General features: G+C 49.4%; 5 protein-coding genes, 1 long non-coding RNA gene and 3 other non-coding genes across 14 annotated transcripts in view; 6 read left to right on the forward strand and 3 right to left on the reverse strand.

Moving 5' to 3' along the window:
* Nucleotides 1–927, forward strand: part of LOC122363457 — a 3641-nt gene extending 2714 nt beyond the window's left edge. Inside the window, exons 3-4 of the long non-coding RNA XR_006253368.1 lie at nt 21–140; nt 761–927. This is a non-coding gene — a long non-coding RNA (uncharacterized LOC122363457). The remainder of the gene's footprint in view (nt 1–20; nt 141–760) is intronic.
* Nucleotides 928–24363: 23436 nt separating this feature from the next.
* On the forward strand, nt 24364–40224 carry LOC122363454 (Bardet-Biedl syndrome 1 protein homolog). Its single transcript, XM_043332741.1, has 14 exons — nt 24364–24406; nt 26235–26303; nt 26696–26855; nt 27049–27264; nt 28075–28248; nt 33992–34123; nt 34433–34465; nt 34835–34886; nt 35244–35386; nt 36043–36271; nt 36829–36987; nt 38245–38375; nt 38877–39011; nt 39848–40224. Exons 2-14 carry the CDS (start codon nt 26254–26256, stop codon nt 40019–40021), a joined length of 1788 nt encoding a protein of 595 aa, XP_043188676.1. The 5' UTR covers nt 24364–24406; nt 26235–26253; the 3' UTR covers nt 40022–40224.
* On the forward strand, nt 28356–28439 carry Trnal-cag. The gene has a single exon. It is a non-coding gene; the product is annotated as a tRNA-Leu (tRNA).
* Nucleotides 34194–34277, forward strand: Trnal-cag. The gene has a single exon. It is a non-coding gene; the product is annotated as a tRNA-Leu (tRNA).
* Nucleotides 38602–38685, reverse strand: Trnal-cag. Its single transcript has one exon. It is a non-coding gene; the product is annotated as a tRNA-Leu (tRNA).
* A 6463-nt stretch (nt 40225–46687) lies between the features above and the next one.
* LOC122363459 (segment polarity protein dishevelled homolog DVL-3-like) lies at nt 46688–77970 on the forward strand. 6 transcript variants are annotated; one of them, XM_043332747.1, is made up of 14 exons: nt 46688–47011; nt 58335–58404; nt 59257–59383; nt 60542–60604; nt 62071–62208; nt 66186–66426; nt 66886–67157; nt 67519–67575; nt 68493–68579; nt 69466–69615; nt 70159–70326; nt 70711–70920; nt 72648–72886; nt 77554–77970. In XM_043332747.1, the coding sequence occupies exons 1-13, from the start codon at nt 46842–46844 to the stop codon at nt 72872–72874; spliced, it is 1980 nt and encodes a 659-aa protein (XP_043188682.1). In that variant the 5' UTR covers nt 46688–46841; the 3' UTR covers nt 72875–72886; nt 77554–77970. The 6 variants fall into 6 exon arrangements, with proteins under 6 accessions (XP_043188682.1, XP_043188683.1, XP_043188680.1 ...); XM_043332748.1 differs by having other exon boundaries at nt 69484–69615; XM_043332745.1 differs by having other exon boundaries at nt 46722–47011; nt 66886–67142.
* An 11378-nt stretch (nt 77971–89348) lies between these two features.
* On the reverse strand, nt 89349–91680 carry LOC122363460 (UDP-glucosyltransferase 2-like). The gene is made up of 2 exons (XM_043332752.1): nt 91542–91680; nt 89349–91028 (listed from the first exon to the last, which is right to left on the reverse strand). The coding sequence occupies exons 1-2, from the start codon at nt 91542–91544 to the stop codon at nt 89469–89471; spliced, it is 1563 nt and encodes a 520-aa protein (XP_043188687.1). The 5' UTR covers nt 91545–91680; the 3' UTR covers nt 89349–89468.
* Nucleotides 91681–99745: 8065 nt separating this feature from the next.
* Nucleotides 99746–106577, forward strand: LOC122363461. Its single transcript, XM_043332753.1, has 2 exons — nt 99746–100723; nt 105467–106577. Exons 1-2 carry the CDS (start codon nt 100362–100364, stop codon nt 105933–105935), a joined length of 831 nt encoding a protein of 276 aa, XP_043188688.1. The 5' UTR covers nt 99746–100361; the 3' UTR covers nt 105936–106577.
* Nucleotides 106578–116181: 9604 nt separating this feature from the next.
* Nucleotides 116182–120453, reverse strand: LOC122363462. The gene is made up of 4 exons (XM_043332754.1): nt 120278–120453; nt 117499–117603; nt 117069–117211; nt 116182–116428 (listed from the first exon to the last, which is right to left on the reverse strand). Exons 1-4 carry the CDS (start codon nt 120401–120403, stop codon nt 116182–116184), a joined length of 621 nt encoding a protein of 206 aa, XP_043188689.1. The 5' UTR covers nt 120404–120453.
* Nucleotides 120454–136563: the final 16110 nt, after the last annotated feature.

Genomic DNA, 136563 nt, shown 5'->3' on the forward strand with positions numbered 1-136563 from the left:
TGACTACTGTTTATGCGCAGGCTGTGAGTACGGCGGTCGCGTGTACGCCCCCGGCGCAGAGGTGTCGCAGAGGACCTGCAGAGCCCGGTGCGAGTCGGGTGGTTACTGGGTGTGCATAGGGGCACCTGTAATCAGAGCTGGTGAGTTCGGTGTCATATATCTGCGTGTGAAAAGGGCTTAATTGTTACAGTTGTTGCAAAAAAGGTGCCTTTACACATCACGCTACCAAATTTAGAAAAGACAACGCGATCGAGCCAACGACACTAATCGACTTCCAAAGGTATACAGCAAAACAATAAATAGAAGAGAAAAATTATGAGGCACCTTATTTTTGCATTTTGATTCTATCACATCACACCGGAGATAGCTTTTATTTAAATGTTGTCAAACTTTGTGATGTTTTCTTAGGTACGTGAAGTAGAACTCACACTATTTAGGTAGGTTGCATTATAACACCTTTCACGGTGTAGTCTGTCTTAAAAGTACCGCACTGTTGCGTGGTACTTTTCAGACTGACTGTACAGGAAACGCGTTTTACGGTTTGCGAGATGAAAGAGAACCACTGAATTAAATGCACTTCAACTTAATTATTTGTAGTCAGGGGTGTACCTATACATACGAGTAAGGAAATAGATAAAAGGTGAATGATAAATTCAAAGATTCTCTTTATATTTTGATCATTATTATGATGTGGTTCTCATTCGTTGTGCTTCGCAGCATTCTCATCGACCCCCCTCACGCATCACGCCTTTCATTTCAGCTACGCCGCTGCTAGAATTGACCGTGGGCGGCAGCGGTTGAGTTCGCCTCTTTCTGGATACCTACACCATCTTTTCTCACTGTGCTCGACGCATTGAAAATCACGGACCTCGCTAATCATCTGTGCAGCTAATTAAATTGTTTCGACCCCCGATGAAGATATAAATGACGGATAATAAAACGGAATTCAATCGGACGTGTTTTAACTACGCGGCACAGGGTTCTGTTGCCTTATGGTCACGGAGAAAAATGTTTACTCCGCTAGGTGGGGTTCTGACGTCCCAAATATAGTACCTATATTGGAGTAGATTTTCGCCTTGTTTTTTAGTTTTATCCATTAAACTCCATCTTACCGGGTTTCAATACTCCAAACAGTTATGCATGAGGAGTAGGAGAACTCCCAGGCTCCTTCGTTTACTCTGGTACATCAAGTGAGATACTTAAGTTACTCTGTCTCGTCATGGAATACTCCAAAGTTAGTGGCATATGAACACCCATAAAAGGAGTTTCCGAAATAAGGTGTTTGTAAATCCTTCGGGGAGTAAATACTTTTCTCCGTTATAGGTAGAGCGACGTTGTATACTATACCTAAACACCTTACGTCCCTTGCAAAATTATTCAGATAACAAGTCGACCACACACCTGAGGCTACAGAAAGCAACACTTAGCACCAGCATGACAGCCGTAATGCGTGGTGAAAACGAGCCGATTTATTCGCACAAATTATCCACTTGTGTCTGGAAGACATTTTACTTAAGTATATGGTAAAATGTTGCTCCCTGCTGAGTCAGCAGAGTAAGGGAACGAATTAGGATATGATTGATTGAAAGGATTTATCAAATGTACATTTTCACATGGGATTGTTTATTCAAGGATTGTTCAGATCGAAGTTAGATCGATTGAGTAGAGTAGAATAAAAAACGAGGAACACAGGCATAACAACCTCAGAGTTGGTGACCTAGAACAGAGGTGACCCTTTAGTCATGACCTCACTAGAACTACAAATCCATTCACAGCGCCTTACAAAATGATGACCACGGTGGTGTCAAAATCCCGGAGAGCGGAACTGCTATTTTTGGATAACTTATTCACTGAAAATCGAACCCCCTATGAATACTGCACAGTTATTGCAGCACTTGGAATCAGGGCTGATGAGCCCATTTCCGGTGAGTCCTACTCTAACTCCGACTCCTGCTTCCTAACATCAAGTATACTTACCTAATAACTATTTGTTATGACCTTTTCCTCGAATTAAGAAATGTAAAAAGTCGAACGTGATGTATGTATTCTAATGAGCGAATTTTTGGAAAATTTACTCTTTAGAATACATCACTTTCGACTTTTTCGACACTATCGACTCGAGGAAAAGGTCATAACAAATAGGTACAGCTCTCAGCAGACTGCGTGGTAGGTATTCTTTTTTCGACAAAACCGGTAATAACTCAAAGACTATGTGATCTGTCGGTCGGAATTCATTGCAAATAGAGGCACCATGCTCCACTCCTTGGATTGGGTCTATCACTAAACAAAGTATATGCTTTGTGTAGCAACAAAATGCAACAGTTTGTTTTGGGGGCAAATATAAACTTTTGGGTTTGTTGCTTAACTGGATGGAAAATGAATACGATGGTAATGTCCATCTAAGGTGCGGAGTCTCGCGCGTCTTGCTGTTACGATTTCCGAGTGACCGATATCATAGTATCCGCGATATTCTCGGTTTTGTCGAAAAAAGAATACCTACCACGCAGTTTGCAGAGGGCTGTATTATACTTTATCATAACAAATTATGATATCTCGGGAACTCGGGAACCGATAGAGCTACAGCGCCGCGGAAAAGCGCATTCGATAGCCCTTTTACAGACCTTTCTGTGCAATGTTCTCAGATTTGACCTCAGGTCAACGGTTAAGCCTCCTGAGGGCAAAAACTCCAAAAATAGCCGTATTTACGAAAAGCGTTTTTTTGGTAATAACTTTGACCCAAAAGAGCCATGACATTACTTTTGCCAGCATCGTGTTCCTCTCGTCGAGACGCGTCGAATGAACTATAATTTGACCTTGAAAGGTCAACTTGAAAATTTGACCTCAGGGCAAGGTCATGACCTGACCGGAAAAGGTGATGTTGCATATCAGTCGATCCGCAACGTCGAGCCGAACACATCTAAGGCGTTTTCAGCTCTCTAGCACGCCTCTATCAGAAAATATTAGCGAAAAACTGTTAGATTCAGTTCGTGACCTGAGATGACCTCGGGGACATAACGAGGGGTCACAGTTGCCATTTTCCGGCTCAGTGTGTCAATTTTACCTACATCTCGATGTTTGAGAGTGTTTAGAATAGCGTTCGTGCAAAACGGATGCTTTTCAATTTTCTCCCATTTACTTATAATGGAGAGGCCGCAAAATTGACCTGACCTTAGCCCGCGCCCCGCCGCGCTGGGGGGGGGGGCAGAATCTGCCCCTCCCGTTTTTTCGCCAATAACTTCTAAATGCGCTACGCCAGCGACGTCAAACTTTCAGTACCTTATCATACATCAATTTGACACGTTTCCGGAAAATTTGAGCAAAATCCGTCGGAAATTTTTCAGAAAATGACGTTTTAGTGACGTCATGTTCGCCATTTTCGCCTAAAAAAAAAACGGTACAATTTCAAACGCCGCTAACATCTTCATTTTTAAAGGAATCAAGACGCAAGAAAAAAGGTTATACGTGATATTATTCTACTTGGTCTATCAAATGGCAATCTCGGTTTTTTGAAAAAATTGGATTTCGGCCCATTTTTTTCTTAAAAAAAACTGAGTTTTTTTTTTGGAAAATAATGATAAAATCCAAAATTGTGAGTGTATCGAAAAAAACAGAACAGATGTCAGAGAAGTGGTCTATGTGCACCTAGGCTATATACCAATTTTTAGAAGAATGGGTTAAAAAATGTGGGTGTTATTCAGAATTTTATGACGTCACGACACACAAAATTTGTGAAAAATGATATTTTTTAAAGTTCTAGGCCTCGTACGGAAACAAAAATAGCACCATTTGATTCGCCGTAAAAACTGCATCAGATAGACACCTTTTTAGGCCTTAACAACCAACTTAAAAATGCGACCTCACTTGACCTGACCTTGACCTGACCTCGACCTGAACTTCATCCAGAGGTGGTCCATATCACTTATTGAGTGTGCCTATTGAATTCTATGAATAAAATGACCCATAAAACGTGTTGCACATGCCATTTTCTATATTTTGTTTTTGGTGACCTGACCTGACCTGACCTTGACCTTGACCTTTGAATGATATTGTATGCAACGAATATTGTCTTGGTAGCCAAAGTCCAAATAACACATTTTGGGCAATCAGTCTCAGTCCATTCTTCGGCGACTACGGTGCAAGGCCGATACTGTAGAAACTTGCATTTTGTACCCTTGACCCGACCTTGAACTGACCTCTGACCTACTTGAGCAAAAAAAATGGGCTCTTAAAATCCGCCTTGTTGAGAGCTTTCGATTGCCGTCTTCCCCGTCTTTCTACGACCAGCGGTTCGGAATCTGCCCCCCCCCCCCCCCCCAGCAGGGCGCGTATGACTGAATAGCCCAGCGGGGCGCGGGTTAACTCTCGCCCCGCTGGGGGGCCAATTTGGCCCCCTGTGGTTTTTCCTGAATAGCAAGAAAACGGCGGAGGGCAGCGCCGCCAAATTTTTAGTACCTTCCCGGGCATCAATTTGACACCTTCACACAAAATTTCAAGTCCTAGGTCACCTTAGGTCAGGAGTTATTGAGGTCAAACTGAGGTCATGTTCGAGAAAAAATGAGCAAAAAAAAAGAAGAAAAAACATGAAATCTTGAAACGCTCACAAAAGCTACAGTTATCAAGCAATTTCAAAGTTCTTTATATGGTCATGTAGACAAAAGGCGGCGCTACAAAACTTTTATCTCGGATTTTCAAAAAAATTTGGATTTTGACCCCAAAAATTCAAAAAAAACTGTTTTTTTTAAACGCAACAAAAGGCCAAAAAATTTCCAAATATCGAAAAAAAACGGAACATATGTGATAGTCCCTACCCTCTTCTATCTACATACCAAATTTTAGTTCGATACGTCCTTTTTTGGCCAAGTTATAGCAAAAAAAAAAACTGTTCAAAATTGATGACGTCAACTTTTTGAACTCAATTTTTGGCAATTCTGGATCACGTAGCGCTAAACAAAGACCACCATTGAACTCCCCGTGACGAGCTGCATCGAATCGATACCCATTTTATGCAAAAATATCAACCTTGAAATTTGACCTAATTTGACCTGACCTTGACCTGATCTTGAGCTGACCTTCACCAGAACATAATCTAACCTGACCCAAAAGGCTGCCTGATCCATATAATCGTGTTTGGCATATAAAATGGATCATATATGTATCACATGATATATTCATATTTTGACCCTCAGTGACCTGACCTCTGTGACCTGACCTGGGCCCAATCTTACCAATGCCGTAAATAGGATTTGGCAGCACTGGCCGGAGCTAATGGCACTGTCTTGTGACCTTGTCCCACGGGCGTAGGAACGTCATGAAAAGTGGGTGGGCCACCCTGTCAAGGGGCCTTGTAGGGATCATCTATGCGATTTGTCATTTCATGTTGTCATTCTCATTTATATTGTCACCGCTTTATTAATCAATCTGTTACCTGTTGTCAATTGCGCGTCATGTTTGTTATTTGTAAACCGGCCTGCCGCTTTTTTTTTTTTTTAATTTTGTCTTCCCGGCATGCCTAAGGCAACCGCCAGGGAAGGGGAAATTACTAAGGCTGGCAATGAGCCAGATCTTTCGTTTTACTTTACTTTACTGTCAGCTATTTAATTCTGACCCAAGCAAGAGAGAGAAGCAAACTTTACTTTAATTCGGCTCATGTGGCGTCCGATTAACAAGGCAAGGGTGTCCAGAAAGGGGTAGAATATTCATACTTGCTGCTGTAAATCTTGCTGCTGATGGTGTGAGGTGTTGCAATGTGTGATGTTTGTTGTGGGATGTATTTACCAGGAAAAGTCCTAACTAGAAAAAACCTGGTGCCTAAGTCAAGGGGCAAAAACTGTCGAGTACAGTAAAAATCCCCGCAATAGTTACGTTACGTTATATCTCTAATGTGGACAGTGAAAGTGTGATTGCGCAGGCTGTTCGCAGGGATCGGCCAAAATAAAAACCGGCCTACCGAGTGAGACAGCCAGCGGGTTATGGCAGCCGGTGTGACCCGGGTGCCCCAGTCATGTCCCGCCCGTCTCAGGGGTACAACTTTGACTGGAATTTGGTGGCTCTGGAGGAGTAGCCGTGAGGCATAGCTCGACTCCTAGGCAGCGATGTTGGTAGGGCTAGTGGTTACCCGTTGGAGGAATTCTCTGAAGGAAGATACGGCGTCCGTGGTGAGGGGGTCCGTCAAAATAGAAGCCAGCCACGGCTGCCCTGTACGCTTTGGATTCTGGGCGAAGGTCAAGGTCGTATAGTCGGATTTCATGGTCAAACCAGTAGAGGGTGGAGGGAGGGTAGGAAAGTCGCCTGCCGCTGGCGTACTCAAACTTCAGCGACCCGATGTCAGGTGGAGGGATCTCACCCCTGGGACGTCTCTTCGGGATCAGGTCTGGATCGGGATCGTCGGTGTCGTTTCGGGGGCTGTCAGGCTGGAAGCTCGCCGTGTAGCCTCGGGTGAACGGCCTGCTTCGAGAGCAGCCGAAGTCGTCGGGGTCCGTGGTTGGTGTCGGTGAGTCGGGGGTGTCAGTCTGGACTTCGGCAGAGACCAGTCGGGCGGGTCGAGTTTGAGAGGTCGAGTCGAAGGTGGTCAGTTTGGTCGTTTGGGTGCTGGCGTCGGTCGTCTGAGAGCTGGCTGTCTCGGTCTGGGTCTGAACAGGGACTGCGGTCGCCTTAGGGGCCATGACCTCACCATCTGTCTGGACAGAGGCGTCTGTGCGAGCCGGAGGGGGCTGCATCGTTCGGTGCTGACTCTCAAGTGGAGGCCAAGCTGTGGAGTTGAGCGGCGGGGGTTGGAATGGCGCTCGCTCTCGAGTGTCTCGTTTGGTGGTTTTCCAGACGGGGCAGCTGTTTCGGTCCCATGCTGGGTGTGGACCAGAGCAGAGAGGGCACTTTGGGACCGAGGTACAGTCACCTGTGGGGTGGCTGTCCCTGGCAGAGCACTGCCCGCAGACTGTCTCTTTTCGTCGGCAAGAGCGCATGGAGTGGCCTAGCTTCCAGCACCTACGGCATTGCCTTGGCAGCTGGATCCAGGGTCGAACAGGGACGGAGAGGTACCCGCAGAGGAGCTTTCTTGGGAGATCGAGTCCTTTAAAGCGAAGTCGAATCAGGGGGTTTGGAGTTCGGTCCTTGGATTTGAGCCTCTGCACCTCGATAACACCCTGCGGGGCTAGTTCGGTGAGGAGCTCTTCGTCAGAGAGGTCGCTGAGGTCCGGACAGTGAATGAGACCCTGCGATGACATCAGGTTGGTTGCAAGAACAGCCGAAACAGGTTTTCCGAGCATGGTTTGGCAGGAGAGAAGGGCAGAGCTTTGGTCTTTGTTGAAGGTCGAGATGAGAATTTTGCCAGATCCGAGTTGTTTGGTTTTTTCGACTTCCGAGTCACAGATCGAGCGGATTTCCCTGATGATGGCGAACGGGTTCCCTCGCAGTGGAGTGCCATCAGGCCGGCTCATCAGGATGAGAGCGCGGCCTTCTGGTGGGTCAAGGTCGGGTGGGAGACGCGCCCCTGGAGGCGGTCCGGTCGAGTCCATGGCCATGATCGGGGTCTGTTACAGGCAAAGATAAATAGTCCGGGCCTCAACCTTCCTAGTAACCGCTGTGCCATACGCTATAGAACGTGTCGTGCAATGGTCACGGCGGCACCCCTGAGGCGGCCGCTGCCCGTACGTTTAGGAGCCCATTGTCGTGACGTCATGACTGTGGACATTTTTTTTTTTTTTTTTTTGTCCTCCCGGCAAGCCAAGTGGCTATAGCCGGGGGAAGGGGAAAGTTACTAGCTGGCAATTGGCCAGGTCTTTCGTTTACGTTACGTTAATGCCGGCTATTTGATTCCGGCCCAAGAACTAAGAGAAAGGCAAAAGACTACGTTAAACCGGCTCATGTGGCGTCCGGTGGGTTGCAAGGCAAAGGGAAGGCCGAAAGGTGCCTGATGGGCGAGACAATAAATTTGGTGGCTACCGCAGCCCGTCCGTGCTGCCCTCGCCCTCCTGCCAGCCGACAGCACGCTTGACGCACTGGCAGAAGCGGCCGACCGGTACCTGGAAGCTAGCGGACCCGACCCACGGCTATCAGCGATCGCGGCACAGCCGTACACACAGCCGGCACCGCCCATCGCTGCTGCAGTGACAGCCCCAGCGCCAGCTGCAACCCCTGCGCTGGACACCGTCATCGCCTCCCTGGTCGCTAAGATGGAGCGCCTGGAGGCCAGCAACCGACGACTCGAAGACGCCGTGCGACGCGACCGCAGCCGTTCCCGGCCGCGCCAGGCGCCTCGCCAGTCACGCCGCCCGTCACCGGCTCGTCCTTCAACGCCGCCGCACGACGACACGCTGTGTTGGTACCACCAGCGATTCGGCGCCCAAGCGCGCCGATGCAAGTTGCCGTGCTCCTGGATCGCCTCGGAAAACTGAGGCGCCCCGTGCTGATGGCGCAAAGCACGGGCGCCCCTCCTGCCGCGCCACTCCTCTTCGTGAGGGACACGGAGACGGACCGGCAATTTCTAGTCGACACCGGGGCGCAGGTCAGCGTGCTGCCTCGCCGCTGCCTGCCCAACGGGTCTACGCTGACCCCTGCTCCTGTCGGCCAGCAGCTCGTCGCGGCAAACGGCTCACCGATCGCGGTGCACGGCACCTGCCTGCTGGACGTCACCTTGAGTCAGCAGCACCGCCTGAAACACCGATTCTTCGTCACTGACGTCACCACACCCATCTTGGGCACCGACTTCCTGGCCGCACATAACCTCGTCGTGGACGTTGCCAACCAGCGTCTCCTGCGGGACGGCACCGTCTGCGCCAGCGCCGAGCGGTCAAGGCTGTGCTCCATCGGAGTGCGTCTCGTCCGGGAGCAGGCTGCTGCTCGCTTCGCAGCTGTCCTCGCCCGGTACCCGGATGTGACCTCACCAAAACCTGGACCAACACCGGTGAAGCACAACGTGACGCACCTCATCGTCACCAAGGGTCCACCGGTGTACCAGCGGCCACGACGCCTCCCGCCGGAGCGCCTTCAAATCGCACGTGCTGAGTTCAACAAGATGCTCCAGCAAGGCACCATTCGACCGTCCAGCAGCAGCAACAGCGGCAACAGCAGCAGCAGCAGCAGCAGCAGCAACAGCAGCAGCAACAGCAGCAGCAGAGGCAACAGCAGCAATACCGGCAACACCACACTGCGGCTTCCTGGTGAGTTCTTCACCAGCAGCCAAGCCTCAGCAGCATCACCGGCCGGTTTCGTACAAGACCTGAAGCGCGCCATGTCTCAGGTGCGGCCGACACTCCCACGTCCGGTCCAGCGCGCCACGTACGTCCCGACGGCACTCCAGACGGCGACACACGTCTTCGTGCGCAGGGACTGTCACCGCTACTCGCTGGACGCTCCATACGACGGACCGTTCCCGGTTACCGAAAGGACCACCAAAACCATCACAATCGACCGTCGACAGAAAAAGGAGGTCATCAGCATCGACCGGTGTAAGGCCGCCTTCCTGGAGACGCCAGACGAATCCGGTCATCGACAGTCTGACCTGCCGACTGTGCAGCCGCACGGTACTCAGTCCAGCGGCCCGCCGGCCGCGCCACCGCTCAGCAATGAGCCCAGCGGCCCGGAGCTTCTGATCTACGGTGACGCACCAACTCGCCCTGCAGCCGTCGCTCGGGCTGACGCTGCACCATTGCAGCCTCGGCCGATACTACGGACGACCCGCTCCGGCCGCGTCATACGACCTCCGGTAAGATATCGCCATGTCACTTTTGTCCGCGACATGTCTGGCGAGGGGGTACTGTAGGGATCATCTATGCGATTTGTCATTTCATGTTGTCATTCTCATTTATATTGTCACCGCTTTATTAATCAATCTGTTACCTGTTGTCAATTGCGCGTCATGTTTGTTATTTGTAAACCGGCCTGCCGCTGGCCTCAACCTTCCTAGTAACCGCTGTGCCATACGCTATAGAACGTGTCGTGCAATGGTCACGGCGGCACCCCTGAGGCGGCCGCTGCCCGTACGTTTAGGAGCCCATTGTCGTGACGTCATGACTGTGGACATTTTTTTTTTTTTAAATAAATTTAGTCTTCCCGGCATGCCTAAGGCAACCGCCAGGGAAGGGGAAATTACTAAGGCTGGCAATGAGCCAGATCTTTCGTTTTACTTTACTTTACTGTCAGCTATTTAATTCTGACCCAAGCAAGAGAGAGAAGCAAACTTTACTTTAATTCGGCTCATGTGGCGTCCGATTAACAAGGCAAGGGTGTCCAGAAAGGGGTAGAATATTCATACTTGCTGCTGTAAATCTTGCTGCTGATGGTGTGAGGTGTTGCAATGTGTGATGTTTGTTGTGGGATGTATTTACCAGGAAAAGTCCTAACTAGAAAAAACCTGGTGCCTAAGTCAAGGGGCAAAAACTGTCGAGTACAGTAAAAATCCCCGCAATAGTTACGTTACGTTATATCTCTAATGTGGACAGTGAAAGTGTAATTGCGCAGGCTGTTCGCAAGGATCGGCCAAAATAAAACCGGCCTACCGAGTGAGACAGCCAGCGGGTTATGGCAGCCGGTGTGACCCGGGTGCCCCAGTCATGTCCCGCCCGTCTCAGGGGTACAACTTTGACTGGAATTTGGTGGCTCTGGAGGAGTAGCCGTGAGGCATAGCTCGACTCCTAGGCAGCGATGTTGGTAGGGCTAGTGGTTACCCGTTGGAGGAATTCTCTGAAGGAAGATACGGCGTCCGTGGTGAGGGGGTCCGTCAAAATAGAAGCCAGCCACGGCTGCCCTGTACGCTTTGGATTCTGGGCGAAGGTCAAGGTCGTATAGTCGGATTTCATGGTCAAACCAGTCTCGTCTCGTCTTTGTGGTAGTCGGCCTGCCGCCAGGGGCGATTTCGGCCGTGTCGTATTTCGGGGGTTGGGCTTCCTAGGAGGCAGGCCTCCTGCGGTACTGATGGCGCTCCTGCGGTCTGAGTCGCGGTACTGATGGCGCCATCTGGCGTGTCTTTGGCGTGACGGTACCACGCTTGGTGTGGAGAGCGCAGAGGTCGGTGTCCTCGGAGAGGTCGGCCAGATAGGTCTCGCTGGCCTTCTGTAAAGCCGCAACGGCATCGCTCCGGATGTGCAGATTATTCTGGGAGTCCTTTCAGCTGTGGTCTCTGAAAGGACTCTGGATTTGTTTTTCATCTTTTTTTTCTTTTTTTTCTTTTATTATTATATTTTTTTTTATTTTTTTTTTATTTTATTATTATTATTATTGCTTTTTTTTGTGGGCTTTATTATTATTATTTTTTTTGTGGGCTTTTTTTTTTGTTGTTGTTGCCTCTTTTGCCTCTTTTGATATCTTCGACACATATTTTCACACACAATAAACAGTCACACAAACAAGGAACATTCAGAGATTTGACACTTCAGGGATTTTTTTTTATTATTATTATTGCTTTTTTTGTGGGCTTTATTATTATTATTATTTTTTGTGGGCTCTTTTTTTTTTTTTTTTTTTTTGCCTCTTTTGCCTCTTTTGATATCTTCGACACATATTTTCACACACAATAAACAGTCACACAAACAAGGAACATTCAGAGATTTGACACTTCAGTGATAATATTGAAGTTTTTTTTCCCCCCCTTTATTTATATATATATATTTTTTGATATTATATTTTTTTTTTCTTTATTTTTTTTTTCATCATCATTTTTTTTTTTTAATTTGAATTATCATTTTTTTTTTTTTTTTACTTTTTTTTGTCCCCTTTGTTGATGCGTGGGGGGGGGGGCGGCCCGGGAAGCGAGCGGCACGTCTCGAAGTTGGAGGTTGCGCCGCCCCCGTCCCCAGGCCAGCCCGTGCTCCTCCTTTGTTGATGCGTGGGGGGGGGGGCAGCCCGGGAGGCGAGCGGCAGATCTCGAGGTTGGAGACGGTGCCGCCCCCGCCCCCCAGGCCGCCCCGTGGTTCCTTCTTTATGCGTTTCTGCCGGCCCGGGAGGCGAGCAGCAGGTCTCGAAGTTGGAGACGATGCCGCTCCCGCCCCCCAGGCCGGCCCGCGGCTTCTCTTCTGTTGATAAGTGGGGAGGGGGGGCGGGGGCGGCCCGGGAGGCGAGCGGCAGGTCTCGAAGTTGGAGTTGGCGCCACTTCCGCCCCCCGGTCGACCCGCCCCCCCTTTTGTGCTTTTCTGCCGGCCCGGGAGGCGAGCGGCAGGTCTCGAGGTTGGAGACGGTGCCGCCCCCGCCCCCCGGCCGGCCCGTGGCTCCTTTTTTGCTGATGCGTGGTGGGAGGGGGGGGGGGGCGGCCCGGGAGCGAGCGGCAGGTCTCGAAGTTGGAGTTGGTGCCACCCCCGCCCCCAGGCCGACCCGCCCCCCTTTGTGCTTTTCTGCCGGCCCGGGAGGCGAGCAGCAGGTCTCGAAGTTGGAGACGATGCCGCTCCCGCCCCCCAGGCCGGCCCGCGGCTCCTCTTGTTGATGCGTGGTGGGGGGGGGGGGGGGCGGCCCGGGAGGCGAGCGGCAGGTCTCGAAGGTGGAGTTGGCGCCGCTCCCGCCCCCAGGCCGACCCCCCCCCCCCCCCTCCGTGCTTTTCTGCCGGCCCGGGAGGCGAGTAGCAGGTCTCGAAGTTGGAGACGATGCCGCCCCCGCCCCCCAGGCCGGCCCGCAGCTCCTCTTTTGTTGATGCGTGGTGGGGGGGGGCGGCCCGGGAGGCGAGCGGCAGTCTCGAAGATGGAGTTGGTGCCACTTCTGCCCCCAGGCCGACCCGTCCCCCTGTGCTTTTCTGCCGGCCCGGGAGGCGAGCAGCAGGTCTCGAGGTTGGAGACGATGCCACCCCCGCCCCCCAGGCCGGTCCGCGGCTCCTCTTTGTTGATGAGTGGTGGCAGGGGGGGGGCGGCCCCGGAGGCGAGCGGAGGTCTCGAAGTTGGAGTTGGTGTCACCTCCGCCCCCAGGCCGACCCGCCCCCCCCCCCCCCCCATGGTTTTCTGGCGGCCCGGGAGGCGAGCGGCAGGTCTCCAGGTGATGGTGCCGCCCCCGCCCCCCGGCCGGCCCGTGGCTCCTCTTTTGTTGAGGCGTTTCTGCCGGCCCGGGAGGCGGACGGCAGGTCTCGAAGTTGAAGTTGGTGCTGCCACCGCCCCCCAGGCCGGCTCGGTCGCTGCTTGCTGCTGCTGTTGCTTGTTTGTGCTGCTCTTTTTTCCTCTCTCTCTCTCTCTCTTTCTCTTTTATTATTATTTTTTTTTTATTTTTTTTTTCTCATTTTTATTTTTTATTTTTTATTTTTTTTTCCATTCTTTTTTATCTTTTTATCTTTTTTTATCTTTTTTTTTATCTTTTTTTGTAATGTTTTTTTTTTTTTTAGAGAGAGAGCACAAACGTACATGTTATACACAGGCATGCATACAGGTACAAAACAAACAGTTCGTCTTTCTTTCTTTTCTCTTTTTTTTCTCTCTTTTTTTCTCTCTTTTTTTTTTCTCTCTTTTTTTTTCTCTCTTTTTTTTTCTCTCTTTTCCTTTTATTTTCTTTCTTTTTTTTCCCCTCTTTCTTTTCTCTTTTTTTTCCTCTTTTTTTTTCTCTCCTCTTTTTGTTCAGCTTTTTTGTTTTTACTGTTTTCCTTGTCTCCTCTACGTCATAGAGGAGAGGTGTTAAATTCTCATTCACAAATGTGCACATCGCTGAAAATGTGCACCGGTGAATGGGAATTTTAATATCATACCTTACCTCACTTGGAGGTAAGGTCGAGTAATTAAAGTGATCATAAGTCTCTAAAGATGCCTGAATCAAAAATAAATTTAAGGAGGAGCTTTGTGATGTCTGGATTTTGGTCGTTTAGAAGGGTTGTGATATTGAAGGATAGGTTGTTTCGGAAACAATAGTTTTGCAGCTCTTGTCGCTGTTGGTTGTAGTTTTGGCATTCGATTAATATATGTTTAACCGTGATTAGCGAGTTACAGGTTGAGCAGTTTGGGGGATCTGATTTAAGAAGGAGGTAGGAATGAGTGAGATATGAATGTCCTAGGCGAAGGCGGGCTAAACACATTTCCTGTAATTTTGAATTCTGATTTTTTGTTTTTACTGCTATTTCTGGTTGAATTTTTCTCAGGAAACACTTGGACTTATCCCATTCTAATTGACGTTTTATGTTTAGTTTATTTTTGAGAAGGGAAAGGAAGTCTTGAGATGAGTAGGGGATTTTGCCAATATTGGTTTGATTTAAGGCATCTTTAGCGAGTTCGTCAGCCTTCTCATTTAGATGAATGCCGGTGTGGGAGGGGATCCATACTAATTTTGGGGGGCATACGATTTGGCTTTGTAATTTGATAATTTCTTTGATAAGGGGATGACTGTTTAAATGTTTTTCGTGAATAGAAGTAATAGCCGAAAGGGAGTCTGACAGAATCATAGATTTAGAGATGTTTTTTAGCTTTATTTGGGCATAGGCCGCCAGGATGGCGTACAGTTCTGCGGAGAAAATGGACGCCCATCCTGGCAGCCTTGTTTTGAGAATCGTGGTTTGCTCCTGTTTAAACCGACTCACCACCGCTGCCGCTGTTTTGTTTTCCTGTGCGTTCTTTGATCCGTCAGTATAGAAGAAAGTATATTCTAGATGTTCGGAGATAATTTGGTGGTGAAGTGCCTGAATTTCGATGTTGGTGTACATATGTTTTGGTTGGTCGATGAGAAGGATAACTTGCGGACTTTTGGAGGCCCACCACGCCACCGGTGTGTTCGTGTGTGGTGGTGAGTGTAGTGTTATGTTGACTGTGTCTGTTAGTGTGGTGATTCTGCTGCCGTATGATGTTTTCTGATGTATGTTGTTTGTGTATCTACGGTGTGATCTGTATTTTATATATGGGATGCAGGGGTGATTATTTGTTTTTTGAATTTTGTGGAAGTATCTGAGTAGTGATTCGGTACGTCTATCGGTGAGAGTTGAAATGTTGTTGTAAATATGGAGGGCTTGAGTTGGGGTGGTTCGATAGGCGGATGTGATAATTCGTAGGCATGTGTTTTGGATAACGTCTAATTTCTGCAAGTGTGTTTTAGCTATATTTTCAAATATGATAGATGCGTACTCGAGGATCGGTCTAATGATGGATTTATAAATGTTAAGTAAGGTTTTCCGGTCGCCGCCAAAATCTGTACCAGAGAGTGCTTTGAGAATATTGATCCGTTTTCTTGCTCTAGTTGAAATTTGTTCAATGTGTAATCTGAAAGTGAGTCCTCGATCTAATATGATTCCTAAAAATTTTGCGTCGTTTCGAATTTCGATATTGCTATTGTCAATTTGGAGGGGCAATGGATTAATTGGTTTTCTGCTGCCAAATATTACGCATTGAGTTTTTTCGGATGATATATGGAGATTGAGAGGTCGGAGGTTGTTCTGTACAGTTTTTAGGGCACGTTCTAGGTTACTAAGTGCTGTGTTGGAACTTTTATGTGAGGACCAGATAGCTATGTCGTCGGCGTATATTGCAATTTTGGATGGGGCAGGAACGGATTTGACAGTAATGTTTAAGGCCAGGATAAAGAGGATAGGGCTGAGAACGGAGCCTTGCATGAGTCCGGAAGTTGGAGTTTTGGGATCGGATATATGGTTGAGGAATTTAACTTGGAAGGATCTCTTTGTTAGGTATGTATTAAGATAATGGAGAAGGTGTCCGTTGATTTTGTTTTTAAGGTAGTCAAGGAGAGGCTGGATATTAAGGGTATCATAGGCATTTTTTAGGTCAAGAAAGAGTGCTGCTGTATATTGTTTGGAGTGGAAGGCATTTCTGATATCGGCTGTTATTTTGACTAAATTATCGAAAGTTGATCTGCCGGGTAGAAAACCACACTGATTTGGGGATATGAGGTTTTGTTTTTCAATAATATAGAGGAGTCTGTTTTTAATAATCCGTTCAAAAATTTTGTGAATGGTGTTTGTGAGGGAGATAGGTCGGTAGCTACTTAGTTTGGTGGGGTCCTTGTTTGGTTTGTTTATAGGAATGATATGGGCGTGGAACCAGTTTTCAGGATAGGAGTGCGAGGAAAAGGCGTAGTTTAATGAGTAGAGGAGAGCTAATTTAGCGGTTTGTCCCAGGTTCTTAAATAGGTGATAGTGAATTTGATCTGGGCCAGGACATGAGTTTCCGGTTCTGTTGATGGCGTTATCTAATTCGTATACAGTAAATGGGAGGTTATAAACTTCGGTGGTGGTTTCTTCTGGAATAATTAAGGGTAATGGAGGGGGGATGCTCGAGGATATTGATCTATAAAAAAATTGAAAATTGTTCTGAAATTTCTTGTGGGTTTGTAAATGTGTTGTTATTATGGGTAATGTATGTCGCTTTTTGTGTTGAGGTTTTCAGTCCTTTAAATGCTTTAAGTATGCCCCAAATTTTAGAGAGAGGAGTGAATCTGTTAAAGGAGTTTGCGAGCTCTTCGAAAGATGTTCTTTTGGCTTGTTTGATTACTTTTCTACATCTTGCTTTTGCTTTTTTGTAATTAATAAAATCTTCTTCAGAGCGAGATTTTTCATATCTGTGTCTAGCCGTGTTCCTGAACGTTATAGCTCGTTGGCAATCGTAGTTCCACCATGGTACAGATTTTGGTTTGGCATTGTTGTTTGGTTTTGTTTGTGGTATGTGTAGTTTTGCTGTTTCTGTAATACTTTCAATGAATTGTTCGGGTGTGGGTTGTCTTTCAATCACGTTTTCTAGGGTGTTTGTAAAGGAATACCAGTCTGCTTTTTTAAGGTTAAATCGTGTGTAAGAACGGTGTTGTGTGGTAGTGTGTCCTAGTGTGATATGGATTGGTAAGTGGTCGCTGAAGTAAGGGTCTGGTGAAGTTTCCCATGTTGTTGAAAGTGCGAGTGTTGATGAGGTGGCTGTGATATCTGGTGTGGTGTCAGAGTGTGTTGTGGTTCTTGCAGGGAGTGTAGGGGAGCCGTCATTGTTGATGACTAGCTGAAGGTTATCTACGAGTTCTAACAGAATTTTGCCTTTGGAGTCCGGAAGTCTTCTACTTCTATCCCATAGTGGGTGGTGGGCGTTAAAGTCTCCACATAAAATAAAAGGGGATGTCAGAGAGGTTACTAGGGTTTCTAAGTCTTGGATAAATTCTGAAAAATTAATGTCCGGCGGGGCGTAAGTGTTTATAACGGTTAGAAAATTTTGATTGGTGCTGATTTCGAATGCTTGGATGTCAAAAGTTGTAGTGATTTGGATTTCTCGGAAGGCTATATTACTTTTAATGTATGTGCATACACCTCCTCTTCTTTTGAGAGGTTGAAAAAGTGCATCTTTCCGAATGAGAGAATAGGTTGCAATTTCGAAATTATACGGATCAGATGGTTTTAAATGAGACTCTTGAAGGCAAATGATCGATTTTGAAGAAGAAATTAATGCTTGTTTTAGTTCGGACCAATTTTCAGGGACTCCCCTCACATTCCACTGCAAGAGTGTTATGTTTTTGTTGTGGGTGGGTGTGCTATGTGTGGTGGAGTGGTGAGGCATTACTGCTGTGTACTGTGTTTACTGTTTGTGTCGGAGTGTGAAGTGAAAGTCGGAGGGAGCCGACTGGAGGCGTGTGCGGCGGGTCTTCGGTGGCGAGGTGGGACTGGTGGAGTTTGAGGTCGAGGCCGACTGGGATGAGTCGTTAGACTCGTCCGAGGACCGAGGTGGTGGTGGCGGTCGGTTCTTGGGCACAGGTTCGGGTTCGGTTCCCACACTGGCGCCCGGCCTGGGAGTCGGTTCCTCAGACGGTGGTGGGTTGGCCGGGCGTCGTCGCGGGTCCCGGTCAGAGACCCCGGGTGGGGTCTGGGCGGCCACCTCAAGCCGCTGCGCGGAGCGGGCAGCACCGCTCTGCACGCTGGCCGGTCGGGGAGGAGGGGTTGGGCGGTAGTGAGAGGGAGGAGGTGCAGGGGACCGGCCAGAGGAGGAGTGGGACTTAGGGAGATGAGGGTACTCCGCCTCAGTCAGCGGAGGAGGGTGGGAGGGTCTGACTGAGGTCGAAGGGGGAGGAACAGGATTGGATGAGGGGTGGGAATCCACGTACGCGCGAGCGTCGCGGGGGTCCCAGCCCCTACGGATGAGGAGGGTGACCTGGGTCTCAGAGATCCAGCGGGGACAGGATGGGTCGTTCGCGGTGTGGGCGCCGCCACAGCCTGCGCACAGAGGATCTTCGGCAGGACACTGGGAGGATTCGTGCCCCGCCTCGGCGCAGTTGGAGCACGTGGGGGAGTCGGATCGGCAGTGCTGCTGGCGGTGTCCATAGCGCTGGCACCGCCGGCAGCGGAGAGGTTTAGGAGGGACTGCACGGACGGGGAAGGATAGGTAGGCGGCCAGGATGTAGGGGGGAGGTTCAGCGGTGGAGAAGGTTAGGATAAGAACTTTTGGAGAGCGGGGCGGGCGATACACGGCGGTAACGCCCACCCGGGAGAAGCCCTCCTCCAGTTCGGACAAGGATAGGTGCTGGAGGGATGGAGCGTAGATGGACCCCTGGCTTTGGTTCAGGTGGGGCGGAGCCCACACCTTCACCTCAGCACCGGCGATTCGCCGGAGACCGAGCAAAACTCGTTTCTCCGACGCCTCGCAGGCGACGAGGAGGTCGCCCCCTCGCAGCGGCCGGGCACGGGGACAGCGCCCGATCGCCGACGAGAGTGCGTCCCCCACCGCCCAGGGAGAAAGGTCGGAAAGGGGGAGCCGTCCATACGGCGGATGCGGACAAAGGATGGGACAGGAGTAGAGGAGAATTGGAAGGAGGATGAGGCAGGGTTACGGGACATGGTGGAGGTAGGAAAGTGAGGTGGGTGTGGGAGTGCGTGGGTGTTGAGGGGGTGGTGTTGGGTAGTGGTTGTGTTGTATGAGCGTAAGTGGGTGTTGTCTTGTGTTGTGTTGGTAGTGGTGAGGTGCAACAAAGTGTGACTTACAAACGTGGTTGGTGTCGAGACGAAGGCAGCGGCAGCGAAGGTAACAAGTCGGTTGAAGAGCGAAACACGACTGAGTAAGGTCGCGGTAGGGGCTCTCCCGGCAGCCGGACGGTGACTCATACGTTGAGCTTGTCTCTCGCCGCGCCTGCGGGCATATTGGTAGTACTAGGGACGGCCAGCATGTGACCGCGGTTTTCGGCGACGTTGTCAATTCGTTTCTCGACTCTGCTGTTCGCTACAAGACAAATACACATAGAAAACGGCTCGGGTATTTGGAGAAGAGCGGCTACTCTGAGGCGAGGGAAGAACACGGAGATTCACACAAACGACCTGACTAGGTTGCACCGGCCACAGTCGACCGAGGTGGGCTTCTGCGCCCTTAAAGACGCCTCTGACTGGCCATTGCGCTGACACCCTGGTCGGACCACGGTCATTGATCGGACCCTGCCACTGGTTCGTGCTCAGGCTGCCTTAGCGGGTAGACCTGCTCGACCAGACGCCCCACTGGTGGGCGAGTGCTCGGTTCCGACTTTCACCGCCGGTCCAACAGCGTTCTGCTGGTTCCCGCCGATCCGGTTACGACACCGCAAGTGCCGTACCGACTCGGGCGTCCCAGGTGGGCGTAACGGTTACCACACCAGTTCGCGACCCCAGGCTCTGTCAGCCGTCGTACGGCTCTCGGACGGACACTCTAATAGATCAGCCACAGATCAATAGATTGTCACAGACCGTCCGTCCAGCCACGCGCTACCCACAGCGCAGTACGACAGCCTCCTTTTCCAGGGGGCCTCTTATTTTCAGGGGCCTCCAACTTTTGCCTCGTCCTGCTGGCTGCTTTCAAGTATGACCTCCAAATCTAGCTTCTGAGATCGGGCTGATGTACCCAGGGGCGTAACCGCTTAACCCGCGAGTTGCTGGGGGGGGGGGGCGTTAAACGCCCCCACTTTTTTCGCCGGGCCATAGCATAAAAACGGCGCGCCGCAGGCGCGCCAAATTTTGGGTACCTGTAGGAAATTGATTGAAGTTTATTGCGACAAAGTTTAAAAAAATCGGTCGGAAAATCTTTGAGATATCGAGATTTTAGTGACGTCATGATTTCTGAATTTTCGACCAAAAACGGCATATGTTCAAAAAATCATATAAAATCACAGAATAGACATACAGACATGCCGTAAAGGCAGTTAGACTGCCAATACCATGAACAATCAAATGGCTATCTTCGATTATTGATTATCGTTCCACATTTTCCAAAATCTTGAACTGAATCTTGGCAATTTCTCGTGACTCCTTCACGACCATGATACATGCATTTCTTAAATTGAACTTTTTGAGCCAAACACGTATACACATGATAAGCTGAATGTCACCATCGTGTTTTACGCCCCAAATTACCCATAAAACATGTGTCACAGGCTGCGAATATCAGTTTTGATTTTCGGGGATATGTGCTTACCCGGTTGACCTGACCTTGACCCTGACCTATGCTTGACTGACCCCTACATGAAGCTGACACTCTTGTAGGCCTTATATGATGGATTGTGCACCGTTTTGACAGAGTTTATGACGAGAGGCGCCCATTGCGAAGTCCTGAAGTCCATGCTACTGAAAGCCCGATTTCAGGTGTTTGACCTGACCTTGACCCGACCTGTGACCTCAAAATTCAATTTTAAAGTACTCATCTGAAGCGTCTTGTCGCGTTCTTTCGTTTGCCGCCTCGTGCGTTTCGCTGCGCCTATCGGTTCTCGAGTTATCGGCTGGGGGCGTTTAACGCCCCCCCCCCCAGCAAACGGTGGGTGGCGGAATACCCCAGCAACTGCCGGGTTAAGCGAACAGTGCGGAAAGTCCGCACCATTTTTAAACTTATTCCCCCTCCGATTTTTTAGAATCTATTTGCTGCAAACGGCGCATGACCCCTGAAAACCCTTACACAAATGTCTTCCTCGTTTCCCAGGTGCCCCCATTAGCTTCATAGGCGCCCTCTTTGGCATATAAGCGCCCTATGTATAGTCATCAGAGACATCCCTATATGTCCCACAGTCGCCCCGTTGTCGCATACAATGTGCGCTTATCATAGGCGTCTCTCTTTTATGGACACTTGAAAGCGCCTCTCTTTGCCATGCCGGCGCCCCTGTTTCTTATGAATGCACCCCCATGGCATTGATCAATTATTTGCAGACCTCTATTGCATGTGGACGCCCATATAGGTATGTAGGCCTCAGAGGCACCCCTCTTTCGCATTGAGGCGCCCCTCTATTGCACGTAGGTGCCCTACTGTCTCAGAACCGCTCCCCTTTGGCATGCAGACGCCCATCTTTCGACGGAGGAGCCGTTATGGTTCTTAGAGACGACACGGTGCTCCCAGACGCAGATGGGGCTCTCGGAGTCGACAGTGTGGGACCTTCAGTCGCTGATGGGTGCCCGCCAGATGTGGACCCTCGGAGACGCCGGTATGGGACCCTCAGAGATGCTGGTATGTGGCCCTTAGAGACACCGGTGTGGAACCCTCAGATACTTCAGTGTGAAGCCCTTACAATTGCTGGTGTGGAGCTATGAATGTGCTGGCTTAAATCCCTCAGAGGCCGGTAGGCGGTACATGGACATTAGAGCTCAGTGAGAGCTTGTGTAGTGCCTTCAGTGGCCTTGTGGAACCGTTAGACATCAACATGGTGCTCTCAGGAGCCGGTGAGTCCTCAGAGTCACCGGTGTGGGGCCTTCAGAGCTCCGAGATACTGGTGTGGGGCCTTCAGAGGTGTCGGTGTGGGTCCTTCTATAGAGCCTTGAGATGCACAGGTGTGGTGGCCCACAGAGGCGCCGGTGTGGGGCCCCCAGAGCCACCGATATAGGGCCCTAAGAGACACTAGTATGACCCTCAAAGGCGCCGCTGTGTGGCGCTCATAAACACTGGTGTGGAGCCATCACAGGCGGGTGGAGCCGTTAGAGGCCGAAAAGGGCCCTTAGATGCCTACAAGGAGCCTTCAGAAGCCGGCGTGGCACCCTTATGGGGATAAGCGCGTCTACTTAGGAGCCCTTGAGGTGCTCTCATGAGCTCTGTGGGGCCCTACCGAGCCGAAATATGGCCACGGCCAGTTGCCGCCGCATGGCTCTTCGGACTATCATTCTCATGGGCCTCATCTGCCTAGTTTGAATAGAAGGGCCTCTCAGACAATCAGTCTCATGGGCCTCCTCTGGCTAGTATAAATAGAAGGGCCTCTCAGACCATTAATCTCAGGGGGCTCCTTTGGACAGTATAAATAAAAGGGCCTCTCAGACTATCAGTCTCGGGGGCCTCCCTAGAAAAGTGTAAATGTGGATAGAGGGCCCCCTCAGATTCATTAGGAGTGGACCTCTCTGACTATCAGTCTCAGGGGCCTCTTGTGGCCATTATGAATATAAGAGCCTCTCAGACCATCGGTCTCAGGGGCCTCTTCTGACTAGGTTGGATAGAGGGCCCTCCCAGACCACCAGTTTCAGGGGCCTCCAGTGGCCAGTTATATGAACAGAAGGGCCTCACAGCCATCAGCCTCGGGGCCTCTTCTGACTGGTGTGAATATGAGGGCCTCTCATACCATCAGTCTCAGGGGCCTCCTCTGCCTAGTGTGAATATAAGGGCTTCCCAGGCCATCAGTCTCACGGGACTCTTCTGACTGGTGCCGGATTGAGGGACCTCCCAGACCGAAAGTTTTGGGGGTCTCCTGAAGCCAGTATGAATAGAAGGGCCTCTCAGTCCATCAGTCTCATGGGCCTCTTCTGCCTGGTGTGATTATAAGGGCCTCTCAGGTCATCAGTCTCAGGGGCCTCCTCTGACTACAGTGTAGATGGATAGGCCTCCCAGACCATCAGTCTCAGGGGCCTCTTCTGACTATTGAGGATAGAGGGGCCTCCTCTGACTAGTGAGGGTAGGGGGCCTCGGCTAGACCGCCAGTGTCAGGGGCCTATTCTGACTAGTGTGGATGGAGGGGCCTCCCAGACTACCAGTCTCAGACCTCTGACTAGTGTAGATAGAGGGGTCTCCCAGACCGCCAGTGTCAGGGGCCTCCCCAGACCAGTGTGGATATTGGGGCCTCCTCAGATCCACTAGGGCCTCTCAGGGCCATCAGTCTCAGGGGCTTCGACTGACAAGTATGAACAGAGGGCCTCCTTGGATCCATCACGGCCCCTTGGAGTCCGTGCGTGGGGATTCGTGGAACTTATTTTTACCGAGTTTGTTTATTCTGGAAGATGACGACGTCCTCTCAAATCGAGACGAGGGGCCTCGAGTAAAAAGTGGGTGGGCCAAAACACATGGTTGGCCCCCCCACCTCGAAAAGTGGGTGGGCACTTGCCCACCTGGCCCCCCCTGTTCCTACGCCTATGCCTTGTCCAATGATTTTGATAGCGTGAATGGTTATGAATGTTGCCCGAACGAATGAATACATGAATGTTGAATAGTTATGAATGTTACCAAATGCCGTGAATGCGCATTCACGGCATTTGGTAAGATTGGGCCCTGGTACCAGTGACCTCAAATAGCAGAATATGTGTTTGACGAACATTTGCCCACCGATGATTCTCAATGAAATGCATTTTACTCGATTTTACAACGCATTTCTTGAACTGCCTGTAAACGGTGAAAATTCGACATTTGACCTGACCTGTGACGTCATCGGTTTGATCAAATTGGGTCACAAGGTAGTTCCCTGGTAGGGCTATCCAACACCGTTCGCCGCTTGTTTGTTGCTATCTTGCGTGGTTCTCGAGATCTTAGGGGGGGGGCAAATTGCCCCCCCCCCAGCAGGGCGCGTTGCTCGGCAGACCCCAGTGGGGCGCGGGTTAAGTCACCGATATCAAAATTCCGAGATATACATTTTATAGATAATGTTGCTCTAATTAATCGCTAAAAGTTTCAAGGCAATCGATCAGTCGGTGTAGCTAATGACGAGCATTCTTAATTTTTTTCTGAGGTGAAGTCACTTGGCGTGACCTGGTGACCTGACCTAAGGCGACCTGGGTCTCAAATTTTCACAACATGTGCGGAAAAGATGCACAAACAGGTGTGCTAAAAACGGCGGCGCTCCGTGCCGTCGTTTTTGAGATATCTGCCAAAAACCGCATGGGGGGGGCGTTCAAACCCCCAACCCCCCCCCCCCCGGCCCGGCGCGGGTTAAGCACCATTGGCATCTTTTGCAACATCGTAGACGCCGGACGGAGTCGGAGATATAAGCTTAGTTGCAACAAACGCTATGTAAACGCAAGATTCCTTTACTACTCGAGTGTAAAACGCGTGTAAACGCGTCATTGAAATTATATCAAGATTGCCCTACCACCTTTACCTGATGATAAAGGAATCACTTCATATGGCACTACTACAAATACAACGCCTTAGGGCAAACTACTGCGCAAAATTGTTTACACACAGGCGCTGTTGTTATTTACACACAGCACATCATGACATGTGGTATTTGTATGGTTATACTATATTTATATATTTACTATATTTACTATATTTACTATGTTCATATATTTATTTATATACACTGTTGTATGTATGTTTTAGGGCCTTGGTGGCCTTGGTGGTATTGGACATCGGTTAGTATCAATGACCAAGGGACGACGGTGAAAACAGGGCGCCTGGGGCGATTTGATCAAGGTTCGATAAATTTACACGTGATGTTTGGCATATATAAGGCCCATGGAGCGGGAGAAGTTCCAAATGTCACGTGACTAATATGCCCTCCGGCGCCCTGTTTTCACCGGCGTTCTGACCAAGGTGTTGGTATGCACGCTTATTTTGCATTCCAGTTTGATTTTGAATTAATCTTGTCAAATGATTTTGATAGTGTGATTGATTATGAATGTTGCGTGAACGAATGCATAAGTGAATGTGGAATAGTTCTGAATGTTACCAAATGCCGTGAATGCGCATTCACAGGATGACGGTGAAAACAGGCAGGGTGCCTGGGGCGATTTGATCAAGGTTCCTGAAATTTACACGTGACGTTTGGCATGCAGAAGGCCCACAGAGGGGGAGAAGTTCCAAATGTCACGTGACAAGTATGCCCTCCGGCGCCCTGTTTTCACCGGCGTCCCATTCACGGCATTTGGTAACTTTCAGAACTACCTATTCCACATTCACTTATTCATTCGTTCAGGCAACATTCATAATCATTCGTGCTATCAAAATCTTTGGACAAAATTAGCTGCATGTAAATAAAAGGGATATCTTTGATATGAGAGCCGTTAACTCCGGCCAGTGCTGCCAAATCCTATTTACGGCATTCGTAAGATTGGGCCCAGGTTTCGGTGCAACACGACATGAACAACAGTTCCAGTCTCTTCGGCCATATTCACTATTGGCCGTATTCACAATCTCAAACCTACAAACCTACAAACCTACCAGTACCGGCCTACAGGCCTACAGCCTACAAACCTACAGCGCCTCTCCTCATCCTCGGATGGAAAACTTTTGTGTGATGTCAGCTCTACTAATGCCGAAGATTGGGTATTAGACTGGCAGACGTAAAGGTACTGAAGAATGATGATAATTAGTTCAAAGTTCTTCATAATCCGCGCAGCACCACGAACCAGATTGCGCCCAAGTTGTTAGCTGAGCTATCAGTTTATATAGCCTTGGTGCCCCCACACAGAAGAGGTCTGATCGATATTGCTGTACTGTACAGTCTTAGGCTCAGTTTGAATTGAAATGAGCAGTTTTATTTGCAATTGATTTCAAATCTCTGCAGCCTTCAGATAAAATAATTTAAAATTTAGTTTAGGACAATACAAATTGACTTATTATTGACTTATTATTGAATAAGAAGTGATGGTGCTCATGTATATCTGCCAATGGTGAATTTGATAATGGGTCTATTTAGTGTTGGATGATTCCAAGGTGGGTATGGGGCGGGCAAATTGCAAAGCACAAGAACAGGGTCAATGAGGACCATGAGGTACCACACCACTTGGGATGACAATGCCACACCAGTGACCAACTATGTGCTATGTGCATCAGCCAGGCTGGAAATCCACACTAGGCTGCAGCAAACAGGGCATTGAAGGTATAACTGGAAGAGGCCTTTGGGGCCTGTTGTGGGCATTGAATGCTGACTTTGTGTTGAGACAAAACTTGAATAAAAGGTCTTTTCTTCCCTAAATCCCTAGCCTACCACCTGCTGTCCCCCATGCATACACTTCTTTCAGACAATGTGCAGTGGTACAGTGATTCAGCACAGTTCTAGTACCACTGAGGGTTTGTACTGCTCCAAGCAAAGTACCACATTATAGTCAATATGCACCATGACATTGCACATGGAGAGCACCTCCCCTCCACAATGACAAGGTCTGATGGAGATGGCCATACTTTGCAGCTTGCAGTGAGGGGTGGAGGAGGGGCATACTACTTATCTTTTCTTTACAGGACAAAGTAAAGAAAAACAATGGCAGCCAAAAGCAATGCATATATGGGAAGCACAACATCTTTGAAACAGTAAGTTTTAATGCAACTGTTATGTGATTTTAGTAGCTAGCCACTTTTTCGTTATTCTGCTTTCTATCACAATGTGCTGTCATTTACACATATGGGTTCAATGCCAAATATAGGGCATGCAATCCGAATGTATGCTTTTGTATATGATACCTACCTATTCAATTCTAATTGCCACAGCTACGTTTTATAAAGCCCCATAGAAGTGTTCAAAGAGGCTTTCTTGTGTTTTGGAATACTGAAGCCAGATTGGATGAAGCCAGATTGGATGCTGGTAATGTGGTTTATCTCCATAAACAAAGTTTGTGCATGCACAATACAGTCACATTTTTATTTATATATTACATTTTTATTATGATAATTACATTACTTATTGTAATCTTTTATTTTCACAGAATAGACAAGTCTGAAAAGTGGCTGGACGCTCTCAGTGATCCACTGACGTCTCTGTACACATTCAACTCATCGATAGCACTGTCCGACCTAAATGGGGACGGAGACTCCAAGCTGATTGTGGCAGACCTGGGCACTGGCACCTACCAGATGAAACTGAAGGCAGGTGACCAGTAAAGACGTTGAAAGATCACGTAGCAGTGTTGAGTAGCCGAATTCAATTCAAACACAGCGTGTTACAATTCAAATTAGCATTGCTGGTTTTTGTTATAGCTCCGCATCACTGGACTTCATATACTCGTGTATCACAGCACTGACTGACTGATAACTAAGTATGTGACTGCTGACCTGCCAGGTGTTTCGCGGCACCTCGCTGATGTCGGAGAACACGCTGCTGGACCTGCCGACCGGCGTCGTCACCTTCCACATGGACACCACGGAGCCGCGCGTACCGGCCATCGCCGTCGCCTCGGGCGCCTACATCTACATCTACAAGAACCTGCGGCCCTACTTCAAATTCACGCTGCCCACGCTCGAGGTCAACCCGTCAGAGTTCGACCTCTGGACCCAGGTACGCGCAGAGTGACAAATTGTTCGACTTTTTGGGGCCGGGGGATAGCAGAGGGCGAATGTTCGACCTTTGGGCCCAGGGCCCTGTTCGGTAGCTGTTTTTATATCAGCATGCTGTCGGTTTTTCCCATATAATGAAGTTATTGCTGGCGTTTCTTGGCCTCTGATTGGTCTAACGAATAGACCACTTGAATTTGACCAATGAGGAGCCAAGAAGTAGCAGCATGCTCGCAGCCTGCTGATAAATAAACGGGGGGCGAACAGAGCTCAGGTGTCTGCTTAGGGGTGTTCAGTTCGACTCCCAAACATTGGTTTGACTTGTAGTCCGATCTCTGGACTCCAAGAGGCAGCCATAGGGTGCTTAGTTCGATCTTTGAACCCTGGGAGGTTGTATATTTCGACATTTGGACCAAGTTATTAGCAGAGTGATGCACAGTTCGACAGTTCGACGTCTGGGTCAGCAAAGTACAGCAAGATATATAACACAAATAAATTCCACTTCGATCTCTGGGTGCCACTAATATATTTGCTTCAGGCCCAAATGTTGTATATCATTGCCTCATTCTAGAAGTACTCAATCGATACATATGGCTGAACTCCTCTATATTTGCTCAGATGTATGTACGTTAAAAGCGTGACCCTGGTAAGTACCCGGTGATTGCCACGTTTTCCGTCAGACACCTGGTGATCATGTCCCTCCCAAGTCTCTCCAACGGTGACTAGTCCCTCCCAGTCACATCATGGCCGCTGTGCCCCCTTTGTTGTTTGCCACTCAGCCCGCATCTGATGACCTCTGTTGGTTCTGCCCCAGGCTCGTGACGACCTGATCGACCACGCGACCCTGTACGACACCCTGGACCTGCTTCGGAAGGACGTGGGTGCCCACTGTCTCACCACGCGCACCCAGCACCTGCTCATGTGCCGCACACCAGAGGAGCGACAGACCTTCATCGACGCGCACAAGTACTTCATCGTCAAGAAGCGGGTAGGTGCTCGTCAGCTATGTGTGAATGGGGGGGGGGGAGAAGGGGTCAAGCGACACATGAATTGTAGTTTTTCTCCTCTAAACCGAGATCATTCATCGTTTCCAATGTCAGGATGGCCGAGCGGTCTAAGGCGCTGCGTTCAGGTCGCAGTCTGGTTCTCCAGGCGTGGGTTCGAATCCCACTTCTGACAAACTGTCTTGCTCCTCTTTTTAGCCCGTTATCTGGCTCTCCTCTCGTCAGGAAAACCCAAGCCATGATCCGAATAGTTCATCTACGCGCTAAAATGCTTCTGTCGTTCTCACGCTCTGGAGATAAAACAAACCATTTGGCAGTCGAACAATTCTATTTGCTTTTGAAAAGCGGTGAGCTGGGCAAAAAGCTACTAACTTAGTAAGCATACCTATAAACCCCTTCTTTTTGCATTTTGCACCTGCATTAGAGGTGATTCACATGTATCGAGGGTATCCGATGCTTGGAAGAAGGGATGCAACTACTCTACGGAAATAACCACCAGTCAGTCGCCCCAGCGGTTGCCGAGATATAGGCCTCTCAAAATTATCACTTCAGCAGAACAACTAGAACGCTCTTGGCTATTCACGTTGCACGTGCCACGGCGGTCACCTTTGCTTCAATACTAGTCGGTTACGGGGTAGAAAAGGATGGGGATACCCAACAAAGAAGACCGCAGGTCAATCGGCCCAGCGGTTGCTGAGTTATAAGCCTCTCAAATGGCTTACAGGCCGGGCCGGGCTGCTCATATTGATATTTTTCCCTTATACAGTAGAATTTGCTTAATAACCTACCTCAGCTAATAAATCCAGCCGCATTGTGGCCACATGAGTTGTTCACGGATTTCTCCGTAGAAGCATAACTGACTCCGGTTAATAAAACCACTTCTTAATTAACCCAAAACGCAGTATTACCAAGTGCATTTATTAAGCGGATTCTACTGTATCTCTTGGGAAGGGGAAGCCGCTGTCTTCCCTCTGGAGTATTCAGCACCCAGGATCTGCACTTCCAAAAAGATGGTGGTACATGCGTTCAAGCACTCATGACAGACCATCTCTGGCGAAGATGGAAAAGAGAGTACCTCCATACTAGGGTGCATCAAACGCCCCGATGTCTTCAAATCGATCTGTCTGTTGATTCAATTTGTTCCACTAGTAGCACAATGACGCTGTGCAAAATTAAAATTATATCGGACGCCATCTAGGGGGTCCGCATCAGCTATGAACATGCTTCATCACTTAGCCTTCCCCGATGGAGGGGGTTGGTGCGACCACTGCTGTTTTTGTCGCGATCGGTCGAAACACGTCCGGTTAGGGAACTTTAATTTGGCTTAGCTGACCTTTGATACTTAAGCCTGAACATTTGGCATTTGCTGCATTTTGATATCAGGTCAGGTCAGTGACCTATGACGTCATATGCGAACCTCTCGATGGTCTAAAAATGCTGCATAGATTCGCAGCGCTCTCAGAGTCGGGGCATCTTTCGCAGGGAGACGAAACTTAGGAAATCACAAGCTTTCAAATTTTTACAGCTTTTTTCCTCTGATTTTCTTTTCCGTAAAGGTCGCCTGAGGTCAGGTCAGTCACGTGACACCTCCATTATGCCCCATAGGTAGTGATACAGAAACTGCTCACTGAGCAGTTTCTGTATTGTTTTTTCTGTATCTGTTTTGGCGCTAACTGAGTAGTGCTCAGTTAGCGCCAAATATGATCCAAATATGTTTGAGGAATTGAAATTTATTTTTGTGCCCCGTTTTCGTGGACTGATGCCTGGTCTGTATTCAACTTGTGCCCTATATGACGTCCTTTGACATCACTTAGAGTATTTGAGATCATCGCGATTTTTCCTCAATAAGCCCAAATTAAGCACGAAAATAATAACTATAGATAGTTTCAGCTTAGTCAACTGATACGCATTACCTATATTTAGGAAGTAGGGCTTTTGCTGGGAGGGAAGTCTGGAACAAATCGCTTCGTTAAGTTCCAATGATTAACTTGGGTTTTCTTGGGTTAGAGCGGTTCTTGCTTATTTTATGGTTTTGCGATTCAACGACATGACTTCGATACTTCGACTCTGGGCTCGCAGAAGACGCACACGATGATGAGCTCGCCGATATGAAGCCTGAAATTCCTAGTCGACCATGGCAGCGTCAAAACCAAATGAAGTTACTTTGTCACGCATGCAGCCCTGACAAAACCGGTTTGAGACGAACTCATGTTGAGGTAAATGTTAACACCGCTATTATTGGTTTAGAGTGACTCGTTAGTATCTTTTTAGCAATCCGTGAATAATTCTCATGTAATTTGATAGCACGTCTTCAACGACAACAAGAGTAAGCCGCTCTTCCCGTCGGTAATTGTTCGGCGACCTCATGATGGACCAAGTCCCTGTGGAGCATCCCAAGTCTGGACTCTCATCCCTCGCAGACAGGTGTATCCGACGTTGTCAACGACCTTGCGGTTTCAGTAGTGACGTCCGAACTTGATATCTTCGTTTTGTTGCCGCCACTTGCTCTATTGAATGTTGCCGAGGTTTGGGCGCGGTCTTGCCGGGGTGTGACTGGCGATGATCATTCTGACTCGGTTTTCATATTTACCCCATTGACCCAAAACAATAGGTCACGATCACGTGAACGAAACCTCCGGAACCTCAGGTGACCGGAATGGAATATCTGAGACATGCCAGTTGCTACTTTCTGGAGTTTCATCTCCTTGTGAAAGACCCTTCCCCGTGCGTCGACGAGTGGATGCAACGCTGAATGGTTGGCGCTATAGGTATATGTAGTTGTTGCACCGCGCTATATAGTTGTTGCACCAGATACATGGCCCAGAAAGACGAGAGAGAGCGCAGGCCTTTCAAAAAGCAGACGCACTGACACTGCAGTAGCGTCTGATGATAAGAGCATTGTCTAATGTCTACTCATCTCGTAAGCGTGACTACATTGAAACGTTTGAGCATTGAACACTTACGAAGTAGTTTTGTTGCCTTCGTAACATATTAATCGTAATATTTCGTAATATATATTCGAAGCCTTCGTAATATTTCGAAGCTGTCGGTGGTGATTTACACCTACTATGGATAGCTGGCAGGACTCCGACTGGTTGACCTGACCTGACCTGACCCGACCAAGCCTAAATGCATGGAGACATCATCTTTGATCAAAGCTGATCTGAAAATCGTAATCAGCACCCCGAAAAACTACAACAAACTCAATTCACGAAGTTCTACCAGGTCCCGATTTTCCCGACTTTTGGGTCATTGACCTGACCTGGAAGGTCAACCAATGACCTAGGACCGTAGAAATTGATATCATCTGCTTCTTCTCGTTACGGGAAACACGCTAGTTTTTCCGTGAAGCTCTGGCTTAATCAGAGACCGAACAGCAAGAGGGTCCAGCTCCTGTACGTTAGACGCACACAAAACACCAATACGGGCGAGTGTCAAGACTCCTATAGGTGAAATCAGATACATTTCAGATTGATTTGGTGGGCAGTTTTAGGATAGCACTTGCAATGTTTAGCGATTCTAAAAGATATTTTGACCTAAGAATAATTTTAAATAATTTGTAATTAAGCGCCATTAATGATCAATTTCATGAAATTTCGTTAACTTTAGGGTCAATGCGGACCCCCTAGATGGCTTCAGAAATTCTTGAAATTTGGCATGGTTGATACATTTAGGATACGTAACAAATTAATTTTGGTGACAGGGGGTTCGTAGAAATTTTTCGAAAAAGTGGGGCGTTTGATGCACCCTAGACTCCATACCCACAGGAGAAAATGGCATGCCGATCGATGGAACCTAGCAGTCGGCGACATGGTGCTACTAGCAGAATCTGACACGCCCCGAGGCGCCACCTTTGTGGCGCGCGTGCTGCATGTGTTTCCAGGGCCTGACGGCCGAGTCCGCGCCGTACAGCTCAAAACGGCAGCAGCAGGTGGCACGTACACCCGGCCCGCCACAAAGGTGGCGCTTCTGGAACTCGCCCCGTCACATCCTCAGTCATCTCATTAGCCAGCCCTGGCTCTGGCCAAGAGCGAATTCTCAAATTCCCAAATCCCAGTGCTCAGAGTCATAGCAACAAACGGTCCATCTTTATATGACAATACACACAACAAAATAACATTTTCAGTACCACCACCCGACCTCCTCCCCTCTCCTGCTTACGCTCCACCATGTGTCAGTCATACAGCACGTTCCATGACGTCACAAACGGCGCGCCGGCCCGGCCGTGGCCTGGAGAGCGCGCCGCGCACCGGAAGAGCGGGAGCTCGCGCGTAACTCGGAATCATGCGTGGTGCACGATTCCGTCACTTCACTTACACCGGCGCACATCGGGGCGCCGGCGGATTCGCGCACCGCCACCGAGGACTGTACTCGGTGACGTTCAAGTGGAAACTGCCCGCAGCGACTCGAGAAGTGGCCGCGGACAAATAGAACAATCAGGTCGTACGTCTAAAAGCAATTCGAACGAGAAACTTGTGAGAAGAGTCAGAAAAGGCTCACGCAGCACGTTTGGTAATATGATGCGGTGCGCCGCGAGCACGCACGGCCGTCAAGTGTGAAGCGATAGCGCCAGTGACAAATTGTAGGTAGTTAAAACATGAGACGAGAAACTAACACAAATGTTGGTCCAAACTCACGTGGCACGACCACGCGTAGATCCTCACGAGGTCGAAGATGACCGCAGTTTTTCTGAGTACTCCAGACGCAGACTGGTCGTCTGCGTCTCACTGTCTTGGAACTGGAAACTCGGCGAGGTTCCATCGGTGTCCCATACATCACCCTGACCGCCCTCGGCAGGGAGAAATAGCCACAGAAAACTATTGACAAGCACGTTGCTGGGTGCAACAAGCAAAAGCACAAAAAATGAGTTTTATTTTTTGTGCTGGTGTAAAAACCGTTTTGTCAAGGAACCGGTAATTCTGTAACATAAAATGTCCTAATTGTCACTGAATCTGGAAAATTTGAATGATGTGGGTCATGTAATAAGGAAATGGGAGACGTCAAAACTGTGACACTTTTTTTTAAACACCCTGTAGTCCAGTACTTGGTAGAAGGAATGAAGCTACCCTACGAAAATTACCGCAAGTAAATCGGTGAAGTGGTTGCTGAGACATAAGTCTCGCAAAAGCGTGACCAGTGACCACGACCGTCCGCTCATGCTCAGAATTTTCGGACTTTGCCTCGCTCCGCTCGCTCCGTAATGAGCGTCAACTACCGTCGTTTCTCCCATTCTAGTCTCGCGTTTGGGTTCACAATCGAAATAAATTTGTTTTGGTTTGTTTTGTTAGGTAAGGCCCTTTCGGTCTGACAAGATTATTAAGAGCCGGAAGGATGATAGGAATTAGGGGGAGGCATTGGTCTGGACGGGCACCCTAGTGAGTCACCGGGGCTGAGCCCGTCCCAAAGAACAGGCCGACCAGCCCCCCAAGTACTCACTGCACCCGGCTACGGGTGTGCTCCCTTGGGAGCAGCGGAGTTGCTCTAAGGGAGCAGACCGCATGATATAAAATTGCCTGTCCAGCCCGGAGCGAGGGTTGCGGCTTGGAGGAGAAGGATTTGAACATCCTGAGGACGGAAAGGACGGACGGGGTATGCAATCGAAATAAAGGCAACATTTCACATAAATGCCTAACAGTGGGAAAAGAAAGTAAACACTACCCTTCAGCTGAACACCGGCGACTTTATTGTCGTGGTTGTCGTCACAATCGCCTTCTGTTCTTGCTGCAGACGGTGATCACCTGCATCACGACCATGAAGAAGAACATGGCGGAAGAGGACGCCGTCAGCTGTCTGGTGCTGGGCACGGAGAGCTGCCAGGTGTACGTCCTAGACCCGGAGGCCTTCACCCTGCTGATGAACGTGAGTAGACGACAGTCGTGCTGCTGAGGACCGCCCGCCCCGAAAAATCGGGGACGGCCTCCTCGGCATAGTCAGGATGGCCGAGCGGTCTAAGGCGCTGCGTTCAGGTCGCAGTCTGGTTCTCCAGGCGTGGGTTCGAATCCCACTTCTGACAAGATGTCTTGCTCTCCAAACGTCAGTAGACCTTACCAAACGTTTACTGGCTCATCGTGTCAAGTAAACGTGTCCGGTGCCTATCTTGGCAGTTACGATTTATTTTCATTTGTGCGGTGATGGATAATGGATGTTGATTGTTGGCCCCTTCCTTAGCTGCACCTGCCCAGCGTGCCCAGTATTCTGACCGTGATGGTTGGTTCGCCTATCTGGTGTGATGACTGATGGATGTGTGCCCCTATTTCAGCTGCACCTGCCCAGCGTGCCCATTGTCCTGACCGTGATGGTTGGTTCGCCTATCTGGTGTGATGGCTGATGGATGTGTGCCCCTATTTCAGCTGCACCTGCCGAGCGTACCCAGTGTCCTGAGTTGACCGTGATGGTTGGTTCGCCTATCTGGTGTGATGGCTGATGGATGTCTGCCCCTATTTCAGCTGCACCTGCCCAGCGTGCCCATTGTCCTGACCGTGATGGTTGGTTCTCCTATCTGGTGTGATGGCTGATGGATGTGTGCCCCTATTTCAGCTGCACCTGCCTAGCGTGCCCAGTATCCTGACGGTGACGGGCATGTTTGATGTGGAGTACCGCATGCTGATCGCGTGCAGAAACGGTAAGCACTGGTCTGCGGCGCTTTTCATAAGGCGACTACATAGCCAAGCTGTACAAGTGTCGGTTACATTTTCATCGACTTTCATCGACTGGTGTGTGTTTTATAAGACGAGCTTGGACGCCGGCTACTTCTACAGTCGCTTCCGGGTGCCCAAAATTTAATCCATCATCTCCCGACCATGAACATTCCTATTTTGTAGTAACGATGCTGTTTTACATTTCGAAAGTAATGGCTTAGCTTTGCTAGACGCTGTCCAGTTGTGTCGAAAGGAAGTTCCTGAGATGTAATCGTATTGACTCCTTGTTACTAGGACTTCTCGGCAGTCGCCACCCACTCCCGTGCTCTGTGTGTACCCAGGGAAGATTTACACTGCCAAGCGCGGCATGGAGGAGGGCCGACTGACTGCTGAGCTCTCCTCTCAGCCGGTGGGCCTGGAGCGGCGCGAAAAGTCCTTCCTGGTCGGCTGTATGGACGACAACGTCTACTGCTTCTCCAACCACGTCAGTCGGGACTCGGAAGGCGGGGACAGTGTGGGGGAGGAAAGGGAAGAGGAGATGTGTCGGGAGTGGCTGTGTTAATGGCATTGGTCGTATTGGAGATGTGAATTGTGAATTATGAATTCTCCCATGATAATTCATTCATTGCCTGATTCATTCATTCATTCAATCGGGCAGTCATTCATTCATTCATTCATTCATTCATTCATTCACCATTCATTCATTCATTCATTCATTCATTCATTCATTCATTCATTCATTCATTCATTCATTCATTCATTCATTCATTCATTCGAGCATTCATTCATTTATTCATTCATTCAAACCTTTTATTGATTGCTTCTGCTCAGTCATTGATTCCTTTGTTCATTTATCCACCTATTCAATATCAGTAGTTTTTTTTTTTAAGAGAAGAGGTGGATTACCAGAAAGTTATGTATGTGCCCTTTCAACCAAAGCAGATAAACTTATGACCAGTTGCCAAATCATTCAATGTTTGCCCTTGGGATCGACAATAGTCTCGATAGCTTTGCCTTCTGAATATTATCTCCCTATGTCTTCGTCGGTTATATGCCGTCAACATTTGCTTGGAATAATATGTATATCGAGAGCTCCCGGAGATTTGACCTGACCTTGTTGCCACCGTCTACTTTCCACAGGGCAAGCTGCTGTGGCGCCTGCGTCTGGGCGCCAGTCTGCTCTGTATGACCACCATGGAGCTGGCCAGCCACGCGCAGAAGCTGCTCCTCGTCTCGCTGTCAAATGGCGAGATACGCACCTACCAGGACCGCCAGATGGTGGACTCGTTTCAGCTGGAACACGCCGCCAACGCGCTGAGATTTGGACGGTTCGGCCGCGAGGAGAATGTACTGCTCATCGTGGATCAAGGTAGGTGACTGGAGAGTGATGGGAGAGGGGAGATCGATAGGAGGGTGATGGGAGAGTAACTGACTGGCTGGCGACAGGCGAATGGCACTGTGATTGAGATGTCACTGGTCAATGGTCAGCTGCTGTGTTCATTTGGTGATTTGAGAAATGGTTACCAAGTTATGCTGATTCTGCGTTCATTTAGTTACAAAAATAGAATATTTATACTATACACTCAACTGGCACCTCTGCCTTCTACAGGTGAAAATATTGTATAGTCTGCAGTGGATAGTGTGAACGCCTAGGCCTAGTGTATTTCGACTGACCAGGAACTCTGTATTCATCTCTCACTCGCTCACTTATTCACTCACTCAACAAAATAAACCATTGTGCTACCCGCAGGCTAATAATCTCCGCTTGTACTTCGGCGTTACTGTACATTTTCCAGCTGCCAGACACAATCTCGACGCTTTTCTTTCCCAACTCTGTCACTACTGTCTTAGCTCGTCAGTTTTTCTGTACGCCTAGTTACCCTTTATACCCGTCCCCGTGTCTAACCCTGCTTTGTGCTCGTCCAGCCGGCGGCCTACAGGTGAAAATCCTCCGACGCCGGGCCAAGTTTGAGCCCATGGAGACGGCCAGTGCCCTGACAGCTGGCAAGGAACTTAAACTCAACATTCCCAAAAAGACAAAGCTGTTTGTCGACCAAACGATGAGAGAACGGGAGAATTCACAATGTGAGTAGCGGCGACCAGCCTGGGTGGTACCTCCGTCGTGAATCACAGAAAGTATTCATGTAAAGCTGGATTTGTTTTAAATTGTTTAACCCGCGCACCGACGGGGGGGGGGGCGGATATCCGCCCCCCCCCTGAGGTTTTTCGCGAATAGCGGGAGCGAAATTTGGTACGACTATTCCCTCATCAATTTTACACATGGTGTGCAAGTTTGAACCTCCTACCTTTTAAGGTCAGGTCACCAGGTCACTTTGAATGACCCAACCTCAAGTCACTTTTTTGCAACTTTGTCACCGTGCCAGAGCTACAGTAGATGTCGGAGGCCTTTGAAAGTGGCAGAATGTTATTAGGTCATTAGTAGCTACAATTTGTATATCTCGGAATTTTGATATCGTTGACCTAAGGTCAGGTCAATTTCGCGACCTCCCCATATTTATAAGTCAATGGGGGAAAAATCAACTTCCTGTTTTTACCACTAAAACGGGTCGGAATGGCCCCATATACCATAGATGACTTCATATACGATCAACCTTCACTACCTTGAGGTCTGTTTTGCTGTTGGGAAGCTGTGAGGTCATGTGACGTCATCAAAGGTCACCAAATGTTTTTGGCCAATAACTCCGTACAGGAACAAGATACAGCCGCGTGGATGGTCTCATTGTGTTCAGCTCGTCAAGACGCATCGAATGATATACATGATGACCTCGAGGTCACGTGACCTGAGGTCAACCTTTGACCTTGACCTTTCGAGGTCAACATATATATCATTCGATGCGGATTGACGAGAAGATCACGATGATGCCCTTAGTTTGGTCCTATCTTGACTCATTCGAAAGTTATTCGAGAAAAACTCTCCATATCTAGCGCCGCCATTTTGACTTTTTCGACCCCTGTGACGTCATCTTTGACCTGACCTGAAAATGACCTTAGTAAAAATTGTAGATATTGACCGTGCGTATCCGATGCCGTTTACCGCTTGTCGCTATCTTGCTTCGTTCTCGAGATCTCAGGGGGGGGCGGTCATCCGCCCCCCCCCGTCGGTGCGAAGTTGGCGCAGACCCCCGTCGGTGCGCGGGTTAAGTGCGTCTCGAACGTGTTCTTCATTTCGATGCCGCATGACACTATTTTAACTCAAAATAGGATCCATAAACTCCATGGGTAGTGTTACCAGATTACGTGTCCGAATAATTCCCAAAATCTCTGTGATACAAAATATCCGCCTCCCTCTCACCACTCGCGCCCGTGTCTCCGTCCCCGCAGCGATGCACCGCATCTTCCAGTACAACCTGTACCTGCTGCGACTGGAGGCCGCTCGACAGTACGTCAAGTCGCTGCAGATGAGCCTGACGCCCGTCACCACTGAGGAGCAGCCCGTCCGATTGGCGGCGCAGGTTCGTCTGCGAACGGGGGAGTCAGCTGGATGGCCATGTTATTGGTTGCGGGTTGGGAACAGGATGGTACCGCCTGCCCAGGCCTGCCTTGGTCTGACGTCTGAGTGCAAGGGTTATGGGTGTATTTGCGTGATCATTGCTGCGGAGTGCAGGTGTCTGGCAGCAAAACCCCCAACGGTTGTGGATGGGCTTGCGAGAGGTGTGAAGGGCCGCCTGGCAAACAGTTTGTCAGAAGTGGGATTCGAACCCACGCCTGGAGAACCAGACTGCGACCTGAACGCAGCGCCTTAGACCGCTCGGCCATCCTGACATGAATGAATGGGAGAGAGCAGAAATGAAAATTCAATGCTTGAGCCTTGAGGCATCTGTGTGTGTGTGTGTGTGGGGGGGGGGGGCTTTCCATGTGTCATCTATCCACTTCAAGCTTCTCCCAAAGTTCTAATAAAGGTAGGCGATGAATGTAGTTGGTCAATGATCCGAGACCCATTCGCCTGTCTGCAGGTGCTGGGACTGGGCCCGATGTTCAAGATCCGCGTGGAGCTGCAGAACACCTCTGCTCTGAAGATCGTCCAGGACTTGGGCATCCGCGTGCACGCCGACGAAAAGCTCTACCAGGTGCAGCGGCGATTCATGCACGTGAGTTCGAGTGTAGCGGGCTTGTGGGTCACAGAGGCCTGTCTGGATTTGTCTGTAAATCAGTGGGAATCGGCGGGAGTCAACACTACCAGTAGTGCCTTGAACCCTACCTTACCGTGTCCGTGTGTCACCTAGGCGAGCTTGTTCCATCCTCAAGACTAAGCTTTATATATCTTTGACCACACTTCCCCTGCCCAGGCTGACCGTCGCCCACCCAGACAACCCGGGTGATGGCAGCTCCTAAAAGAGCACAACGCACCCACGCAAGGACCGTTTGCGATACTGGGCGCCGGTCTGTTGACCGTGTTGTTATGTCCTATTTCCCACCAAACAGGCTCAGCTACTGGGGTGTACCAGCTGATGGTCGAACTAGCCTAACGCCTTTCTCTTTATTTTTCATCCCACTTAGTTTTGAAATGCTCTTTTTTGTTTTGTTGGGTTAGGCTCTTTCGGTCTGACAATACCATTTCAGAGCCGGAAGGATGATAGGAATTAGCGGGAGACATTGGTCTGGGCAGGCACCCTAGTGAGTCACCGAAGCTGAGCCCGTCCAGAGGACAGGCCGAGGCCACCCAGCCCCAAGGTACTCACTGCACCCGGCTACGGGGTGCGCTCCCTCGGGAGCAACGGTGCCGCTCCAAGGGAGCAGCCCGCATGAGATCAAGGTGCCTGTCCAGCCCGAAGTGGGGGTTGCGGTGTGGAGGAGAAGGATTTCAGAATCCTGAGGATAGAAACGACGGAACGGAGCTGAAATGCTTTTAGCAGACCGAAATGATATATCCCTAAAAATAAATAAAATGCTGACCGTCGTGTCGTACTCTGCCGTCTACCCGCAGGCACCGATTCTGATCCCGGGCGTGACGTACGTGTACGACACGCTGGTGGAGTTCGTCTCCGATCTGGGCATCTCCGACCAGGTGCGCGTCTTCATCACGCGCGGCACACAGTCGCGACCCATCCTCTCGGCCGTCATCAACATGCCCGTGGCCGAGGTGGCCGTCTCCGCCTAGACTGCCACCTAGCGGGGAGATTTGGCGACAGCGATCGGGACGACATCTATCGGAGAAGTCTGGTACTAGGGTGGAGCACCGTCGCGAGGGACGATGAAAGAATGCGTGATATTTATGTTGTTTTGTCTCAGATGATCATACCTCACCAGAAAGTCATATTTATTTTTCATTGTAAAACGCTTATTGTGTTTGCCTGCATTATGATAATGTGGATGAATTAGGTTCATTGCTTTTGTTAACACGCGCAGTGGAAGGGGGGGGGGGCGGATTTCGCCCACCCCTCCTGTTTTTCGCCAATAACTCGCGCCGCAAACATGATATTAATGTGAAATTTTGGCTACCTGTCCAGAATTGAACTGCGGATCTTCTCGTGCAAGAAATAAAAAAATCGGGTCACAACTTTTCTAGTAATAGCGGTGTAAAGTCAAACATCCTGCCGCCGCGGCGGCGCGGCGGCGCGGCGGCCGGCGCTAGCCGTTACGCGCCGCCTGAATTGTAGACTGTGCCGGGGCGGGACGGTTCCGTCTTTACATCGCGCTCCTTACCGCTGATTATATTCGATTCGCGTCAAATTTTGTGAGAAGACTAAGAAATGTACAGGCAATCTTATGGTCAAAGAATTTTGAAAATCGGCCGGTAACAACTTGAGTTATGAGTGTGTAAACACAAAATTGTGATTGCCGCGTTTCCCGCGTCCGCCGATCCCGCTTCAGCTGGCGACATCTTACGCTTAGCAGGCTTCTAACTGCCATATTTATTGTTGGATTAACAAGAAATTCACCATACATACTCACAAATGTATGATCTTTCGTATAGTGAAAGAAAAAAGAAAATCGGCCGGTAACTTTTTGAGTTATCGGCGTGTAAACGCAAAAAAGTCGCTAATATGGCAGATTTGACCACTTTTGACCTCATTTGACCTTGAAGATATTGACCTAGGGTCATGAAATTCACACACAACAGAGTTCCCCTGGGCCCCCACCTACCCTCCAAATTTCGTCTTCCTAGCTCCAGTGGGAGCTGAGATCTTAGGGGGGGGGCGACATCCGCCCCCCCTTCCACTGGGCGTAGTACTCGCAACCCTTCCACTGCGCGTGTTAATGCTGTTCGCAAACTGTCGACATAGACGAAGTTCAAATGTTAATTGATTTTGAGTTTCTGTGCACATCTTCACAAGTCCCGGTAGTGTCACCATGCCCTGAAGACAGAGGCTAACGTCTAACGTATCCGTCCAGCAGTCCGTCCACTTTGACGCGTATTGCCATTTTGTGCAGCGGTCGCTGTTAGTGAAGGATGTTTCATGTTCGAAACACTTCACGAATGATCACTAATTTTATGTCATATGTTGGTTGAGCCATTAGGCTTTGTATATTTAGTGTAACATCTTGTGGCAACAGAGCACTGCTATGAACTTACATGTGTTTGCTCTGCAGTTGAGCTTCGAACATATATTAAGAAGCTGCGAACATGTATTTTCGTTGTAGGTATCGGGCAAATGCCGACCAGTCATGCAGTCTCAAATTGATGTGGTGCTAACACACTACTTTTTACCCTGTTTCCAACACGATTATGAAAATGTGTTTTCATTTTGTGTCTTGTAACGTATTCTAGTCACATCTAATCGTTGTTTCAGTCACTTCGACAATGTTCGATGAGCTTTGTCGACCAGTTTTGATTGGTCACGTTTCATTCATTTCATGATGCCTGTATGTCCTATGTTTATCTGTGAAATATATTAGTGTCACCTGTCCCTCTTCTGCAAACTGACTGATTCCCCAGTAAGCGGTATCTGGCATCAGACTCGCAGTATACTGTGTGGATCGAACGCGAACTGAACCTACCATATAACACTAATCGGCAGTCAGTGTTCGGAACACGCATTCTCGGGTAAACACCACGGCTCAGCTATCTAATGTATTGATCTATGTACATCGGCTCATTACACGCTAAAACCCTGACTGCCCATCAGGCCGGACCTCTTGTCCGCCAGCTCATCCCGGAGCTTCCCCTGGCGAGCCAACCGCTCAGCCCCGAGCCCCTCTCGCCGAGCAACCCGCTCAGCGACTCCCGCCGCCGGCGATGCGCCGCATTATATAGGGGGGCTGGGCGCCCGCCGACCAATCAGCGGCCGCCACGTCACCTACGTCACTGGCCGGCCGAGACTGCAGGCTGCAGCGTCGGCGCACGCTGCCGGCGGCCGATACGAACGGCCGCCGCTCCCCAACACACACCCCCCCTACACAAGAGAAGTGTACAACCGCTCACATTTCACAAGCATGTACGACACTTTACAACATAGCCCACAGTACATCGCAACATTACCCGCGCACATAAACTACAAGGAAACACACGTTCTCGAGCGCTCGGCAAACTGACTAACACAAGCGACCCCTCACAACGATCGAGTCCACAACGCACTTTGGTTTCAGCAATACACACAGCTCACGAGCCCCCAATCTCATATTGTGCAGAGGGGTGGCTGAGCCGCCCGTACCGCGCTCGGCACGGAGCGGGCGGACCGACTGGGTGATGCCGCGCGCACCACACGGCTGTCAGCGGTTTCACTTTGTCACCGGCTACGCGCTCGCCAGGTTGTGTGACCGGTCTGGTCCTTGTTGGGGCCTTTGGCGATGTAGCGGACTTGTCCCGCCTCTGGCAGAAGGCGCACGTCCTGCAGAAATCCCTGATGTCTTTATACATCCCGGGCCACACGAAGTTCCGTTTCACCCTGAGCGTGGTGCGGCGATGGCCCGTGTGCCCGCCCGTCGGTGGCTCGTGTGCCAGCTGCATCACGTGGGTGCGCAGGGAAGGTGGCACTGCTGCCCTGCGCCCACTCGCCGTGGCAATGCCGACGAGGTCGTCGACTACCTGCGCATACTGAACTTCTGTCCCCACGGCCATGCTACACTCTTCCGGCATCGATATGTCTGAGGGCGTCTGATGGCTGAAGTCCTGTCGGGCGTGATTGCGCGGCGGGCTCTCGTCTTTGGCCCTCTGCCTGTTGCTCTGCTCCACTGGACTGGTGTCGCCTGCTTCTCCGTCGACACCTGGGCGGCTGACGGCGCGTACTTCTCTGCCCGCCACCTCATCAGCCGAGTTGACCTCGCCGCTGGCCTGGGCGGTCTGCCGGTCAGGTTGGCCCGCGATGTCGATGCTGGTCGACCCGCCCTTGCAGCGGCACGCGCTCTCCGTCTCCGACTCGTTTGAGGTCACCGTGTCCTCGACGCAGCCGCTGCTGGGCTGCCCGCCCCCGCAACGGCTCGTCCCGGACCCGTCGGGCTCGACCGGGCCCACGCATGAGGCCGCTGGGGTCGGCCATTGTCGCCTTCGGTCGAGTCCTGCTAGTGCTGACTTGAAGACGGCCCGAGCGGTACAAGTCACGAGGGCCGCTGCCCGCGCGCAAACCTGTGAGCAGCGCCTCACCAAACCGGAGCTCTCGGTCCCCGACTGCTCGTGATGCCCGATCTCATTGAGCGGGGGTTGGGATGTTGGCGGAGCCTCGCTGCCCGCCGGCTCTGATCGTACCGTGCACACGAACGACGGTGTGGTTCCCGGGGGCTGGCGTGACATGACCTCGGCGTTCCCGCGGGCGTGACCGCAGATGTGGGGGCACCCTTCCCACTGTCGTGTGGCGCTACTACCCCCCGTGTGTGTGGGCTGCCCCGCGGTGGGTGGACCGTAGAGTGCAGGTGGGTCAGCCACCCTCCGCTGCCACTCACGGCCGCACTCCGCTGCCGGTGTGTCCCCCCGCTGCCAGTGACCCGCGTGCGCTGTGGGGCCCCCCATTGTCGGGCTGGCAGGCATGCCCACGGCCGCAGTCGCCGGGGCAGGCGGGCGTCCCGCCCATCGCTGACCCCCACGGCTGCACCCGCGACAGAAAGGCGTCCATCCGCCGGCCTCCTCAGACGGACCACGGGGGCACTCTGCCCACTCCAGGCCCGCCTGCTGATGACCGCGTGGGAAGGACCACCTCGCCTGCTCATTAGCATGTGCTTGCCGCGCTGGACAGTCGCGGACCAGGTGGTCAGGGCTACTGCAACGAAAACAACGGCGCCCAGTACCCCGCCTGTTTGGGTTCGGTGGCCCTCGTTGGGAGTTCCTCGCCCCTGTCCCGTGCCCCGTGCGGTAGGCGTCCCGCCTTCCCGCCGTCTCAAGAGCCTGCAGGGCGCGCTGCAGCTCTCCAATTACCCTTTCCAGGGCGTCTAGCCGCGCAGTGCCGGGCGCGTCTCGGTCTCGGACCGCCAACGCCTCGCCCCCGATGGGCCGACGCATGACCCGGAGTGCGTCCTGCTGCTGCTGGAATTTATCCGCGACCCCCATGGCCTCGGTGAGGCTGGACGGGTCTTTTCTAAGCACCCGCGTCTGCAGCTCTTCCTCACGGAGGCCGCACACGAAGCGGCTGACGACGGTCGCTTCCACGGACGGGTCGCCGGCTCTCGCTCCTGGGTATGCCTCCCGGCCTACTTGGCGCACTCTGTCGGCGAAGTCGCGCGTTGCCTCACCGGGCTGCTGCCGGATGTTTGCCAGCTCAGCGTGCGCCTGCATCGCATTTTTCGCCGTGCCGAAGCGGGCTTCCAGTGAGGCCACAGTTCGCTGGAGACTGCTTTGGACCTCCTCAGACAGCGTGGCGAAGTGGTCCAGGGCGCCATCTTGCAGCAGGCTGACCAAGCCCCGCTGCCGACTCTCCTCAGAGAACGTGACCGTCTTCGCCCGGAACCGCCGGTACCACTGACCCCATGATTGTCCATCTTTCCCCGTGAAATTTTCAAAGTTAGCTAAAAGTAAAATTTCTCTTTCCATGTTACGTTACTCTACTGAGCCGATTCCAAATAAAATAGAAATGAAAATTTGCTTTAAATGGTGTAACCCAACGAATGCGTGTCCGCTAGTGTCCGAACCGTCCTACCGACCGCGCCAGTTGTTCGATACACGCATTCTCGGGTAAACACCACGGCTCAGCTATCTAATGTATTGATCTATGTACATCGGCTCATTACACGCTAAAACCCTGACTGCCCATCAGGCCGGACCTCTTGTCCGCCAGCTCATCCCGGAGCTTCCCCTGGCGAGCCAACCGCTCAGCCCCGAGCCCCTCTCGCCGAGCAACCCGCTCAGCGACTCCCGCCAGGGTATATTGAGTGAAGGGTAGGACGAACTTTGGTAGGAATTTCTAGTATAACTACTAGAAAACCTACTATATGTGGTCGGGACTAGCAAAAAGTTAGTTCAAACTAGAATATGGTAGCGCTTATGGTTGGCAGTCATGACGCGCACGTGACATTCATTTCTTAAATTTCTTAAATAACAGGTTTTAAGGGCCGATAAGTGGGCAGATACATTCAATTAGCTATTAATAATTGATTATGCACACATTCAAGAATCTACATCATTCAGTTCTAGCCAAAATCACGCGGCGCCCCCAGGATTCGAACTCACGACCCTCGAATCCGTAGCCCGATACGCTACCGACTGCGCTACCGAGGACCGCGCGCCGACGATCGGAGAGGCGGATCGCGGGTGCTGGCGTGCAGAGAAATCTTTACCCTGTACGCCGTAGAAGATCGGCTGGGTTTCGTGAAAAATGGTAGAGGAATTGTCGAAAGAAAATTCATCGATCTATCATTTGAGACTAAGAACCATTGATTCCTTCAAAGGTTGACCGAGATATCGCTCGCCGAAAACAGGCCATTTAACATGTAAACCCTATGGGCTGGTAGGAAATGTACGCCGTGGAGCGGCAGTGCTACCAACTAACTTCGGCGGGGGCCGACTCCCGCCGCCGGCGATGCGCCGCATTATATAGGGGGGCTGGGCGCCCGCCGACCAATCAGCGGCCGCCACGTCACCTACGTCACTGGCCGGCCGAGACTGCAGGCTGCAGCGTCGGCGCACGCTGCCGGCGGCCGATACGAACGGCCGCCGCTCCCCAACATCAGCACATGAAGCTAGTCAGGACTCGGGAATCGTAGCGTAGCGCCGAATCTTTGAGGCTTTCACTTGCTATAGACGGAAACAAACGAAAAAGCATGCTTTGCCCGAAGGCGATAAAACACGGAATACCAGAAAACTTCGCAACAATGCCGGCAGTAAAAGACGCATTTACTATTCTGCGCATCACTGATAAACATTTTTATTTTCATTTTCCAGGGCCCTGTTTCATCGGTGATAGCGGCACGCTGGCCGCTGCTATTCCATTTCGCGAGCTGACGTCATACTTCTGGTAGTGTTGGAGGAATAGGCTTGCTGACATCTCTGCATGGAAACCCAATTTGATACGTGTAATAGCAGCGTGCTGGTATTACCGGTGAAACAGGGCCCAGGATAGTGGGTTCTATGGCCTGCGTTTCTGGACTCTGGTTGGGTTACCACGGGGTTACCTACCCATTTCAATGGGTCTGTTCCAGTCGCACTTCCTAACACCTCTAAACTCCTCCAAGAGCAAGATAGAGGAGGTTAGAGCAGGGCCCTCCTTGGCTTTGTAGGGGCTAGAGCTGCCACTGGAACAGGGAAGCAATTTTGGAGGAGTTTAGGGTGGTTAGGAAGTGCGACTGGAACAGACCCAATGTGAATCCAGATAGAGTGACAGTTTTTCAAGTCGTTGGTTTCTTTTGGTGATAAATTGGACGCTCTAAACGGGATGAGCTGACAGACAACGCCATCTATCGCACTTCCTTGAAGGAGATGGTCACGTGACCTGACGTATTTCGCGGATGCAAGACGCCATTTTTAATGGGCAGTGTGCTGTGTTGTTTACGTCTCGGCGATTTGAGGCGAGGAGGGTGATGAGTGGTGATTCGTGATATTTTGGTGAAGGCCAGTGATGGAGAGCTCCAAAGAAACTAAAATCATCTACCACATAGACGATGAGGAAACGCCTTATCTGGTGAAGATCAATAAGCCACCAGATGCAGTGACCCTAGGTGACTTTAAAAATGTATTAAATAGGCCGAATTTTAAGTTCTTTTTCAAGTCTATGGATGATGACTTTGGGTAAGTACAGCCTGAGGTAATTTTTTTGTGTATTAATGTGTTCCGTCTTCAATATCGGTAGTGAATGTATGTGAATTCTGTAATCTTCATGAGATTGTGCAAAGAAGCTGCTTAGTTCAGTAGGCGGAACTATGGTCAAGCGTACCCATTTTCGGGAACGCATTTTCGTTCCCATGTTTGGGAACGATAAACCCAAATATGGGAACGCCATGTAGGCATTATTTAAAACAAGAAAAAGAACTGTTAAATGACGTCCAAAAAATATAAAACGATCGTGAACCGCCTGATAGTTGTCTCAATATTGTTGGGAAAGAGTTTGATATTGTAAGGCCCATCGTAGTTTCAAATCGTTCCCCTATTTCTAAAGCAGTCCATCACCCGGGCCGCGAGCCCAAATTTGGGAACGCTGTCGTACACTGGCGCTGCAAGCGTTCCTTATTATGGGAACGGCGTACCCAAAATTGGGAACGATTTCACCGACGCCTTTCAGGGGCTCTTTTCATTAACAAGCATCACGTCCAACGCCGCAAATTATTGTTAACGCAACAATCATCAGATGACCTTTCCGGCAAGACCGTTGCATGTTTCGCCCGGTCTTCTGCGCTTTTATTCCCGTCGATCTCGCAGCGGGCACGCCCCCCTCTGCAGGATTACGTAATCCACAACGCTCAGCGATGTTCAACAAGGTCTTCCATACCTATATCCACCGTCCGCGCCGAGGGTGGAGACATGTCAAGCACCTGTCTGCTAATCACCGAGAGTTGACGAGCACAAGAAGTATCCAAAAATGGGAACGCTGAATATGTTACACCCTCAAAACACCTAGTCCCAATGAAAATCTAGTTTTTTCCTTTCTTAATGAGTGTAAGTGGCAAAAGGCCTGGTAGGATGGGCACGACGTATGATCGAAATCAGCATAAAAATTATAAATAAGCCACACAGAGCGACCTATATCAGAGAAATTCCCCCAACCGATCATGCTTAGAAACGCCGAAGACAAAAACCACGCTCATGACACTGCTTATAAAACAACGCTAAACAGCTAGCATCCAAATAAAATATGTCTTTCAGGGCTGATAAAATACAGCTGAATGATTTTAAACCACTGAAACTGAGTTTACAACAGTAGTTCGGTAAAATCACTGACGTTCCACGCGGTCGATCGCCCCGACACCAAATGTCAACAATATTACCTCGGGACTGTCCGCGTGTTCGCTTGCATATGTCATCATCTGGTGTCGCTAGAATGAAACTTCATAACCAGGCGAAAATTATTATACTTGACCTCAAAATGTAAAAAATGCTTCATTTTCCTTAAACTTGCATGTTAAATGTCGTATAACCCATATTTCCACCATTCTGTCATTTTTAAAAAATCATTAAAAATATCATTCCACGGTCAATTTCCTTGTTCCACGGTCAGATTAAAGATAACTTTATGGAGATTTAGTAGATACTTAAATCAGCGTGCACTTTTTTGAGACGTGATGCACTTTTGAGTTTTAGTGGGCGAACGGCCGAAAAATTGCCTTCCGTTCTCATAAATGGGAACGCCCGTTCCCATATTTGGGAACTCCGTTCCCAAAAATGGGAACGTTCCTATATTTGGGTACTCATGACCATAGTTCCGCCTACTGAGTTTTGATGCTACTACCAAATCTGGATGATGATTTGATGCAATGCCCACAAAGTATGGTAGGATTCTAGAATCCTTCCTTTTTGTGGTTGATATCGTCATCTCGGGTGTCAGTTGTGAGTCAACATATTTCGCCTTTGGTATTCGACAGAAGGCCCTGCACGTTTTAGTAATAAATTGGCTGTAAGTGCATTTTAGTAAAACATACATTCCATCCTAAATGTGTAACTAAATTATATATTTTTAATAGGCATGTCTTCAGTTTTTTCTTGCCTCTGATAAACAGTTTATCCCCTCAATTTTATAAAGTCATTCAATATCTTAACACTGCTTAGCATTTCCATACACATTAAGATTTAATTTTTGATTTGTTTAAACCCATTCAGAAATAGGCATTTGTTATGTAGAGGAACAAAAATTTTAAACTTTTTTCATAATAAATTCAAGAAGATTGAGATTGAGAGCAATGTTCCAGACTTCAGAGCACTGGAGCAGTGCTTAGTCACACCATGTTTATCCCTCAGTATCCATCCTATCCTGTATCAGTATAGTATAGAAACAGAGCGAGTTTAAAGTAATGATCCGGTCCAATAGGCCTGCCACTTGGCCTCAAAATTCTGTGTACTTCTAAGGTAAGGTAAGGTAAGGTGTATAGATAGGTACCTAGCCACCAACCTGCTTTTAGAATGTCTAGGAAAGATTGTTTTACCCTGAGCCTGCCAGTCTTTGGCACTTGTCTAGGGTCTAGTTTGAACACAATATTTCTGGTCAGATATCATAGTTGCAGGTGCTTCTACTGAGAACTTGTAAAAGTATTTGCACACACATTTGGTCTATTTAAAATTCCTACCCAGCTCCTCATTCAGAATATCATCATAAGTCTGAGAATCAGCCAAGCTTTCCTGCCTGCTGCACTGCTATCCGTACCATGTTTCACTTTATGCCAATCACAATAACCTTGAGGCATTTCCAGAAATTAGCATCATGCTCAAAACAGCTTTGTGAGCATCAGAAACACTAAGGAGGAGTGAGAATCCACCCCACCCCAACCCCCATCATCCAGCATTTCAGTTCTTCACTTCTTCACTTTTACTTCAGTTCACATTGGATTAGGGGAACACATTTCAGCTCTGATCCAATGTATGTAATAGAGTAATGCTCCAGTTCTGTGCTGACAGAGTGGGAAGTGCCATCCCTGCCCAATCTCAGTGACGTGGGGAGTGACACTTCAGTATTCACTATTCACTTCTGTATTGAGTTAGTTCTGAAGTGGGTAGTGGCTAGGATATATGTGTAGCAGATCCGCCCACCTCCATTAGATAGGCCACTGTTCATCAGATGATTGTCTGGGTTTTAACATCACGAAGTGTTCAGCTGGGCGATTTCTGGTGCTTGACATTGAGGTGGTCAGTTGGTCACCCTGTGGTGCGTCCTTCGGTGCTACCTGTTCTCTGCAAGGCTCTCCTTCTTTGAGTAATATCTAATATCTGTGGACATTGGACACTGATCAAACTTGCGGCGAGACAATGTGAAAGCCACCTGAGCCGTACAGAACCACTCGTATCATAGCAGAACTGCTACACCCTAGCGCGGTCCGGCGCTGAAGGAACTCTTACCAACCAACACAGTGGGGAGTGAATGACACCCCAGTCCCATGACTGATGGCTCCCACCCGAGCTTACTTGGCTGGGCGCCAGCGCTCGAGTTTGTTGTTCCAACCGCGGTGATGAGGCGGGCCGCAGGCATTGATTACCCTCGATTGCAATGGAGCGCGCCCTGCGAATGGCATATGTAAGCAATCTGCATGTGGGTTGACTGACTGAATTCGTGGAACCTGATTGAGCCAACTGCACTGAGACTATGCCTGGGTCTGAATTGGTTACTGCTGCCTTATTCGGTGCTGGCCGTTGATCTGTTTGTCATATATTGCTATCATTGGCACTGATGGTCGCTGGAGAGTCACATGTTTGACCATGGTTCTTTAGCGGGCCCATTCACCCATGCACGAATGTGATGTGAGTCGATATGCGCCGCGTGCAGACAGAAACTCACTGGGAGGGGCTCATTTGTTTGCCGAGGCGATGACGTCTGTGATCGGCGGCGTCTTTGTGCCGCTCGTATTGAGATGTGGGGACAAGGCTGATAACCTTGTTTTGAGTTTTAGAACACCGGGCTGGGTTGAATGAGAGGAGCGCCGACAATGCACCGAGTCCTTTCGGGTTGTCTCAGCGAGTTGCGTCTTCGTTTAACCACTTACGCTATGCGCGGCCTGGCTCTCACGCTTCAAAATTGCGCACCGCCCGCTGATCAACGGCACACGCACACCCCTCGGCACCCATCTCCGCTCTCACACCCGCCCGTCGACGACCCAAGGTGCGGCCGGGAACTTTTCCCGCTGTGAGCGTGCCCGTGGTCGAGTGCACGTGGGCCCGTTCTGCTGATGACTATCGCACAACGGGACCCTGTGTGAGTCAGCTCGGTCAGACTGGTGTGGTGACACGTTCTCCCCCACGAAACACACAACGACCGCTGCGCTGGACATGGGCGACAGTGTTGTGGTGTTGTGGCGGTTGAGCAAATCGCACGTTTCTGGTGGGCTACTGAGACCCTGGGAGTTTTCACAAGTATATCATGGATTGTTTGTTCAGTAGTGCTGAAGTTGCTGCTTGCTGTAGTGTACGTCTTGAGGCGGCGTCGAGCGTTATCCATAGCCATTCCCAGTATCAATTCGCCTTCTCGTTCGCTGTGTCGTGGCCCCGCATCGACTTCTGAAGTCGATTATATATTTACATTATGGACTTCCACGGCAGCCGGCGTCTAGTGAAATCGACGCGTCAAGCTGTGAGAACACGCCGGTCGTGGCCTATCCATCACGGAGACGGTAGTTGGTTATGGCAGACGATGACTTATGGGGCCGGGAAACTCGGGAAACATCTGCATAACGATGATACAGGGCCGCTGTCGGTATGGTGCTTGTTATGTCGTTGTTATCCTCATTAATTGCCACTGGTGAGGACGTTACTGGCACGAAAGCTAGTTAGGTGAGGTATATGTCGAAGTTAGATGGTATGTTTGTGTTGTGCCTGAAATGTTTCTTGTATCATCACTGAAAGTACCAAGTTAACCAATTAACGCTGATTGCTTTGATCTCGTCAGTAAGCGTGAAAGTTTCTGTATTCAACACGGCAGTATTGAAATGAGAGTACCGTGTGAAGTCCGATTGTCTGGTTTTCCTTTCCACATGACTTCACCGTGTTCACAGTCGTCAGTCAACTCCGCTTTGTGGTCGGCCCAAACAGCCCGTGCTCATTAGCGTTACTATCAATTCGTCACGGCGATCGGCCTGATGATTTCCTACGGCCTCATATCTCGCCGACAGGGTCCGTCCCGACCTCAGCGGGAAGCCATTGTATTTCCTACATGCCGGGGTATGTCTTAAGCACAGCACGAGCCGGGCAGTAAAACTATGACCAAGAAACTGTCGGTGTCAAAATGCCATGTTATTTGATTGGCCGGGCAGGAAAAAAAAGTTTACTGCCCGAGTTTACTGCCCAGGGCAATGACCTCTAAACTACAGTTTATCGCATTAGCCCAGAGGTATAATTGACAGGGAATGTATAATTGAGTATAATTGACATCATTATTGCATGTTGCCGCGTAAAAATAGAAAACTGACATTTTTTGGTAAACAATATCTGCTCTGCTTATCAAGGGTTTTGAAATATTTTGTATTGGTTACAAAGCCGAAATTATTGTACAATATGCGCCTATTAATCGAAATCCGTTATCGCTTGTTGTCTTATCTTCGTTTGATATGTACACTGATACCTTGGGCCTAATTTATTGCGTTATCATTTGACAGATGTAGTCCTTTCCTCGAAACAAACATGTAAAATATGGAAAATATAATGTATTTCACGAAAGTTTAGCCATAGGGCATCAACAAAGTACGATTACATAAATAAAGAAAAGACTCTTGCAAGAGCACTGGAAAATTCACGTTTATTCACTAGGAATATTATACCTTCTTCTTGTTCTAATGTCGTGGCAAATTATTCATGCATTATGTTTCTTGGATATCCAGTTGTGCCATTCTGAGTTGATATTTTCGGACGCGATTCTTTTTGAAGTAAGGTGTTTTGATTCATTTTCTTCTATAAATTTCCTTTAAAGCTTTATCCACAGCAGTAGCGCAATCAGGAAATTATGGACAAAACAATTGTATAAAAGTGTCACCAAAACCTGTCGAAACTACTTAAAGGAAATAGTTCACTTTCACGAAATTATTTTTTTTTGCAATGGATTTGTGATTTTTTATGTTCAAAATGATCAGCAAAGAAAATAAAACCTTTTTACAACAAAAGATTATTTTCTATATTTTTGATATAGGAAGAACTTTTCAGTTTCTGTAAGGCACACGCGATCCAGTATGAAAAGAGCATGGGTCCCGAAAATTCTTCAGAAACTGAAAATTATCGCGGCCACCGGCATTTGGGCGATCTGCTCGTGCTTTTGTTACTGGAGCGCCTCACTGGAGCGAATTTCTCTAGAGTTCTCGTAGATAATTTCTCTAGTTTCTGAAGAATTTTCGGGACCCATGCTCGTTTCATACTGGATGCGAATATATGCAAGGCACACATCCTCAACGCAAGACACATTTTTCGGGACGAGAAATAGAATATCTTTGCCTAGGGTGATCGTTGGGCTGTAAAAGCTCCTGATTTATGCTCGTCTCAGCCCAAGCTACGGAACTGCTATTCCAGTTCAAAACCCATGTTAAAATGTGAACTATTTCCTTTAACAGGTATGCGGCATGTAGGAAAAATCTTACTGACCTCAGCCGTACGAAATTATTTGGAAACTCGGTTTGCAAAATTTGACTCCGGCCCTCGTGCTTCGCACTCGGGCCTACGTCAATTTTGCAAACCTCGTTTCCAAATAATTTCGTCGGCCCGGTCAGTAATATATATGCGTCACCGGAACGGAGCCCGTCAATGTTACTCTGATCACCCGATCGTGTTCATTGGATTGTCTCCGGTTGGGTGGAACCTCGTCTCTCATTGGGTCGTTTGGTCGTTCTGGGTTGAACATTGGCTGCTATGAGCGCTGCTGCCTGCTAACGTACGTATTTGATTAGATCGATCAGCTAATAGAGCTGACCCAGAGAGGGGCTGCTAGGTATGAGTTGGTCTGTGGGGATTTATATCTGGTGATTTGAGAGCGCATCGGGTATACTCTCGGTACACAACAGGTTCGTTCTCTCCGACCCGAACCGATCTGGCCATGGTGTGCTGGCGCCAACCCAGGTTGCAGCTGAGTTGGCAAGATGAAACTTCTACTGGGTATGATACTTTTCGTGGTTTGTTGGTATTTTTCTGCTTTATTTTATTTTATTGTACTGGTTTATTGTTCATTCGAGCCTGGTTCAGAAATGATTGAACTCAATTGGTTTAAAATAGCTGAAAGCCTGTTTCTCTCGCGTTATATCTATTTTCGCTCCATAAATGTAATCTCGAGCTCATGGTTTTCGTCATACTTTTCTCCCCACCCGCCGGTTCCGACGGCGACTATTTCTGGGCGCGGTCCCACGCGGGTCCCCAAATACGTCCGCTTCCATGCCGTGGGCGATCGCCCCGGGCGAGGGTGTGGGCGGTGGCCGCCGCGCCGGGGCAGATTTCGCCACTGGGTCGCTCAATATGGATGGTTGCCCACCGCCTCCCTTGAAATTGTGATGGTGGCTGGTAGAATGCCATTGAGCCGTGCAGCGGTTTGTTCCATGAGATTTGACAAATATTGCTTGCATTATAACGTCACGCTTGTATTTATAGATATATGTATTTATTTATGCCCTCTGATCGGATGCCCGCTGCCCATGATACCTACCCAGTGGCTGGCGGCTGCTGTGCCAGCGCCCACCAACTCCAGCCTTGTTATCAGCGCCTCATCCTGACGGCTGACTGTTCCTCTGCCGGTGCTGACATGGCTATCGGTGCGCCCTCCCGCCCTTCCTTCCCGGGGCTCTGACACAGCGACGTAGGGCTGTCTGGCTAACGGCCGCGGGGCGTCGTGCGATGCTGTGCGTTCGGTGGTGGGCCGCTGGCTGCAGCGCGCCCCGGGGCATGGCGGTTGGGGCGGCGCCGTCGGGCCGCCTGATGGCGACATCATCCGTCATCGGATTGGCTGTGATTGTTACAGATGGTCGGCGCCGCTGTCTGACCCGCCCCGCCCGGCCCCCTCCCCGGCCCGCTCCGCCCCACCTCACCCCGTCCCGGCCTGGCAAAGCAGGTCCGTCGTGTCGCCGCCATTGCTGAGGGAAGCACAGCCGTACCTCATGTCTAGCGTCTAGTGTCTAGCTCTTGATGGCCAATCACGACGACCGATATCAGTCCGTGAGAGCCGTGCGGCGTATTCACGAAAATACGGCTGCGCCGGCGGTCGGCGGACAGACTTTTCATCGCCCGGGGGCTACGATGACGCCTTGTCCGCTGGTGCTGTGGCGGCGCGTTTTCCCCGTTCCATTGTCTGTTGTTTGCGGCGGCGGGGTTTGTTTTTGGCACGGTGTGGTACACCGGCCGAGCCGTCGTCGGCTCGGTGCCGGCCGTACGTCGGCCCGAGCTCGACTGGAGCGATGTGGTGGCGACGCACGAGCGTGGCGGACACAGCACCGCTTAGTCGACGGACCGCTGCCCCACCCGGCGACGGGACTCAGCAATTAATAACGCACTGTCCCCGGCCATGTCCGACGCTGGAATGTGATAGCTGGTATGCAGCACGACATCAATATTGCAGCCGACGCTGAATGAAACGTGACTCATGTTCAAATGGTGGAGTTTTCCCACACTTGTGTCTAGGCGACCGTTTAGCAAGGCTGTCAGGCCTGGCGCGAACAATGACTGCCAGTGTTGCACGGTTGTATGCTGCAGCGGCTGACAAAGCGGTGCACTCCGCTCATATGCCGAGGCCGTGGTATTGTAAATTGTTCCTGTAAGTTCTCACATCAGCCACGCTTTCAAGTTTCACGCTACTTTGTGTGGGATACTGCGGTTCGATCATCATGTCACGTGATGTCCGCACTGGTGTCGTAGTCTGATGACCTGTTGTCACGTGATGTGTGGCATAAGTGACGGCTGTTCTCTGGTGTCACGCATCGTACGCATACAAGCTGCGCTAATAGTGCATCTTCATTATCAATGACGCTGCTTTTTTCGCTTGAAAACAAGCTTTCTTGCAACATTTTATACGCCCTGCTGGGCTGTTTTTACTTATCCACATGCTTCACACATGGCACAATGTCCTTATGCCTCACGATTCCGTCAAACACAACACCAGTTCCAACATCAGCTGTAACCCTGCATGTATCACCAACTTCTCTCCATCCCGCTCTTGGTCCATTCGTCTGTCCCCCTCCTCTCGACACAGCCGTCCTACGAACCGATCTGCACTGAACAGTGTTTAGCCATACCTACTGCAGATACGCCCCCCACCCCGACCCCGGCGCGAGGCGACCCGCGCTCGAGTGGTGACATCTCGGACGGCCGCCCGATGCCTGTAGGCCAGTCGCGGGGACAGCGAAACGCGCGGCGCGGCTACTTTGATCTGAGAGAGCGGGGAGGGGCTGTCAAGTTTTCATTCCTGTCAGACGGGTGCTCCGTAGGGAATTGGCGATGTTGTGGCGTTCGAGCTGTGTGTCGTCTGGAGCGTGGGCGGGTGGAGAGAGGAATAGCAGGCGACTGATATGCTCTGCGTTCTGTGAAGCATAGGATACGTCTCATCAAGTGGCATAGGAACAATTTTTGATATGGTTGAGAAGGATGGTAACTCGGTTTCCTCAGTCATGTGAACAGATCGTGATGACCTATGGCATTTCCCTGTTTGCTGACCTTTTGTAGATGAGTGAATGTGTCTCGCGATTCATGCTGATAGCTTCCTTCCGTCGGCCGTCGGTCGGTCATGTGATCTTTGGATCCAACTCAGATTCTTGTGTCTGGGATTCTTGATGGACTTTAGACAGATATCGTATCTTTCCGATAGGATTTTATCAAACCAACCTCAATCTTTTGAGATCACGCTCTACACCTTCCCTAGCTGCCTTATTCACTAAACGCTATTGCGTCGACTCATCCGATGGTCCCACTACTGAAAACCTTGCATAACAATGTCAGCTATTGATATTTACCCACTTCTTCAGTCCGTGCTTCCTTTACGATTTGCACTTGACCTGCGATAGATATTCTCTCGTTGGTGCCTCGCCATCTCATCCACCCCACCCACTCCAATCGTTCTCCCGACTGATCCACCCCCAGCTGTGGCTCGCGGGGACAAAGGGACGGGATGGGAGGCGCGCGATGAGTCACCGGACGGGAGATAGCGAGCGCCTCAGACCGACCAACCGACCGACCGGCGAGCGGGCGGTCGCTCCGAACGGACGACCGTGTTCCCAGAACCGCCTGAGGCCGCTCTCGGTCTCACTGGGACGGGTTATTGATCGCCGCCAGACTGGCCATTTGTTGATGGGCCTGCTGGTACTGCTGCTGCCCCTGTGACGGCAGAGACGGGCTGTTTGTGTACAGACTGTGAATGCACGGTCAGCACTGCGGGGGCGGGAGTTCGCGGGGGCTAGGGACGGCTGGACGCTCGCTAGGGCCGCGGTGGGATGCTGCTCGCCAGTCACGGTGCACGTGTTACTTGTTGTCGGATCAGCTCGCCCGCTCACAGGCCAGTCATATCGCTATCATTCCCCTTATCATGCAGTGATCAGGATCAATCAGGATAATCTCACGACAGATAATCTCCGTACGCTGTCGCACTAGCCAGGCCACGTCAGCCATAACTACCGTCGAATAGTTATGCTACTATCTTGTGACTTCTGCTGCAGTTATTATCGTCCTTATCGTGCAATGTCTTGTCTTTCGATATATCGATGTGTTCGCCTTTATCCATTGATAATTGAATAAATAATTGAATATCGGTGAGTTATTGCCCTATTGCCCATCAAATTTTTATCGTTTATTTTGAATGGCAATCAGTGTTTCATTTGTCAGCCTTTTTGGTGGCAAATCACACCTAATGGGGAAAATATTTTCATCCCTAAAATATGAATGACCAACTTTACTTCATCTCTGAAAAGAGTTTCATGTATTCCCAACAGCCAGTTCACTTGTCACTTGACAGTTGATGCACCCACATCCTTTTGTTCCACACCCTGTCAAGATCCTGACATGAAATTCTGGTTTATCAGTTAGCAAAAAAATTGGCATTACACCATTTTGCAAAAATACTGCAGTCATTTACTTTCTTTTTTTCATCCTAGGATTTTTTCTTCATCGGCACACCCAACCAATATCCAATTTTAGAACACTGATGGCAATTTAATCACTCATCGTGGATGACTTGGTAGATGTAAAACAATGGATAATGGATGGCATATCCTGTTTAGACGATATCTCCACATTCTCTATGCCGATAACCTCTTCTCGCATCTCCCTCTGGTTATTATACCAGCTCAGGCCCTGCCCGTGCAACCCTCCGAGACTCGCCAGCCTGTCCGCCGGCGCTGCCCTGAGGCGCCGCCGGCGGAGGAGGTGTGACAGCGCCCGGCGCCAGGCGGCTGATGGATCGCCCCCGCCCTCTGCCAGGTCCGCCCGTCGCTCTCTCCTGACGTGTGCCCGCTCTCTGTCTGTGTTGCAGAATCGTTAAGGAGGAGATAATTGATGATGAAGCGCACCTGCCATGTATCAACGGACGTGTCGTATCGTGGGTATGTACTGGGATGATGTAGGCGTGGGTTTGGGATGGGTGTGAGCGTGGGTTTTTTCAGTGGGTTGTGACTTAGGCATTGGGTCAGTCTAGTTAGTGGGGCTCTGGCATGGATACCATTACCGATCAGTCAGCCCGTCTAGAGTTATTGGGTAAGCAGAAGCGTGGTGATAAGGTGGTAGGGCCAGCTTGGGGTAATGTGCCGGGCGCGGGTATTCTGCGAGCGGTTGTTTCCCTACGGTACAACCGCTTTGTGGGCACTGAATAGTAAGTGGGGCTTTGATAGTGGAGCATATACATTATGCGGTGTTGAGAGCTTATAAACCATTGTGTAAGCCTTGGGGTGTGGCATTCCTGATAAGGAAACTCAACTGAATTAGAAATCATTGTTCATAATCGCCCATTCATGTCTTCGAGTTGTCTATCATTGTTCGTAATCGGTCTTTTTTGTATTGCGGCAACCTTGCATTACCGTGCAGGCCGTTAGTTCGATGAATGGGACTGTGGCAGTGCCTTTCCTCAGACCAGCAGTACATGCATTCGGTGCACAGCGACTGATCGGCGGAAGTTGTGTCGTCAGTTGGAATAGGGAACTTGACATTATCGAACACCTTACTGAAGTTTGTCTTACCTACCTATTTATGCTTACCTGATGTTTCGGAGCTGCTTCCCACCACAGTTTTTTTACGCCGTAATGTCTATTCAAAGTGCTCTGCGGCCTGTGATCATTTTAGCCTCGCAGCATTCGAGCCGAGCTGCCATCCCGCCAGTCTTGTCGCTGTCATTCAGTCTGATCGTTCTATCACATCAGTCGTTGTCGTTCGCTGACTGACATGTTGTCGGCACTTTTCAGCTGGTGTCGGCAGACGGCAGCACCATCGACGGCTCCCAGTGCGGTGACCCGGTGGGCGCCATGTCAGAGCTGGCCAGGCCCCCGGGAGACGCCACAGAGACAGAGTCGACCGTCAGCGGCGTCAGAGGTGCGAGCAGACGATGTCGATGATGACGTCCATACTGGTACCGATATCCATCTCGTCAAACAGTTGTATAGCTCCGGCCCTTCTCTGGTCCTGTCAGCTTCCTACAGGACAGCACCCTTACAATAATACTGACCTTAGAATCGGACGGTTGATCCCTGACTATGACACATGACACCCTAACCCCAGGCCTCCTGCTCCTGAACCTCTGGTTCTACTCCATGGACCTGACGATTGATGATGACTCCTTTATGATGATCATGACCTTGATTCCTGAGTCCTGACGGCTGACACTGACTCAGCATTGAACGTAGCGATGCTGATCCTAAGCTGGTTCGTTTATTTCGTTCACCCAGCGCTGAATTTGATGAAATGAACTTGATGTTGTGTGCTCCATGTGTAGGAAGGAATGTGCTCCCAATATCACGTAATTGTGTGTAGATGTGCACGAATGTCACGATCAGATAGGGCACATGGTAGTTCTTGTTTTCTACTGCCCTCTGAATTTTCGGTGTTATTCTCTCACTATCGTGCACTCAGGTATGTTAAAGTTATTATTATTTGTTTATCACCGATCTTCTTAGCTACTATCACGTGTCACTGGTGCATGTCCCATGACTCACGCATGTGTCTGCCCAATCACTCTTACCCACTAAGGCGATACATTCGCCCACTCCGCTGCCAGAGACCCCTTCCCTCACTCATGCATGTTCGCACCGTCATCAGGCGATTATACGCCGGCCGGCAAAGAGCAGAGACTACTAAATATGGACACTGTTTGCCTACGGACCCGCCCATTCATGCATTGCTATGCGATCGCAGCTGGCCATAATAGCCGCAGTCTGCAGCTGCATTCAAATCATTGTGCCGCCCCTTTTCATTATCAGTCTTTTTACTGTGCCATTCACTCATGTAATTACGGTGGCTGAGTGCACACAAATACAGATAGACCATGCTTATCTCCAAATTATGAACGGAGTAACCCTTTGCTCAAATTCGCCCGTCTCCACAACAATCGCACACCGCACCCCATCATTATCATAAACTATCTCCCCCACACTGCCACTGCCACTGCCAAGGCTGGTATGAGCTCGTCAGAGCATCCACCATGCCTCTAACGGTTCCGTTAATGTGTGCCTGTCTGTGTGTGCCGACCTACAGGGCACGGACACCGGCTGGGCCCGTCACTACGGCCGCCCCCGGCCGCCGGTCGGTACCACTCAGGTGAGCGCTCCTCTCGAGCGCCGACGGTCCGGGCCGCATGCATGCGTGCTCGCCGGCGGCTTCGTACTAACGCTGGTGCAGTGCAGTGTGCCCGAGGCAGGCGCCAGGAACGCCGAGCTGACTGAATTGCCCCAGGAGCGGTGATCGTTCCCGGGGATAGACGCTCGGCGCCTTGGAATGGCTGGCTTGCAGTTGGGCTGGCGCTGAAACTAACATGTCTGTCCGTCCGTTGGAGTGAGTGGGGCGAGAGTGAAACGGCTTTCGTAGGTGAAAGGATGGCTGGTGTTGGTGTGTCGGGCCAATCGCAGCTTGGTGTTGCTTGGTCTTTGACTGAAAACTGCGGCTATGAGGGTAGTTTTTTCGACGTCTCTTTCTAGTGAAGCTAGCGGAAGATATGGGCGATGAATGGGTGCCGATGACCTCTGAAGTCCAGGCGCCTAAAAATCCCAAATCATCATCATGGGCGATGAGCGACCGACTGGTGTCCTAGCCGGACGTTCAATTCAACAGTGGCATTTCGGCTCCGCGGACGTGTCTGTTGATTACATGCCGGCGTGTTTGCAGCCGTCTGAAATGCCTGTTAACCAACACAGGCGTCAGGCCTGCCCGGCGAACCCTCGCTAACCGGCCTCAGCGCCCGGTACAGCAGCCGCTCGCAAACCACGCCAAAGTGCCGGTAATGAGTACGCGGCGGCCTTGTCACGTCCGCAGGTGGATAATGACCATTGACCACTCCTCAATCTGCACGGGCCCCGGCGGCGGCTGGCCGAGCTCCTCTGCCTGTGTGTAACAGTGCAGCCGTAATGAGCAGTAATGGACGGTATACGGCTGGTAACAGCTGGTAACGGATGGTAACGGCTGGTAACGGAGCTGAGCGGGCGGTGGTCGGACGGAGCAGGCGGCGCCGGCTGCTGTGGAGACTCCACCGGCTGCAAACGCTCAGCCAGCGGCCCGTGACGACTCAGACCGCCTTCCACTGCCCCCGGCCGGTGGATAGGTCAGGGGGCCACTGACCTGAGATAACCCCGGTGCACGCGGAATTGATGGTGCCACCGAAGAACAGTAGCGCGGAGGAATGATTGACGCATGCCTTGGCTTTGCTTGATACGGCTTGACCTGGTCTGGGCTGCTTTGGTTTTGTTGAGCATGCTTCTGACTGTTGCAGCTCTCACTTTCTTGAGATTGTGTTTCTTGGGTTGGTGATGGTGACCCTTTTTTGTTAATTATTAAAGCATCTCAACCATCTTCTTACCCTTTCAGTTGAATGCATTATTGATTGCAGAGTTTCTTTTTAGTCATTTTAGAACGGTAATTCATCGAACATGTGGTATTTTATTATTGCACTCATGCTCGTCCCTTTACTTTTCACTAATCCCTTACCTACGTGAACCATCACGCACCCCATTCCCATGTATCCTCTGTCTATGTGCGCCCCTGACCCTGTTATATGCCTGTGTCCCCTGCAGCCGGTGAGAAGCTCAACGGGCACGCACGGCACCGGGCGCGTCTGTACGACAACAGCTCCATGCTCAGCTCGGACCTGGAGTCGACCAGCTTCTTTGACTCGGAGGACGACGGCTCGAGTCGCATCACATCCACCACAGGTACGGTGGTACGCGAAGGTGGGTATTTTGGGGTGGGACAGTCAGATGAGATGCTGGAAGGGTGCGTAGGACATCGGAGTGGGACAGTAAAAAGAGTCAGACGTCGTAGTGACTGTGGCCTGTAACGATGAAGCACGGTGCATTAGGATGCATTGCAACTGTGAGGACTGAGATGGGACGATATCGTGAAGAGTAGAAGTATAATCTTTGAAACACCGACGGGGACCAAACAGGCCACGATAGGATATCCGCATTCGACCGCCCTGGAAGGTGGGAACTGGTTAGAGTCCAGCCGGAGGGGATAGACACTAGACATAGTCCTTTTGGCAGGGAGCTGCGGAAGTGGATCACCTCAGCGCTGTCTCTGTGGCAGCTCAGCCCAGTCTCCAGTGACTGTCTGACCGTCAGCTGTTGTAGTGTTAATCGATGGGCCGTTTACACTGACCTCAGATTGTTGACGGCCCTGTCCGATAGCGCCCTGCAGTGACTGGGGCGTGCAGCTCCGTCTGGGCAAACATTCCGCGAATTTCTGCGGATGGTCAGCTGTGGTGCTGGGGCATGTCGCTGGCACAGACTGCTGTTTAAAATGGCTGGAGGGCACACTGCACAACGGTTTAGCAATGAATGATTTTTTTTTTGCTCCTTTGGAGCGGCACCGCTGCTCTTTTTTTCGAACTACTCCGCCACCCATGATCAGGTGACCAGGAGTGCCCCCGCCCTCAAACCCAGCGACTAGCAGAACCTTACGTTAACACCAGATAAAATAAACTGATCAGTCGCGGCACTCCCTGCTAAGAAAGGAAATAAAACTAAAAAAAAGCAAATGAGAGAAGGGGTAGCGGGTTTAGGCGGAGACAAGAACAGAATGCGAAAGTAGCCACTGCTGAAACCAGACAGATGACTGTTCTCTACTACGATACCGAAAGCAACTTTCACTCAGAAGGGCATGCATTCATCTAGAGTAGAAAAAAACAATCGCTCATTCACACGTCATGCAAACATACGTGGGGAATCGCTCTGGTCAAAAATTCGGCCGGTCAATGCTGAGGGCAGAAAAGCCTTTCCAGCTAAGCGAAGCTTGTTGCTGGTCAGGCTCCTTGCTCCAGCGCCAGAGATTATTCATGGTGACGAATGACGATGATGAAAATAATTTCGATGAAACATGATTTACTTGCAATTAGTGCAGTTTTGAGGCAAGTACATTTGAAATTACATAAGTTGCAATGAAAGGATAGCGAGAATTCCAGAGGAAATTCTCGAAAAAGCTTACATATTTTGTATGAAGTATGCTTTGACGTATCTTTTTAGCTGAGATTTAGATATCTGATTAATGGTTGTTATAGAGAATTGGGATGCAACGACATTATTCCAGACACGCGGTCCTATCCATGATGCTATTTGTGCACGATAACGTTTTGCCGAGAAGGGTTCGTGAAAATGTTGTCTATTTCTTGTTCTTATATTATCCTGATCTACTGTAGTAAACAATTGGTTAAGTTGCGATGGTAAATGTGAAGCGAATTTTCGATACATGAACATGATAAGTTGTTGTCTAGCTAGTGCGTTTACTTTAAGAACATTGAGCTTACGAAATATGGGCATAGTATGTGCAAGACGATGTTCATTTACTATAATTCGAACTGCTCGTTTTTGTAATACTTCGATTTTGTGGAGATAAGTTGGATATGTGAAACCCCAGATTAGGCAGCAATAGTTTAAGAAAGGAAGAATCAGTGAGTTGTAGAGCAAGAGTAATGATTTTTCAGGAAGAAAGTACTTCGCTCTACTGAAGATTCCAATATTTCTACTGATAATGATTGCTATGTTATCGATGTGGTATTTCCACTTCAAGGCAGGGTCAATAGTGATGCCTAGATATTTTACTTTTCTGCTATTTCAATTCTTTCACCATGTATCATAATGTTCAAATTAATGATATTACCCATTTGGTTGTATACTTGGTAAATGTTTTTTTGTACGTTGAGTGTGAGTTTGTTTGCTTGAAGCCAAATGGATACAGCTTCAAGTTCTTTATTCATATTTTCTTGTAGTTCCTGTGTATTTTCACCTTCAAAAAGTAAGGCTGTGTCATCAGCATATAGAAGGCATTCTGATTTTTTGCATACATTTTTTAAGTCATTTATGTATATAAGGAAGAGTAAGGGGCCTAGGATAGAGCCTTGGGGCACTCCTAGCTTAATACTTTGAAAAGAGGATCTAGTACTTTTAAATTCTACACATTGTTGTCTGTTTGTGAGATATGATTTGATAAAGCGAAGAGCACAACCAGTAAATCCGTATTTACGACATTTGCTGATGAGTATGTTGTGGTTCACTGTATCAAATGCTTTTTTAAGGTCAATGAATACCGCTGAGGACATTTTCCCATTTTCCATGCTTTTTGTTATTCGTTCTTGCAGGAGTACTATAGGCATGTATGTTGATAAGGATTTTTGAAAGCCAAATTGATCCTTACATAATATGTCATTCTGTATGAGGTATGCATTGATTCTCTGGTGTACAATCTTTTCTAGAAGTTTGGAAAGATAGGGAAGGATACTAATGGGTCTATAGTTGCTAAATATATTTTTATTTCCAGATTTGTATAATGGCTTCACCACAGCCATCTTCATACTTTCAGGAAATGTTCCAGTACTCAACGATATGTTTATTAAATGAACCAATTGACTGAGTATTGCTGAATATGTATTTTTGAATATTTTTGAATTGATGTTGTCAAAACCAGCACCAACATTTTTCATATTTCTTATCATGGACTCTAATTCTGCAGAATTTGTTGGGTGAAAATGATCAAATGTGTTTTCACTGGAAGTGACACTATCCAGGGGATCAGTTCTGGTATTTGGGATTTCTTTTTCTAGCTTCTCACCAATTGATATGAAAAAATTGTTAAATAAATGAGCTACTTGCTTGGTGTCTTCAATGAGATTTCCATGCGCATCACTGAAAGCAGTAGATACTTCAGATTTTCTAGGATTCTTATTTATACAACTGTTGAGTATTTCCCACATTTTCTTTGAATTTGTCTTATGAAGCAATAATTGTTCCTGAAAGTACTTTTTCTTCGCTTCCCTTATCAAGCCATTGAGGCAGTTTCTATGTCTTTGATAGGCAAGTTTGTTTCTATTTGTAGGATTCTTTGTTTTTTCTCTATATAGAGTGCTACGGGTATTTATTGAGGTGAGAATTGCTGAAGATATCCAAGGTTTTATGACTGTTGTTTTCCTAGTACACTTCCTCTTAATGCTAAACAATGCTATGCCTGAAGAGTATGCATTGATAAGTGTATCAGCTGCAGTATTTGCATCAGGGATGGTATGGAATGTTGAGAGCTGTTGGGATAGGTATTCTTGTAGTTCAGTGACTTTGTTATAATTGAAGGTGGTAATCCAATTGTCTTCAGGTGGGTTGATTTTTTTAGTACAGCATGTGAATATAGGGAAGTGATGTTCTGATGATGTTCTGCAGGCTGGATCTAGGGAACCATAGCCAGCCCAATCAACAACTGTATTTATCGCTACTGTTCTGCAGTGAACACGATAATCTGTTTGTAGTGAGATAGGGTTGCAGCGTGTTTGTTGGCAGTCGTGTTGATGTTTCATAGGCCACATCAGCCCAGGTGACTCCTCGTGCCTTCCCGGCCTTCACAAGACGTCGGCAACGCCATTGTTTACGTTTGCTGATCTTCCTTTCGTATCTTCCGCCTTCGGTCCTTTTTAGGGAATGCATCCTATCTATTGCTATTGATCCTGCAGCGTAATAATAGCCCATCCATTGGAGTTCTTGAGGTGCGTGCTCTTTCCTCAGCCCTCTTTTCTGTAACCCCTTCCCTGGAGATCCCCAGATGTGTATACTTTGTTCGTAACCCTCTGAGTCTGACCCCTTTGTTGAGATCCCCCGAGATGTGTTTACTCTCCCGTCACCCTCTAACACCTCCTCCCTCCTCCGCCCACCAGGGAGCACCTCGGTGTCTCGCGTGCACCGGCGGCACCGTCGGAGAAAGCCGCGGCCGCAGCGCGGCCAGCCGGGCATGTCGCGCACCTCCTCCTTCAGCTCCATCACCGACTCGACGATGACGCTCAACATCATCACGGTGACGCTGAACATGGACACGGTCAACTTCCTCGGCATCAGCATCGTCGGGCAGAGCAACAAGGGCGGCGACGGCGGCATCTACGTCGGCAGCATCATGAAGGGGTGAGCGGGGATCAGGAACGGTGGGTGAATGGGTGTTTGAAATACTGTGGCTTGAAAGTGGGTTTCGAAAAGGACTGCTTTGGACGTGGGAGAGAAGCGTGCGATGCTGCTAGCGTGTGTAGATTATTGAATAAGTAAAAATTCATTCATTCATTCATTCATTCATTCATTCATTCATTCATTCATTCATTCATTCATCCATTCATTCATCCATCTATCTATCCAATCCATCCATCCATCCATTCATTCATTGAATGACCATTCAGGCATGCCAATAATTGTATCGATCGTTCTCCTGGCACTTATTGGTGCTACATTGGTTTGTAGCAACGCCTGTTGCATCACTTTCGGGGACATTTCAGGAGCGAAGCATGTGTATGAACAACTTGTCGTGAATATGCCTGTATGTTAATCACCGCGAATCCGTCTTTAACCCGTGCCCCTCCCTCCTCTCCACAGCGGCGCCGTGAACCTGGACGGCCGGATAGAGCCGGGAGACATGATCCTCCAAGTCAACGACATCAACTTTGAGAACATGTCCAACGACGACGCCGTGCGGGTCCTGCGAGACGTGGTTCAGAAGCCGGGGCCGGTGAAGCTGGTGGTGGCCAAGTGCTGGGACCCGAACCCGAAGGGCTACTTCACGATCCCTCGCACGGAGCCGGTGCGTCCGATCGACCCGGGCGCCTGGGTGGCGCACACGGCCGCCTGCCGAGGTGAGGCCCAGACAGGTGAGAACAAGGGGGAGAGAGGGGTGAGGGGGAGGGAAGGGATGAGCTTGAAGGAAGGGAGGGGTGTTTGGGTGGTGGGTTGGGTGGTGGTGTTGTATTTGACGCTTTAGATTTAATTTGGATTGGGGAGCATCGAAGGAATAAGCATCTGCTGGGTTTGCTGTCCCGCTCAGATATGAATCGCCTGCCATGGGCTTGGCCTTTATGACCGACATGATCTGGGTGCACTAAAAGAATATCTCATTACAATTACATTCCATGACTCACAGGGATCTCGTTTTCATCCCATCTCTGGTTGGCGTTGAACAGTATGTGAACCTGTGCATCTACCCTGACGCCGTTTTGTTCTCGCTATTTCCAGGTGAATACTCGATCGGAGCGCCATCCTCCTTCACACCCAGTCACCACGGAGGCAAGGGTAAGCGACTAAGCAGCTCCTGAGACAAATGGTCCCGCCGCCCACTGTCCTCGTATCATGGGCCCCACGGTCCCAGTTTGGGACGTGTGTAGACTGTTAGTGCCCTAGTCCATAGGTGCTGGAGTTGATACCAGCAACCTGTCTAGCCGTTGGATTGGTCTCGTATGCTCGACCGGTCTGTGCAGTGTGCGTTAATCTCGGGCTCTAAGCCGTCTTTAACGCGCTCGCCATCAGCTCCTCTTGTGTAGTCTCTCGAAGCTCATCCCACGCAAAAACGGCTCTGTTGCCACAAGCCGGCGCTGTGGGGTATACAGGTGCTGCTTTTTGCCGGCGGCCAGCCGAGTTGTGTTTACTCGGCTGTCTACGGGCCCCGCCCCTTTTATCCCACCCCTGCAGTCTCATTCCCTGTGGACCTGATGTATCTTGTACGCACGACGTCAGCAGTGAAAGGACGCGCCGATAGTGAAAGGACGTAGTGTCAGCACGTGTCATCATGTGTTACGGCAGAGGTGGTGACGTGTGCTGATTATTGCTAACGGTGCATGTGCACGGAGAAACTTGGTGATGAGTGTTCTAATTGTGAAGTTCGCTGTGGCCATTGAGTCAAATGTTCGTCCTCATATTGAACAGGATATAGAGCATAAATCTAGCTAGTGGTAACCACTGAAATAATATTCCCGTTATGGCGTTGACTTTCAGTGCTGCTGTTTAGTATTCAGCTGATTTCTTGGTCCTTTTAGTGTGTATGCCTTGGGTCTCCCTCTTGCATGAGTGCATTCTCACTTGTTTGCCAATATAACCTTATCACCACTGTAACTTGATCTGGTAAACCGCCCTTGTTATCCTCCCGCGTGGTAACTATTCCCAGGCTATTTTATCTGACCATCTGACCATTAACCTTCCCGTGTTGTCCCCAGGCCAGTTCACCGGCGCTCGTCAGCCGTCCCTCTCAACCCTGACGTCGACCAGCTCGTCACTGGCCAGCAGTATGCCCGAGTCAGAGAGTGAGTGCAGACACCAGGCGCTGTCATATGGGAGACTGTTATTGAGCTTGGTTGGGAGGGGAGCGAACGACAGGGAGAGGATAGGACTTTTCTTAGCGGGTGGTCTTGAGAGCGGGTGGTCTGGGTTGTCGCTACTGTCTGATGAAATAGTTGCGATTGAATGGCCTCCAATTTTATGTTCGGGCTTACTCTAGTTGCTTTCATTTTCATATTAATCTTCTCAATCTCTTGGCTCATCTTTTTTACACTCATAGATTGTATTACGTAAGCGTGAAGATGCCCTAAGCCACAATTTTAGATTGTCATATTCGTACACCGCTGGAGTAGCACGCGGCCCGGCTGTCTGTCCGTCGCTTTTGCTGTGTGTGTGGTCGCTATCCTGCCGTGTTCGCCTCGCTAGTTAGCTATTCAGCGCTCTGGCGTGCCCTGCTCGTGCTCAGTGCTGGTCCAAGCCCACCTCCCACCCCATTCAGCTACTCCTGTCTGTCCCACCCTCTTAGCAGACCCTAATTATCCGCACCCCGTCTGGTCGTGTTCTGCTCTGTGTTGGTTTGTGTCCGCCTCTGAACTGCAGCTGCTGCCCAATGTGTCTTATTCACGTTGCTCCGCTTTTATTGTTCATTTGCTGACTGGGTGTTGTGGCGCCGCTAGCTGACGCACCGCCCTCTACCATAGTCTGTCCGTCCCAACGATTCACCCGTCACTACTACGGCACCGCCTGTCTCTGCCACCGACCCTCCCCCGCTCGCACCCTGCCACTCACGCTTACCGCCTGGTTGTGTTGGCCGCCGGCACCGCTTCCGCCTTGGTCTGACGCTTGCGCACCGTCCGCCTCCCCCGCCGCCGCCGCCGCCGCTGCCGCCCTGCGTGCGCTCCGGTGTCGCAGTGCCCCTCCTGTCTGCAGGACCGCCGGCCGAGCCGCTAACTGTGGACTCGGGAATGCTGGCCGTTGCCCGCGCCATGGCTGCGCCTGACAGCGGACTGGAGGTGCGGGATAGGATGTGGCTGAAGATTACCATACCGAACGCGTTCATTGGTGAGTGGGGGCACGAGAGGGAGGGTTGTTTGTCAGGGGAGGACGTACCTGGAAGCCGAACAATCCGCTAGTTTAGAACCAAAATAAAGGGTTAATGTTTGAATGGGATAAGCGATGCTGTAAGGGCGATTGGGTGGTGTTAGGGCGTACCAGCAACGAGGCTATATGGCCTGTAAGGGCGAGAGAGGATGCCAGCTGAACTCATCTTGAATGGGAAATTAGCCAAGAAGGTAAGATGTTTTTTCGATTTCTGCCATCTACAAACGAAGTTATGAGGGATCATGCGACATTTGACGTTTTTCAAACAAACGTTTCGTTAGGACGTATACATATGCGATTTTGTGCCTACAGTTTTAACTTCCTTCATGGGCTGTTGGCGCCTAACATATGTTGGTGTTTGGTTTATGAAATGGCCTGCAACCCACGCTCTCTAAGCAGACCCCCGATGTGCCACTGTGTCCACTCGCCGTCCCTCCGACTCCGGACTAAATATACCTCTATCTAACTAACCTCTAACGTATCCTCTGTCTGTCTGTATTCCAGGCTCGGACGTGGTCGACTGGCTACACAGCTACGTAACCGGGTTCGCTGACCGGCGCGAGGCGCGCAAGTACGCCGCTCACATGCTGCGGGCCGGCTTCATCCGACACACGGTCAACAAGAACACCTTCTCCGAGCAGTGCTACTACGTGTTCGGAGATCTCTGTAGCGGTGGGTTGAATCCGTTGTGCTCGTTCATCGTTGTCGTTACACCGGCTCACTGGAACCGATCATAGATGTCGCCACGTTTCTGTATCTGTATATCGACCCTGTCGCTCATTGCTTACTGTGGTGGAGCCACCGTCGTATGTGAATACTGAATGGTTGTATAATGTCGACAGTGCAACCAGCTTCAGTTTAGCTGCAATTGACCCAAGGCGAAGTATGACAGCCGACTATACGAAAAAGCCAGTAATGTCATGACGTGTCCTAACCCCCAACAAACAAACAATGTCATGACGTGTTTGAAGGTCAGCTCCCACTGTGCACTCCCACGTATCGTCTTGCCGTCAACGTTTACCATTAGTTTTAACCGTATATTTTCCCCACGGTCAGGTTTCTCCGGTATGAAGCTAGGCGACGAGGACGGTCTATCGGAGGTGGACCGGGACACCCTGGGCCCGCTGCCGCCGCCCTCGTCAGGCACGCAGTGGGCCGTCCCCCACGTACCCTACAGCGGTACATACGTACCGCCGGCGCAGGGCTACGCGCCGATGCCGTTCAGCTATACGAACGAGGCCGGCAGCTTCAGTCAGCGGGAAGGAGGTGGGTGCACGGAGAGAAATGGATAGTCAGTAGTCACAGTAGTCTGTCAGTCTATCCAGTCTTTGATCCCTTAGACCCAGGCTGACAGCGCGACTGAACGAACCGTCTGGGGATGGTACGGGTGTAACTTGCATACCCAGCGGCAATACTAGTATTTAGTGGAATGGCCTGAAGAAACGGAGCTGCAAACTTTTATTTGCTGATCGAGGAATGGGGAGTGAGGGAGTTGGCTAACAACGTAGCAAACATGCACGATTTTGACGTGAGGTAAAAGCAGAAATGTGTCTGAGGTGTGAATATGATAAAGGGAAATTTATGAGATTTGGCGGCCATGGAGAACTTCCAGCTGATAGTGAAATGGCTACAGTAAGGCGCGGGCCTCGCAGAACTCTAGTGCGGCATCTGATCGGCATTGAGAGAAAACACACTCACTGCACATTTTCCGGACGTGCAATTATGTGCAAAACGATTAAGGTTTGTTATGTAAATCATAGTGCTGCCGGCGTAACAATAAACGTTGCGTCCACTGGTCTTAATATGGTTACATTGTTGGCTCAGATATCGATAAATTATTGCGTAAACCATTCTGATTCTGCACGGAAAACGATAACAGTGGGAAGTACAGCGGCATTGTTTGTCGTTCAGCTGATCCCGTCCGATCCCAATGCACTTTGACAGTCCTCAGTGACGATATCTGCCGGGCGCGCAGCTCCGAGCCGAATATCTGTTTACATAGTCCGCGCCCGTCTCCAGTACCGTGTACCGGGTGACGTAATTGTGCGAGGAACCGCCCGGGCTTCCCGCCGCAGCCCCGTCCCGTCCTGCCGTGCCCCCGCGCGGCCCGGACGGATGGATGTGGTTTGGGAGAGGGGTGAGCGCGGGTCAGCTGACCGCCGCCGGGAAGAGGGGCTCTGTGGTTAGAGAGAGGTGACCCCCCTAATCATATGACCGGGGAAGGGGAAAGAGGAGGGACTCCGTGGTTAGGGAATGAGAGGGTGACCCCCTGACCTCAGACTGGCGCTAGTGAACACTGGAAGCTGGTGTCTCCAGAAACGGAGCCGTCTGCGGTGATGAATCATGGGACAGCGCCGGGGTTTTTACCAGGATAGCGTCGTGTCTAAAGATATACAGCGCTGAGTGAATGAATGGTCCCGTTTCCCAAACGAACTTTTCGTGCTGTTGGTGCTGATTTGTTTGTTGTTTGTATGTTTACCTCTGAGAGTGTTTGGAATATTTTGCTGTTGGATAAGACGATTATGCTGCTAAATACCTTGCTAGATTGTCGTGCGAGCATTTAGTCTATGGATTAGCGCAAGTTGTTGAACTGAGGAAATAACATAAACTGCGCAGTAACGGTATAGGAAAATAGCTTATCCAGTGTGATTCAAATAACGTCATTTCCATAAACGCACTATTTCCGTTCACGGGGCTTAACCCGTGCTGTTGGTACTGTTTGTTCTTCTGTCGAATTTTAGTTCATCGTCTAGCTTTTAGTCACCGTCTAGAGCATGGAACACAGCTTTCGAGCTACGTGTTGAAAACAGAAAATATGACATGTATTCTAATAAGAGGTGCGGAGCCGCGTTTTACACGCTTGAAAGCTGTGTTCCAGCCTTAACCCATCATGACTTGTTCCCTCCCTCTTGGCTCAATGTTACTACTGTTATGCTCCCGTTTCCCTTTGAAGCAGTGTCTGACCCTCCTCCCGTGCTGCTCTGCGGTCACAGGCAGCGGCAGCGGCGGCTCCTCTGCCGGCTCCCAGCGTCGGAGACTCGAGTCGGCAGCGGCCGGCGGCGGACCGGGCGGAGGCGGCGGCTCCAGCAGCGACGGCACAGAGTCAGTAGCGACGACGGTGACCAGCCAGAGGTCGGCGGCCGTGCCGCCCGGCGCCGCCGCCGCCGCCGCCGCCGCGCCCGACGGCAGACAGCCCGACTACTTTGTGGACGTGATGTGACGGGCGGACGCGGTGAGTAACGTGACGGGACGCGGAGCGGGGCGCCGTGACGAGCAGGGCGTCACGACGGGTGGGAGGGGCGCTGTAGTGAAGGATCAGATGACGCTGGGTGGGTGTCTTTGCAAAGGCGTAGATAGGCAGGCAGCTAGGTTTAATCTTACTGTGATAGCCCATGCGACGATGGCTAGCTTGTATGTGTCATCTCATTTTTTCTTGCTCCTGAAGGCCAGCATGACAAGCGGCGCAGAGAGGAAATGGCAATAGAAGGGAAGCGGCGGGGACAGGCACCAGAAGGTGAAAGGGTGAGGAGGGGCGGAATGATGGCATCGCGACTGTATGTTATGGCCGGAAAGATCGGAGGGTAGATAATACAGTCACGGCTGGCAGCCCATAAATGTACCACAACAATAACCCACGGAGAAACGCTATGTGACGCACAGTTGCGAAAGCGAAAAAAGCACAGCAGGCCCAGCACGCGACTGTTGGACCGCTTTTATCGATGGACAATAGAGCACACTCGTTCCAAACGCACCCACGAGTTCACTGTTCCATATTCCCTGAGAGGCACGCGCGGAGAGCGAGGCCCACATTGGCACGTTCGCCGGGACGCGTCGCCACGTGTTGTTCGCACAGGGCAGGAAGTGGCGGTCACACGGACGCGGAGCGCGACCAACCGCGGCCGGAGAGCCATTGTCCGTGCCCGGGGGCGGCCCGCCGGGGCCCGTCACATGTCCGGGGTGGTGACGCCGGTAGCACGCGCTCACCGAGAGGGGAGGGCAGTGTCCGGCTGGGGGTGGGGTGGGAGGATGTCCGTGCCGCGGGAGGGGGGGGGGGGTGTCCGGTGTGACGACGAGTCGCGAGACGCGAGTGATGTTTAGATGCAAACAGACACAATGTTGTAAGACGTTCCCAAATCGCGTAAACAATGTCTGCTCTCAGGGGAAATCATTTTTCACGCAAGCAACTCATGAACTTTTGGAGATGCTGGGGAAAAAGTGCACAAGTTTTGTCCCTGGTGAAATTATAAGTGTTAACTATTCTCTCAGTTTATGATTTAGTGGTGTATTATGTACGTCTACCAATGTTCATCACCTTGTCCCATGGGACATACCATTGGGTCCGTGTGTGCATCTGCATTGATCGTCCATTCATCATTAACTCCGCACATTCCTGTGTGCGTCCACCGGGACCCGGCCCCTGAGTACCAGGGCAAGTCCCGCCTCAATTCCCATACGTCACTTGCCGGCCGTGGGCTGACCGCTTTCCGGGAACTGTTTATGTTGTATCGAAACGCACTACGCCGGACACTGGCTAAAACGCCACTACTTCACGCACATATCTGGGATTTGCCACGGGACAGGAAATCCGAGATAGGGGACGGGTCGCAGACTCGCAGAAATAGATATTGACGTGGATTACGTGCTAGATTGGGTCAGAGGTTATTGGATCTAAATGCGTTAATGTTGCAGGATGTGGAGCTAATGTGGGATTTTGATGGTGCGCTTATCGGCTATGAAGGTTACTATCAAGCGATAGTTTGTCGATGGTGTCATCGATATTGGTTTCGGTTTTTCACAGGAGTGCATACGGATGTTTTGAAGAAATGTCAATGTCCCAGTTCTATACCGCAGTCTGATCTGTCAAGGAGTCTTAGACAAGGCCATTTCCTGTAATGGTGCGGTACTCTTGCTTTTTGTGTTTAAAGTCCTCCTGTACCTATGTGAGATTAAATCATTCCTGTTGATGTCTTAACCCGCGCCGTGCTGGTGGCCTGAACTTTCCGCCGAGTGCTGGGGGGGGCGTTTTCACGCCCCCCCGTCTAACTCGGCTCCTGGGCCACGTAGCGACACGCGGTAAGCGGCAATCGAAAGAGCGTCAAAAATAAGGACGAAAACACTTCGGTCATTTTTTGGGTCAGGTCAAAGGTCAGGTCACCAGAGGTCACCAAAGGTAAAATGTTGACTATTTCAACATTTTGGAAACTGCCAACGGCTATCTCGGGAACCGATAGAGCTACAGCGCCGCGGAAAAGCGCATTCGATAGCCCTTTTACAGACCTTTCTGAGTAATGTCCTCAGATTTGACCTCAGGTCAACGGTTTAGCCTCCAGAGGGCAAAAACTCCAAAAATAGCCGTTTTTACGAAAAACGTTTTTTCGTCAATAACTTTTGACTCATAAGCGCCATGACATTACTTTTGCCAGCATCGTGTTTCTCTCGTCGAGACGCGTCGAATGAACTATTCGTTGACCTTGAAAGGTCATTTTGAAAATTTGACCTCAGGTCAAGGTCATGACCTGACCGAAAAGGGTCATGTTGCATATCAGTCGATCCGTATCGTCGAGCTGAACACATCTGACGTGTTTTCACCGCTCTAGCACGTCTCTATCAAAAGTTATAGCCAAAAAACTGCTGGCGACCGTTCATGACCTGAGATGACCTCAGGGGCACACAGAGGGGTCACAGGTGCATTTTTCCTATTCAGTGTGTCATGTTTACCTATGAACCGATGTTTGAGAGCGTTTTGAACGATATTCGTCCAAAAGAGGCGCATTTCAATTTTCTCCCATTGACTTATAATGGAGAGGTCGCAAAATTGACCTGACCTTAGGTCACAGATATCAAAAATCCGAGATATACATTTTATACATACTGTTACTCATATCAATCGCTGAAAGTTTCAAAGTGATCGTTCAGTCGGTGTAGCTATAGCGAGCCTTTGAACTTTTTCTGAGGTAAGGTCACTTGACGTGACCTGGTGACCTGACCTTGAACGGCCTAGGTCTGAAATTTTCACAACATGTGCGGAAATGATGTAGGAACACGTGTACCAAAAACGGCGGCGCTGCGCGCCGCCGTTTTTGAGATATTTGCGAAAAACCTGAGGGGGGGGCGTAAAAACGCCCCCCCAGCACGGCGCGGGTTAATTATAAGCCAGACGGGTTTATCCTCCAGATAGTATCCCAGCATGTTTTTCACTCGTGATGTTTTGATGGCGTTGAAATTTACCGGCACTTTACCGGCCCAGCGTTACTGATATCTCGGACTACACGTCGTGACAGGGTAATTGTACAGGGTGTCCCATAAGTTCGTTCTCACCTAAATTTTACATTTTTAGGCTCTCTTGCTTAAAGGCACGCTGAAATTGGTTCGTAACTGAGCTTACGTGGTTGCCATGGCTGGTAGAAATATGCTCCACAGTAGCTAATTTCTGTAGACAAAATAGTGTTTGCTATAGAGCCCGCTTCCTACAGAGACGGCTAACGCAGCAACATAGAGGTCTCCGATACGGGTACGTCTCAGTATTTAGTCAGCACGTGACCATTCGCGACGATTGAGGGTGATTGAGGCCTACCAGTCTGTAGCCAATGTCCATCGCTAACTAAACGCACAGTCAGCAAGTGACGCCGATGATTTGTCGGGAGTCAGTTATTGCAAGTTTATCCTTTTTCCAGTCAGGCCTCAGGAGTGAGCCAAGTGGCCAAAACTGTGTCGCGCCAAAGTGGCCATCAAAAAGGTCAAAGGGTTACAAAGTTGGCAAGCAGACTTTTCAGGATGGATTACCAGCTGTCTAAGAGTGTCCTTTCGGGGTACATAACTCAAGGTGACTTAAGCTTTGCTTACCGGAGGGCACAAAACAGTCAAAAACGTCTAAAAATGGCCAAACATGAGTTTCGTAATGCCTGAGGCTAAACAAAACAGAGGGCTGATGACATCAACCAGGTCATCAGGACTAACTAGTCCACGTTCGAGATGAAACACCCGTCCAAACCCGAAAACAACCCCATAAGGGCGAAGGAGGAGGCCTCCGTTTCGTCTCGTTATGTTTCTATGCAAAAGGACAGGGTCACTGTGTTGTGGGGTTATAGGCGTTCTGGAGTTGACCAAGTTGCAAGTGGCAACCCAGAAACAGTTTTGGGAAGCAGAATGCTTTTCCAAGAACATCTAGGAGGAGTTTCAGCCCTCAAGCTGAACTCGAACCGCGAGTATGAACATATTTATAGAGGAGAGAATGGCATCCGGGAGGTCGTAGACCCATCTTCAGGCAAGACAGTGCATCAGTGCACAGGTCAAGCAAAGCTTAAAAGCGGTGCAAGGAGACTGTGACAGGCGTTTTTGGCAAGATCACATGCCAGGCACCTCATTGGATCAAAATTTCATAAAAATTTGTTGTTTATGCTGAAATTGAGGCTCGTCGAAGCGTAGCGCTGTTCCAGCCTCGAGGAGCTCACGGCGCATGTCAAGTCAGTCTGGGTTAACTTTAAGCCTGCTATGCAGCCAAACATGCCGGTTGGCATGCCGCAGCATGTATTCATGTGTTTGCCTATTAAATGGGGAGCACGTTGAGGGGTCGTAAATATATCAAAACGCAATGTACTCTGTTTCACATGCAAACATAATGTGAGAACGAACTTATGGGACACCCTGTACTTTACCCTTATAGCTCGCTACTGTTGTTCTGACTCAAAAGTTTGCGCTCATTTACGTCTGTAATCACCTTTGTCCACCTGGGGCTAGGACGCCCAAAGTCCCACCTGGTCACTTATGTGTTATCGACTGTCATCCTCCCAGACTGCCGATTGCCATTCTGCTGTCTCAGCTGTCACATACCACCACCGACGGTTATATTTCACCACGATTTGTCTTATCTCGCCACTGACAGCCACTGCCCTCCGCCAGGTCGCCACGAGTGTGTTCTAGTCTGCCCTCCGTGTCGTCCACGCCAGCGCGGGCGGGCGGCCGTCGCCCCGTCGTCTGCGCCTCTCGGCCGCCGCCGGCGCCGCCCCTGCCGCTGGGGACGGCGCGCGGCGCGGCGCTACCCCGTCTCTGTTATGTAGTGCTCCCGTCGTCGGCGCTTCTGTCCGCAGCACGACGTCCCGCTACAGTTAGCTTCTGCCGGCGTCGCCTCCGTCGCCCGTCTTTAACTGGTTGGTTGTATAGTCTTTGATACATTTATGCTTTTGTAAGTGCGCCAGGCTGGTATATGGACGGCGAGCTGCGTCGGCCGACATCTTGGTGCGTTCATTTGTGTACTGTGTTGGGTGGGCTCGTGCACCCGACTGCCGAATGTGAAATACATATTTGCAGAATATCGCCTGTCGCGTTTGTGTGGTGGGTGGGCGCGACCGGGTATTGTTCTGTCGACTGGAGCGGCCAGTTTTCCTGGTCGTTACGGCCGGCTGGCTGACGTAGTTGTGTAGGTGTGTACGGTATCCACTAGGGAATTACTGTGGTACTCCGAACTAACACGGGCGTACCTGTCGTTCGCTTCATGACCGCGCTGCCTCTCCTGTCGGGGACTCCAGTTGCTGCGTACACAGTGACTAACACAGCGCGTACACAGTTACCTCAGACCCGAGCTCAGAACTCTCCCGCCTGCTGCCCAATGGGCGTGTCCACGTCTCTGGGAGGGATGCGAGGGACTGGGGCGTCTCTGTGCCGGCCACCCCCGCCGACCGGCCTCGGCTCGATCACGATCTGGGCCGACGGTGTCACGACTAGGCTCGTTCTGGACTACTGGGCTCGTTATCCAGTGCCAGACGGGAGACGCCACCCCTCTCTGCGGCCTCCATGATGGCTGACCTGACCGGGCTACTGGAATGTTTCGCTTCAGCGACCAAGGAGGGGTGCGGCACCTCGAAAATGAACTACAATAGCTCCTGTCGGAGACGGTAGGCAAAAACATGTTTTTTTTTTAGCTAGCCCAACATAACCTAATTCACACGTTGTTAGGCCTCGCCTGGGTATCAGACGGGAATTTCAACTGAAAAGGGGGCTAACTTCAAACGGGAAGAGTTGTCCGCCACCAATAGCTCCAGAGGTAACGAATTTCCGTACCCGTTGCCCATCCCATGCCTTCGGCATTGAAGTGTGCTGCCAATTTACGATGGCATATACCGCTTTTGCTTGGCTGCTAAAACGATACACTCGTTAAGTTTTGAAAAGGAGCTCGAGCTACAGAAGTCAGAACGGCTGCCCTCCCACCAAGACACTCCAGTGACTGTCATCATTACAGATGGCATGACACGTCAGCTGGGATGGATATGAGAGGTACACTTCTGATTATTTTGTAGGACCTTGGGTCGCTTCGCTGTAACTTGGTGCACGTGAGTTTGCATTTGTGTATGTGGTCTTGGCAGTTGGCCGCCGATGCTCCACTCTTGGCTCCACTTGCCTATTTGGAGTGGTAGGGGAGGGGCGACGAAGAAAACATGTCTTCCGGTTCCGGCTTTGGTTCGTTCTGGGTGCAAACACCTGGTTTGTTGACGATTCGCTTGAACATTATCATTTATCAGTGCGACAGTAGGTACTCATCCTACTGAGAAATCGCAATGAGCCTCACATACCTACATTAGCCCGGTGCTACTGAAGTGCTGTGTATACTACTGCTAGGAAACGACGCTGCATTCCGAGTTCAAACTTCAAACACACAGCACACTCATGGGATCATCCGATTTCACATTGGATAAAACCGCTCTTAACATGACAAGATCATCGAGCATGGCACTACCATATCAATATGCCCGCCAGAAGTTACGCCACCGGTCTTGGAACCGGTCTGCCGGGGAGTCCTGCGTGCCACTGACGTCACACAGCGTATGACGTCACTCCTGGACTGGTGTGACGTCACAGTGGGCCGCGGTCCTCTGGCTGCCAGTATAAACAATCACGGTACGGCTAAGTGAGGGCCGCCGCGGGATGTCCTGTTACGATACGCTTGCAATGATAGCGCGAGTGAAGTTTGGTCCCGGCAGTGTCGCAGATTCTGACAGTGGGGATATTTTAGACGCTTCAAGCTGATGGTTTATGTATAATTATGACGCATTGCAACGCAAAAGTGATGGTAGTATGGGGCTAATTATACCTACACTCGTATGTTTAGCGAAAATGTACCAACGTATGCAGCTGGATAATGTTAGCAGGAACACGGGAAACGTCAAGAAATCTAACGTGGTTTTCCAGAGCCATACAAGTGTCACTTGCGTACACGGGCGTAGGAACGTCATGAAAAGTGGGCGGGCCACCCTGTCAAGGGGCCTCCTTTTCCAGGGGGCCTCCTATTTTCAGGGGCCTCCAACTTTTGCCTCGTCCTGCTGGCTGCTTTCAAGTATGACCTCCAAATCTAGCTTCTGAGATCGGGCAGATGTACCCAGGGGCGTAACCGCTTAAGCGAACAGTGCGGAAAGTCCGCACCATTTTTAAAACTTATTCCCCCTCCGATTTTTTTTTTTAGAATCTATTTGCCGCAAACGGCGCATGACCCCTGAAAACCCTTACACAAATGTCTTCCTCGTTTCCCAGGTGCCCCCATTAGCTTCATAGGCGCCCTCTTTGGCATATAAGCGCCCTATGTATAGTCATCAGAGACATCCCTATATGTCCCACAGTCCGTTGTCGTTGTCCCCGTTGTCGCATACAATGTGTGCTTATCATAGGCGTCTCTCTTTTATGGACACTTGAAGGCGCCTCTCTTTGCCATGCCGGCGCCCCTGTTTCTTATGAATGCACCCCCATGGCATTGATCAGTTGCAGTCTTGCAGACCTCTATTGCACGTAGGTGCCCTTCTGTCTCCGAACCGCTCCCCTTTGGCATGCAGACGCCCATCTTTCGTACGGAGGAGCCGCTGTGGTTCTTATTAGAGACGGCATGGTGCTCCCAGACGCAGATGGGGCTGTCGGAGTCGACAGTGTGGGACCTTCAGTCGCTGATGGGTGCCCGCCAGATGTGGACCCTCGGAGACGCCGGTATGGGGCCCTCAGAGATGCCGGTATGTGGCCCTTAGAGACACCGGTGTGGAACCCTCAGATACTTCAGTGTGAAGCCCTTACAACTGCTGGTGTGGAGTTATGAATGCGCTTGCTTAAATCCCTCAGAGGCCGGTAGGTACATGGACATTAGGGCTCAGTGAGAGCTTGTGTGGTGCCTTCAGTGGCCTTGTGGAGCCGTTAGACATCAACATGGTGCTCTCAGGAGCCGGTGAGTCCTCAGAGTCACCGGTGTGGGGCCTTCAGAGCTCCGAGACACTGGTGTGGGGCCCTCAGAGGTGTCGGTGTGGGTCCTTCAGATGTACAGGTCTCGCGAGATTAAGCGGTAGGTTTTGAACTTTTACATTTCCGGTTATATCTCAGAAACTAATCGATCTACGATGAAGCCATTTTACACGGTCATGGCCGGCTTGTTACCCAACAAGTCGATCGCATCTTCAACACTTAAAAACTTAAGACGACGAAGATATAGCCTGAAGTACACTAAATTTTCTAGGTGCAAAACCTACCGCTAAAACCCGCGAGACCTGTACCTGTAGAGCCTTGAGATGCACAGGTGTGGTGGCCCACAGAGGCGCCGGTGTGGGGCCCCGAGAGCCACCGATGTAGGGCCCTAGGAGACACTACATAGTATGACCCTCAAAGGCGCCGCTGTGTGGCGCTCATAAACACTGGTGTCTGGTGGGGAGCCATCACAGGCGGGTGGAGCCGTTAGAGGCCGGAAAGGGCCCTTAGATGCCTACAAGGAGCCTTCAGAAGCCCTTATGCCACCCTTATGGGGATAAGCGTATCTACTTAGGAGCCCTTGAGGTGCTCTCATGAGCTCTGTGGGGCCTTACCGAGCCGAAATATGGCCACGGTCAGTTGCCGCCGCATGGCTCTTCGGACTATCATTCTCAGGGGCCTCATCTGTCTATGTAGTTTGAATAGAAGGGCCTCTCAGACCATCAGTCTCATGGGCCTCCTCTGGCTAGTATAAATAGAAGGACCTGTTAGACCATCAATCCTAGGGGCCTCCTCTGGTTAGCATAAATGGAAGAGCCTATCAGACCATTAATCTCTGGGGGCTCCTGTGGACAGTATAAATAAAAGGGCCTCTCAGACCATCAGTCTCGGGGGCCTCCCTAGAAAAGTGTAAATGTGGATAGAGGGCCCCCTTAGATTCATTAGGAGTGGACCTCTCTGACTACCAATCTCAGGGGCCTCTCGTGGCCAGTATGAATATAAGAGCCTCTCAGACCATCGGTCTCAGGGGCCTCTTCTGACTAGTGTGGATAGAGGGCCCTCCCAGACCATCGGTTTCAGGGGCCTCCAGTGGCCAGTTATATGAACAGAGGGGCCTCACAACCATCAGCTTCGGGGGCCTCTTCTGACTGGTGTGAATATGAGGGCATCTCATACCATCAGTCTCAGGGGCCTCTTCTGCCTAGTGTGAATATAAGGGCTTCCCAGGCCATCAGTTTCAGGGGACTCTTCTGACTGGTGCCGGATTGAGGGACCTCCCAGACCGAAAGTTTTGGGGGTCTCCTGTGGCCAGTATGAATAGAAGGGCCTCTCAGTCAATCAGTCTCATGGGCCTCTTCTGCCTGGTGTGATTATAAGGGCCTATCAGGTCATCAGTCTCAGGGGCCTCCTCTGACTACAGTGTAGATGGATAGGCCTCCCAGACCAGCAGTCTCAGGGGCCTCTTCTGACTTTTGAGGATAGAGGGGCCTCCTCTGACTAGTGAGGGTAGGGGGCCTCGGATAGACCGCCAGTGTCAGGGGCCTATTCTGACTAGTGTGGATGGAGGGGCCTCCCAGACCACCAGTCTCAGACCTCTGACTAGTATGGATAGAGGGGCCTCCCAGACCGCCAGTGTCAGGGGCCTCCCCAGACCAGTGTGGATATTGGGGCCTCCTCAGATCCACTAGGGTCTCTCAGGCCATCAGTCTCAGGGGCTTCGACTGACAAGTATGTACAGAGGGCCTCCTTGGATCCATCACTGCCCCTTGAGAGTCCGTGCGTGGGGATTCGTGGAACTTATTTTTACCGAGTTTGTTTATTCTGGAAGGTGACGACGTCCTATCAAATCGAGACAAGGGGCCTCGAGTAAAAAGTGGGTGGGCCAAAACACATGGTTGGCCCCCCCACCTCGAAAAGTGGGTGGGCACTTGCCCACCTGGCCCCCCCTGTTCCTACGCCTATGCTTGCGTAATAAACATTGACATAATCCGTTTCCTGTTTCAATGGTTCAGCCTTTGAACAGGGCACCGCTGCTGCAATCAGCACTCGGCTCCGAACCCGAGTTGTGTGTGTGACACGTTTCTTCGGTTGAGAACGACATGCAGTGTCATATCCATCTGTTGTTAACCCAAATGACAACTGATGCAACGCCGCGTGGCACAGTTATAAATTGTAAATCGGATCACCACCCGCCGGCTCATCCCGTCCCCCCCCCCCCTCCACGCTGGTGCCTCGGTAGGTAGGTAATAGGTATGCGTGCGGGTCAGTCGTCTGGCCTGAGTGACCCCGTCACACCGTTGGCAGGACCGACCCGCCACCTCCAGACCTGTCACACTTTGTGTGACGGCCCGTCACAGCTGTGTGGGGGCATTGCGTTATGCATCACAGCGGTCATGCTGATTGCTGAGTGACCGCTAGTTGCCGAGCACGTCAATCTGCCTTCACTCACGCTGCTGTTTTTCAGTGATATTCGCACTATAGTCTATAACCTGAGCCCGCCTCGGCCTTTGTCAATCCGTGTCGTCGATCGGTCTCTCTCTCTCTCTCTCTCTCTCTCTCTCTCTCTCTCTCTCTCTCTCTCTCTCTCTCTCTCTCTCTCTCTCTCTCTCTCTCTCTCTCTCTCTCTCTCTCTCTCTCTTTCTTTCTCTCTCTCTCTCTCTCTCTCTCTCTCTCTTTCTCTTTCTCTCTCTCTCTCTCTCTCTCTCTCTCTCTCTCTCTCTTCTCTCTCTCTTCTCTCTCTCTCTCTCTCTCTCTCTCTCTCTCTCTCTCTCTCTCTCTCTCTCTCCCTCCATCCCTCCCCCTCTCTCTTTCTTTCTCACTCCATCCCTCCCCCTCTCTCTTTCTCTCTCTCCCTCTCCCTCTCCCTCTCTCCCGTCTCACGAAATTTACTGCCCACGTGTCAGCCCCCTCGCTGGTTTGAGCTCCCGCAGCTCCGACAAAGCCGTCGCACGGAGCTGCGGCAGCGTGCCTGCAAAGGCGGCCGAGCCGGGCCGACCCACAAAAGCCGTACGGCGGTCGCGGTAACATCCGCTCGGCTGAGTTGGATTGGATTGGGAGCGTTGATATGTGGTGAAGACACGTGTCGCGTGCGACAGAAATAGGCGAGTATTGAATGCGGGATGTTACATGAGTCAGCTTCAGCGTTATTTGAGCTTGAGGATGGGTGTTCGGCGGATTAAGCTGCCTGAAAATAGCGCACTGGAAATGGCTAGCAAATGACCTCTCACGGCATATGCTTGTATCGACTTACATAGTCGATGATAGTCATGTCACTGGCGATTGGACGTCTTTAATATCGCTATTCGTACCTATTTATCGAATGTAAAAGCTCGTTATCTTAGGCATTGGTTCCCCGCTGACCGTCTTACGTTGATCAGTTATAATTGAATAAAGGGAATCTTTGTTGGATCACTCTGTTCAAGTTCGTATGTGACTCAGTGTCTGACGGATAATTGCATCACACTTTGCATCGTAGCCATCGATGAAGTTGTTCTTATGGCGGCGATTCGACTAAATACTAAATAGGTCACGTATAGCGATATTTTCCTGCTTGTCTCCAGCGCAGTCACTGATAAGATTGATAAACGTCAAACGTGTGATTGTTCATAAAATTAGTTGTGCGATGGACGATGCATCATACGATTACCACTACTTCGCAGTTTGTTGTTAGAACATTGAGTCAAAGATAGGATTGCATGTTTAAGGAAGCAGTAAATACTACGTAGTACGTGCCTACGAGTACATAGCAGGTAAACAATGGCTAATGCATCATTTTCTCAGCCATTCTCAGGCTTCCTTCCTCGCGTGACGGCTCTCCAGAGTCGCAGATCACCAGCTCATAGAAATCATTACCTAAGCATGGCAGGCCCCAGACACTCGCCTTTCCCAACAGATGCCTCTGGTTTCATCCGGCTTGGATGCTGCTAGTGTCCAGCCTTCAAAATCTCCACCTAATAGGTCATGAATTCTCCACGAAAAACGCGTCATTACTATTCTCTTTTCCGGATCGAGCCGGGCTGTGCTGGTTACGTCACTTTGGCCATGGCTCGATTATAATGACCTACCTGACGACTACCAATGCGGCTCGTCTCCGGCCGCGCCGCGCTGGGTCGGGACGGCGCCTGGCACCGCGGCCATAGGCGGAGCGCGAGGCGCCAGCTGATCGGAGTACTCTCTATGCACGCTGCCTGTTGATGAAGTCTGGGAGACCGGTGAGCGCCGGTGACAACCGGTGGGGGAGCCGGCCGAGTGACACGGGGTGACGCCCTGTCACTTGTCAGTGCCAATCCCGGCTGCAGCGAAATCCTGCTTGGAGATACGGGGAAGAATGAACTGTCAAGGAACTGAGAAGGGGCTTTGACCGCAGTGAGTGACGCACAGTGCGTTACATGGTCCTATAAGGGCACGAGCCATCACTACGCCTTCTGGGAAGGCACTTCAGTATACGGGTGCACTGTGCAGGCCAAATGTGAAGTTCGATGTTCGTTTGGGATCGGTAAGCATCGCTTTTTCTTAAATGACCTGAACAGAATCAGATGTCAGCCAGACAACTAAGGGACCTCTGCATTCTCGGTTGGAAAAACGTATAGTGCACTCGATGGTTCAGTTCAGTCAAGTCAGATGTCCTAACATGAGTATACGAAACATTTGCACTAATTTATAGCCTTAGTGCAACTTATTTCTTGCACTTGAAGCTTCACGTGCAGCAGGGACGCACCCTGACCCGGAACGATGCTGCACCTGACAGACACCCTAATCCGGTGATTTATATTATCGCCTATCAGCGACTACCTAATCTGCAGCTTCGCCGGGCGATACCAAGCCACGCCTGCGTAAGCCGGCTGCGTGAGCGCCGGACTCGGCTCCTATCGAGACCGGTGGCGCTCCCACCGGTCAGCGGCAGGCGGCCGGCCTTCGCGAACTCGCGCTGTGATGACAGCTGCGTGCGTTATCTCGTGCACCGCTCCAAACACGGCTCGGAGACGGGAGTGGCCGGCACGGGAGCGGCCGGTGGGTAACGGACGGCCGCGGCCGGGTCCGGCTGGCATCGGGAGCATATGACCGTTAGCGGAGACGGCGTCAGGGCCGGTCAGATGGCCGGAGGCCAGGAGAGATCTGGTCCCGGGGGTGCCGATGGGCGCGGCCGCAACCAGCACAGTATCGGCAAATTTGGTGCAGAAAAGGAAAGGAGGACCAAGAGCCTTGTCTGGGAGGGGCGGGAGCGCGGCGGCTGTCAGCACGGAATGGATGGAATTGATGAAAGAGAGGTTAGCCTGTGAGAGGACTGGCAAGAGAAGGTACAGAGGCACGGAATAGACGGGATTGACCCTGAAGAGCAGGGAAGGGCCGATTCGTGAAAGGTGGAAGTGACTGACAATTGGGATCGGCGCTGGAGCGAAGATTAGAGCGCGAAAAAGCAGCGGATCATATGATGGGTTGGATGATGGATTTATTGGCTGCGATAAATAGTTAGATGGGACGGCTATGGTCAGTATACCGACCTGGCCTTTCCGATCTACATATTGTAAAGCGTCTGGAGAACCGGGTCATGGCTAATGTAGCCGTTTAGCTGCAGTATGTGACTATGTCTCTAAAAATGAATTTATATAAGAAGCAAGTACATTTGTACATTGCATGTACATACCTCCAGCACACCTGGTCGTTGGAACAATTCACTTCCCTGACGCTCCCTCCTTGCCTATCCTGGGCTGGCCCATTTGTTTTCCACAACTTCAGCTGGGTTCAGTCACAGGTGCCTAGTGGTGGGTTGGCGGGGCACCTATGGCTACCTGTGTGGACCGAATCCACCCACTAAATCCACAAAGCTGCCACACCTGATCTCCAAACACTGACACATGTTTGTGCTTTGTCATTCGCAAGTAGGCGCGGCCGGGAGGGCTGTACAGGGTGGGGCAGCATAATCGGGAATGCTTTTTGGGCTCTGGTCATGAGTAGGCATGGCATTATTTTGATAAATTATATCATGGCAATGAAACGCCCAAAAGTTGTGCATCATCTGACATGACTACATCCATGAGCATGCAACTTCCTGGAAAAGAGCAGCAAAATAGTTCGACGGTGCTCCAAGTGCTTTGCGCGCGCCCATAGACACTAATGTTAAACGAGTAAAACAAGAACATTTTGTTTAAAACAATGCCATTCCACGTAAAGGTTGCTGGACAGGTCAACGTGTTATCACGGACGATAAGGATTGTGTGGGGATACTTTGGACAAAAAGTTAACGTAATCGTCGTAAAATAACTCTTAGCAGAGGACATACAAGATGACTCACTTGAATATAAGGAAGAAGCTCTTGAGCATATTAAAAAGAAACAATGTTCAAAACTTCAGCGACCAAAAATCTTATCACCGACTGGAATACGATAAAAAAGAATGGCATGCCATATAGGGGATTGTATCGAGAATATTGCAGCGGTCATGCAAAGTAAACATCCTGTTGAGGTGATGGACCTATGGGTGGTCTTCAAGGGAGGTGCACGTGGTGCACCCTACTTCATCGAGCCCGGATAAAACGAGCACCTCTGGTAAATACATCCACACTCTGGCAGACTCACGTGGAGTCGTCGGAAGAGAGGATCACTGACGGTCCAGATCACGTCTTACGAGGACTCTGTCCGTGCTGGTACTGCAGTGAGGACGACATGTTATTGTGTAGGGCGCACCTCCACCTGAGATGAACCAAAAACTTCTGGTCCTTCAACTCCGCCGATTTAAATCCGACCAAATTCTTTATATGGAGCGTTTTTTGGTAGAAGTTTAATGAACAACTTATCATCAGTAAAAACGGTCTTCAGTGCAAGGTACGAAGCTGATGGGCGATCATGGACAAGCAGGAGGCTGCACGTGCATGCGCGTGCTTTTGGACCCGCCTTGAGAAGGTCATCGACGCGAAGGGCGGTCAAATAGGATGAGGGATAGGTAAAAGGTGACCGATTGATGGGATGTTGTTAAAATAGTGCTTGGAGCTATATTTTTAAATTCATGACCAAATAATCCCGTTTGATATTTATTCCCGATTATGCTGCCCCACCCTGTATTTGCTTACAACTTAGTTACAATGTAAACGTTGACCAACGCTCCACACAAAAGACAAATCATATATCCGGTAAAGCAAAGCTCACACATTTTTTCTTGATGGCTCTTTTTAGCAATTGTGCTTATACTTTCAATGTGCAGCGATAAATAAAGTATCTGGGGTGCCAGCATTAGAGGTAAACTGCCCGGCCATATAGGTAATATCATCAATTTCTACATTTGCCCTCCTCGGTATATGAATAAGGCCAAATACATATGAGCTGCAGTGAACATTTTAGCGGTATTATTGTACCTAATTACGACTTCCGAATCACCCGACCTTGGCATGTCCGATCCGGCAATACTGACTCACCATTTCAGCCGAGCTATAAACGTCTACATGATTGTAAAACAGACAGGATAGCAGACCTGTTGTGGTGTTCACACTATGCTTGTCCTTCTGATGTCAGACTATACAACTGGGCCGAGGCAGCGCCAACCGGTATACGACAAAGTCATGCAGCTTCACATCTTCACATGCATGTTGGTATGCAATGCAGCTTGCAAACACATGCCAAATGCATGTAGGACCTTGTACTATCTACTGGATAGTAGAACATGAGGCGCGGGCACTGGGAGCATAAAGGGAAACTAGCTACCGTCTCGCTGTCTAAGTAAAGAGGCCCAGGAAACATATAGGTATAAGAAGTATTTTATAAAATAGAAATGCATGCACACCAAAGTAAGTACACAAATAATGCATTGCCATGGGAGGTGGAAGAACAGGTAAATTGTGGTCATACCCCACTCCCAGGTATAGCGACCGTTGCGGTAAATTGCATGTCATTAAAAATATCAGGGTCCATCATTGTAGGGCAAATCATGGTCAGCTAACCTTCTTTTGCCGCACAACTAGCAATTCTTTTGCTCTTTGAAGAACTCAATATGGAATGTTTGGCTTCAGCAATGACTTCCGTGGTATGTAGGTATACAGCTCCCGGCACTCGGCAGATATGTTGCATGCAGCGCCTGAAATTTCCGGCATATTCCACTACAGAATGCGCCGTTAGCACGACGGCGATGGAAGGCACTGCTGCAGGCTACATTATTTCGCCCTCATCAAACAAAACATTCGTGGAAGTTCAATTTCTCATGGCATCTGTAAAGCCATCCGCTTTGGATGCAGGAATGCTGTAAGTTGGTGATGCGGATTCTATTGGAGGCTGCATTCATGCCTCGGCTTTAACGGCAGCTGATTTAATCGATCTATTATTCAATCGGTTTCCTACTGTTCCCACCGAATTGTGTCTAGTGTAGACCAAATGCAGTCGTCTTGTGTTGATTGATCGTTACCGTCTTTTTATCTTATCCTTCGGATTAATCCTTCTCCGCCCTAGGTCACATTCGAGGCAAACCTCTCCAAGATAACCGTTGAAGTGGCTGAGCGAACACTGTCACATTGCAACATCTTTTCACAAACATGTTTATTGCAAAAACTTGTTAGTCTTTTTACAATCTACACATCGAAACTGGCTTAAAGTTCATAAGCTACATAAGTATGAAACATGTCACTCCTGCTTAGCTCGCTTCATCTGAGCCTCCGACTCAGCGACAGCCCTCCTCCCACACACACATCGCCAACAACCTCTCACCGCACACACCACCAGCTTCAGCGCCAGCAGCAGTACGGCCAGCAGGAAGGCCAGCACGTCCAGTGAGTAATACTGGAAGAAGTTGAGCTCGGCGCCAACCGAGCGGAGGTGCGGCGCGCCGCCGTGGCGCATGACGTGCTCCACCCAGTGGACGGCGAGGTCACGGGGCGGCACTGGCTGTGAGTTGAGGAGCTGCTGGCGGTAGCGGGAGGCCGAGAGATGCTCCGGGGATAGAGCAGCGTCCACGGCCGTCTTCAGATCCTCGGAGGTCAGCCTGTCCCAGGGCAGGATCTCGGCGATACCCAGCTGGGCGGCCTGAGCGGCATTAGCGTGCTGGTCGATGGAGACGGGCAGCATGACCATGGGCACGCCGTGGCAGACGGATTCCACCAGACTAGCGTAGCCGCCGTGTGAAATGAAGAGTCGGCATTTTTCACTGGCCAGGAGGTCCTGCTGAGGCAGCCACTTGGAGGGCAGGATGTTCGAAGGAATCCCAGAGCGGTCTGTGGTGTCCCACTTGAGAAGAACCTTGTAGGGCAGCGAGCCGAGAGCGGTGAGGATCTCAGACTTCTGAGCGCGGGTGATGTCCTGCGGCCTGGCCACCGAGCCCATGCTGAAGTAGACGAACTCTAAGTCACCGATAAATTCAGTCAGATCCTTCGGCAGTGGCTGGCCCTCCGTGCAGTGCATGCCTCCCACCTCGATGGTATTAGGAAGAAGGGGTTTGGGATAATTCATCGCCGGATTGCTATTAAGCAATATTAAGCTCATGTTTCTCTCGATCTCAAGAGCTGGAGGTATCACTCCCTCACCAAATTTTGCTGCCACGAGACTGTCGCAGAACCAGCTGTACGGTCGTCGAAAAGTGTCTGTCATCATATGGTCAATGACATTCTTTGTTCGTTCCAGAAAGGTCATGTGATCCGACGATTTCACTGTAAACAGATTGGGATGTAAGGCAGGAAGCATAGGATTACCCAAAGAAGTACTATGCATTGGAATGTATGGAATTGAAGCCAGGAATATATATGGCGTTTTCAGGACAAACGGGACAAAGTAAACTGCATATGCATACGTGCCAAAGACGACAAGATCAAATTTCTGCTGGAGAAGTTCATCCAACTCCTTGCTCGCTACAGCCGCGCGGGGGCCGTCCAGCATGATCGATTTGATCTGCTTCCATCCCACCTGAATTCCCTTCTCATTCATCTCGAACAGGTTCGGGTAGCTGTCATCTGCGGCCATTGCTGCCAGCGCGTCCGGCACCACTTCGTGTATTCCTTTGACCGGTGACGACGTGTTGACGCTGTTGAAGAAGACCACCTCGTGACCTCGCTCGGCCAGCGCTGAGCCGAGGCCGGAGAACACGTTCTTCTGTGATTTTCCTCCGATGGGAGCCAGCATCAGCACTCGGTATCCATCAGTGGCGACCGCAGCCAGCGACAGTAGCAGCAGCAACAGGCGACACGCGGGGATCTGCACGGGATAGATCACCGTTAGGGAACTGATTCACTAAAATATTTACATCAGGATGAAAGTGCGCATGCATGAGGCTCCAAAACCAATACTTAAGGTTTTGGATCGTGACGCGACCTTGACCTGACCTGTTCTCTACTTAAGCAAAAAATATGCTTCAAACTTTAAAACCCGTCTTATTGAGGATTTCTGTTACCGTTTCCCCCGATATTTCTATACAACCATTCGTTCGAACGTTAGAAAATGGATGAAATCAACCCCTCCACCCCTACCCCCAGCGGGGCGCGAGTTGACAACGAAGACAACGGTTTTAGAAGGATGAAAACGATGGGCAACAGGCGACATTTTTAGACAATTCAGGCTAAGCTTGATATTGCAAACCTGGTCGTGAGCGAGCAATGTGCATCAACATAGGATGCTTAGTTTTCAATCAAACATATCGAATATCACCCATCTAATCTTATCTTAGCACATCGAAAGATATCCAAAAAGAAAATGATAGTGTTTACCTACCATTGCTGATATCTGCCGAATGATGGATTTTCACCCTTCTTAGAACACTGTACTGCAGCTCATCTCAACGGCAGCCGACACCAACTGGCACAATTTTGACACGCATGCGCAATGAGCAGTTTGATAGGCTCAGTAAAGTGCACCGCGAATCACTTGACGACAGTCGTTATCATCTGATTGCTTCAGGTTGCACAACATTTCAGTGCTAACATACTCGTAGATAGCACTGTCAGCTGCTGCCTGAGGCTTATCAGACAAGGGACAGTAATTATTGCCCTAGGAGACATAGGCGGCGGAACGGGGAGGGCATCGGGGCACCGTGCCCCCCTTTGATTTTGGCATTCTAACATTAGCCTATGGCCGTTGCATGGAAAGAATGGGACCAAAAGTCGGCAGTGCCCCCCCCCCCCCTTACTTGAAGGTGTTCCGCCGCTTACTGCTAGGAGAGCAGCAGTTTTGCTAACAGGATAGCGACCGTCGCTACAAGACAGGGACTATAACAGACTTATTCTAACAGGAATTTGGGAGGGGAAGGCATCTTTGTCCTGAATAGAAAACTAATGCTACCATTTGAGAGGAATGTATTGCACACAACCGCGGAGCATCGCCTATTAAACGTTTCTATTTGTTACATTAGCACTGTTTAGTTATCAATAAGAAAAGTTGACCGCAAATCGCAGCACTGAGCTCTACATTCTGTTGCGGCGTTGACTAGACCATGGCCGGTCTTTGAAGGTCACACACAGTGGCTGACGTGCCTCGGACGGGTTTCCGGCTCCTCCACTGCTATATTTTGACGCCCGTTTTCCTTCCCCCGTTAAAAACTCGCGGTGTACATGCCGCTCCCCAAATATGTCGCCGACGACACACCTCCGGTTTGACCGGGTCCTCAAACGACGCGTCGTACTCGGCGCGGCGAGCGACGGCCGCGGGAAACACGGCGTTGTGTCCGGTTCGGAGAGCCGGACAGGTCCCTGGAGAGCCTGAGGCAATCTGGTGTTTACTCTGGCGCTGGTCGTTATTGCAGCTCTCGGAACATGGGTCACTGGGGAGCACCGGTCAGCGCTGCAGTGACGCGTTCGGAAGTCAGCTCATCTTTAGCTGTGAGTAGTGTCGACGGCCGTTAGATCGGCGTTTTGACAGGCTGCCGCTGCGCGACCTTGTGACCAGATAAAATGACACTGGCCGTCAAATGTTGTCAGCTGCAGATGCCCATGTGTCTTTTCTTTGTTGATGTTAGACCACGTGAACTATTGGCAATGCAAATGCGTGTTATAGTGTCGTACATCACACGCTATGGCTGCCGTTTTGAGTTGAATCGCTCGGCCTCAGCCAAGTCACTAATACAGTGAAGCGCTGCTTTAATCGCACAATCTGCCGCATCATGTTTCACTCACAGTATAGATTTAAAGCTAACCAGTCAGCGCACAGTAGCATTTGGCTCCTATATCGGCTACGTCTCTGAAGCTGCCCAAGCATAGCGAACGCACATCTTGACACATATACATTACGCTTTATATGAGTGAACGTGAACAATAAAATCTGCACGTTTAATTGAAATTGATGCGAATTGGGTCGGGTCTAGGAAGGGTGAGAGGATAAACCGATTATCCAATTTCACTAGTCATTGCAGCATCGCGAGCTTCTCGCTCATTCAGGTCGATTTATACAGATTACGCAATGTTTCCACGCGCATCGTGAAGAGCAGTGGTGAATGAATGGCTCGCAGCTTATTGAGGACAGTACCGTACATAAATGTGCGTGTTAAATAAACCGTGCGTGTTCCTCTTTCTACGAGACGTCTTTCCGGAACTCTCGGTCAAAGACCTGGAAGGACATTCGCCGTTTCCTGGTGTCCTCAAGCAAGTCGGTGGCGGCGGGAGTGGCAACACGGGATCCAGAGTGGGCGGACCGCCAAAACCGATTTTTTGCATCGGTCGGACCAAATGTTGCTGACGCCATGACCAACATGGACGTGGGAGAGATGCTGTCACCGCGCCCGCCTCGCGTGTGCAGTGGCTCGTTCAAGCCCCACCCCGTCACGCTTCCCGAGCTCTCAGCAGCACTGCAACGGATGGGAGCATCGCGAGCGAGCGGTGAAGACGGCATCACCGTCCACATGTTACGGCTCACTTTCCCTGTGATCGGTCCCCAGCTGCTCAAGCTTGTAAACTGTTCTATTGTCAGCTGCGACCTGCCCATGCAATGGAAATCTGCCACTATAACCGCACTGCATAAAAAGGGTGATATTGGCGATCCGAACAATTACCGCCCAATATCTGTTCTCCCCACTGTGGCCAAACTTTGTGAAAGAGTTGTATGCACTCAATTGATGTCTTACCTGTCAGATCATCATATTCTATGTCCACAACAGTATGGTTTTCGACCCGGCTTGTCCACTGAGGCGGCCCTGCTTGACGCTGTCACGTTCGCAACCGATCAGATAGACAAAGGGATGGTGACGTCACTCGTCACCGCGGACACCTCCAAAGCTTTTGACAGCGTTGAGCATGGCCGCCTCCTGGACAAGCTGGGGTGGTACGGTATTTGTCCGGAATGGTTTTCTGCGTGGCTGTGTGACCGTACCCAGATCGTGCGTGGAGGGACCGATGTGCAGCCTGTGACGCACGGCGTAATACAGGGGTCCATTTTGGGCCCTGTCTTATTTTTGCTGCTAACAAACGACCTGCCCCAGCATATACCATTTGGAAAGCTATTTATGTACGCTGACGACTCGCAGTTCCTTGATTCAGATTATTCTTCGAACATTCAGGCTTTGAAAAATCGCATTGAACGATCTCTTTCCGTGGCCCTAAAATGGTTCACTCAAAATCGTCTTAAAATCAACCCATCTAAAACTGAGTTTATATTACTGAGGTCCAGACGTCAAAACGTAGACATGGATCTGTCGATCAACTTCGGTGATGATGTGATTTCGCCATCTCATTCCGTCAAGGTGCTTGGTGTCGTCATCGACTCGTACTTGTCATGGGAGGACCACTTCTCGTCTATCGTTCGTCGCTGCTACTGTGTCTTAGTGGGTTTAGCAAGAGCGCGTCAGAAACTGCCGAAATGTACCAAACGGCTTTTAGTAGAAGCTCTCGTCTTCCCACATCTACAGTATTGCATTACCGTCTGGGCCAACTGTAATTCATCCCAGAAAAGGCGCATCCAAAAAGTCATAAACTTTGGTGTTCGCATTGTTGCTGGTCTCAACCGTCGCGATCATGTCACGCCTTTACGTCGCGAACTGGGGTGGTCCAGTGTTGACGAACTGATTGTCGAGCGTGATATTGCTGCCATGCGCCACCTGATTACTGCTCCGGCAGCGTCGGAGCTGCTGCGTGAGCGGGTCGTCCGCCGGTCTGATGTGTCGGCCCGGTGCACCCGGGCGACGGCGGGTGGTCAGCTTCACCTGCCCAAGGTCCGGACAGCGTTTGCCCGACGCGGCTTTTTGTACCGTGCAGCTAGCACTTGGAATAGCCACATGTGACTCAGTTTCATGTGATACATTGGTAGCGTACGGAGTCGACATTTTATGATGTAATAGGTATGATCTATTTTAACTGTTTTATTGCAGCATTGTGGTGTACTTTTGCATATTATGTAACTGACGTGGGTACCAGAAAATCCATCTTATGGAGGATCCGAATAAACTATCTGTATCTGTATCTGTAAATGCATGCTAAAGGCTAAATGTCAGTTTGTGGGGGAAGAGAGAGAGAGAGAGAGAGAGAGAGAGAGAGAGAGAGAGAGAGAGAGAGAGAGAGAGAGAGAGAGAGAGAGAGAGAGAGAGAGAGAGAGAGAGAGAGAGAGAGAGTGAGAAAGAGAGAGAGAGAGAGAGAGAGTGAGAAAGAGAGAGAGAGAGAGAGAGAGAGAGAGAGAGAGAGGGAGGGAGAGAGAGGTAGGGAGGGAGAGAGAGATAGTCGCAACGCAACATTTTCCAAAGCCCGAAAATGGTCAGTTTTAGTTATTTCTTTTGATGTTATGAATCAACAGACATTACATTGCGTGCTGTCTAACGATCAGACCGACCTAAAGTGGTTGGATTCTTTCGACTGGAAATACTAGAATCGAGCCTACAGCGTCCTACTTGACATCAACGAGGCATTGCTGAGGCATAGCTCGGCAAGATGAAAGACAACGCTAAGAGCATGGCATCTGTAACGGGATCCAGTTTACAGGTACTAAACCCATTCAAATAAGCACTTTCGTAAGAGCATCATCACATCATCTCCATAATCTCAATGGAGTTCCAAAAACGAGTCCAAACTTTTCATTCCTCTCATGGCATTAGCGGCCGCCGCCGGTCGGGCTTGCGGCTCCTCCCTCTCTTCCCACGGCATCTGTGTGGCCTCTGGGCCGGAGAGTTATGCTCGGCCAACACTGGCCGAGTCTCCGTTTCGCTCTCAGTCCGTGGCCGGGTTCTCACGACTGTGTGCACCCTGCACAGACAGGGCCGGGACTGTGCAACTTTCCCCTCCAGGCGAGCCGGCATTCCATGCAGGAACAGAGAGAACAGGCTGCACCGCGCCGCGCCGCGCCGACCGGCCCCTGCAGGTGTGACCTCTGGGGGAAATGTGGCTCTGGGGTGGGCCCTGCCCGCGTCCCTGACGTTCCTGAATGTCTGCCGGTAACTGAGGCGCTGTCTGGTCGGTTCTGGTTTGGACGGAGAGTAGTGCCGTGATGGGCAGATGTATTTTTTCCGAGTTCCTGCGACAGTTTTGGCTATTCTACTCAACTTATATATCTAATTCTACACGTATAGTAGAATTTACCAAATATCATATCACTAGTTACACATATACATGCGCGTATATTGCGCAAGTGGGTGCCACAAAGAGATAGCATAAATCTTAAAGATCCCAGTTTTTGTTTGTATTGACTGTGACTGTCAGTCCGCCCGAAGACTGACTGCCAGTCACACCTTTGTCCGCTGCGTCCCCGAGGGGCCCCTCAACGCCGGGTGTGCCGCAAACACCAGGCCGAGTCGGTCCATCGAGATACAAGGCCACGGTGAGACACCGCGACACTCTACAGACAGTACACCGGTGTGTAGGTACAGCTGCAGCGTGGGCTCTTCCTCGTCTGACTTGACTACCTTCGAGGTGAACCGGAGAGCAACGGTAAACGGCGCCCGCGCGGAGCGGGCGACAACAATAACAACGGTCGGACAACCAACTGTCGAGGTCACCACGCCCCGGTCCGTGGTATGTGCGTAGGAATGTGCCTCGGTGTGATTTAAATGGCGTCAAAGTGTGAAGTAGATGAAGCAAGGGAATACGAGTAGTGACTTCGAAGTCAGATGAATGTTAGTTCAACACTTTCTCTGTATCTATGCAAGCGATCTTGATTCAGTCAGAGCAGTCAGAGCAGAGCAGTCAGAGCAAGTTTGGCTAAAAAGAAGTCCGATCGCGAGCATTTAATCTCCTTTGTTCAGAGATTTACTTTCGAGAAGCGCAGCTCGTAAGCTTATCACTGGGTCACGGAAGCCAATAAAGGATCCACGTGGCGTGAGGCGCTAATCCGCTCCGCACGACTGCGGGGACCGCACCGACCGCATGTCCGGGAAGGACGAGCAATATGTGGCTCAGCGATACCCAGCATTCTGCCCTGTCTGTGTTTCACCTTTGGTCTCAAGCCATCGTGATTGGGAAGTGATACTATGAAATGCAATACTCTATGACACTACCGTAAAACTTATCTACATAGGCACCCTGTTTATTCGTGAACAAGTAGCAACATCCAAAATTGGTTGATTAGGACTGGAGGCTGCTTTTGGGAACTGTTTGGTGGTCATTGCACATCATTTTTGTACACAGACATCATTCTGCACGGGTGAATCCGATGAAAATCATTTTGCATTTTATATTATTATAAAATATAACATATAATAAAATATGATTACACAACTATAAATCAATCCAATGAAACGGAGAAAATCCAGCAGTACTGATTCTTGTTTTATTAATCTGAAGTAAGCATGGGGACATAGGTATATTTACAACATTTATTCATGTCGCATTAAATGAGTACCGGATGTGCGAACCATGTATTGCAGGCATTTCCGAACAAGTTTTTGTATATACAAAATAAAGCGCAAAAATAAGAGCAATGCTATTCCTATTGTATATTTAAAAATCAATTCGAAGCAAAGGTGACAATGGATCAATGGATCAGATGGATAATGGATCGAAACAATGGATCTAATGCCTTCGATACGGCGGGAGTATTTATTTTAATTAAAGACGTGAGGAACAGTGTCTTATCACACGTAATGTGCACGATGTTTTGCAATAAACCTCATATCATGGCTATACAAGAAAAACTCTTTTGGTACACACAGCTCAGGTTTCGTGCTGTTAAAGTGACACTGTGAGTTGCCAGGGTGCATAGTTTCAGACATGATTCGATAAGCTTGACGTCTTGTCCGTTACTCTATGGACGTCATACCAGCAATACAGCGGAATAGGAAGGCGAAGTCAGGGATTCACGTTAATGCTATTGTAAACAGAAAACATCACCTATTATCCAAAGCACAAGTTGACATGAAGCAATTTTTCCTTGAGGAAATCCTATATTAGAACCAAACCAACTGAAAAAAAATTAAGGAACAAAGCGTTTTTCGTTCTTTTAGCCACAACAGTGAACAATCGGCTTATCAAAGGCGAGCATATATGCTACATTTCCGTTCAAAACAAGAAAATATGTAAATAACTAGGTGGGCACTGTTCGAAGCGTAACACTTAATTATTCGTTGATAAACATTAAAAACGAAGCTGTTCTTTTAAATCGATTCGTACTTATGTTCAAAAAGTCGACGCGTTGCAAATTTCCTACTTCCAAAGGCCTGCGTATTTCTAGTAACGTAATCTTCAGCGCATGCACCATTCACCGCATGTAAACGTGCCATCGCGATGTTACCACTCCGCGCTACTCCCGTGTGTTGTGCCCGAGCTGTGCTGTCCGGTCTGACGACCTTGCGGCCGGTGCGGTGTGGCTGCCGCGGCTCCGGCGACCCAGTCGGCCCACGGGACCGGTTTATACCAGACCTCAGCCGGTACACGCGTCCATGACTTGCCAAAGAGAGGCGGCAGGGTCAGGTCACCCGCAGGCGCCAGCTGATACAACACCTGGTGAAATCAGATGGTGTGGACGGTTGTACGCGAGTGTTCTCTTTATAAAGTGCGCATCACACCGAGTTGTGGCTTTGTTCCAGGATGAGTGGAAATTCACAGTAAAGATCATTCTGCGCTGCATTTCCTTAGTGAAGGTCATGGTTGATTATTCATTTTATTCAGGGCTCATCTGTGCAAATATATGAGCCAATCAAGTCTTCGTATATGGCGATCAATGATGCTGGTTTGCTGTATGTATGCTTGCACAAGTTATTTATCTATCCTTCTAAATCCAAATACATGCATATCTCGTTATTGTGATTTAAATCAGACACCAATACTTATTCCTTCGATATTTTTTTCGTGAATGAGAGAACCGTAGACTCGTAGCCATACTTGCCGAAATTCCTCCACTACAGGGACTCTGCTTTCGTAATTCACATGATCCCATGTTCAGCCGGTGGCGGGCGACTTCCTTTGTTTTGCAGATATGTCGTAGGCTTCTTTAAATCTTGTTAAGTTGAATCATAGTGTAATTAATAAAATAAATGATACAAATGAATCTATTAAGACTATTAAATAAATCACACTGTGACTGAATCTTGCATTTTCTGGCTGGTATCGTCCTTTGCCTCGGACATTCAAGTGCCTTATTTTGAATGAATTATCGTTTATATTTTGTTAAAATTCACTTTGTATTACAATAACAAGAAATGTGAGCTATTTGTCTGTCGGTAACATAAGTTGGCATTTTGTAACATTATGCTGCAGGTAAATACGGCGAGCAGGCTGTCGATATTGCGTGGATTTTTCCTATCTATTCTACATACCTACCTATAATGTATGTAGATAGGAATACAATGCATGACACTCTCATTCTATGCCTATCGCTCTGTCTGAGCAACTGTTTAAATACCTTCCGATCTGCTATCTGTCAAATACCTATCTGTCTATCTTGGAAGACAGATAGGTATTGCCTTATTTGAATTTCAAAGATTGCATAGCAGTTTCGACGCAAAATCTGCCTTCCCTTGGCCATCTTCATTCCAATCATAAGCGGATCAATATGCATTATGCATGCACTTAAAAGCAATTTTAGCTACCAATGCTCGTTCTGCTTTCATGAAGTCATTATTACAAAATACGTCGTAAATGTAACTTTTTAATTTTGAGGCCAAACCGGACACTATGCTTAAAACTGGACCATTCTCACTAAGCAGGAGACTGCACTGCAGTCGCTGCCAGGCCCCAATATAGAGAGGATTCCGTTCGGTCACTGCGCCACCCACATCCAGCGTCAGACAGATGTTAACCCCCTCTCTGCATTCTGAGCACGTCTCTTTGAGCTCGGTTCCGCGTGCGAGCTGCTGGAACGGCAGGCAGGTCACCGTCCTGTCGCAGCGGGCTGCCGCCTGGCACACACGTGCAGCCCCCGCCGCCGGCCGCCGCCCTATGCACAGCGCGCACACCGTGCACGATCCGTGCACAGCGCCTGCAGGCGGCGCCACCGGCCGGCACCGGAGCTCAGCCCCAGCTGTTCGTCGTCGAGCGCCAGCCGGCAGCCGGCTAAAAGAGAGCGACCGCCCGCGCGCCGGCAGTCGCGTGCTGCCGGGTGCCGGGGTTGGCTGTGACACTCCCGTCCCAGCTCTTCTGGTCATCGAGCTTCCATCTGCTGGTTCATCAGCGCCTCAGAGTTCTCAGGATGGCCTCGGATCTGAGCCCCGGTCTCCTGCGGGAGACGTTCCAGATCTGCCACGAGCGGCACATGAAGCAGCTGCAGGGTTTCGTACAGTGTCTGTGTGAAAACTCGGCCGACCTGTGCCGCTCGCCGGCCTACCACACAATGCCGACAGCCGTGACGGCCACGACGCCCGGCGTCACGACGTCGTCACTGGCGCCGAGCGGACCGACAGCGTCGCCTTCTCCGTTTGTGCCCACCGACTGGACGAGGAGCTACAGCGTCACCGCCGGCCTGTGCGCCCTCTTCCTGGCCATGTGCGCCGTCATCATCGTGCTCAGGATCATGTCGAAGCGCAACGAGCCCCAGTCGCAGAACAGAGTCAGGTGAGAAAATGGAACGGGTGAGGGCAGGGGAATCCTGAACGGCAGGGCGAGGGAATGGGTGCTTAGCGTGTGGATCTTCGGGCATGTGGATATTTACGAGGAGTTGATATAGCCGGAAGTATAGCCTGAAGCCAATCTTTTATTCTTCAGGAGTCATTATGAAAGTTTTCCCGGACCTTTTTTCCCAGTGACTCGGCAAGTAATTTCAGCTTCACTGCACTTCAGGTTCCTTCTCCCCACCGTCCCCTTCCCACAGTCTCTCCCAGCGCCGTGACAGCCGTCCCATCCCAGCTCCATCGCAGCCCCACCCTCCCACGATTGTCCTGGGAGCCAGCCACCTGGTGTTCCCACAGACGGCGTCCGCTCCCAGGAGGCCTCCGAGACACCGATAAACGAGCTCTGCCGTGCCAGAGATGTCATGGACGGGTGCATTGCGCGTGTAACCGGAAGCGAGCGCCGGCTCCGGGGGCGGGACCCGACCTTCGTCCGTTTCTTCACCCCGCAGCCTTCAGCCGGCGTGCAGCGGCGGCTCGGAGTGCCCCTGGGAGCGGCTGTTTGCGCCCAGTCAGGCCTCGTTTGCCTTACGATAAGTGCGACGTGGCTGCGATTACATGCGGCTCAACAGGCCAAACAAGGTGATGGATTGGACTGTGCCTGTCATGCCCCCACTCTAAAGGCCGATTGCTTGTCCAAAGAGACCGCCTCCGCGCCTTGAGTTCCGCCTTTGCAGCGATCACCGGGCGTCTCGGCTCGGCTTTTGTTTTTTCCCGTTTGGTGCCGCTATCGCACTGGACATCGCCGTCTATCCAGGAAGGTGCAGTGGGACGGTCAGATCAGTGAGATTTGATACATGATGCAACTTCAGTCCGGTCCGTAAAAGGCCAGCCGGCACTGTCTGGCGTGTGATGACTTGCTGGCCTTGAATTATCGATCTCCGGGAGGGGTTCTTTGTGCTGTGCATCGTCTGGCAGTTGGTGCGTGGAACTATTATGGAGCGATGCACTCGGCACCTGGTGGCTGGTGAATAGGCACCTCAGGTTGTGCCTAATAGTGTCATTTACCTGCCTACTGGTTCCGACAACGAACGGGGAAGAAGCGGGCAAACAGTTGCTTGTTCCACTGAATGCAGCAATTAATGGGACGTAAAATCCGAGCAGTGCCCTAAACCGGTGGACCAAAGCAAGGTCAGTGCTCCTTTACCTTCGTGCACTTCCTTCCTGTTAGGGCGAGTCGGAGGCAAAAGTGATTTGGGCCGTCTAATGCCGCCGGCGCCTCCAACCTGCAATTTTCTCCACTTAACCTCACGGCCCTCGGCCGTCCCCATTACGCTTTACGAGACACATACCTACTTCTTATTCATGAGAGGATATAGAGCTGCGTGAAGTGGAGCACATTCCCCGACCATGTAAGGTGCAAAGATATCAGTTAACGTTCCCCGACCGGCTACTCCCGTCACCGATCCTCCAGCCCGTGATCTGTGCCGGGGCCGACGGTCGAGGTCGACCGCTCATGTCCCGGAGGCCGCGCCTGGCACCGAGCAGGGCACCGAGACGCGCTCGTCTCGCTCTAGCGCCGACCTCCGCCTCGCTTCGGTAACCCCACCGGGTCACGATGCGCGCCCGAGGTCAAACTGAGGTCGCGCGGGTCAGCAGTGGTGAGACAAACAAAACTGAATGGCCGGGGAAAGTTGGAGTGCGTATCAGAAGAATGGAAAGAGGTGAAGGTGACAAGCAACACAAGTTCGGAGAGAGATAAAGAAGAACTTCTTTACTTTCTCCACAACACAACTTTGTGTTGCACTTGGCTCAGTGCTTCGTTTTGTTCAGCCTTTCTGGTGACCGGCCTGAGTCAATCTGCAGAAAATGTTATGATTGTGTTTACGTTTCGTTGTTGTCCGTTTCCGAGACAGTCAAATCACTGAACAGCAATATCCAAACTGATGAGGCATTGTTTTAAGCAAACTTTGTATCCAAGCTGCTTCCTCACACAGTCCCAGCCAAGTCAAGCATCCTTCAGAAGTCAAGAGATGATCGAATCCCTGAGTCACTTCCGCAGTTTCCAGGCGTGTTCAGACGCGAGCCGCGGGCATCCCCCTGAGACGTCCGTACCTACTGAAAGTCACGGTGACGGTGGCTGCGTCACGCTGATGTCACGGCCGTCATGTGACCGGGCGTTGGCCCGCGGTAACACAGAAATGGGTGTCTCCCGTTCCGTGATTCACCGTACGACCCCGTGACGCGCCGCTGCGGGTAACGCTCGTTCCCCGCGGCACTTCTGACCCGGATGGGAGCCGACGCGTGTCTCACCGATCCCGCGGCGGTCGGGCGAGACAGGTCAACCGGAAGGGAAGGGCCACTCGCCGCGCCGCGGGTCATCCGGGTCGCTCTGGGGGACCGGAACCCGCCAACCCTCGGCGCGTGAAGGGCCGACGGGGCGGGAAGTGACGACGCCTTATCCGCTCGGTGTCTTTGTCTGCTAAGTGCGCGTGTTGAAATCGTATCGACTTCATCTAACGGCGGTGTGGGTGGAGTATGGGGAGAGAGTCGGCCGGAAATAGGACACCGGGTCAAGTAGGAGATATGACTGGACCGGATCTTGGATCCATAAATCCAAGACGACCGGACACGATAGTTGCGTGTGCTCAGAGCTGCCGGATGAGCTACCGTTAAATGAATCACTCGGCCGTGAAAGGATTTAATGGGGTAGACTTCAGAACGGGTCAGAAGAGTTGCGGTAGCGACGGGCACGCTATCGCGGGAGCCACAGACATTCCCTCTCATTTATCATTCTTTGTATCCTCAGAGCTACGTCACACAGGATGTTGGTGCTGACGCTCAACGATAAGCCCATAGGTCAGTTCACAGTTCATCGTCGAGCGCTTCCTGCGAGCAGCTGTCTAAATATTATGCACAGTCCGCGCCAAAGGTTAGACTAGCTCGTTGCGCAGAGCGCAGTGTCACTTCAAAGGCACCACCCGCGCTCCGGGTCACATTTCACGACCAGAGCCGTGACGTCATCGCTACCCGGACGCTTGTTTTTCTGCCGTGAAGGGGTCTCTGTAGTCTGCACTGTGCAGTGCCGCGTGCCCTTGCATAGTGGCTACTCTGTCTAACTATGAATCATCACGCACTCACGGAGAGAGACCTGTGACGTGGCTGTGATGGCCGTGACGTAACATCATGACGTCACATACCTACTGAGCTACTGCGGTCGGAATACCCGTCGCAGATTGTTTCGGAAAGTTGGAGGTCAGATGACAATCAAGGTTAATTGATGACTATACTAATCAATCAGCGACACATCTTCAATCGGTACGCACAAATCAAATGTAAAAGAACTTCGCTCGGGAGACTTCAGCGGGTTACGGTGCGCGCCCGAGGTCAAACTGAGGTCACTTGGGTCGACGTTTGTAATCATTTACTTATTATTGCAAACCTGTCCTACTCATGCCCGCATTTCAACCAGTAACCACCAAACGCTCTGATTCCATATATCGTGACTGTGTGCCCTGGACATCGCACCTCATCCCGGTCCGCCGTAACCGCGCCTGCGGGGTTGCTGGGGCGTCCGTTGCTGACACGCGGCTCCGGTCGGTGGCCGTCTCTTCCGTTAGAGCGCGCTGGACCGTGCACCGAGACAATAGCGGCGCGGCGGATGGCTTCGGCGGCGTGACTTGGCTCCAACGCCGTGCCTGGCTCGAACACCGTGGCTAGCTCCGGTGCTATGCCTGGCTCCGGCGCCGCACCTGGCTCCGCGTCTGACCGGTCGGCACTTCACCGTGTCCGTCTGACGGGCTCTGAAGGGCCGGGTGTGCCGCAGTTTTGTGAACAGCTGCGCTGCAGAGTCCTCAAACTCCGTCATCTGGTGGAGATGTTACGTCTGATGATGCCCATTCAGAGATAATGATGACGCACCGTCTTTCCGCTGAGCTGGCACAGCGAGGCTCGAGGCTGATGAACTTGGGCAAGTCCGTCCGATGAGGGGCGATGGACCCATTCGACAACCTGACAGGCCCTTCGGAGCGCTTATTAGTCTGCCGCCAGCCACGGGTGTTAAAGCTTCACACCTGCAGCTCCAGTGGCGAATGACCTCTAAACCAGCGTGTTCGACTGTGAACACTTCATCACGAGCGTGTTCGGCCGGTGCGGTCCGCGTGCCACGGCAATCGACCGCTCCGTGACCGCGCGTTCATGCGCCGAGTTAGGGAGGTTAAAGCGCCTCGTATTCGTGTCAACTTCGACCGCACACTCCCCCCCAAGGGAGTGGAGGGGAGGGGAGTCGTGGGAAGAAACGCCTCGGTGGCCCGCTCCGGTCCAGAGGGTATACAGCTCGTGAAACGGTGTGGCGGAAAGCCCGCCGCCGCGGCGGCTGCGGTTAGCGGGCCGCGGTCTCATTTGAACGGTTTTCCTGAAGCTGACGACCTCGCGGTCTTAGGTCGGCTCCACCACCGTTCTTTGTTGGGGCTGTGGACGGTGGACTTTTCCTTTATCCCCAGCCTGACCTGAAACTGTCCTCGTTTGTGGCTGATCTACCTCTGATAACCTTTAAACTCCGGCCTAAATTTGACTTGTTTTCGCTCCTTCAGACGATAAACAAAAATATTATTTCTTCATTGATGATATCATCACGTGACTGCACGATTTAAAATACTCAAAACTAGTTTTCGGTACAGATTATGGTGTTATATAACTCCAATCTTTCCATCTGCGTTTTTCACTAACCCTGTTCTCTCTTCTGTTGCAGTGTGGCGACTGTTCCGGTGCCTGACTCGGAGCCCCCTCCGTACGACGTGGTGGTGCGTCTGCCACCCTCCTACATCTCGCGCGAGCCTCCTCCGTACTGCGAGATCGACGTCGACAAGTACCCCAGTCCGCTGATCTGTCCGCGGGTGCCGGGGAACGTCCGATCGGTGGCGGGCAGCTCGGCCAGCCTGGACACGGAAGGATCGACGTCCAGCGGCGCGTCCAGCAGCGACCGGCAGAGAGACAGCTGCGGAGATCTGGAGGCGGCCAGCGGCGATCAGACGGCCGAGTCTCACGCCAGCGCGTCCTCGGCTGCGGCTGGGGCCAGTCCTGGCGCGGTAGCGTCGAGCTGTGACATTTCTGAGGACAGTGCGGCTGCCGCGACGCCCTCGTGTGATGTCGCGGTGGTCTCAGAGGTCAGGGATGTCAGCAATGTGACCTCCAGGGGTGGCGAGGGCACCTCAAGGTGACCAGGTCACTCAGAGGCTCATAGGGCACTTTGGAACACGTGACAGTGCCTTGTAATTTGTGATGTTGGTGAGCGATGTTTTTTATGGTTTTGTACACATATTGTTAATCCCGTTGGATGCCGCCGGGTTGCTCCTCGGGTCGTTCCCCGAGTCTGTTCGTGCGGACACTCGCGTCGCCTTGTTCAAAAGGCGACTGCGCAGTTGTGACCTGTTCGTGATAGTCACCGCACGTGACCTGGCTCGCACGTTGTGCGCTGTGGTGCTGTTTGTTGCCGAACCAGTGAGCTTCACATTCCTTATTCAGTGACTGGCGGACCGGACGCATTTCGATGGTGGTCGTCCCTTGTTTGTAACCACTGATGCCATTATTCAGAATCAGTGACGAGCCTGCCGCGTGATGCCTTTCAGTTTCGACTATACTAATTTCACATGTAGGTACGAGTACCTACTGTGGGTGTATCCTCGACTAGTGTTATGTCGCCCCTGCCTGGCGCTTTCATCATTTGACCTCATCATTCTATGCATGCGCAGTGCCCCATCCATGTGTCTATTGTGTATAGTGAACTTGTATAGGGGAATCGAATGTGATGATATTTATGGGCATTTTTTTGCCACTTGCACAAGGAATACACAAAAATAATTATACGACTATTTTGGCTGAGAGATGAGGCATACCAACACTAACAATGGGTTAAAGAGAAAATGGAATGTTGAGTTGAATCACATTGCTGTGATTTGCTATTTTAATCAGCTATGAGAGGATATTCTTAACATATGGGCAACGAATGGAAAAATGCATGGGGGTATCCAACCATTTCTGTGGTTTTGCGCTACAGCACTTTTGTTAAACTATTTATTTATTTATTTGGTACGGGGACAATAATAAGCGCGAACTGCGCGTAACGCTTAAAGATAATTCAATTAACGATCACGTATATGTAGGTGGGTTCAAGGCCCTCTTACCTGTGGGTGAGTCTCTGTGGTGAAAAAAATGCACATCGTGCAACTTGATATAATGTCAGGCGTCCATGTACGAGGACGGATGCCTAAAAGCACACCTATAGTTAATTTTAATGAAATTTCTGCGTATGATTTTAAGGAAATGGGAACAAACGCACAGTCCGTATGACGCTCTGATGAGTCACTGTTTTAATGTATTTATTTGAAGGAAGGAAACTGCTTCAACGTATTGGTACGGATTAAACCACGATAGATGTTCCGTGTCAGGTAAATGCATGCGTTTATAGTGCAGGGACGGGCCTCCGTCATTCCGGCAGGGCTACAATTAGTCACACTCAGCCCACTGAGCCACACCAAGCACGGATCTACTCCAACTGGGAGTGATAGGAATCGCCCACCAAATCCGCCACGGACAGGAGGATTTCATGACGCTGCGCCAGTGATTTTCCTCTTCAGCTGCGCAATGCCAAGTGCGACGCTGAGTGTAGCCTGCCATTCAAACCACCTGGCAAACCTGTTTGACAGCTTTATGCCTGTTAGGTGAGACGGCCACAACACGTGAAACATGCCGCACTACTACGCGCTGAAACGCTATTGTTGTAGCGTTTTGTCGATCGTTCTGTCGATCGGTAAACTGATAACTACCCATGCTGGAGGACGGCAAAAGACCTTTTAACCTTGCAGTGTCACTGTGACTGGTGACAATTTCTGATCAGTCAAGAATTTCATACGGGTCTAAGACGGCCATTGACAATTAAAAAAAAAAAAAAAATATCGCGATGCGACTGGACTTTTATAAGACTATAAATCTGCTCCTTCATTTGGACCAAAGTCACATACTCCCAATTATCGTTTGATATATTTCTATTGACAATTCGGTACAACTGAAATGGAAAGGTACGCCGGTGCCCGTGACTTCGCATAATGTCCTTGAAGTCCGATGGTATATTCAGCCGAGCCGTAAGCCATAATCACCACGCCATATGTAGAAGTCTTTTGATGTCAAAATACAATACAATACATTCATACATACATACATACACACATATCGTTTGTTGCTATGATATATGAAGTGGAGAGGACAGTGGCGTGAAAGCGCCCCGTTCTGATTTGTTCAATTAAGAATGGGGCGTTTCCACACCACCTCCGTTTTGATGTCAACGTGTTACGTTCCAACTACTAAGATCCATGATCCCACTTTGGTCTCTCGACAGAAATCATGTTCAGTTGGGTACCTATACACCTATGACCTCATCTCTGACCCTCTCGCGGAAAATCCATTAGGTAGGTACATTTATGATCCTAGAATCTAGATCAAGGTACGCAAGCTAAGACTTAATAAATATTGATCCATTTTCTCAGATCAATTCACGTTTCTGGTGTCAAATGCCAGGCATGACGATTGGCGAACCAGTCTGGGGTATACATATATCTATTCCTGCAGGGTATCCGATCACGGATCACCACCGAAAACATCTTCTTGAGGCAGTAATTGTGGTAGGTGGCGCTGCAGACCTAGCCGCCAGAGGACAGGACAGAACAGCACTAGGGTCGTACCAGGGCACTGAGGAGTCGTACGGCAAGCGGCATCGATGGATGGTCCATCGCGATGTTGGTGAATAGATGTTTGTGAATTTTCTATTATGAGCCGGCATCAACATTTGATGTAAGTATAAAAGATGCAACAGGACTCGAAGTGCACAGCAATAACTGTTCTTCAGTCTTCAAGATTCTCCCGGCCATGATGCATAGGTAGGTACTAGGTAGGTACCCAAATCAGTCATCTCCCGTGCTCTTCCTAATCAGTATCGTAGGTATTGGCCTGGTGGCTAGCGCCCGAACCATAGCAATTATTTTTAATTTTAACAAGAGTCCTATTAGCTCTATGATTTCATGATAGCATTTTTGTGGTGAATGCTGGGAAAAGTTCTGGTTAGTATTCTAAAATCAGTCATAAGAGCCACAAAAATAAATTTTCAGAGTGACAACCAGTGGTGGGTACCCGTAACTTGACCTGGACTTCGATAACGATAATTCGATAACCTAAATTTTAAGGTCAGCGACTTCGATAACGATAACTCGATAACCAAACTGCTCACTTCGATAACAGATAACGATAACGATAACTTCGAAAAAGAAAGAAATCGAAAGGATACAATGTTTGACAGGAATAAGCTTCTAATTAATCTTTAACCCGCGCACCGACGGGGGTCTGCGCCAACTTCGCACCGACGGGGGGGGGGGGGGGGGGGGCGGATGACCGCCCCCCCTGAGATCTCGAGAACGAAGCAAGATAGCGACAAGCGGTAAACAGCATCGGATACGCACGGAAAACAAAGTTCATTTTCAGGTCAGGTCAAAGATGACGTCACAGGGGTCGAAAAAGTCAAAATGGCGGCGCTAGATATGGAGAGAGTTTTTCTCGAATAACTTTCGAATTAGTCAAGATAGGAACAAACTAAGGGCATTATCGTGGTCCTCTCGCCAATCCGCATCGAATGATATATATGTTGACCTCGAAAGGTCAAGGTCAAAGGTTGACCTCAGGTCACGTGACCTCGAGGTCATCATGTATATCATTCGATGAGTCTTGACGAGCTGAACACAATGAGACCATCCGCGCGGCTGTATCTTGTTCCTGTACGGAGTTATTGGCAAAAAACCGCTGGTGACCTTTGATGACGTCACAGGACCTTACAGCTGCCCAACAGCAAAACAGACCTCAAGGTAGTGAAGGTTGATCGTATATGAAGTCATGTATGGTATATGGGGCCATTCCGACCCGTTTTAGTGGTAAAAACAGGGAGTTGATTTTTCCCCCATTGACTTATAATGGGGAGGTCGCGAAATTGACCTGACCTTAGGTCACCGACATCGAAATTCCGGGATATAAAAATTGTAGCTACTAATGACCTTATAACATCCTGCGACTTTCAAACTCAAAGGCCTCCGACATCTACTGTAGCTCTGGCACGGTGACAAAGTTGCAAAAAAGTGACTTGAGGTTGGGTCATTCAAAGTGACCTGGTGACCTGACCTTAAAAGTTAGGAGGTTCAAACTTGCACACCATGTGTAAAATTGATGAGGTTAATGTCATACCAAATTTCGCGGCGCTACGCGCCGCGGTTTTCCCGCTATCCGCGAAAAACCTCAGGGGGGCGGATATCCGCCCCCCCCGTCGGTGCGCGGGTTAACTCCTTTGCTCATACAACAATCCAGAATACCCAGCTGCTTACACAAAAAGGAAGGCTTAGAACAATGAAAAGGTTAATTTTCTCGTACAAACAAACAAGCAATCGTACAAACAAAAACTTGAACATCTGGCTTGGCGACAGAGCTTTTTGGGCCAAAAGACATTCCAAATAGCATTTTTCAGTGCTCAATCTACAAAACTGCTATCTCAGTTCAAAACCACATGTTGAAGGTGAACTTTAATACGCTCGCGTCGTATTTGATGAAGTTGTCGTTATCGATTGACCGAAACGGGGACTTCGATATCGCTACTTCGATGACGAGGATCAATAACGATAGACTAGACTTGAAAAAACGTTATCGTCGATAACGACTTCGATAATCGTTAGGTATCGATGGGAGTTATCGAAGTGTCCACCACTGGTGACACCATGCAGTCTTCCGACCATCTTTGATGGGAGACTTTGACCATCTTCCTTTTGTCCCTCATCCCAGCCCTCAGACCTATTGATCAGTCCCCACAGAGGGCCCAGGAGACCAGTCCGCCATGCTGCCATGCTGCACCATACCGCAAGGTAAAGTAAATGCTTGAGCAATCAGAATTGATTGAGAGGCTGGTGGAGTTAACCATAGACCACTACATATTACATAATTATGTGGCCTATACATACATATATAGTGGTCTATGAGTTAACCAGCCTGAATGACTAAAGGCGCACAAGTGAGCACCCTTCAAGACCGGGGTGAATGATCTCTTTTCGGAAAAACTACCCGTAGGGTGGGTAGGACCATTGCATTGATGGCTTTGGTGTCCAGGCCTTCCGGAAGGCTGCAAGATATGGTGGTCCAGCAGATTTTTGTCACCACCTTGGTAGCCCAATGTTTCCTCCAATAACGCTGCTCTATGTTTGTGTCCTATGACGCGACAGGTACTAAATGGTCCCAACGCAACAAAACTAAAATAATATGTCCTGCTACTTGTGATTTGGAGACCTAAAAGTGTCCATGTGGAATCCTAAGTCCATACCAAAATTCTTCATTCATTTCTTTGAAAGCTGCGAAAGCTGCTCCATGTGACAGCTAATGTTCTCACAAAACTAAACCTGAAAATATGCCAATATGGATGACGAAACACCGTGGGGCGTGGTCCACTGGTACCAGAAGTCAAAACCTAACGGGTCGAGGGGCAGGTATACCTGCCCCTAACGGTATACATGCCCCATAGGTAACGGTATACCGTTACCTATGGTCCAATGGACGGTAAGAGCGATCGGGAGGGGATACAGGCGGCACCCTTTTTGCCAACAACTAGTGATCATTGGGAACCGTTAGACCCGAATCACCAGGAGGACCCAACCTTCCCGGTCTGCACCTGTTGAGAGGTACTTACCTACCTGAACGTATAAAGGCATTGAACTGGCCTGAACTGGTCGTTTCAATTCAATAACGCTTGTCATTTCTCAATACCAAAGAACTGTGATCAATAAATGCTGGGAATGTCCCATTTACATAGTCTGCGGTGTACTGTATAGAAACTAAATAAAGTTGCACGGCCGTGGTAAGTGAAAAGTTAGTTCACCGAACTATATTAGGTATACCACATATTCTTTTCAGAAATCGAGAACAGCGGCATACCCACCCATACGGCACAAAGTTCTTGGGATCAAAAACCATTTATAAACCACGACACACGAGTATCTCAAGTGTTTGTGCGTGTAACAATATCCGTAAATGCGTTGGACTGCATGGAAACCAATCGTTAATGCAATGTGCATGCTAAAATTTAAAAGATCCGAACGGGGAATACCGCAAACGTATCCACACTTAAGTTCTGAATGACGTACATACAGTGATGGCCCTTACATCACATGCAAGAAAAAACACTAAAAATACGAGCGTCCAATTGGAAAAAAAAGGTTTGACCGCTGTTACCTCGGCTTCCGCTCCCTCCGTCACCCTATCGCCGACGCCCAGTCTCATTCAACGCTTCCTCCACGGAGACCAGTGCGATTTGTCCCGCGTGCACAATGGTGGTGGTCTGAGAAGCCACGTAAGCTCATTATGTCGGGAACACGAGTTTTGAGCTAGCCAATGGACACAGTCATTTCGGAGGTTCGATGGCTAGTGTAGCTCAACAATGGAGACTGCCGGTCTGAGAGGAGCACCAGCTTCATATCCAGGTTGAATGCCGCTGAGCCAACTCGCGAGAAGTCCAATCGTTTCCCTCTACATATGCTGCTGTCAGTCTGGACCGCCTGCACAGTTACAGCGCGCTCAGTTGCACGCGGGGCCGCATATAGCGATGAACGGCCTGCTTAGAGACGGGATGTCACTACTCTGCCGATTTTTGTGCGACCGTTCACGTTTCAACGACGACTTTGCCGCGATGGTTTTTGCCACTCGATTTATGATCGTGTTCCGCCCTATGTCCTTTCCATTCTCCAGAGTTTCTTCCCACTGTCGATGGTTATCTAGTGTTTGAGTTATTTTGACCATTGAGGCATCCGGTGACCTGAGCTAGGGTCAGACGACATTGTATGTACAGCCCACCGCTAAAGTAATGTAGGGTTTTACCAATCTCAACGGTTGGCTTTGACTGGCGATTGTTTAATGCGGAGTGATCGAAAATAAGATGTCAATAGCTAAAGTTGCAGCTGCAAGGGTGACGATACATATAAGCTACATTCAAAGTTTCATTGTAGTCTGGTTAATCGTTCGTAAGCTTCAGAAGCAGAACATAACCGTAACTGAAACCCCACATACAGTGGTCAGTGATACAGTGGTCCAGCACGCAGGATCCTGTGCTGCTGCGACGCACTACACGTGCTACTGTGTTTCTTGACGCACTTGCTGAGTGCGACGTGCACCAGTCTGTGACTTCTCCTACGCGCGGTGGTAATATTCTGGACTTGGCACTCACACACGGCGCGGTAGCGACTTCAGAGCCGACTGACGGTGTCTTCGACTCGGACCATCGTATGGTCACAACTTTGTTCTCTGTAAACTGTGGCCGTACTCCGCGTGTTTCCAGAACCACTGTGTACAACTATAAACGGGCGGACTTTGCTGGACTCCGCAATGCCTTACGTCTCCTGCCGTGGCATTGTCTGCGTGACTGTGACCTAGATGGCGCTGTGTCGCTGTTCTATGACCTTGTATTAGCAGCCATCACTGATCATGTTCCGATGGTGGAACTTAAGACAAAGTACCCACCTTGGTTCGATAAATCGGTCAGGAACCTTCTCCGAGAGAAGGAAGCAGCCCACCGTCGTAAAAAGGCCGATCCGTCTGCTGAAAATTTAGGACGTTTTTCCACTGTCAGGGCCGCGTTCAAACGTCAAGCAGCTAGCAAGTACCGCGATTATCTTTTAAGTCTCGTTCGTGATTTTAAAGACAATCCGAAACGTTACTGGTCTTTTATCAAAGCCATTAAATCATCCAAGCACGTTTCACCCGTCCTGGAATTCGGTGGCCGCGCTCTCCGCAGCGATGTTGAGCGTGCCAACTGCTTGAATGCGTGCTTTGCCCTTAAGTTTAGCGACCCGGCGGTAGAGGCGTTGCCGGCAGCGCCCGAGCTCAGTGCCCCTGGCATTGACCGGTTTGCGGTGCCGCACGGCCGGGTCGCGCAGCTACTGAGAGAGCTGAGTCCGCACAAGGCCTGCGGCCCGGACGGTCTCAGTGCGCGCATTCTGCGAGAATGTGCTGATGAGCTGGCTGTTCCCATTGAAATATTGTGCGAAATGTCTGTGTCGCGAGGGTCGTTTCCGTTGTACTGGAGGAGGGCTAACGTTGTGAGTGTTCACAAGAAGGGCTCTAAGAAAAATCCAGAAAATTATCGGCCGGTGTCATTGCTGCCTATCTGCTCAAAAATTCTGGAAAGAGTTGTATTTGAGAACCTTCTGCCAGCGTGTTTGCCAGCCATTCCTCCCAATCAGCACGGTTTTCTGCCTGGCCGCTCATGCGTCACCAACCTCTCCTGCTTCCTTAACCACTGCTGGTCCTCCATTTCCAAAGGCAAACAAACCGACGCCATTTACACAGACTTTTCGTCTGCATTCACGTCTGTCAACCACACCTTGCTCCTTCACAAACTCCGCTATTCTTTTCAAATCACTGGCCTCGCTCACACCTGGCTGACGTCCTACCTCAGCGATCGCATGCAGCGTGTCGTCCTGAATGGCAAGCACTCCATGTGGACCGCTGTGCGGTCGGGCGTGCCGGAGGGCAGCATTTTGGGCCCCCTAATGTTTTTGTGTTATGTTGCTGACATCCCAAAGTGCATCGAACCTGATTGTCTGTTATATGCCGATGATGTGAAGCTCTTCCACCGCGTAGAATCTACTGAAGATGTTGCAGTCCTACAGAGGGATATAGACCGACTATGTGGCTGGGCTAAAACCTGGAAGCTAAAACTCAACCCGAGCAAATGTCAGTGTATAACATTTACACTCAAGTCATCTCCTGTTCGCGCCGTGTACAGACTGGATAGTCATGAGCTTACTCGCTGTCATGAGGTGCGTGATCTGGGTGTTATATTGGACGCGAAGCTTACGTTTGCTCAGCATGTCGATGTGACCGTGCGGAAATGCAAGAAAATGTTGGGGATGATTATGCGAGGTGTCCAACTGCCTCGGTGTCCCCGGCGGGTCAAGTTTGACCATAGTGCGCTGATCGCCGCGTACAATGCCCATGTTCGCTCCATTGCTGAGTATGGCAGCGTTGTGTGGAGTGGCGCAGCAGTAACACATCTGGCGCGGCTCGAGCGCATGCAGCATCGCTTCTTGTCTTGGCTGGCATCCAACACCCACGGTCGCGACCTGCCCATAAGTTATGAGACGCTTCTTGTTCGATTTGGCATGTGTTCTTTGAAATCGCGCTTTATTCAAGCCGATCTCCGCCTGGTTTTGGGATTGCACCATGGACGGATCGACTGTCCTCACCTTCTGAGTCTGTTTGGTCTGGCGGTCCCTAACAGACGTTCTCGGCAGCCAGCACTGTTTCATGTCGCATTCGGCAGAGTGAACACTGTAAAGTCGGGACTTTTCATTCGCATTCCTGTGCTATGCAACAATTTTCTACAGAAAATTCCGAATGCAGATATGTTGGCTCCGTCGAACTGCATCCATTCTGATGTGTGTGATTTCGCTCGTTCTCAGGGTGCTTACATCTGAGACAATGTATCGTGCTTTGTAGTAGTATGTAGTGTTTTTTTTTGTATTTTATGGGCATGACTGCCACTGTAAATGGGCCGCTGGGTCTGTGGTTGGCTTGGCACAATACACAATACACAATACACAATACATTGCTTCTGCTGTGGACTGTACCATGTTCAGCGCTCACTGTGTGGCCACCAAGTTTGAGCCAGGCTCAGTTCACTATGTATAGGTGGGGTCACGTGACAGCCAATACGGCCCAGCTAAGGCCCTGGTCCCGTTAAAATTTGATTGCTCTGACATCTGTGTGTGGACAGCTTATAACACGCGTCCAGGAGATGATCGATTTAAGCATACTAGAGGTGAGTTTTTAGTCGTCCTTATATCAGACGAACAGCTAGCATAAAGCTGTTCTAGCTTCCTCTGCACCCTACATACAGCTTGGTCATAGTCTGCCCGCGTTGTGACGATCGCCCGGTGGTTGTTTGATTGAGCGACTCTGCGTACAATCTGTCGGTGGAACTTCTGCTAATGTCAGATTAAAATAAGCCCGAGATCAAATGTTTGATTGAGCGACTCTGCGTACGATCGGTCGGTGGAACTTCTGCTAATGTCAGATTAAAATAAGCCCGAGATCAAAATGTGTATTCAGCCAAACGGTTTATGGGAAGCTCGTGGATTGCTAGCATGTATGAATCACAGCCACATCACATGTTTCAACCATGTAGTTCATCGAACATAATGCACTTTGTAGTGGTGTCACCATTTAAATATTTAAGCGTACGCATCGTTCAATCAGAGATAGCAAAACACCACAAATTACGATGGAAATAATCCGCAACTGGTTACTTCACAGCCACACATAAACATGGAAATGTCACAGCGAAACATGTCATGCGCTTACGATACACGCTTTGCTAAAACCAGAGCGAAGCTTATTCTAGAGCTCATCTGGGTTAGCCTTATCAGTGTACTGGTAAGGGGCGTAAAACGCACGACCAATGCGCGGGCCAAATAGGTGGGCTCGAGGATTCGCCACCTTGACAGGCGGTTTCCCTGCAGCATCGCTGAACTGGGCTGTTGACCGATTAATCGAGCGCTTAGCAACGTTCCTGAAGAGGATTTGACGTCTCTTCCGGAATATTGTTCTAAATGGCAGCGCTTTAGGCTCCTTGATGTCATTACAGCTGGAATAAAAAGGTTACATGAATACCTAAACTATAGTTTTCTCTTTTTACTAAAATAAATATTCGGCTTCTGCAGCACTATTGTTAAGTTACCCTGTTGTGAGAGCATGGAAAAATCTCAAAATATGGATTAGACACATTTTTCCATGGCAATATAAGAAATAGCTCAAAAGATTTAAACAATGAAAGCAAATACAACTTGTTGGAGGTGAGCTATGGCTAATTTGGGCATAATTATGAATATTATGATGCTAGAAAATGACCTTATGCTCATGATACAATGAAATGATATTAAAATAAGTCCAAAAAGTATTATGATATATTTCGAATTGCGTCGTCTTCAGAATGTCAATTGTCAATTGTCAATTCCGAAAATGTACATTCTGAAGACGACGCAAGTCGAAATGTATCATAATACTTTTTGGACTTACTTTAATATCATTTCATTGTATCATGAGCATAAGGTCATTTTCTACCATCATAATACAAATACAACTTTGGCAAAGATGTTCGTCTTGGGCGCAACAGCTTACTTTTTCTGAGGTCCTGAATAGGTACATATATGACTAAAATTATAATCGTTTGATCATGCAATGCATGATCAAAATGCATGATCAAACAGTCGACCGTCAGTACTCACTCGACCACCTTGTTTTCCAGGCAGCAGATTTTGTCGGGAAACACGACACCGGTGTGCATCCAGTCGTGAGAGCAGTAGCGGTAGAATCCTCCCACAGACAGACGTCTGGCAGTTCGTTCCATGATGGTGTTCGGCTCGGAGGTCTTGGAATGGCAGGGCAGATAGTTATACGGTGATCAAACTACTGCACCTTACATAAAATGCTTAAAGTTTAAAACGGCTTAACAGTACAATGGTAAACCAAACTAAACAAGTTAGCTGCAGCTCTCGTCTTGACCTCGCAGAAAACTCTTTACAGCGGTGTCCATTCTATGCTCTTATGATTCTAGTGGCAGACCAAATATAGTTATCATTGCCTCCAATCACGTTAGCAGCAATCCCAACCAACAGGACTTTCGCGTAAAAAAAAGAAAAGGGATGAAAAACATACCCGAGTTTCTTGAGGCCGAAGAGTCAGACAGACGTGACGTTGAGTTTCAATGGAGAGTCGAACAGGCAGCATTCGAAGGTTCATGTCGCCAGTCAGGACCACAGTCTGAAAACATTAACATTGATTATAATCAAACGATTTCCATTGCCCTTACAACGTAGTAGAGTGAAACAGAAGAAGCAAAACACAAGATAACACTCCTTGACGATTACATTTAACGCTATACAAGAGAAGATTTGCTAAAATAGCATGTACTGGTACGTCAACTGAAACTCGTTAACCTTTCACTTTCGCCTACGGAAAGCGAAAGTGCAGTGTCCTCAGGTAATGAGTGGCCTCTCCACGCGTGCCACCGCGCCGTCGCCGCGCCGGGCGGAAATAAGGGCCCGTCCCCCCGGCTCCCTGATCTTATCTCACTGTTGGGGGACGCTCCTGGAGTGCGCTCATCCATTCATGGTTCTGCGTGGGCTACCCGTGAACAGGTAATGGAAAACAGGCGACCTATCTTTGTTCTTGTAAAGAGCTTAGCAGGATATTCTTAACCTGTCAGTTTCAATTATTGCCCCAATCTGGTGAAGAAACCAAGGAGTTAAGCAGGAGGATCAGGGCCTCGGCTAACATGTTAACTGGTGGGCCAAATGGCCCACCAGTGACCCGAAATGGCCCACCAGCCTCAAAGATTTGGCCCACCAGTAATTTTCCGAAAAAATCTAAGTTTTCACATTTTACATCACGACGTAGGTAACATTGTGATACAGACAGAGACTGAGGCTTTACTATACATTGTTTGATTGTTGCATTTATTAAAAGTAAGAACTTGATCGTCGTTGCCCGCCTAATACCATCACCATTCCCGGTTTCTTGAGACAGCCGTAGGTTAAGCCCCTGTCACACTTCACCGGATTGGACCAATGGACGAGAAACGGACGGCGTCCGGTGATGTCCGGGGGATGTCCGTTCGTTTCCGTTGGACGTCCGTTTCTCATCCGAATATCCGTTCCATGTCCGGTGGTGTCCGGTTTGCTCAATCGGACACCACCGGACATGGAACGGATATTAACGGATGACAAACGGACGTCCGACGGAAACAAACGGACATCACCGGACGCTGACAGCTCTCGTCCGTTTCTCGTCCGTTGGTCCAATCCGGTGAAGTGTGACCGAGGCTTTAAATTTTATGTAATAATCGTGAAAGACGTCTGCCTCTGTCAATTACAATTTACAGATAGTGTCGGCGGCTCAGTGTGGCCAAATTGGTATAGCGTTAGGGGGGCGACGTATAAAAAGTCGTATGAGGATGTCTCTTTATTAAAAAGAAACTCGTCCTCAGCCTCATTTTAAGTGCAGTTTTTACAGGTAATGTGGAAAAACTAATTATTATACCTGACATCAAGTTCTTGTGGAAAGTACAAAAAAAACCTTCAAATGTTGTCATTAAAGATATAAAAAAACATTGCAAGCGCGACAGTACGAGTAGGACGGTGGAAATCGTACATTGGAACATTTTTAGTCTTTATTCCTACACTATAATAGGTATGCTTTCACGACAAAAACGTCGTGATGATGCAATTTTAAAATTTCTGAGGATGTTATTATACTTTTCATTGGGGGTGACTCTCCCCGCAACATCACCACTTTGGCCAATCGAGGTCTGCGAGAGTTCTTGCAAGCTTTCCGATCGACCGAGTGGTTGCAGTCACATAAGCATCTGCCGCAGACCAGTCGGTTACAAGAAAAACTACGAATAAAGAACAGACCAGTAGACGGTCGGGGATAAGCCTGCGAGCGATCTCAGACGGCTCGCCGATAGACACGATATAAGCCAGTTGGGCTTTTGAGTCAATTCTTTTCCATGCGACACCAATAGGCTTAATGATCATTTGGGGTTGCTCCTACAACCCCCTTTTGGGGTTCCTGCTACAACCCACTTTATAAATAAAGTTGCACTCGTGCTGCTCACAATTCCTCCCGATCCACCCGACAACGCCCGATCCCGTCCGACCGCTTCCGAATCTCCGACTAGTTGGCGAGTGATCCACTCAGGGCTCGCTGATTTTTAACATCCGACCGGCCGTAAGTTATCGTCCAAAGTTTAATAATCTGCGTCAATATTTTGTGTATACTTGTGCGATTTTATGTGCACCGCCGGAGTATCACCACTGAGAGGGTTGTGGGTCCCTACTCTCTCCTCTCTCTGAAGAGTCGGGGGGGGGGGGGGATCAAACACCGTTTTTTTACATTTTTTTAATGCCATCCTGACGTTTTTGCAGAATAAAGTGGCCGAAATCTGGAGAGAAATCGAAAATTGGGGGGGGGGGGGCTATGGCTACGAAGGTCAGTCCATGTCGCTGCCCAAGTGGCCCACCAGTCAAAATTCCTTAGCCGAGGCCCTGAGGAGGATGGTCGTACGACTTATCTGAACTATCATCCGCATTTTACGTGTAAGTAGGAAAAGTACGGATTCATTATACTAGGTTATCATTATACTAGATATCATTGAAATAACAGGCACTTGGTGGAGACGAATCTCTACAGGCAATTGCTCTTTTTATGGTTTTTGTTTAAAACGCTGTTCAGCACAACGCTTTATAAAACAATTACATGTGTATTTAAAAATACCGATATCAAAAGAAAAGCTAGAATGATTAACTACAGAACCTCCGTTCAGTTCGTTTGAGCTACATGTGTCTCCATCACAAATCATATGTAGGTATACAATATCTGAAAAAAACTGTCATTTTTAATTGTAAATGCTAACATATTCCCCGTTTGAATTTACCGTGTTGGCGCAGGAGTTGAGGCAGTCGATCTCAGCGGAGGGCTGACGACAGTCGGCCGGTCGCGGTCCCGTCTCCATCACCGTCTCGCCCAGAGTCCAGGGCCGACCTCCAGTCGACTCCAGCATCACCAGCAGGCCGCACTGGCAGTGGCCGGCCGCCGGCGCCGGGCCCAGCACCGCCAGTGCCGCCAGCAGCAGCCAGGGGAGCGCGCCGCCCGCCACCGCCCCCGCCCCCGCCCCCGCCGCCGCCGCCGGACGCCGCGGGGTCCGGTGACGGGTGCCGCCACCGCCACCGCCCTGGGAGGTGGTGGTGGCCACTGGTTTCTTGGGTCCGAAGATGCCGGTGTAGTCAGCCATGGTGGGTCCCATCACAGGAGGAGGGCGCCTCAGTGTTCGTCGACTGCGGCCAGGGAAGATGGCACCGGCGGCAGGTCAGGTGATGGGAAGAGAGCACAGCACGCCCAATGATCATGTTCAGGCCGCTTGAAGACAATAGTGGACAGTTCTTCAGTGATTGCGTGCTTTACATGATAGTTAAAAATTACTTTGCCTTTTCTACCTTTTTTCTTGTTACGTTTCGATATAACCGTAAGGATAGTTTGTCAAAATTAAAACCATTTTTAATGTTACGCTGAATAAATAACCTAACATATTAAAGGAGATTCATCAGGAATACAAAGCAGCAACAAACATCAGACTGTTATGAGAGAAACTGACTGAAGGTATATGAAAACAGCTACCTTTCGAAGGTGGAAGAGATGACGCTCGTCTGGTCTCTGGAGCAGGCGATTGCCTTTCTGTTCACTTTTTGAGTGACGATGGTCATCATTTTCAAAGTCTTTATATAGAATGGGAACTTCAATTATCGTTCCGCTACAAAGAGCCTCAAGCACTGATTGCCCGGGGCGCTGGGCCGCGTTGGAACTTTGGGAACTGATGATATTTCGCAATATAGTAGCATTGTGTCTCAGGAGGTGGCCAACCACGAAACGAACGGAAGTGACGTGGAAGATGGACATTGGACAGAGTGGCCACGGCTCCCGGGATTGGGGTCATGACCCAGTTGCGACCCAGACACCCCTCCCGAAAATCCCCTCCCTACAAACCCCCAAGATCTACACTTTACTAGGTTGACCTCAGAGGATTAAATGTTTCTTTAATGCGACGTTCGTTGGGGATTTACTCATTCAAAAAGTCAAGTGTAACCGATTTTTGCGGGAGTGTTTCCCGAACTAGCTCAGTTCAGATGATCATGGATGATAAGCCATACGGAATAGATAGAGTGGTTATTCAATAGCTAGAGCTATTGAATAACCGTCAACGATCAGCATCATCCAAAATGAATCACCCTCGTGCAAATTCATTGAAAAAACATTTAAGGATTTCTCTCGCATTAACGTTGAACGTCACAGAAGTTACTAAAAATTGCTTAAAAGCGCATTTGCTTTAAAGGGACCCTCCCACCTTCAAAAAAGTTAATGAATTGGCACGAAAGTGATGTCGCTCGGTTCAGAAAGAGCGAAAACGAATATCTACCAAATTTCATCGAAAAATATTCACCGGTTTTCAAGATATTAGACTTTTACTTTTGTTTACTTTTTGGGATCTCCGCTGTTCCTAGCGACTTTATTTGAAAGTGCGGCATTTGTTGCGCGCAAAGCAGCATATACCACCGCGTGCTACCAAACGTTTTAGTAAAAGATTTAAAAATCGTTAGATCTCCGCTGACGTCACAAATTCTAAGGGGGCATACCAATGCACTAGCCCCTTAGAATCCGAAAACTGCAAGTTTGAAATTCCATATCTCCGAATTAAAGCATTTGTCGATGTTGTGAGTGCCCAAACCGGTATTTGCAGGCCATGGCCACCAATTTGGCTATCTCAACTCAAAACTAATGTTAAGGTGGGAGTGTCCCTTTAACAATGATATAAACTTGCAAAACACTATTATCATGATTGGTAATCAAGCTAAGGCCTGAATACATGCAACTATCATATTTCTATCTGTATAGGTAGGTACGGCTCTCGCGAGATTAAGCGGTAGGTTTTGCACTTTTGAATTTCCGGTTATATCTCAGAAACTAATCGATCTACGATGAAGCCATTTTACACGATCGTGGCCGGCTTGTGAACCAACAAGTCGATCGCATCTTCAACACTTAAAAGCTTAAGACGACGAAGATATACCCTGAAGTACACTGAATTTTCTAGGTGCAAAACCTGCCGCTAAAACCCGCGAGACCTGTACCTATGTATTACCTGTAGTATCACTTAAACGATTAAACCCTCGCCGGCACAGAGGGGGGGGTGATGCAACCCCTCCTAAGTTTTTTTTCGTGAATAACTCGCGTAAAAAGCGGCCGATTGCGACGAAACTTTCAGTACCCTCGCATTGATCAATTTTACACCTACCCTGAAGATTTCATGACCCTGACCCCAATGACCTTTGACCTGTGACCTCTTTTCCATGACCATGTTTGGCCGAAATCGCGATTCGGCGTATATGTCGGCTCGCATTAGCCGGGCGTTTGCAAGCTTTTCGTGGTTTCAAACGTTCAAAACATGTGATTTGATGTTGCTCCCATGCATAAGGGTGGGTGTCAAGGTCACCTGAAGGTCAGGTCAGGTCACTGACCTTTGGTGACCTCGGTTCACTTTTTCGAGTTTTACATGTTTCTAGGTTAGTTTTTGGAGCTGAATTCGAATTTAGCAACCATTTGAACATTTACGAAGTAGTTTTTGTGCCTTCGTAACATGTTACGAAGCTGGCAGAGGCGGATGACAGGTATTACGAATACCCGTCACGACCCCTACCGGTTGACCTGACCTGACCTGACCTGACCTGACCCGACCTGGTCTAAACGCTTAAGGACATCATCTGTGATCAAAACTAACACGATATTCGTGATCAGCACTCCGGAAAACCCTTAGCAGCCACGCTTTACGACTTTATAATAGGTCCCGATATTCCCGATTTTTGGGTCATTGACCTGACCTGGAAGGTCAACCGGTGACCTAGGACCTTAAAATTGGGTATCATTGGCTTCCTCTCGTGACGGGCAACACGCTCTTTTTTCCGCGAAGCTCTAGCTCCATCAGGGGCCAAACGCGATGGGGGTCGTACCAACCCCCCCCCCCCCCTGTGCCGTCGAAGGACTCAAAATGGCCTGTGCCGGCGAGGGTTAAAGCTAAAAGCAATTTTTATTTGCAAACGACTGTGTTTTTGGTGGTTAATGGTTTCCTTTTTCCTTCCCTTTTACGAGCACATTCAGATATAACTTACCTAATATCTACCAATTTAGCAGCTCATCCGATGATTGATTTATTTGGGAGTTTGCATTGGTATTAGCCCTCACCAGGCGAGGGCCTTTTTCATAACGCGGACGGCTGAGGGAGGGGGAGGGGTACGACCCCCTGGCGATTGGCTCCTGTGGCACTAAGAAATCCCAAATTTACAGGTCATGTGGGCCCACAAGAAATCTCACCCCTGTGCAAATTTGGTGTCTCTGTTTTTTTTTTTAGGGGGGGGGGGTAAAAATGTAAAAAAAATGCTAAAAAGAGTCCAAAGTTTTTGCCTATAATGTTCGATCTAAAAAAGATAGAACAAAAATAAAGCACCAGTAAACTCAGCACCTCAATGTTCATCGAATGGTATGCCTTTTTTACCAGTTTAACCCGCGCATGACTGGGGTATTTTCTATAACGCAAGTGACTGAGGGGGGGGGGCCTCTACAGAGCCCCCTCCTATCTCCTAAACTACTGGGCTGATCTTCAAAATTCAAACTGCGTCTGATAGCCCTGGATAAACTGTCACACGAAACCTAATTTCACTGACCTCGAGGTCACCGATGACGTCACAGGTCAGGTCAAAGTAAAAATTATTAGCATTTTGGCTTGTTCACATCTTGGGCTCTGGCCGCCGTCTTACAAGTCAAATCAGGCTCATTTTTCGTTTACACACTCGTGAACAGATGCTCTAGATATCCTGAGGGTACCAAATTTGTACTTTGATTTTCAGGTCAGGGTCAGGTCATCACAGGTCACGGAAATATTACATCATGCGTCGGTCACGTGACACATGTTTTATGGCCCATTTAGGCCATAAATTTCGAATTTGATGTCGTTTGTGTAATTCGAGGTCATTTCGAGTCGAATTTAGATTAGGTCAGGTCACTTTCAGGTCAAAAAAGGTCAAATTTTGAAGTTAAAATTTTTCAACATAAAAGGTGTCTAATAGATGCAGTTTGAGCTCAGAAACACGATGGTGCTATTTATATTGGTGTACGATGTCAAATACGTACTGAAAAAATTGATTTGAAAAATTAATAATTGTGAACTTTTTCCAATAATGCTTGGCCATTTTTGAAGATATTTAGCTAAAATTTGCTAGAGTTAGTCATAGGCATACGTTCTATCACATGTATTCCGTTTTTTTTTTGAAAAGTCAAAAACTTTTTGAAAAAAATATAAAAATATAAATTTCGAATTTTATTATATAAAATTTTCGACATTTTCGAAATTTTGGAGATCCGAGATAGCAGTTTGATAGCGCAGTCTATCCTGAGTCTTTTCATGCAAAGCAATTGGATCTAACTTAAAAACTGAGCTCTTGGGAGCGATTGCCGTGGTTCAATGTTTTGCGTCGAAATCGGCCGAACATAACGTCACTCTGACGTCATTTCCGGCTGACCTGTGGTAGCTACGAAGTTTATATTTTGTCACTTGGTGTCGAATTGATGCAGCCGAAGGTACTGAAAGTTTAGCGTCGATACGTCAAGCGGTTTGGAAGTTATTGCAGAAAAACGGGAGGGGGGCTATGAATAGTCCCCCCCCCCCAGTGGGGTGTGGGGTAGGTGAATGAATCGAGTGTGCCTAAAGTTTCGTCACGACCGACCGCTTTTTACGCGAGTTATTTTCGAAAAACCTTTGCGAGGGGGATGTACTGCCGTACTGCTTGTACTGCCCCGTTGTACTGCCGGCGAGGGTTAACCCTCGCATGTGTAGGGGGGGGGGTCGGATGGACCCCCCCCCCATGGTTTTTCGCGAATAACTCGCGTAAAAAGTGGCCGATCGCGACGAAACTTTCAGTACCCCCGCATTCATCAATTTTACACCTACCCTTAAAATTTCATGACCCTGACCCAAATGACCTTTGACCTGTGACCTCTTTTCCGAGACCATGTTTGGCCGGAATCGCGATTTCGCGTATGTCTGCTCGCATTAGCCTCGCGTTTGCAAGCTTTTCGTGGTTTCAAACGTTCAAACATGAGATTTGATGTTGCTCCCATACATTAGGGTGGGTGTCAAGGTCACCTGAAGGTCAGGTCAGGTCATTGACCTTTGGTGACCTCGGGTGACCTCGGTTCACTTTTTCGAGTTTTACATGTTTCTAGGCTAGTTTTTGGAGCTGAATTCGAATTTAACAGCCATTTGAACATTTACGAAGTAGTTTTGGTGACTTCGTAACATGTTACGAAGCTGTCAGAGGCGGTTGACACGTACTACGAATACCCGTCACGACGCCTACTGGTTGACGTGACCTGACCTGACCCGACCTGGTCTAAATGCTTAAAGACATCATCTGTGATCAAAACTAACACGATATTCGTGATCAGCACCCCGAAAAACCTCTTAGCAATCACACTTTACGACTTTCTAACAGGTCCCGATTTTCCCGACTTTGGGTCATTGACCTGACCTGGAAGGTCAACCAATGACCTAGGACCTTAAAATTTGGTATCATCGGCTTCCTCTCATCACGGGCAACACGCTCGTTTTTTCCGCGAAGCTCTAGCTCGATCAGGGGCCAAACGGCAAGGGGGGGTCCAACCGACCCCCCCCCCCCCCTACACATTAGAAGCTGGCAAACGCCGCACACATGCGAGGGTTAAGATTCCTGACACCACCCGTCAGGCGTCAACAGCTCATTGATCCTTCATATTTGAGGTCCTAGCTCAGCCCGTAGCCCAGCCCAGCGCATGGCCTGTTGGGCTGGCCCGGTCCGTGACGTACATACACCATGGTTCCATGGTCCATGACGTACATGACGTACGTATGCTTTAGTGGTTCATTTATGACGTCATTGGTTACTGGTTAGTGATTTGATCTGAAGCTTCAGTTGGCGTCAAAGGCTCCTCCAGCATCCTCGATACAGTATGTCAAGTGTCAGCTTCCTACTCCCAACTTTTTTCGAGCAATCGATAAAGACAGGAGTGTGGGTGGCGCCAACTTAAGCTTGACCCATTTTACTTACGTCATAGTGATCAGCGCTGCTCTTGACGAGATCTTGTTACGTCACTAATAACTATCACAAATGGGGAGCTAGAAGCGAAGCAATGCCAAAACTCGCTTCAATGTAGTTTTTGGTTCTCTACTAAGACGCCAGAAGCACGTCCGGACACCAGGGACACGTGCCCGCGACTAAATCCTATCTTAATTACAATCTGCGGATGGGACGGCTCAGCATTTTTGGGCTAGTTCAGGAATTCGCCGCTGGTGGCGCCTGTGTATGTCGTGTCTCACTGCGTGCCGAATTGTGCGTAATGATGGCTTTCTTATCAAGTACACTGAGCAGCCGTGTCTTTTATTAACCCTCGCCCGCACATGGGGGGGGTGGTTGCCACCCCCCCCAGGCAGTCTTTCTGCTCTGCACTCAACATTTTTAGAGCTAGAAGGCTGATTTTTGGTATAGCTGCTCGTCTATCCTTTTTTGATGTCCACTGAAAATTTCAAGTTTCTGTGATTTTTGGTTTCGGAGATATGACCTTGTTTTTCAGGTCATGTCATGACCCAAATGGCCAATTCTCAACATCTTGCGTTTGCCATGGGCCTTGTGAGCATTTGACACCCTGATTTCGGCCTTTTTTGCCAGTCTTACCTCCCACCTATCATGGAACATGTTGTTCGACGATGTACAGGGGTCAAGGTCAGGGTCAAGGTCAACCTAGGTCATCTAAGATAATTGCGTTTTAGGCAAGCTGAATTTACTTTTTGTGAAGTTTTTTTGACTGCATTTTTGGTAAAGGCTTCTCAGATCATGATTTCATGTGATATGGACCCAAAAACAATCGGTGCACACATCAGTATACACACAGACACACACAGACATACAAACACATATAATTGACCTTGACCTAACTTGACCTGAAATGACCTCAGCAGCAAAATTCTGGTCGGATAGTGTGACAAAGAGGTTCTAGCTGGCTTGGCACCAGAAAACAGCATCGTCATCGGTATTTGATAAGCAGCGCACTTGATATCCAACGGTGACCCAAAACAGCAACATTTTTTAGTTTGACCTGACCTGGAAGGTCAATGACTGACCTGAGAAGGTAAAACTGGGTATCATTGGATTCGTCTCTTCCCAAAGAATCTTTTTGGTCTTTACTGCTAAGCTCTATCTCCAACAGGAACGAAATGGCGCGGGGGGGGTGGCAACCACCCCCCCCATGTGCGTTCTAGGATGGGAAAATGGCATGTGCGGGCGAGGGTTAAAGGAACTATCCCACCTTTAACATGGGGTTTGAGTTGAGATAGCCAAGTTTGCGGCGAGGTTCAGAAACCACTATCTATCTAGGTTGCAGCCCCCGCGGCCTCTTGGTGTTGAAGAAATTCGTTCCCTTCATTTGAAAATGGGCCTTGCACAAGGCCCTATCTTCAACATGGAGCGACCGTTAGTGTGACGTCACCTCGTTTAGTCATTCTGATTTAAATGGGTTTGTTCGTTGAAAAATCGCTTAAAACTTGGTCTGAACTTTGTTGTGGTGCCTACAGAGTAAAAAGAATCAGCTTTATGACAGTAATGTGGTCTGGGGAAGGAGGTAATTTTGGGCTGTGACGTCACATATTTGAATGTTTGTGTTTGGAATATGGGAAGCCTAAGATGTTTAATGAAAAATAAATGCCAGAACCGTGTTCCTGGTCATCCAATCTATAAAATCGGGCACAATTTAACTGGTTTTAACAACATTTTAGAAGGTGGGATAGTCCCTTTATCAATCATGGTCGAGACTTTGGATGATTCATTTGATGAACAACTCTTCTCTAACTGATGCATCATAAACGACCACACCTTGAATATCTATGTGTATGTAGTGGTAAGGTCAAACATTCAAGTGCACAGCGGAAATAGTGATCGTTAGATACATGATATTTCAGACACGTATACCTATCTTTTTTAGGTGCCCTATGCCATTCCGTTTTAGTGTGACCTTGCGGTTTGGGTGCGGGGGGGGGGGGCGAGGACGAGGGTACTGACCCGTCCAACGGTTCCTGGAACTAGCGGTGGGATTACTCATCCTTTGATGAATTATTTTTCTACGATCTACCTAGCAATTAACATCGTATGGCTGCCCTTGACCGTTCGTTTGGGGGCGGTGACCTGTGGCAGGTTCTTTCGTTTTGGCAAAGAAAACCGACCACGTGGGGCTAAAAATACCCGAATCCTAACGGTACGGCTGAAAAAGATCGTACGCGATAATATTGCGGGGTTTGATGTTCATATTTTTCTTGGAAGTACCGTTGGGGTCGGGACTTCAAGGGTGTAATTCGAAACCCACCGCTGGCTCAGAGGTATCCGTCATATTGAGCAGTGTTACGCAACTTTACTGACCTTTGCCATTCAGATAAAGCGTTCGACTAGCCTCCTCTGGCACCCAAATACACTGGTACAAGGTGGGGTTGAGAGATGGACAAGACATAACCAAAAGGATCATGCTGCATATCAGTCGATCCTTGAGCTGAGCACATCTGAGTTATTTTTGTTTTTCTAGTTTGTCTCAATCAAAAGTTGTAAAATAGCTGCTGGAGACCTTTTATGACCTGAGCTGGCCTCAGTGACTTAGGCGAGTAGGTAGAGAGGAGCCACTGATACACTTTTCCTATTTAGTATGTCTCGTTTACCTGTTACCCGTTGCTTGAGAATGCTTAAAAAGACGTTCGTTCAAAAGAAGCGCATCTAAATTTTATCACAATTTTCTCACTTACAACGGAAATGTCGCAAAATTGACATGCTCCGTGTTACATGCTGGTCGTATTTTTGGGATGGGCTACAGTTTGAGTTTCTAACGAAATGGTTAATTGATGTGCTATAAAGCATGCATTTTTATGAATCTCTTAGACACAGTTTGTCCTACACAGTACACACGCTTAACCCTTGCCCCGTTGGGGGTGGGAAAGAGTGAAACGGCCCCCCTCTCCCTTTCTGTCGGTATGTCCAAGTATGTATAGTCGACTACAGAATGATGTTCCACTTTTCACAGGCAATTATTTGCCTGGAGTGGTAGGCTGTGCCGCATCACACGGGCTGAGTTCACAAATTATAGCTTTGTCCCAATGCTCACAATCGACACGCTTAATTGCGTGATAAACGGCACAACTTAGCGCTCCGGTCAACTGATAGCTTCTGAGGAGTGGAGCATCATTCTGTAGTCGACTATACATACCTGCTGCAGATAGCGTCACCAAACATTCAGGACCCCTCCCCTTATCATCTTTACTACTGTGAACATTTTTTTAAGAGGCTTTAATAGTTCGGCCGCAAATGACATCAGAGTAACATCATATCTCGCAATTTTCGACAAAAAATGTATTACGGGAAGAGCTGACACTCCTAAAGTTTTGATGATTTAAAAATTCGTAGCACAAAAAAGATGTAGGTAGAATTCACAGGGTAACACAACTTTTATATTGGAAATTTTGAGACAAAAATATTCTGGCCTCAAAAGATTAAAGACAAATAATTTTTATGATGTTTATAAATACCAAACATTTCCAAAATTTTTAAGAAAACAAAACATATGTTAATGTAATAGAACATAAGTTCGTCCATCGACGTACCAAATTTGATATCAATTACTCTAGTTTTAGCCAATTCATGGCGAAAAACAACCCAGTTGAAACGATCAGAAATAAAATGTTCTGTCGGTTGCCGCGCCTAGCCAACTCCTTATACCAGACAATGCCGAGCTCTTTTATTTTATAATAATGGCCTCAGGCCAAATTACTGTTAATAAATTAATTACTACTAAATATAAAAAAATTACTAAATATAAATAAATTAATTACAAATTACAAATTACGATCTGTTTACAAATCGATCCAGTGGCGGCGGAAGCAGGGGGGGCAAGGGGGGCAGCTGCACCCTAAAGCTATGGAAAGGAGCGCCTCGAAAATCTGTAGAGGAGGCAGGAAGTTAAGAGGTGCGGCAGCCATAAAGCTGAGCAGTGCGACACCGCAACTGATAAAGGCACTTGTGACACGAAGAGGGTGGCAATGACGTGGGAAAAGTATCTTTTGATATGCTGAAGAGTGGAGGGCATCCTTATCTGAAACAAAGGCAGATGCTGCCGACCCTGTCGAATATAATTTTGCCAGGCGATAAAGGCTAGGAGGGCGCAGCCACTCGAGAAGCGCGCCATGCGGAAGAGGGGCGCCTGCATGCGAAAGAGGGGCGCCTGTGTGTGGGACGAAAAAGAAACATTTATGGAGACGTCTTTGAAGGCGATAGCCTCCGAACGCCAACACGAACATATGAGGGCTTATAGCGTTGCAGGCTCCATGCGACAAAAAGGGGCGCCCCTGATGGCCGATATGCGAGAGGAAATTAGTTTGTGTAACATTTATCGGGGGCGGTTTGCCGTTTACAACATATGAATGTTAACCCGCGCCCCGTAGGGCTACCGGCGGACCCTACCACCCGTAGGGGGGGGGGGGGGCCGTATCGGCCCCCCCTAAGATCTCGGAAAGTTACCGGCCGATTTTCAAAATTCAAACGGCGTTCGATAGCCCCACTCGGGAACTACCTTGTGACCAAATTTCATTGACCTAGGTCAAACCGATGACGTCACAGGTCAGGTCAAAGGTCAGATTTTCACCGTTCACAGGCAATTCAAGAAATGTGCTGTGAAAGCGAGTAAATTGGTAATTTATTGAAAACCATCGATGGTACATTGTTCGTCAAATACATACTTTGCTATCTGAGGTCACTGATACCAGGTCAGGTCACAGCGAGGTCAGGTCACCGGGGGTCACAATATGAATGTGTCGTGTGATACATGTTTTATGGTCCATTTTACATGACAAGTGCGATTATGTGGGTTAGGCAGCCTTTGGGGCCAGCCTAGGTCACGTTTTTGTGAAGGTCAGGTCAAGGTCAGGTCAAATTAGGTCAAATTTCAAAGTTGATATTTTTGCATAAAATGGATATTGATTCGATGCAGCTCGTCACGGGGAGTCTAATGGTGGTCTTCGTTTCGCTCTACGAGTTCTAGAATTGCCAAAAATTGAGTTTGAAAATTTGACGTCATCATTTTTGAACAGTTTTTTCGCTATAACTTGGCCAAAAAACGAGGTATCGATCTGAAATTTGGTATGTAGATAGAAGACGGTAGGCACTATTATATATATTCCGGTTTTTTCGAAACTCAAAAAAAAATTTGGATTTTTTGGCGAATATATCCAAAAAAATGCTTTTTTGATTTTTGGGGGTCAAAACTCAAAAATTTCAAAAATTCGAGATGGCAGTTTTGTAGCCCTGTCAATTCTACACCTTTTATGTCTTGATCATTTTTCTGTATCTTCAAAGCTGTAGTCCTGACAGGTCTTCTCGCGAAGGTCTTTTTTCGGTCGAAAATGACAGAACATGACGTCACTCTGACGTCATTTGTGGCCAACCTATCATAGCCTCTGGGAAAATTTTTGGTCACAATGTGTAAAATTGATGCCCGGAGGGGTCCTGAAAGTTTAGTGGCGATATCTCCAGCCGTTTAGGAGATATCGACCGAAAAGGACAGGGGGGGGGGCGTTTCGGCCCCCCCCCCCTACGGGGCGCGGGTTAAGGGAGGTCCGAGATTGGGGCCTGTAAAATTGCACTGTCCGTATGGGCGGTTACACCCCTAGTGCTAGGGCGTATTTTGCGTTTTTTTTTACTGGGGAGATATATGGTAAGGGGCGCCCAGCGGGAAGGGGCGCTTCAATATCGTTTGCACCCCTATCCTAGAATACCTTCCGCCGCCACTGAATCGATCATCTTTTAGGAAGTGTGTATTGGCGTTTCTTAGCTCTCGGTGAGCCCTGTACATAAATGTGGTATTTTTTATTAGTGTTATTTGTGCTTTTACTTTTTAACTCCGTCTTTTATTGGGTTTTGTACCTGTTGACGGTTTCAATAAATACAAATACAAATACAAACCCAAAGTGATTACGTCAAATTTCAAACTCAATTTGATTCAACTTAGAAACTCAATCACTCGTTCTAGACCACGCAGCGTAAAAGTTTCAGTAAGACCACCGTCGTATTCCCCGTGACGAGCTGCATCAAATATAAAATCCTTTTTTATGTAAAATATAAATATAAATATTGAAAGTTAACGTTTTTTACCTGACCTTGACCTGACCTTCACCAGAAGGTAACCTTAACCCGCGCACCGACGGGGGGGGCGGATATCCGCCCCCCTGAGGTTTTTCGCGAATAGCGGGAAAACCGCGGCGCGTAGCGCCGCAAAATTTGGTATGACTATAACCTCATCAATTTTACACATGGTGTGCAAGTTTGAACCTCCTACCTTTTAAGGTCAGGTCACCAGGTCACTTTGAATGACCCAACCTCAAGTCACTTTTTTGCAACTTTGTCACCGTGCCAGAGCTACAGTAGATGTCGGAGGCCTTTGAAAGTCGCAGGATATTATTAGGTCATAAGTAGCTACAATTTTTATATCTCGGAATTTTGATATCGGTGACCTAAGGTCAGGTCAATTTCGCGACCTCCCCATTATAAGTCAATGGGGGAAAAATCAACTCCCTGTTTTTACCACTAAAACGGGTCGGAATGGCCCCATATACCATACATGACTTCATATACGATCAACCTTCACTACCTTGAGGTCTGTTTTGCTGTTGGGCAGCTGTGGGGTCATGTGACGTCATCAAAGGTCACCAAAGGTTTTTGGCCAATAACTCCGTACAGGAACAAGATACAGACGCGTGGATGGTCTCATTGTGTTCAGCTCGTCAAGACGCATCGAATGATATACATGATGACCTCGAGGTCACGTGACCTGAGGTCAACCTTTGACCTTGACCTTTCGAGGTCAACATATATATCATTCGATGCGGATTGACGAGAGGATCACGATGATGCCCTTAGTTTGTTCCTATCTTGACTAATTCGAAAGTTATTCGAGAAAAACTCTCTCCATATCTAGCGCCGCCATTTTGGCTTTTTCGACCCCTGTGACGTCATCTTTGACCTGACCTGAAAATGACCTTAGTAAAAATTGTAGATCTTGGCCGTGCGTGAGCCGTGTAGATCTTATCCGATGCCGTTTACCGCTTGTCGCTATCTTGCTTCGTTCTCGAGATCTCAGGGGGGGGGGCGGTCATCCGCCCCCCCCCCGTCGGTGCGAAGTTGGCGCAGACCCCCGTCGGTGCGCGGGTTAACTGGCCTAAATGGTCGTCTAGCCCACATCATTGAATTTGAAACGTGAAATTGACCATACACATGTATCACGCGACCATAGTATGATTGGGTTCATATTGTGACCCATAGTGACCTGACCTCTGTGGCCTGACCTGGTATCAGCGACATCATTTAGTAAAATGCGTATTAGACAAACAATACTCAATCAATGATTTTCGATATTCTGCCTTTCACTCGATGTAATAAGAGATTTCTTAGAAGGCCTGTAAACGGTCAAAAGAGCGACCTTTGACCTGACTGGTGACATCAGTTGCAACCAGGTCAATTAAATTTTGTCACTTGGTACTTCCCCGGTGGGGCTATCCAACGCCGTTACAATTTTGAAAATCAGTCGTTAATTTTCAGAGATCTTAGGGAGCCGAATCCCCCCCCCCCCCCCCGCCCAACGGATGGCAGGGCCCGGGGCGCCCGGGGTGCCCAACGGGGTGCAAGAATGCACACTGCACGCGAAAGGTTTCTTAAAAGGTTAGGTATCTGAAGAAAAAGTGCCTTACGAAAATTATGAAAGTTATGTAAGCGTTATGAATGTTGTATATGTTACGGGTCATATGCTAACTTGGGCAGTATGCAAACTACCCGGGCAGTATGCAAACTACCCGACAGCCCGGGCAGTATGCATACCGCCCGGGTAGTATGCATACTACCCGACCCCTTGGGCAGTATGCATACCGCCCGGACAGTTTGCATACTGCCCGGGTAGTATGCATACTGCCCACCTTTCATCTCACGGGCAAGATGTTTACTCGGGCAATATGCTGACCGCGGCTCGTGAGACTATAGTTAATGCAATAGCTCGCATACATGGCTATGACAGACGCTTTAGCCCTCGCATGTGTGGGGCGTTTGCTAGCATCTAACGTGTAGGGGAGGGGCCGGTTGGACCCCCCCCCCTGCCGTTCAGCCCCTGATCAAGCTAGAGCTTCGCGACAAAAAAAAAGCGAGCGTGTTGCCCGTGACGAGGGGAAGCCAACGATACCCAATTTTAAGGTCCTAGGTCATTGGTTGACCTTCCAGGTCAGGTCAATGACCCAAAAATCGGGAAAATCTGGACCTGCTAGAACTTCGTAAAGTGAAGCTGTTCTTAGCTTTTTGGGCGTTTTTGATCACGAATTTCATGTTAGTTTTGATCGCAATTCGCAGTTGATGTCTCTATGCATTTAGGCCATGTCGGGTCAGGTCAGATCAGGTCAACCATGAGGCGTCCTGTGTTTCTCTTATTCAGCATCGTGTTTCTCTTGTCGAAACGCGTCGAATGCACTATACCTAATTTGACTTTAAAGGCCACTTTGAAAATTTGACCTAAGGTCAGGGTCATGACCTGACATTGAAAGGTCTTGTTCTTTATTAGCCGATCATTATCGTCGACCTGAACACATCTAAGGTCGTTTACATCGCTCCAACGTGTCTCCGTCAAAAGTTATCGTAAAAAACTGCTGGAGACTTTTGCTGACCTGAGATGACCTCATGGTCATAAAGAGAGGTCACAAGTGCCATTTTCCGATTCAGCGTGTCATATTTACCTGTAACCCAATGTTTGAAAGTGCTTAAAATTATTTTCACCCAAAAAGGCGTCTTTCAACTTTATCCTGTCAACCTCTGAGGGGGACTACGCAAAAATGACCTGACCTGAGGTCATCATCGATATTATATCAAAATTACGTGTTTTGTATGTGATTTGTATATGTGTTTTGTACACACTTTTACTCTATTAGGTAATCGTTAAGAGTTTTAAAGCGATAGTTGAGTCGGTACAGCTATGGCGAGCATACAAGCTTTTTCTGAGATAAGGTCACTTGAACTGACCTGGTAACCCGACCATCAGAACTTGTAACGTCTTACGTGTAAGTAGTTTCATACAGCATTTGCTATTGAAACTGTAATAAAGCCCTCTACAGGTCCAGGTGCCAATCCAAAGCCAGCGAGTGATGACACTCTAGTCACGCTATATCTGGCGTCATTTTAGATTAAAGTGACTTGTTGGCCGCTGGCTAATTACCAATGAAATTCTGAGGAGAAAAAAAACTGAGTACTTATATTCCAACCCTTATTTCATCCTTCAATCGTTAAATCACGTTTGACGGCGCAAAAGGACATGGCGGATGAACTACATTACTCAGAGTCATTAATATATTAAACATTGAAAACGCAACTTCAAGACGAGAAGCGGGCAGTATGCAAACTGCCCAAGTTTTGGGCGGTATGCATACTGCCCAAGGGGTCGGGTAGTATGCATACTACCCGGGCGGTATGCATACTGCCCGGGCTGTCGGGTAGTATGCATACTGCCCGGGTAGTTTGCATACTGCCCAAGTTAGCATATGACCCGTAACATATACACGAAAACGCTCTGTTGGCTGGTTCTGCTCTATTTTATTCATAGGTCACAACACAGTCCATCCTGTACACCCATCGGGATAACATGAACAATTCATCACTGACAATGCCACCCTTTCTCTCAGCACCTCAACGTTTACGTACAAACACGCGGTGGCAGCAGTCTTCAGCCGCCAGCTTTTAAGATTTACCGACGCCCAAGGCCGTTTATATATGTATGTGCAATGAGAAACATGCCAATGCCATGTACAATGTACGCGGGGACATACATAAATGCGCATCGCGCAGTGTGCACATACATCCACTTGCAATGTATGGACACGATTCGTCGATTTGCCCTGGTCACCGTTGGGCACTCTTACGCTAGTGCCGGAGAACATACACGGAGTTCCAGAGTGTCCGAGTACCAGGGTTCCACAGCACTGCAGTTTCGGAGGACCAGAGTGCCAAAGTGTGGGACTTGGACAGCCATAAG

This window comes from Amphibalanus amphitrite, unplaced genomic scaffold, assembly GCF_019059575.1.
Source record: "Amphibalanus amphitrite isolate SeventyFive unplaced genomic scaffold, NRLGWU_Aamphi_draft 000621F_arrow, whole genome shotgun sequence".
Taxonomy (NCBI): domain Eukaryota; kingdom Metazoa; phylum Arthropoda; class Thecostraca; order Balanomorpha; family Balanidae; genus Amphibalanus; species Amphibalanus amphitrite.

Coding starts and splice junctions, on each gene's coding strand:
- LOC122363454 (XM_043332741.1), top strand. CDS start 26,254: ATGGCAGCCAAAAGCAATGCATATATGGGAAGCACAACATCTTTGAAA. Junction 34,887..35,243: donor GCTGATCGCGTGCAGAAACG/GTAAGCACTGGT, acceptor GTGTGTACCCAG/GGAAGATTTACACTGCCAAG. Junction 36,272..36,828: donor ACTGCTCATCGTGGATCAAG/GTAGGTGACTGG, acceptor GTGCTCGTCCAG/CCGGCGGCCTACAGGTGAAA.
- LOC122363459 (XM_043332747.1), top strand. CDS start 46,842: ATGGAGAGCTCCAAAGAAACTAAAATCATCTACCACATAGACGATGAG. Junction 59,384..60,541: donor GACCGTCAGCGGCGTCAGAG/GTGCGAGCAGAC, acceptor GCCGACCTACAG/GGCACGGACACCGGCTGGGC. Junction 60,605..62,070: donor CGCCGGTCGGTACCACTCAG/GTGAGCGCTCCT, acceptor TGTCCCCTGCAG/CCGGTGAGAAGCTCAACGGG.
- LOC122363461 (XM_043332753.1), top strand. CDS start 100,362: ATGGCCTCGGATCTGAGCCCCGGTCTCCTGCGGGAGACGTTCCAGATC. Junction 100,724..105,466: donor CAGTCGCAGAACAGAGTCAG/GTGAGAAAATGG, acceptor CTTCTGTTGCAG/TGTGGCGACTGTTCCGGTGC.
- LOC122363462 (XM_043332754.1), bottom strand. CDS start 120,403: ATGCTGGAGTCGACTGGAGGTCGGCCCTGGACTCTGGGCGAGACGGTG. Junction 117,212..117,498: donor TTCGGCCTCAAGAAACTCGG/GTATGTTTTTCA, acceptor TGCCATTCCAAG/ACCTCCGAGCCGAACACCAT. Junction 116,429..117,068: donor CTGGAAAACAAGGTGGTCGA/GTGAGTACTGAC, acceptor TTTTTATTCCAG/CTGTAATGACATCAAGGAGC.